The sequence below is a fragment of the Malaclemys terrapin genome, chromosome 1, assembly GCF_027887155.1.
Source record: "Malaclemys terrapin pileata isolate rMalTer1 chromosome 1, rMalTer1.hap1, whole genome shotgun sequence".
Lineage (NCBI taxonomy): Eukaryota > Metazoa > Chordata > Testudines > Emydidae > Malaclemys > Malaclemys terrapin.
The window spans coordinates 148,471,189-148,593,084 of NC_071505.1; the positions used below are offsets into that span (position 1 = coordinate 148,471,189).

Consider the following 121,896-nt stretch of genomic DNA (forward strand, 5'->3'; position numbering starts at 1 on the left):
ACCCCAAACCCCTCATTCCTGGCCTCACCCCAGAGCTTGCACCACCAGCCAGAACCCTCACCCCCTCCCACACCCCAACCCTCTGCCCCAGCCTGAACCCTTTCCAGCAGCCTGAACCCCTCATCCCCGGCCTCACCCCAGTACCTGCACCCCCAGCCCAGAGCCTGTACCCTCTCCCACACCCCAATTCCCTGCTCCAGCCTGGAGCCCCTTCCCACACTGTGAACCCCTTGGCCCCAGCCCAGCATTCCCTTCTGCACCCCAAACCCCACATCCCCGGTGTGATGGGTTGGACCCCCCTTCTGGGATTCCACCTGATGTACTGGGGTTTCACTGAGCATCTCTTGCTCCACCAGCCTGGGTTCCCTCTTCCTGTTTTGCTGAATTAGGCTCTCTGGCCTCTTGCAGCACACACAGAGGTAGGGCCACAGCCCACTGCAGACAGACTGAAGTTAGTTCTGTGAGAGAGGACTACCCCAGCACTCACGTGCCCATCCCTTTTGGGAGATAAACCCAAAATAATACTGTCTTGCACGGTATAGAAGAATCTGCACAGCACAAGCTCGTAAAAATCCACCCTCAGCCCAGCAAGTGAACGAGGGTGGGGGAGAGCGAGTGACAGAAGAAGGGAGGTGGGGCAGCGGTGGGGCCTTGGGGAAAGGGGTGGGGCAAGAGTGTTAAGTTTTCTGCAATTAGAAAGCTGCAATTTTGGTTAGACATATTCATGGAGGTTTTATCACATGACCTAATCTTTAATGAAAGATTAATTTTTAATTCCTAGACACTCCAGGACAATCCTGGAGTGTTGGCAACCCTACTCTGGAGTCATGTATAGCATCTGTTGAATAGTCAAACAGCAACACTGAACAGCATTTAGGACAGATTAGAAGGAATTCAGTGACAATCCGAAACTGTAATGAAGCAGAAAGGAACTGCCTGAATCATGGCATGTTCAGGACCCAGGGATTAACAGCACAGCTCATGGAGGAAAGAGCCAAGGAATCTGTAGTGACCACCAGGGACCAGGACTTTGATTTTACACCCCAGATGAAATGAGCAGCATGGCACCCCCTCCCATCACACTGAGGCAGTGGGGTATTAGAAGTGGGAAAAAACAGAAGAAGTGGAAGATTGGACAAATGACCAGAAGGAGTATAAAAATATTGCTCAGGCATGCAGGAGTGAAATCAGGAAGGCCAAATCACACTTGGAGTTGCAGCTAGCAAGAGATGTTAAGAGTAACAAGAAGGGTTTCTTCAGGTACGTTAGCAACAAGAAGAAAGTCAAGGAAAGCGTGGGCCTCTTACTGAATGACGGAGGCAACTTAGTGACAGAGGATGTGGAAAAAGCTAATGTACTCAATGCTTTTTTTGCCTCTGTCTTCACGAACAAGGTCAGCTCCCAGACTACTGCACTGGGCAGCACAGCATGGGGAGGAGGTGACCAGTCCTCTGTCGAAAAAGAAGTGGTTCAGGACTATTTAGAAAAGCTGGACGAGCACAAGTCCATGGGACCAGATGCGCTGCATTCGAGGGTGCTGTGGGAGTTGGCGGATGTGATTGCAGAGCCATTGGCCACTATCTTTGAAAACTCATGGCAATCAGGGTTAGTGAGTTAGTCAGGTCTGAGGTGAAAGTTGTTTGCAAAGAATAGGGGATCCTTTGCCAAGGAGCCTCTGAGTCATATATGTAAAGAACCTATCAATGACATTTCAAATTTTAATCATGTTTTTCAAGTGGAATGGGAAAAAATGTATGGACAATTAATATAGGTTTCTAATTTACATAAATGTGCATAGTATTACCCTTCTACCTCGATATAATGCTGTCCCCGGGAGCCAAAAAATCTTACCGCATTATAGGTGAAACCGCGTTATATCGAACTTGCTTTAATCCACCGGAGTGCACAGCCCCGCCCCCCTGGGGCACTGCTTTACCGCGTTATATCCGAATTCGTGTTATATCGGGTCGCATTATATCGGGGTAGTGGTGTATTTAGTCATTATATCACATTCACTTGATTCAGCTATCTAGTAGCTAGTGTATACATTTGTATGATATTAATAATTCATATTATGGGGAAATATTCAGCTACTAATTAATTAAAAGTTGATTGAACAAATGGGTAGCTAAATTTGAGATGTGCATAGATCTGCATAGTATTAATTATGCATGTATGATATTACCTTATTATTAATGTATGTTTATATTGAGTAAATAAATAGGTATCTCTTTTTTATTTGCATACACCTTCATTGTATTAATTATTCATAAGATAAATTACTTGGATATTTTAAAAATTCTAACTGTAAAATACTAAACAAAGGCTCTAAATGTACATATATTTTAGGGCTGTTGATTAATCGCAGTTAACCCACATGATTAACTCCAAAAAATTAATTGCGATTAAAAAAAGTAATTAAAATTAATTGCAGTTTTAATCGCACTGTTAAACAGTAGAATACCAATTGAAATTTATTAAATATTTTGAATGTTTTTCTACACTTTTATGTGTATTAGTTTGTCTTGTAATTGAAATCAAGGTGTATATTATTTTTATTACAAATATTTGCACTATAAAAATGATAAACAAAAGAAATAGTATTTTTCAATTCACCTCAGGCAATTACTGTAGTGAAATCTCTTTGTTGTGAAAGTGCAATTTACAAATGTAGATTTTTTTGTAACATAACTGCACTCAAAAACAAATTTTCGGATGCGCAAAGCCACTGCCTGGAATTGTGTGCAGAGCTTGCCCCACCCAGTGGCACAAGGACACCAGAATGAGAGCTGCCCTCATGGTGGAGAAGCGAGTGGCAATCAGTGTGGAAGCTGGCAACTCCAGACTGCTACCAGTCATTTGTGAATCAGTTTGCAGTTGGGCAGTCCACCCTGGGGGTTGCAGTCATGCAAGTGTGCAAGGCCATTAATTGCCTCCTGCTACGAAGGACTGTGATGCTGGGCAAGGTGCGGGAACTAGTGTATGGCTTTGCAGCAATGGGATTCCCTAACTGCGGTGGGGCAATAGATGACACGCATATCCCCATTTTGGACCCAGATCATCTTGTGACAAAGTACATCAAGAGAATGGGCTACTTTTCTATGGTATTGCAAGTGCTGGTGGATCACCGGGGTTGTTTCACCAATATCAACATGGGGGTCGTCAAGGAAGGTGCATGCATCTTCAGGAACAATGACCTGTATAGAAAGCTGCTAGGGTGGATTTCCTTTCCAGATCAGAAGACCCAGCCTACTTCTTGTTCCCATGGCTCATGAAGCCTTACACCGGAAAACTTAACAGCAGCAAGGAGTGCTTCAACAACAGGCTCAGCAGGTGCAAAATGACTCTTGAATGTGCCTTTGGCAAATTAAAGGGTCACTGGTGCTGCCTTTGTGGCAGGTTAGACCTCAATGAGAAAAATATTCCCATTGTAATAGCAGCCTGCTGTGCTCTGCATAACATTTGTGAAGCCAAGGGGCAAAAGTGTCCCCAGGGATGGTGCACTGGGGTGCCTTACTCCAGGTCCCCACTCCTATGCCTTTGCCCTGATGCTGTCTCTGGCTCTGACCCCTGGCTTGGCACCAGACACTGTCTCAAGCTCTGACCACTAGGCCTGACCACCCACACCCCAGTCATTGCAATTACCCTATCTCAAAAAGGATATAGAACTGGACATTTACAGAGAAGGGCAACAAAAATGATTAGGGGTATGGAACAGCTTCCATATGAGGAGAGATTAAAAAGACTGAGACTGTTCAGCTTAGAAAAAAGATGACCAAGGGGAATGTGATAAGAGGTCTATAAAATCATGAATCCTGGGAAGAAAGTGAATAGAGAAGTGTTATTTACCCCTTCACAACATAACACAAGAACCAGGGATCACCCAATGAAATTAACAGGCAACAGGATTAAAACAAACATAAGGAAGTACTTCTTCACACATTGCACAGTCAGCTTGAGGAACTCATTGCCATGGGATGCTGTGAAGGCCAAAAGTATAAATAAGTTTTAAAAAAATGAGATAGGTTCATGGAGGATAGGTCCATCATTGGCTATTAGCTCAGATGGTCAGGGTTACAATCTCACACTCCAGGTGTCCCTAGACCTCCAGCTGCCAGAGGCTGGAACTGGAAAACAAGGGATGGATCACTTGAAATTGTCCTGTTCTGTTCATTCTCTCTGAAGCATCTGGTATTGGCCACTGTCAGAAGACAGGATTCCAGTTTAGATAGACCATTTGTTTGACCCAGTATGGCCGTTCTTATGTTTTTAAGAATTTAACCTTCAGTGTGGATTAGAAGTTCCTTTTTATGGCAGAAGCAGAAGCAGTTTCTGGGAAACTGAAATAGGGCCAGCAAAGAGTCATCAACATTGAGTAGGCCTATCCTGGTGGGACCATGGGAGCTGCCAGCAGAGCCATTTACTCTTAATGACCCTCTGCCAGCAATCCCACTTGAGGTTCTGAAGTGTGGAAAATCCCACGGTAAGAAGAGGAGGAAAGGGTGTCAAAAGCTGCTTTTAAATATGACATAGTCACTTGCAAGGAGAGCCAGAGCATTACTAGAGCTAGAAGACCCAGCAGGAAGAGTGGGCCTGGCCTGGCCTCCCTGAAGAATACTGACAAAAATCAGGAGTGGAGACAATTGCACTCAGGCATTTGTTGCTTTTCCGTAGATCTTTAATACTCTTGTGTGCTCTCTCAGATTAAAGTGGGTGTGTGTTTAGGTTCCTTTGTATGGCTTGTGTTCATTGTTTGAATTGTCATATGGTCCCTAAAAGTATCAACTGGAGTGCTCATGGAGGAAGAGCTCTGGAGAGAGCATGCATCAGCTACATGGGGAAACTACTGTGCAGCCACAATCCCTATCTTCTCGCCAGCCTTATTAGTTTTCCCATCAATCCCTTTTGTACTTGCCTTTGCCCATGTGGCCTCCCTGCAGTATGACACTCTTTACAGGGAGAGAGTGTTCTGGTTCTTCTTGATGCTTTCAAACCATGTTAAATTCACTGATTCTTAAGGCCCCCTCCATGTCCCAAAACATAGTATAACACCCCCCCCCCCATTCAGACAGACCCAGCCCTGCCCCCCAACACTGGCATCCTATCACTTTTCACTCATCTAGTTACTTTTCATTCATGTAGTTACAAAGAGCTCATTTTTACTGTTGATCTGTCAGGGATCTACATGGACTCTGATATTTACTTAAACCTTATATTTTATTTGAATTAGTTATAGTCAATACAAAACTATTTTTGTTTCTAATAACACTATAGATACAATGACAGAGAACATGGTGGGAAACATCCATTTCAGAAGCTGCACGAATCTCAGTCACATCACTTTCCACCACACAGAGACAATAAGCATTCTCACCCCTCTGGCCACCACGCTGGAAAGTTTGGAGTTCTGAAGAAGGTTATTTCTGTGGCTCTGAGAGCTTCACACAAGTTCCAGGCAAAATTTGGTCTTCTCTGGTCCATACAGCAGAGTTTGACTAAAAGATTTCCCCCCTGCATAAATGAACATTGTGGAGTTAACCATATAGTGGGAAAAGCGAATACTGGAGTCAAGATCTTGAAGTTCTTGGCAGAACAGAGGGCAGTGTGGAAACACTATCACTAAATATTAAATATAATATATGAAAGGGGGCTCCAGAAATGTATCCTTCTTGTCAGTCATTACAACAGATCAACTGTATAAATGTCAGCAGGGAAGACAAAAGGGCAAGGTGATTAGGTACTTTCAAGATAGTAAGTTAGAACCTGACCTGACTTGACGTGAAAGAAACTGCCTAAAAAGAGCTCTGTTTTCTGCTTCATTGCTTAATTCTCCTCTCCAAATTGCCCAGTGGATAACACATCTGCATGTGCTGAACAAACGCAAAAATGCAACAGAGATGCATGAGGATAATCGGCTTGCAGAGCTGAACTCAGAAGAAAATTCTTCCCAGAGATTACTGGATCTCAAAAACCTTTGAGATGTGAGATGCACTGGTTCATTCCTTCACACATCCCAGCAGCTGAAATCTGTGACATATCAGCAGTGGAATGGCTTTTGTGTCTGTAGACACTGACTATTCCTTTTTGGCTCCTCTTCATCTTCAGCGCCTACAGTTTGTCATGGTTGTTATGTTTTCTTCTGTTGCATAACTTCACGTTTTGCAAAACATGATCAAGAGTCAGACACTCAAGCAAACCAAGAGCTTGTCTACACAGGGAGTTTAAACTAGACTAAGTCAACTGGACTAGTAACTAGTCTAACACTTGCATACACAATACAATTCATTAACTCCATATTTATCACAAACTCTGGAATCCTGTTTCAAAGTGAACTAAATTCGATGAGACATGAGTTAGTTCAGTCTATTGTTTGTGTTCATGCAAAACTGCTGCACATGGCATTGGCGGTCCTCCAACTGCTATCCCACACAGCTTTGCAGCCAACCATTAGTGACCTGTCTGTTTATCAGCATGCCCTCAACTGCTCCGGTATAAAGTTGACTGGATGTCCCCTCCCCCATTTAAAAACTGCAGTGCAGCCAAAATTGGCCCATTTGCTCCTGGATTTGAGTATATTAGCATTGCTGCAATAGTACTGCAGAAGCCACCATACCTCGAGCAGCCTCCTGGAGCCATCCTGAGACCCTAGATCTTCATCATCATCCGCTGAGAAGCATCAGTGCAGGATACTCTTGTGGCCAGACAACGGAATAACATTTGTTTTGTGGACATTCTTAAGCAGATTTCTGCAAGGGGCCACAACCAGAATGCTGACCAATGCAGAATAAAGAGCAAACAGCTCGGGAGAATGTACATTGAAACCAGGGATGCTAGGAAAAGTAGAAATGGGAGATGCAGAGGCAACTCCTGTAGGCAATGCAGAGCCAGAATGCTCTGCTCAGGCCAGTGAGAACAACTGCACCTGGGACCCCAGCTCTTTTCAGTCATCTAATGCCTCTGATAACTGAGTCTCGCCAGTCAACACCAGAAGGCCCAAGAACAAGAAGAGGCAGTGTCCAGGCATATACTCACCCCCCTCCTCTTGTTGTGTTCTACCCTCCACTGCTCTGTGTCACTTTGAATTTTTGCTTCATTATTGTTTTAATTAAAGATTTCTGACTGCTACATAATAACTGTTTAATAATAGAAAAAATTAAAAATTCTTTCATAGTCATCAATGCATTTTACACAGAAAATTCATAAATTTTAAATAATTCAGAGGGTTTTACAAAAGCATCTAGGCAGGACACAAGGTAAAATAAGGACTGACACAATGTTCCACTCCCTCCACCCAGGAACAAGACTTCACTGCTAATAATCCATCCCAACTCCCCTGCATGGTTTAACAGCAGGATGTCCAGCTGCATATTTTCAGGCCTGGCATTCAAAGTAAAAGCAACAGGCATACCTGACATTGCCCTGGCTGTTTTTCAATTTTCTATTGGAGGTGGTGTCTCACTTGCTATCCCTTCTGCTCCTGGACATGTGTCACTTCAAGGACTGCATCCTCCTCCTCAGGACACAGCCCTCCAACTGTGCCACACTCTGTGCTCCTCGTTTCCGGGGGACAGTATCACAGTCCAACAGTCCAGCCACTTCCTCAGTGGTGAGTGGCGAGGGGGGGGGGTAGAGACATGCGCCCACCTACTACTCCAGGTCCTGGTCCAGGAACCCTGTAGATGGCTGCCCTGTGCTGTGTTCCCTCTAATCTCTCAGTATCTTTCCCTGGGCCACTTCCCCGTGGCCCTAGCACCTTCTTCACCCTTATCTCAGGGCCTCAGCTTGCCAGTCTTAGCATGCAGCCAGGAGCTCACTCTCACTGATCTGTCCAGGCTGCTAGCTTTCTTCCTCCTGCAAGGCAGCCAGTGCTTCCCCCTCAAGCTCCAGGGAGCAACTGAACCTGCTCTGCCCTGCAGCTCTTCTTATATAGGCCTGCCCGGCCCTAATGGGCTGCTCCTCACAGCCCCTCTCCTATTGGCTGCTTTCCCTGGGACTCCATTAACCCCTTACAGGCCAGTGTGGGACAGAAGCCCCATCACACTTGTCCATTTAGCAAGGTAAATAGTCTTAGCTGAAGGCTTTCTACTATTTAGAACTTCCTGAACTTCCTTAGAACAACCTTCCAAGGATGTTGGCCAGAAAGCATCCAGGTTGTCAGGTGGAGGGCCTGCATATTGGGATGAAGGAGGCAGCCATGGTTCTGGGAGATCACATACATGACCCATGGGAATGACAGTGGAAGTCTGAACAATAGGGTTAATAAAGTCAGGAATGTTGATGGGGTCATGCTGGTGCTATTAGTATAAGGTGAGCGCAATCTTGTTTGACTTTGGACAAGACCTTGGGCAGGAGTGGAGTTGGAGGGAAAACATACAGCAGGCTTTTCGACCAGGGTGGCAGGAAGGCATCTATCAACGAACCCGGGCTGTGGCCTGCTCAGGAACAAAAAAGATAACATTTTTGTATGCTCGTTTTGCAAACAGGTTCACTTGGGGAGTTCCCCACAGCTGGAAAATGGATGTGGTCACATCTGGATGAAGAGACCACTCGTGGTGACTTCTGAATGACCTGATTAAGTGATCTACCAGAGCATTCTGAGCCCCTGGAAGGTGAGCAGCTCTCAAGGTTAATGGAACTGGTGATGCAGAAATTCCAAAGCAGAAATGCCTTCTGGCATAACTTTGTCAAGTTTGTTTACACAGAAGATGGTTGCTGTGTTGTCTGTAAACACCAACACATTGTGCCTCTTGATATGTGGAAGGAACACCATGCAAGCCAAATGGATGGCCCGAAGCTCCCTTACATTTATATGGAGCTTTAGATCTTGAATAGACCAAAGACCTTGTGCCTGTTAGGGACCTAAGTGAGCTCCCCAGCCTAGATCGAATGTGTCTGTGACAAGGGTGAGTATCTGTTGTACGGCACCAAAGGGGACTCCCTTGCAAACATTTGAGAGTTCTATTCACCAGTCCAGGGAGGACAAGACCTGAACTGTCACTTGAATCACCATGTCTATATGATAATGAGCTGGTGAATACACCAAAGCTAGCTAGCCTTTTAGCTCCCTGAAGTATCAGCCTGGCATGCTGTACTATCTAAGTGCATACTACCATGTGCCCTAGAAGCTTGAGGCAATTTCATACTGTAGTGACAGAATGTGTGTTTAGATCTAGAGCAATGACCTGCATTGCTTGGAATCTTAACCCTGGCAGGAAAGCCCTGGCCTTTGTAGAGTCCAGGGCTGCCCCAATACATTATATTGTCTGTACAGGAGTAGGGTATAGTTCACCATATTGATTAGAAGCCCTAGAGCACTGAAGGTGGACTGTCTGGTGGCCATGCTGGACAGTACCTGAGACCTGGACCAGTCTCTTACTGGTCAATCATCTAGGTAAGTGAATATGTGGACTCCTGACTTTCGCAGGAACGTCGCTACCAGCCATGCACTTCATAAACATGCAAGGAGCTGCTGACAGGCTAAGGGGCGGCACTGTGAATTGGTAGTGGGATCCACTGACCATGAACCTGAGGAATTTTTGGTGGCTCTGGTGATTTGCCACATGAAAATAAGGGGCGGCACTGTGAATTGGTAGTGGGATCCACTGACCATGAACCTGAGGAATTTTTGGTGGCTCTGGTGATTTGCCACATGAAAATAAGCATCTTTTAAGTTGAGGGCATCATATCAGTCTTCAGGATCAAGGGAAGGGATAATAGAAACTAGAGGGACCATTCAGAATGTTATTTTCTTTAGGAACTTGTTTAGCTTTCTGAGATATAAAGTAGGCCTGAGGACACCCCGCCACTTTGCTTTTGGGATTAGGAAGTATTGGAAATAAAATCCCTTCCCCCTGAGCAACATGGGATCTTCCTCTATGGCCCCCATGAGGAGAGATTGGTCCTCCTGAAATAGCAGCTGTTTTTGAAAGTGGTCCCTAAAGAGGGATGGGGAAGAGGGATAGAAACAAATTGAAGAGTGTATCCCAATTCCACCATGCTTAAGACCCACTGATCCATGGTGATGCAGGACCAAACACTTAAGAAGTGAGACAGCTGGATAGCAAACAGTGGGGTGGAGAAAGATGTTACCCTGGGGAGAGGTAGGCTGCTCTTGATGAACAGGTCCAAATGTTTGTTTAGAGAGCCCAGCTTCCCTAGATGAATTGGCAGCTGCAGAAGATGAGGAGGATGCCTCTTATAACTTCTCCTGTTTCTGCACAGGTCCTGGGTACGAGGCATGAAAAGTGAAAACTGCAGGCACTGCTACGGATGGAAAGTTTTCTTTTTGTCACTGATGTATAAATCCCCAGAGACTTAAGGGTTGCCCTTGAATCCTTAAGACTATGTAGCCTCTCATCAGCCTTTTCAGAAAAGATTGAGGGACCTTCAAATGGGAAGTCTTGGATGGTTTGTTGAACCTCAGGGGGAAGATCTGACAACTGCAGCCAGGAGGATACTGCATAGTGATGGTGGAAGTCAGAGGTCGAAAAACACAGTCCACTTTATCTAGACTTGCCTGCAAGGCCATTCTGGCAACTAATTTGTCCTCCTCCACCAAAGAAGTGCACTCCTACTTTACCTCATCTGGAAGCCTGTCCTTAAGTTTCAAGACATTATCCCACAGGCTAAAACTGTACCAACGGAGTCTGGAGGTTCATGATTCTAACCTGTAAATCTCCTGTGGAATAAAGCCTTCTTTGGAATAGGTCCAGCTTCTTTGCTTCCTTCTGTTTTGGTGTTGAGGCTTGGTGTCCTTCCCTCTCCTTTTCGTTAGCAGCAGAGACTACCAGGAAGCCTGGAGGAGGAGGGTTATAAAAATGTCTGAATGTTTGCGAAGGGATGCAATATTTCTCTCTACTGTTTGTGCAGTGGGAAGCAGGGAAGATGGGGTCTGCCATAGGGCACTGACAGGCTCCAGGATAGCCTCATTAATAGGGAGGGCTACCCTAAAGAGTCCCACTGAAGCCAAAATGTCCACCAGTCTGTGTGACTTTTCCTGCACCTCTTCCACTTGGATATCCAGAGCTGTAGCCACCCTGATCAACAAGTCCTGATGAGCTCTATAATCATCATCCTCATCCGGGGGAGGAGAAGCAGACTCTGTTATCCCTGCCTCATCACGCAATGAAGAAACCAAGGGCTGTTGAGGTGGAACCTCCTCCAGTTCCTCTACAGGCGAATACAGAGCACAAACCTCCCTGTGCACAGGACCAGTTCCAGTACCGGGGATGGGCAGAGGGTGACCCTGTTGTAAATGTTCCCAACGCCTAGCTGAGAAGGGTGAGAAGGGAGCGGAGATGCTTTAGATGATGGAGGGAAACCCCACGGATTCCAAAAGGGCCATTGATATGATGGTGGGCCTCAGTTATGCCGGGCCATTGGTTTTTGGAATTCTGAGTCTGTGGCTGGTAGCACAGTGGACAGGCACCTCAGGTGGGCTGTAATGGAATGATAAACTGTATTACATTGTTCAGCCACTAGGTGGCACTGTGCACAAAATACCTTATTTAACAACAGAGGGTCCTGTGGCACCTTTAAGACTAACAGAAGTATTGGGAGCATAAGCTTTCATGGGTAAGAGCCTCACTTCTTCAGATGCAAGTAAGGGAAATCTCCAGAGGCAGGTATATATCAGTGTGGAGATAACGAGGTTAGTTCAATCAGGGAGGGTGAGGTGCTCTGCTAGCAGTTGAGGTGTGAACACCAAGGGAGGAGAAACTGCTTCTGTAGTTGGATAGCCATTCACAGTCTTTGTTTAATCCTGATCTGATGGTGTCAAATTTGCAAATGAACTGGAGCTCAGCAGTTTCTCTTTGCAGTCTTGTCCTGAAGTTTTTTTGCTGTAAAGGTAGCCATCTTACTTGCTGAGTCCTTCCTCTCCTCCACTCAACCCCCCTCCCCATGAGGCCTCTACCTCCCACATCCCTCCTCTCTTCCATCCCCCAAAGCCACCCCGCCCACCACGTGCTTCCTCTCCTCCACCCCCTCCCCCAGGAACCCCCACCTCTGCCAGCTGCTCACCGCATCCCCGCAGGCGGCAGGGCCTCAGGGGAAGAAGGGGTGTGGAGGAGAGGAGGGACAGGTGGAGCAGGGGTAGAGTGTGGGTGGGGCCATGGGCAGAAGAGGCAGGACAAGGAGCTAGCCTTCCTGAGGCAAAGCTTCACCCACCCCCATGATCTGCTTCCTCTAATGAAGGGGGAGCTGACTCCCGTCAGATCAGTTCTGAGCCTGGAGATGGAGGTACCAGCAAGATCATTGCTAGCTTCCATCTAAAGGGAGACGTTTTGAGAGGTGCACTAACTGTTCTGCTGCCGATACCAAATGGTACATTGAGGCTGGGGCTGGAAAAGTTGAAACATGTATGTTAGACCCCAGTACTGGGTAAGAGTCTTGAATAGCTGGAGAAACTACTGGTACTGACAGTTTCAACAATACCTGAACTGCTTCATAAGCTTTGGGCATAGACGGTACTGGAAAAGGCTCTTGGCTCTGCGGTACCGAAAACTGATGCAATAGGTATTTCAGGGATCGGTGTCAATGGACCCATCCTAGGCTTCAGAGTCAACCACCCCCCTTGGCTTTTAAGGATGGTGTCTAGGGGTGCCTCTTCGTCTCCACTTGGTGTTCTCACCGAAGATTTCGAAGACTCCAGTACTGAACTTTAGGAGACTTATGTTGCTTTTTCTTCAGTTCTGGTGATGAAGATCTGCCTCTCGACTCAGTCAGATCAGGAGGAGCACTCCTAACAGCTGTGGACATGCTCGTACCTGTTCTAAATGAGAAGGCTGTGATGGTGGGCGAAGCACAGACTCCATCAGCAGATACTTGAGTATGGCTGAACTGTCTTTGAGAGAGGTTTGAATCCCCTACAAATGTGGCATTTGTCACTCACATCTGCCTCACGCTTAGGCAGCTGGGGTGTGGGTCACTCACTGGCATGGATTTGTTACATGAGTGACAAGACTTGAATCCTGGAGAATGAGGCGTGAGTTTGGTACCGGTACGAAAATGGGAACTGGCGAATCAATGCTATTAAGTACTAATCTAAACTTAATCTTATATCTTAAATTATGTACAAAAACTCTAAACGAGGTGTGACAGAGTCAGGCCAGATGCTACAGGAGAGTGATAGAAGGTAGATATATTAGCTCCAGATTAAGTAGGTCCCTTTTCCCTGAGTAAGATAATGGGCCTTTCCAGAACAATCAGAAAGTTGCTGGAACCAATTATCGCTCGGAGGCTAATTAGGACACTTGGAGCCAATTAAGAAGCTGCTAGAATCAATTAGGACAGGCAGGCTAATCAGGGCACCTGGTTTAAAAAGAACCTCACTTCAGTTAGTGAGGAGCTGGGAGCAAGAGGTGTGCAAGTTGCTGAGAGTGGGAAGGCGTACTGCTGGAGGACTGAGGAGTACAAGCGTTATCAGACATCCGAGGAAGGTCCTGTGGTGACGATAAAGAAGGTGTTGGGAGGAGGCCATGGAGAAGTACCTCAGGGAGTTGTAGCTGTCACGCAGCTGTTACAGGAGACACTGTAGATAGCTGCAATCCACAGGGCCCTGGGCTGGAACCCAGACTAGAGGGCGGGCCCGGGTTACCCCCAGCCCCCAACTCCCTATTGGATATAAGAGGAGTTGACCTGGACTGTGGGTCCCACCAGAGGGGAAGGTCTCTGGCCTGTGCCCCGACCCACTAGGTGGGTCAGCAGAAACTGTTCTCCTTTTCCCCATGCTGGCCAGTGATGAGGTTAGCTGAGTGAATGGCAGGTTTGAGCCACTGGTAAAAGCAGCCAAACTGAGGGCTGCCGTGAATCTCTGAGGCAAGCAAATCCGCCAATAAGTGCAGGACCCACCAAGGCAGAGGCGGAACTTTGTCACAGAGGCTAAAACTAACAGAACAGGTACTACACCAAAGAGGGTGGGACTGCAAATGCAGGACAGCAGCTCCAACATCATGGGTGGTAGAAAGGAACTGACGGGGGACGGGGTGGCTCCGCCTTTATATCTGCATGCAGTGGTGTGAGGCAATAGAGGACACTCATGTTGCCCTGATGGGTACTGCTGAGGGAAAAATCTCTAATAACTGCACTAGGTGAGCACGCATCGACAGTGGAATGGACATGTGTAATCACTTGAAGAAGAACAACACTGTGTAGTTCATCCAGGAACCGCTCCTCTAGTATCAGTTGCTTGGTGTTCTCTTCTTCCTTGTCCTTATCACTCCACTGCTGCTGCTGGAAGAGTTGCTGCTACAACAATGTAGGGTGACCAGATGTCCCGATTTTATAGGGACAGTCCCAATATTGGAGCTTTTTATGATATAGGTGCCTATTACCCCTGACCCCCGTCCCGATTTTTCACACTTGCTATCTGATCATCCTACTACAATGTCATCTGCTTGGTGGTGTGTCAGATGAAGTATATATAGCCCAAGCAGCCTCTGTGTATTTGTGGTTGCCAGCACAGTGCTGTGTGGCACTGCTGGGTCCATGCTGACCGACAGCAATTCAAAAATGTTGTTAGTCTGCCTAGAAAGGAAGCATGGGGCGGAGACAGCGGAAACATGGGATTTTTTAAAATGTGAACACTCCTGGCTTCTGCTATGCATCCCAGAATGCAGAGTGAAAAAAATCCCAGAATGCACAGCAGTGAAGCAAAGGACCACAGGATACTCTCTCAGCAGCAAGCTGCTACCATGTGAACACAACGATGCAAACTGAAAGAGGCACAGCCATCCCATGTGCACGCTATTAGTGCAGGTTGCTTGCTGTGAGTTAAATAACGTGCATCAAATCAATCTGGTTTAATACCCTACACATACGCATGCCAAGATTGCTACTAGCAGTGACACCCGCCTCAAGATTGCTACTAGCAGTGATATTGTAACTGGTAGAATAAAATTATCTGGTGTGGCATCCATGATGGGAAAGCAGATAAATCTAACAAGAGCAATAAAGAACTGAACCTAGAATTATCCCTCTTTTCAGCTGGCAACCTTGAACCATAACCCTCAGAGCCACTTTAGATCACAGTTCTATAAAAGCACTGCCTGGTTTACAGCAGAATGCATCTAATTAAGATTTAAGTTAAAAATGGACAAGGACACAAATGGTATCACAGGCTATAAAATGGGATTAGATCCTTAATTTTGGTTATCTTTATCCAGGAACCATGAGTTTAGGTTCTGAAAGGACTATTCCCTATTTTATTAGCAGGCACCTTTTGCTTTCTTTGGAACCATTAATCAAAGATCATCAATTAGGACCATTAGATGAGTACTCAGGGGGAAGGTTGCCATCTCTGGCATCACCACCAACAATTTCTGTGTTACCTGGGAAAGCAACAGAGGGTCCTGTGGCACCTTTAAGACTAACAGAAGTATTGGAAGCATAAGCTTTCATGGGTAAGAACCTCACTTCTTCAGATGTCTTGCATCTGAAGAAGTGAGGTTCTTACCCACGAAAGCTTATGCTCCCAATACTTCTGTTAGTCTTAAAGGTGCCACAGGACCCTCTGTTGCTTTTTACAGATTCAGACTAACACGGCTACCCCTCTGATACTGTGTTACTTGGGGTTTTATATAGAAGTCTCCCTTTTAAATACTGACTAGGTCTGACTCTACTTATCTTACAAGACAACCCCAGATAGACATGTTATAGCTCCAGAGCGTCTTCTCTTTCCCCTAGTCCAGTCTTCAGTTTAGAATTAGCATTGAGTCCAGACAAAAAAATGTTGCTGAGTTAGTATAAGTACCCAGGGGAAAAGTAGTCTTCTGGTATACATGCTCATTTAATGCAATGGTAAAATGAATAGGCACCACAGCTGTCTGATCACTGTGGTTAATTCACTTCACAGCTCCTGCCCTTACCAGAAGAGTTGCAGAAGCCTGAAACTCTTATTCTTTCAAGACATTAAAGGGGGAAAACCAACGGATTTCCTGTGTCCATTTCTCTATTTCAGAGGAACTGTGAACCGTGTGCTGACTTAGCCAATGCTAAGTTATAGAAACTACTGATGACAGCAAAAGTTTCCTCTGTACAGCCAGCTGCTTCCAGGGCAGTTCCATGCAATGCCTTCAGTTAAAAACACAAAGCCCCTTTTGGCATGAGAGCTTTTAACAGAAGTTGTAACCACGCAGCTCTGTCACACAACAGAGTTAATGCTCAGTCACCATAGGAGCTAAGTGTTTCACCATGTTACTAGCCTAGGAGGATACACAACTGTCTACATGGAACCAGTTCCGCACATTGTTTTGTAGTGTAGATGCCAGTGTAAACAGTTTGGCCTTCCCCCTTCTAGCATTCTGTGATGTTGGTGCTGCTCTGGAGGCATATCCTCTGGTAACTCTATCCCCTGACGAGGCACTATATGCTAACTGTCCAGATATCCCAGAATGCACTAAAAGAAATGTGGCCTGGCACCATGGTTGGCGGAATGCAGAAAGTTGTCTGGCACATGTTTGTGTTGTGAAAAAGCTGCTGTGTGGGCAAAATTCAGCTGTGTTTGTTGTAACTGGCCCAAATGAGTGTGTCACACACTGGTTACTGAATATAGTTGTACCTGTAGCCTGGATGGAATGATGAATATGGGAACTTTTAGTAATACATTTAGAATCCATGTGTGTGCCTCAAACCATTTCTACACTCGACAGAGGCTACAGCGGCATAGCTATGCCACCTTCACCCCCACCGTGTAAGTGCAGAGTACAGAGACAGAAGAGTGTTTCTGTCGCTGTAGAAGCTCTTCCTCCCTGAGTGAAGGTAGCTAGGTTGAGGGAAACATTCTTCCATTGACCTAGCTACTGCCACTTGGGGAGGTGGATTACCTACATCAATGGAAAAACCCCTTCCATCGATGTAGGAAGCATCTACACTACAGTACCACAGCGGCATAATTGAAGCATTGCAGCTGTGCCTCTGTAGCACCCATAGCCCACAGAGACAGGATGGATTTGAGGAAGACATGGAATAAGAGGGCGATTGCATCTGCCAGCATGCACTCTGTCTTAAGCTTTGCTTCTCCATGCAAACCTAAAGTCTTCTCCAGTGTTGATTTCCAGTTGACTAATAAATGCTGCCTTGTTTTGAAAAGGTATCTGTGTTGCTGCAGATACTTGCTGGGAGCATGTGTAATTACTGCTGAGGCTCTGTGCCTGAGTACACCAAATCCCTAGGGTGCCAATAGTTTGCCAGGTGTACCACAACTCAGAGGCAAGCACTGTAGATGCTTCGGCAGCTAGGCCTTATAGGCTGGTGGGTCCCAATAGCCACTCTGAGACATGGCTAAGGGAAAGGTTATTTTACTAGGGCTGGTGGGAAAGGTTACAAATACCCTAGGTATAGAGGCTTAAACAGTTACCATTCTAAATGTGCAACAGCGGTTCCTGTTTGGATCCCCGTGGTAGTCCAACTGAGAGTCAGGGCTCTACAGGGCTACTGCCCTGGGGTGCCCTATCGAGTCCAGTCTCTATTCAAAGCAAACTGGGGTTTTGCAGGTTTCTAAGTCAGGCTCAGTTAATTTCTTTCACCAGACCCCAGTGCACTGGCTCCCTGACCAGCTGCTACTGCTCCCCCATAAATCTCACACTGAGCTGCACCTAGCTGTGATGTCCAGCAGTCACAGCCTGTTTCCCATGCGATTGCTGCTTCAGCTTCCCTGAAGCTCCCCTTGCCATGTGCTACCTCTTCCAAACAGAGCCTGGCCACTTCTGGCTCAGGACCTTTCCCCTTACCTGGCCAGAGGAAAGGGAAGCGCAGTGGCAAGTGGGCTGATGGGAGTGGTAGTCCTGTACTGAGCAAACCGATGTAGCTGCGCTGCTATAAGATTGCTCGTGTAGCCGTTCCATACCGATGTGAGAGAGCTCTCCCGTTGACATCATAAAACCACCCCAATGAGTGGCAGTAGCTATGCACACACTACCACTTATGCCAGTGAAATTTATGTCACTCAGGGGTGTGTTTTTTCAAAACCCTGAACAACATATATTTTGCCGACATAAATGTTAGTGTAGAGATGGCCTAAGATGGACGTGCTGTGAGAGCTCACGGTGAGATAGAGGTGCTGGAGTCTGAAGGCCCAGTGTTGGAGTGGGAAAGCGACACAGCTCACCCTTGTAAAAAGTATTGATCCTTGGAATCTAGCACCCTTAAGGAGTTACTCCAAACCAAAAAGGTGGGGGGTAATAGACAAGACAGATGGGCCCTAACACTATTTCCTTCCCCTGCTTCTATTGACAGGGAGCTCAGATACAAGACTCACCGATCAGGCTTTCCCAGTTATGGATGGCGCACTTTATAATCTCCTCTCCTAGCTCTGGATATGCCTCCAGCAACTCCTTCAATTCATCACCAGACAGTGAGAATAAATGGCACGTGGTGAGAGCTGTGACAGTCATACTCCGAGCACACTCCTTAAATAGGAAGATCTCTGCACAGAAAGATGTGAGGAAGGAATTAAGGTTCTCCCTGTTCTCAGTTCTGGTACCTGGCACAACAGCAATCTGGAGCAGTAACTACAGGGAAAGTCCTGCTCAGCCCACACGTGCAGCCCTGGGATGGAGCATGCTGAGTAGCATTGTGGGGATGGTGCATGTGCAGTCTGGTAGGCACTAGGGGCTGTGAGAGGCTGAAGCAGCTCAGTGGAGAGGGAATCAATGTAGCAGTCAAACTCTAACAAGTCTCTTTTGAGCATATGCAAAGTGCAGTTTTTCAGAAGGCTCAAAACTTGGCCAAATTTGGATCAGTTTTCATGGGTCCAGCAAAAGCACATCCCTGACACTAGGGTGACCTCTCTTGCCAAATTTCAAGTCCCTGCTCCAAAGCATGAAGATGTTAGAGTGTGTAAAAAAAAAGTTTCTTACAATGATTTTGTTAACATGGGCAAAGCAACATATTTTCTCAAATCCCATTCGTGGAATGGCTGAACCATTTTTGCTGAAACTAAAAAAATCACAATTGACCAAGGGATTCAGGGACAGGAATAAAACCTAAAACTTCCTCTAACTAATTATTTTGTAATTTACCAGATTTCAGTTGACATTGCCCCTTTAAGCTCAAGACTGTTTTCTCTGCCCAGAGCAATGTAGCGACTTATGTGCATCTATTTAGGATTCTAGAGTCAATAAGTAATGAGGCCAAGCAGTGTCTGCCCCATTGCAGGGCAAAGGCAGATGAGGAGACCTACATTATGGCACAAAGACATCCTCATGTGGGGGTTGTAGACCTCAGGATACTGGTCCCAGCATTGCAATGCTCCATTATGATCCAAGAGTAAAGCCTTTCTGTTTGAAATGGAATATTATAGGCAGAAATCTCAGAGGGCAGCATCTCTATTTTAAAATGAAGGTGCACCTGCATCTTAGCAGTTTCCCTTGGGCTTCTGATAAATTGAAAACATGGCCACTGATTGGGCAGAATTTGGGTGTCTCGTTTGCTCTAGACTAACGCTAGGAAAACTATTATCAAAACAAGCAGAAAAACCTCCAAAGTAATCTTCAGCCTTCAGTTCTTTTGTCATGGACTTGCTCTCTATGAGGACTCTCCCATATTCAAGAAAGTACATCCTATCTCCATAGGAGCCCTCTACTATGATAACCTCTCTAGGCTGGAACAGTTCAACATTGAGATGCATAATCACTGCATTCAGGAAGTTCAGATCACAGTGCTGGAACAGTGGCACTTTCTTCACCAGCCTGGCACAGAGATGGTGCTTCACCTCCTGAATAGATAATGCAAAAGCAAATGGTCAGATGAGCTAGTGTAGGAAATAAAGGGTTAAGTTAGTTTGAAATGTAAAAAATATATGTTTTTATAAGGCCTTGTAAAGTGCAGGCAGGCCGTCCCTAGCCATTTTGGGCCCTACGCCTGTGGGGGGGCTGTGTGGGGACCCAGGCCTCCGTGGGGGGGGGGGGGGGGGAGGCTGGCCCCAGGCCTCCATGGAGGGAAGGCTGGGGGGCAGGGGGAAACCGCCCCCCTGGCTCCAACCCGCTCCACTCTGCTCCCTGGCTCCCAGCCTTGGAGGGCAGAGGGGAACAGCCCCCCGGCACTCACCAGTTGGGAGCCAGGGGAGTGGAGCAGGCTGGGTCTGGGTCACTCCACTTACCATGCGGTGAGTGCAGGCCCGTCCCCTGCAGCAGTCCTCAAGGGAGTGGGGGCGGGCCTGGAGTGGAGCAGGGGCAGGAAGAGGCGGGGCGGGGGCGGAGCAGGGCAGGGGCTTTGGGGAAAGGGTGGAATGGGGGCAGGGCTGGAGCGGAGCAGGGGCCGCTGGCATGGGGAAGAGGTGGAGCAGGGGCTGGAGCAGTATGGGTAAGGATGACCCTGAGTGCAGGTCTGTTAGCAGTTATGGGAAGGCCTTGAAAGAAAATGGCTTAGTTGGGAATGCTGGACCTGAAAGGTAATTTATAAAATAGAAGGAAGAAGCAGCCCCAATTGTCAGAGGTAGTTAATAATAAGAAAGGATTGTGCACCATGAACCAGCAATGTTCCCAAACCGGCCAAAACCTGTTTAGTTAGCTAAGTTAGTAGTAAGAGGCAATAACATCATTTGTTTATTAAAGGGTATAAAAGGGTGAATTCTTGGAGAGTTCATTGCTAATATCAGTCTGACCCAGTTAGCGGCGACCAATATGGATCTAAGCACCCTGACTTTAGCCTTTTTGTAAGTATTTTAATCAAATGCTTATAACTGTTTTTTTATGGTTTGGAATGTAGTAAATTACTTATTATTTAGGCTATTAAACTGCAATGAGTTGGTTCAACTGCTCGTTTTGGGGGATTTAAACCTTCTGTCCTCCCCTTGAGGTGAACGAACCCTGATTGTCAGTCTGATACTTGAATCTCTATACTTTACACACATCTCCATTCAGACAAACAAGACATTTACTGAAGGGTTTAATGCAGTGGTTCTCAACCAGAGGTATGTGTATCCCTGGTGGTATGCAGAGGTCTTCTAGGGAGTACATCAACTCATCTATATATTTGCCTAGTTCAGTGTTTCTCAACCTGGGAGTCACGACCCCCAGGGGGGTCGCAGGTTGGGTTTAGGGGGGGTCACAAGTGCAGAGCCGGTGTTAGGGAGTGGCAAGCAGAGTTATTGCCCAGGGTCCCATGAAGCTAAGTTACATGCTTCAGCCCTGGTTGGCAGGGCTTGGGCTTCGGGTACATTGAAATGTAAGTACAATATTTATATTCCAATTTATTTTATGATAACATAGTAAAAATTAGAAAGTAAGCAATTTTTCAGTAATAGTGTACTGTGACACTTTTTTATTTTTATGTCTGATTTTGTAAGCAAGTAGTTTTTAAGTGAGGTGAAAGTTGAGGTATGCAAAACAAATCAGACTCCTGAAAGGGGTACAACAGTCTGGAAAGGTTGAGAACCTCTGGTTTAATGGAAGTAACTATATTCATGCCAGGACTGATTCAGACAATGCTGCCAAACCTGCAGATGTAGGAAGCTATAGGTTGTAAAAGCCCCACTTGTCATATACTCCTTGTACATGGTAGGTTGCAGGCCTGCTATTAGTAGGTCAGGCCCTTGTACTAGATATGGACTAATTATAGAGCTCTTGTTGCCAAGAAGGCTAACGGCATTTTGGGTTGTATAAGTAGGGGCATTGCCAGCAGATCGAGGAACGTGATCGTTCCCCTTTATTCGACATTGGTGAGGCCTCATCTGGAATACTGTGTCCAGTTTTGGGCCCCACACTACAAGAAGGATGTGGAAAAATTGGAAAGAGTCCAGCAGAGGGCAACAAAAATGATTAGGGGTCTGGAGCACATGACTTATGAGGAGAGGCTGAGGGAACTGGGATTGTTTAGTCTCCAGAAGAGAAGAATGAGGGGGGATTTGATAGCAGCCTTCAACTACCTGAAGGGGGGTTCCAAAGAGGATGGAGCTCGGCTGTTCTCAGTGGTGGCAGATGACAGAACAAGGAGCAATGGTCTCAAGTTGCAGTGGGGGCGGTCCAGGTTGGATATTAGGAAACACTATTTCACTAGGATGGTGGTGAAGCACTGGAATGCGTTACCTAGGGAGGTGGTGGAGTCTCCTTCCTTGGAGGTTTTTAAGGCCCGGCTTGACAAAGCCCTGGCTGGGATGATTTAGTTGGGAATTGGTCCTGCTTTGAGCAGGGGGTTGGACTAGATGACCTCTTGTGCTCCCTTCGAACCCTGATATTCTATGATTCTATGTTACACACAACACCACCTAGTGGCTGGACAGCATAATACAGTTTAGCATTCCTTTACATCAGGTCTGCACAACTCGTAAAGCGGCGAGGGCCATATTACTCCAAAGAAAATAGCTGAGGGCCGAAACCCCCCGGCCGTGCTGAAACATGCCCCCCCCTGCGCCACCCAGCCCCGCCGAACCCCGTTCCCCCCCACTCCAGCGCCGCCCAGCCCCCGTGTAAGCAAGCAGGACTCACCCCGGCGGCACCTCCTGCTGGTCTTCTTGGGAATTAGCTCATCCAGCTGTTGGAGCGACCTCTGCAGGCTGGTGTCCCACTGCCGCTGGCTCTGTGTCCCTCCTGGACCCCGGTGCCCTTTGATCTGGGGTGCTGCCCTCTGGCAATACCCCCACACTCTGGCTCTAGGTCTCCCCTCTCTGGGGAACCCCCAATCCTCTAATCCCCTCCTCACCTCAGTATAAAGCTACTGCCAGTCACCAACTAGCCCCCGCGCCCTGGGGCAGACTGCAGTATATCAGCTACTCATCATAGCCAAGGTTGGGTTTAGACCTGCTGCCTCCCTCTATAGCTGGGCTGCCCCTGTGCAGCCCTGGTACTGGTCTTAGGCCCTTAGCTAGGTCCGCAGTTTGGGGGTTTTCCAGGCTGGAGTTCCCCAGCTCCTCTAGCCTTCCCCAGCCCTGCTCCACTCCCAGTACCCCGCTCAACTCCCTAGCAGCCAGACCCTTCTCTCTCTACAAGCAGAGAGAGACTTCCTCTGGGCCTCTGGCTCACAGCCTTTTTATACAGGCCAGCTGGGGCCTGATTGGGGCATGGCCCAGCTGCAGCGGCTTCCCCATCAGCTCAGCTTTTCCCCTGCCACAGCTCTCCCCCAAGGCTGTTTTAAGCCCTTCAGGGCAGGAGCGGGGTAACCACTCTGCTACACCCCCCAAAACACATCCCCCACCCGAGTGCCGCCCGCACCGCGGAAACAAACCCTCCTTCCCCAGCGCTGCCCTGTCGAAACAGCTGTGGGGCGAAAAGGAAGGGGTTTTTTTTGGGGGGGGGGGAGAGGGTGTGATACTTTATTAAGAATTTTTCAATTAAAGCAAACAATTTTTTAAATTATTTTAATTTTTTTTATGAATCATGGAAAAATGAAAAACACCTGTTCCGTTGAAAGAAAACATTTGTACTTTTCATAATTATCTTGCAAATTTAATGAGAGATATTACATCTCTTTTCGGCAACAAGCTTGTCGTATTCGGGGGTCATATTTGAAGTGGATATTTTCATAATGTCTTCCAAATGGTCGTCAGTAAGAGAAGAACGTTGCTTGTTTTTATTCATGTCCATGATGGAAAATGTTTGTTCACATATGTAAGTGCTTCCAAAAATGCTACACACCACACCACAGAAACACCAACCCAGGAACCTATCCCTGTAGCAAACCTCGTTGCCTACTCTGTCCCCATATCTACTCTGGCAACAGCATCAGAGGACCCAACCACATCAGCCACACCATCAAGGGCTCATTCACCTGCACATCCACTAATGTCATATATGCCATCATGTGCCAGCAATGCTCCTCTGCCATGTACATTGGCCAAACTGGACAGTCCCTCCGCAAAAGAATAAATGGACACAAATCGGACATCAGGAATGGTAACATACATAAGCCAGTAAGTGAACACTTCAATCTCCCTGGTCATTCTATTACAGATTTAAAAGTCACTATCATTGAACAAAAAAACTTCAGAAACAGATTTCAAAGAGAAACAGCAGAACTAAAATTCATTTGCAAATTCAACACCATTAATCTGGGCTTGAATAGGGACTGGGAGTGGCTGGCTCATTACAGAAGCAGCTTTTCCTCTCGTGGAATTGACACCTCCTCATCTATTATTGGGAGTGGACTACACCCACCCTGATTGAATTGGCCCTGTCAATACTGGTTCTCCACTTGCGAAGTAACTCCCTGCTCTCCATGTGTCAGTATATAATGCCTGCATCTGTAACTTTCACTCTATGCCCAAATAAATCTGTTAGTCTTTAAGGTGCCACCAGACTCCTTGTTGTTTTTGTAGATACAAACTAACACGGCTACCCCCTGATACTTGTTCCAAAAATGCTGAACGTTTTCAGTGCAACTTCAATAAGATTCTTGTATTTTTCATCGTCCAGACTTTTGTAGAATTCCCACAGGCTGTTTTCTCTGTGCTTATTTCGGTAAATTGCTGAACATTGAAGTTCAATAACCTCCAACTTCAAATCTTGTGGCACTTCCTCTGGATCCACAGAAAAGGGATCTTCAATCAGCTTCAACTGGATGTCATCATCTTTAGACAAAGTAAGTCTTCTGTCAAATTCTTCAATCAAAAGATCGATGTGCTTTGTGTATTTTTCTCCTAACTCGGCGTGTTTGTGCTGAAGGATACGCTGTGCACAAGTGGGAAAGTGACACATTTCACCTTTTGACAGCTGACTTCTGAAAAGTTTCAATTTCATTTTGAAAGCTTTCACTGCTGCACACATTTGAAATATAAGTTGATTTTTTCCCTGAAGTTGAATGTTGAGATCATTCAGGTGTGCTGTAATGTCACAAAAGAAAAAGAGATCTTGATTCCAGGACTCATTTTCAAGCTCCGGGAATTTTATTGGCCCATTTTCTAGGAATTTTGCTATCTCCTCTTTCAAAGCAACGAAACGCTGGAGCACTCTTCCTTGACTCAATCACCTCACTTCCGTATGGTAGATTAAGTCGCTGCACTCGGTGTCTTCCCCTTCAAGAAAGGCTCGAAATGTCCTATGTTTTAGTCCTCTAGAACGGATGAGGTTTACAATGGAAACGACCACTGACATTACATGCTCAAATTTTAAGACTTTGCTACACAAAACCTGCTGATGTATAATGCAGTGATGTTTGGTTATTTGTCTCCCGATAAATTCTTCAAGAAGAGTAACTGCTCCAACATTTTTTCGACACATAGCTGGAGCACCATCAGTACAAATGGCCACCAAGTTTGTGAAATCTACTCCCAACTTATCATTCATGCACTTTATCACTTCACTGGAGATTTCTTTTCCAATTGTGCGACCCATCATGGAGCACATGCCAACAAGTTCTTCAGTAATTTCAAAGTTTTTATCAATACCTCTAATAAAAATAAGAAGTTGGCGGTGTCTTTTAAATCGGTGCTTTCATCCATAGCTAGGGAGTAAAAGCAGAATTCACTGACTCTCTGCTTTAACTGATTACTTAGATTAGTAGAAATGTCAGCTATTCTTCTGTGTACAGTCATGCGTGATAGACTGACATTCTCAAATATTCCCCTCTTTTCTGGACATAACTCAGATACAGCTATCAACATACACTTTTTTAAAAACTCGCCTTCTGTGAAGCATTTCCCAGCAGCAGCAATTTCTTTAGAAATTTGAAAGCTTACTTTAGTAACTGTATCGTTCTCAGTGCTCACTTTCTTGAAAATTTGCTGTTCTCCACTAAGGTTTTTCACTAAACTGGCTGCTTTAATTATTTTTTTGTTTGGGTTCAATTTGGCGAGATTGGGATGTTTGGTTTCAAAGTGCCGCCGAAGGTTGTATTCTTTCGGAATGGCTAACGTTTCGCGACACACAAGGCACAGTATTTTGTCTTTGGAAACAGTACATAAGTATTTATTTGTCCATTCAGTGTTGAAAACTCTGTGCTCTGATTCTATTTTTCTCTTTTTCTTTTCACTCATGGTAGCCATTATGAAGCTCAACATTTTGTTGAATAAATTCACACACAAGGGAAACAGTCACACACAAAGAGAAGAGATATCTCACGGCGCGTGGCACACTAGCAAGGCACTGACAGTGTGTGGAAGCCTGTAGAGCGGGAAAGAAACGGCGCGCATAGGGTAACCAGATCACAGCAGTAAAATAGGACCCGCCCCCTCCCTGTTCGGTCCCACCATTACGCCCCTCTTTAACCCCCAGGGGGTCACTATATTACTGCACACAGCAGTACCAAAAATTAAAATACTGAAAATGGATGCCTCCTTCCAGCCACTGGTTCGCCGCTCGCCTCCTCACCTCCCCCCAAGTATAAAGCCTCACCGCCACTACCTGCCCACCCTCCCGCTCGGTTCGTCATCCCCCCATGAAATAAGGGGAGGGGAAAAGGGGGACAGTTTGAAGGGATTTTCTGGGGGTATGAACTAAGCCGGGGAGGGGGAAGGGGAGCAGTGTGAAGGGATTGGATGTGACTGTCCCACACACAAACACAGGGGCCGCAGGGAGCCCTGGGGGTGGGGGCAGTGTGATAGGGGCTGGGGAGGGATAAGGACCAGGGAAGGGGGCAGCAGTCAGGGCAGGACAGGTGCAAAACACACACACACAGAGGACCGGCTTTAGGAAGTGTGGGGCCCAATTCGAACATTTTTGGCAGGGCCCCAGCAAGGATGACTAGAAGAAAAAAAAACATGTAAAAAAAAGCCTTTCATTTCTTCCATGTATTATTTACTTTCCATAACTATATAAATAATAAAATTATATATTATGTACATTGTGTTATATATGCTGTTGATCGGTTATTAATGAGCTCCATTTCACAAGTGTGGGTCCCCGCCACTCCCTGGGGGTGTCCTAGGGTGACCAGATGTCCCGATTTTATAGGGACAGTCCCAATTTTTGGGTCTTTTTCTTATATAGGCTCCTATTACCCCCCACCCCTGTTCTGGTTTTTCACACTTGCTGTCTGGTCACCCTAGTGGTGTGCACATGTGTGGGTCCCAGCTGCTCCCTGCTCCCCTCATTGAAGCAGGTGTGCAGGGTTCCTGCCCTGGGAACTGCAAGGCACCAGTGGACATGGGGCTGGCTGGAGGCAGGGTAGGGGCTGACTGGAGGTAGGGTCTGGCTGCAGGCAGGGCAAGGGGTGCGGGGCTGGCTGGAGACAGAGGGGTATGGGGCGGGCTGGCTGGCTTCAGGCAGGGCCGCAGGGGGATGCGGCAGGGGTTGGCTGGGCTGGAGACAGAGGAGTGCAGGACTGGCTGGCTTCAAGCAGGGGGGTGCGGCAGGGGTTTGCTGGAGACAGGGCAGGGGGTGTGGGGCTGGGGCGGGCAGGGGTGTGTATGGGGCTGGCTGGCTTCGGGCAGGGCCGCAAGGGGGTGCGGCAGGGGTTGGCTGGAGACAGGGCAGGGGGTGCGGCAGGGGCTGGCTGCGGGCAGGGCAGGGCAGGGGGTGCGGGGCTGGCTGGAGACAGGCTGGTGCGGGCAGGGCAGGGGGTGCGGGGTGGTGTGGGCAGGGGGTGCAGTAGAGGCAGCTGGAGCCCCGGCCCTTTAAATAGCCCCTGAGCCCCTCGCTATCCCAGGGCTCTGGGGCTATTTAAAGGGCTCCAAAGCCCCAGGCCCTTTAAATTGCCCCCTGGGGAAGTCGGGCTTGGGCATGGGGCCCGATTCAGGGGACTCAGTTGGAATTGGCCTAAAGCTGATCCTGCACACACACACACACACGCACACTCTCTGTCTCCCTCCTCCCCCCCTGGCTTTTCCCGGCTGCCCACAGAGAGTTCAACCCCCCCCCCCCATCACTACGGAGGCCGCCCTGGGAGCAATCAGCGCAGTAGCCACCCCACCCCCAACCGAAGAGCAGGTTTGGGGGGGTCTTGGCCCAGGCCCCCCAGGTGCAGCTCGAGCCCAGGCCGGGCGCCCCTCCCCTCGCTCACACTTACTGGCTCTGCCTCGTGCCCAGCACTTCCCGCCTCAGCAGGCCCCGGAAGTGATGCACCCGCGGTACGCCAGGCGGGGGGAGCGGGAGATGGAGACACGTGCACACGTGTGCGCGCTTCTGGCCGTTTGGGTGGTTGGAGCGCGGTGTGCGCAGGCCCCCGGCAGCTGCGCTTCTGACCATCCGGGCGGTCGGAGCGCGGCATGCGCATGCGCGGCTGTGAGGTTGCCCCCGCCCCAGGCAGGGGACGAAGCCAGCAGCCGCGCTTCTCACCGGCCGGGGCTGTGAGGTTGCTGCTCCCTTCCCCCTCCCCCCTCTTGCAGGGGGCGAACCTGGCAGCCGCGCTTCTGACGGGCCGGCCAGAGCGCTGTGCGCACGCGCGGGACTGTGAGGTCAGTCTCCCTCTCCCCCTCCCCTTCCCCCAACAGGGGGCGAACCCAGCAGCCGTGCTTCTCGCCGGCCGGCCGGTCGGAACATGGTGCGCACGTGCGGGGCTGTGAGGTCGGCCCCCTCCCCTTCCCCCGTCAGGGGGCAAACCTGGCAGCTGTGCTTCTCAGTGGCCGGAGCGCGGTACACGCGGGCGGGGCTGTGAGGTCGGCTCTGCACCCGGGCAGGGGGTGAAGCCGGCAGCTCCCCCCGCCACTTGCCCGCGGGCTGCACAGTGAGCCCTCGCGGGCCACATGTTGTGCAGGCCTGCTTTACATCTCCCCCTTTAAGTTTTACATTTCTACCATTTACAAAAGTTTTCAAAATGTACATTATCATCTTTAAAGTTCAGTGCATATCACTCTGTTAAGTGTCTCTAAATCATACTGGTTTTCTAATTACACAACCCAGCACATAAAAACTTGGTTGTCTCGCTGTCTCTGGTCATTTGGAATCCTTGTACCTGCTTCTTCTCATTTTGCATCCACCATCTGTAGAGTTTGCTTCATTGCTTTTTCCTTCTGAGGAACAAACTGTAGATGTTGACAATTTCTGTGGAACTCTCCACTATCAGTCTCACTCACATATGATCCGGACAATGAATTATTTTTCTTTACAACAGCTGGATCTGTTCATTCTTTTTCTCTATCCAGTTTGACACAAAGATGGTCACCAGATTCTGAATCGTCAATTCTTTAACTGAGTGACATTTGTTACAAAAATATCTATAAGTTCTTTTTGCCTTTTTATCAGATTTGGCTACTCACTTCATGTCTGGCCACTTTGGAGATACCATATCTGGCAGTTTCCAAAGTCAGAACAGTAGTTCTGAGTTGTCTTCCCATCAGGAGTTGTGCTGGACTATATCCAATAGCTGCTATTGCTGTTGATCCATAGCTCAGAAAAGCAAGGAATGGATCTTCCTTCTGTAGGATTTTCTTGGCTGTTTATATAGCTCTCTCAACCTCTACACTCATTTATGGGTAATGTGGGCTGCTAGTAATATGATCAAAATCATATTTTGCTCAGAATGACAATTTCCACCGTTATTTGTCACTAGTTGTTCTGGAATACCGAAATTTTAAAAAGTGTACTTCAGTTTCTCAATAACACTGCAACATATTATGTCTTTCAAGTACATTATTTCTATATACCTGGAAAAATAGTTCACTACAACCAGATAGTGATGTCCTCTGAATTTGCATAAACCTGCAGCTAATCTCTTCCAAGGTCTGTCTGGCAGAGGTGTTGTTCTTACTGGTTCTTTGCATAGTGTTGGTCTGTTAGCTCTGCAATGTTCTGTGCAGATACTTCGTTCTTTATGTCCTTGCTGATAACTGGCCACTACCCTGACTGGGTGGCCTGTTCATGACATTACGGCTATGTCTATATTTACAAGCTTACAGCGGCACAGCTGTACCCACACAGCTGTGTCGCTGTAAGAGCACTCGTGTAGCTGCATTATGCTGACAGGAGAGAGCTCTCCCACTGACATAGTGCTGTGCACACGAGGGCTTATGCTAGGGTGACCAGACAGCAAATGTGAAAAATCGGGACAGGGGGTGAGGGGTAATAGGAGCCTATATAAGAAAAAGACCCAGAAATCGGGACTGTCCCTATAAAATCGGGACATCTGGTCACCCTAGCTTATGCCAGCAAAACTTATGTTGCTTGGGGTGTGTTTTTTTCACACCTCTGGGTGACAAAAGTATTGCCAACATAAGTGCTATTGTAGACATGGCCTTAGTTAATCCTTAATATCCTTCATGGATGAGGGTTAGGATTTCTCCTCTCGTTTCATTTGGAATTATGATGCAATCATCTTTAATCATGAGCCCACTTGACTCACTTAATTATCCACATACCACAAAGTAATCTCTCTTCACTTCCTTTGAGTCCTTTAGATTCTTGGGCCAGCCAGCCTTAATGTAACTTAGAACTTCTTGAGGTTATGTATCTTTCAAGGTTGCTTTTAGTAGTTGGAGTAGTCTCTTTTCTGACACTGGTCTCTATATGTCCACAGCATCCACATATGCCTGTATGACAGCTTTGAGCTCATGGGAGTCAAATATGATGCTGGGATTCATGACAGAGTATCTGCTACTACCAGATTTTTCCCAGGAACACATTTAACATTTGGGTTGAATTGCATTAACCTTATCAATAGACACTGGCATCTCAGCGGTGCTTCATCCAGGTCTTTTCCACTGATGAGAGTCACAAGCAGTTTATGGTCTGTTATCAGTGTAAAAGAATCACAGATATCTGTAAAAGTTCTCACATGTCCATACGCTTGCCAGGCACTCCTTTTCAATCTATGCATATCATTTTTCTGCTTCTGTGAGTGTGCGAGAGCAAAATGCAACTGGGCTTCCACTCAGAGCTGTGTTGTTGTAACAATACACCACCTAGGCCAAGCTGCTTGCATCTACATTCACCATTGTGGTTTGTTCATCTCATAGTACTTGAGAACTGGAGCTGTTGAGATAATTTCATTTACCTTTCTGAAGGCAATTTCTTGATTTGGTCCCCATAGCCACAATCTGTTGGACTTTAATAGTTCATTCAGTGTTTTTTTGTCACTGTAAAAATGTCTTGTAGGTATCAACCAAGGTAATTTACCATCACCAATATATGTCTCAGTTTTGGTACATTAGTTGGTGCATTCAATTCTTGAATTGGTTTTACTTTCTCAGGGCTAGAACTGATTCCATCTTTGTTTATTCTCAGTCCCAAACACTCTATTTGGGGTAGGTGGAAAATGTTCTTTTTCCTGTTTAGCTTCAGTCTAGCCGGGGGGGTGGGCAAAGTTTTTGGCATGAGGCCCACCTCTGGGTATGGAAATTGTATGACAGGCCATGAATGTTCACAAAATTAACACTTCAGAGATATTCAAATAAGCTTTATTTAATAAAGCTACATTTTAGTGGAAATAAACATAAAACCATACTTACAATTAAAAATATACCATCATAACAACGTATTACAAGAACTTACCCCCTTTCCGCTCCCTTTCTCTCTAGCCTGGATTTGTCAGGTGTCAGCTTCCAGTCATTGGAATTAGTTGAGATTCACCACCCCCCTGCTCTCAGAAATCTCCTCCCAGATAGGTCCTGACAGCCCACAACTTTGAAAACTGCCATTGAGCATTCCCTGGCCAACTACTCTTTGTTTTATCCTCAACAATGGAAAATGAACACTACTAAAATGTCTGAGTCACCTAAGCCAACAAGTAGCAGGCATGTGGGGTTGCACGTTCCAGGCTCTGATGGCGTGTGAGGTAAGTTCGGGTTGTGCAGCCGGAGTAACATGCGTGCCCTCACGCCCATCACGCAAGCCCCTGACCCCACTCTCTGGCTGGAGTGGGGCAATGGAGTTCAAGGACCAGATTAAAAGGCCTGAAAGGCCAGGTGCAGCCCACGGGCCATAGTTTGCTCACCCCTGGTCTAGACTAACTGATACACTTAGAACTTGATTGCTTGAATATATCAAAATATCATCCATGAAGACAACAACTGCATTTATGTTCATTAACGGTTCTGCCATCTTTCTTTGAACAATATCCAGGTGCACTGGTTATCCTGAAAGGTAATCTTTAAAAGCAAAATCTCCCAAAGAAATGTAATCAATTTAGCACTCTCTTTGGCTAAAGGAATTTGCCAGAATCTGCTTGAGGCATCCATCTTGGAAAACGCTGTAGCTCCTTTCACTTTGCGGATGAAGTCATTCAGTATTGGGAGGATATATTTTTCTCTCATAACTGCTTCATTAAGTCTTTTAAGATCCACACAGATTCATATTTTTCCATTTTTCTGTATAACCAGTACTAATGGGGCACACCATGCTACTGGCTCAGAGATAATCTTGGTTATGCCAATCTGTTCCATTCTCTTTAACTCAGTTTCCACTTTACGAAGCAACAGGATCAGAATCCTGCAGGGATATGTACACTATATGGTTCAGCATTGTCTCTTAAGGTTATTTGTACTGGATCTCCTTTCAATAGTTCAATATCACCAACTGCTTCATTGAGTTCTTCCACCTTTCTCAGTAGGCCCATCGTGGCTGTCAAGTTGCAGCTGTGAAGGTGTGGGTTCTCGATCCTTTGATCACATACACCCTGAGTGCAAAGATTTTGTCTGTGTAGGTTGTTTCTGTGGTGAACAGGCTCATGCAGTTCAGAATACCTCCAGTGCTAGTCAGGGCTGTGTCTGGTGATTTCAGCTCTGAGAAGGGTTGAAGGTGATTGTAACTCCCTTCTGAGTCTGCTCCTGAGTCAATTTTAAAGTCAATAGTCTTTCCTTGAAAGACTCCAGGCAGGCTCTGAGTTATCATACCTGACAGGTCCCAGAAACAATGGCTCCCTGGCTGCCTTAATGTGCGAAACAGCTGCAAAATGTCCATATTTTGTGAATTTATTACATCTTGCACCTTTGGCTGCACATACATCTCTTGGGCATTTAGTCTGAAAGGCTTTGCGGTTAGCCTGAGAGTTCTCTCTCCTTGCCTCAGGGGTTCTATAATAATAACAACTTTTAGAATTCATGCTGTGCCTGTTTACAGATGGTTTTTCAGGTTCGTTGAGTTTGTTTTGCTGCTTCATAAGTTCGCACTGCTTTGTTATTTGAATAACTGTGTGGGGGTTAAGTCTGTTTTTAACTGGAGCTGCTGTAAGAGAAGCAGCAGAACATGGGACCACCCGACAGCCCCACACCCAGCAGCTCCTCTGGCATGACTGTACTGCCCCAGCCCTTCCACACAGCGGCTCAGGGGTGCAGGCTCTGGGTGGCGCTTACCTCAACCGGCTCCCGAAAGCAGCGGACATGTTCCCCCTCCAGCTCCTACGCAGAGCCGTGGCCAGGCAGCTCTGCGTGCTGCCCCACCTGCAGGCACTGCCCCTGCAGCTCCCATTGGCTGCAGTTCCCAGCCAATGGGAGCTGCGGCGGTGGCGCTTGGGGTAGGGGCAGCGTGCAGAGCGGAAACCCCTGGCTGCCCCTACACGTAGGAGCCAGAGCGGGGCCATGCTGCTGCTTCCTGGAGCTACGTGGAGCAGCCTGCAACCCTGATCCCCAGCTGGAGTGCCGGAGCGGGGTAAACCCCAGATCCCGCTCCCTAGTGGGAGCTCGAGGGCCAGATTAAAATAGGTGGCTGGCCGAATCTGGCCTGCGGGCCGTAATTTGCCCACCCCTGTTATAGACAAAGGGGGAAATTCTGTCCTTAGTTACACTGTTGTAAATCTATGGAAGTCAGTGGGGCTTGTGGGGGAATAAGCCTGGCTGGCCTCCCTTGCACCAATCAAAACATCGGTGAAGACTCGTCATATAGGCCCTCCCTGCAGGCCACAAGCCTGAACCAAACTAAGTGTCATGTTCTCTGCCAGTCTCGGTCAAGGGTCATGACCAGAGGAGGGAGGGGGGGCCAAGGAGGGAAAGAATAAAAAGCCCCAGCAGCAGCACTAATGAAATATGGTCATGGCTGATAAAATATAATAACCGCTTGTGTGAAGCAATAGGTAACTTTAGCTGAACGTAAACTGACTAAATGCAGCTTCTCCTTTGGGTGATCTGTGACCCCCCCCTTCCCCCCGTGATTTCAGCTAAATGCAAAGTAGCCAATCATGGTTCTCTTCTGGGTGCTCTGTGACGTCCCCGAATTTCTAGCTAAATGCAAACTGACTAATCACGCTCCTTCTTTGGGCGTCCTGTCAACCCCTCCCTGATACACTGACGATAACGCCCCGGAAGGTACCATGCACTCTTCCGAGAATGTACCCTAGCTGGTGCCAAGTTTTGACCGCATTAGGCTTCTCGAGAAGCCCCCCACCCAATATGCACCCAATTCTCGGAAAAATAATGAGGAAGGTACCGAGAAAGGGAACAGACCCCAACTTTTTTATTTTTGTAAATGGCATACTATGTTTGCGGTTTGTAAGAATAAAGGCAGTCTGTGAGCTGTGATCGGGTGTGGTAGTTTTCGGACTGCTACCCCAGCGCGTTGATATGTATTGCAATAAACTGGCCTCAGGCTTGAGTCTGTGAACTAAAATCAATGCGTGGGTGACTTTTTCCACGAAATGCTATATCAGCGTATAAATGAGAGCAGAATATAGCACAAAGCATGCACATGTTCATATCCCTTCTCCATCTGGCCCCTCCCCCAATTAATACTGACAAATTCATGAATATGTTGATCACAAACTTTAAATGTTTTGTTCTATTATATATTTAATTTCAGTTTACTATGAGAGTAGTCCTTTAGCATGGAACAGTACTTCATATTTGTGATAAATGTGTTTAAAAAAACAACATACGCCCCCTGTTTGAAACCTTTCTGCAGAGAAAAGCATATATTCTTAGCATCTACTTCTATCCCACTAGAATAAATCAGAGGTAACTCCACTGAAGTCAAGGGAGTGACACTGATGCAAAAGGAGAATCAGGCTCCAAATACTATATTTTTTAAAAAAAGTTTGATCATTTCAAATCAAAGGAGCTATTCTGACTGTAGATTTATGGAAGTAACAGGACACTCTAAAATAGCTGAAATCACGGTTGGCCAATGCTAACGCATTTTGGTGTAATTTTCATGGTACTGTATGTTATTACGAGGCACAGGATGGTGTAATTGAAATAATATTCTGACTAAACAATATTTGGTACTTTTATATTCATTTTCTATTCCCCTGCTACCCTAATGCTAAGTGATAAAATGGATACATTAACTTCTTTGTTAATACTCTAAAAAAAAACAAAGGATGTACACTGAACATTTTCTCACCTAAGGCATACTTTCAGCAATAACAGGAGGAATTTCCTTGTTGATAGTTTGGCTCAGGCCTCTGGTGGGGCCCATGCTCTGGTGTCCACTGACCCTAGGTGGTCTCTCTTTTTTCCTTTGGTCACGATTTTAACTGGGACTGTAATGGGGAGACGTGAGAAATACCTGTGGCCGCCGGTGAGGTAGGTGGCTGCCCCGAGAGCGCAGAGCTGAGCATTTTCCGCTCCGCTGCTGCCTGGGCAAACGCCTGGCCGTGATCGTATAGTGGTTAGCACTCTGCGCCGTGGCCGCAGCAACCTCGGTTCGAATCCGGGTCACGGCATTGCTTTTTGGTGGGGGGCTCTCCTAGTGGCTCAGCCTGATGGCGTCCATTTGCAAAGAGAGCCAGCAGCTGGTCCCTAGTTTCTGCTTGGTAAAGGAAAGTCAGTGGGGTCCGTCCATCAGAAAAAGAGTAAGAGGAATTCTTCCCGGGCGCCAGGGTCGAAAAGCAGCATATTCCCTCCTGGAAACGGCTGTGTTTCGAATGTCCGTCCAGTGCGCGGTGAAAGGAAGGAGCTGCATGCTTGGGAAGCTGCGGCCCTCCAGAGGCGCTTCGAAAGCCAAAGGGGCCATGGGTGAGTTTGTGATGGGGTGAGTTTGAGGGGCGTGAGTCTGAAGTGTGGAAGGGGGAGGGTCGAAAGACCCGGTTTTGAGAGGAGAAAGGTGGTGATCAGCTGGTAGGGGAGGGCAAGATCCTCGGCCGGCGTTGTGTGAGGAGCTGTGTAGCCCCTAAAAGGCGGCCTGGTGGGCCAGGGCATGTGAGGAGGGCCATGGCCGTTGGTGCAGCCATAGCCTTGAGGAAGCAGAAGAGGGCAGGGGGTCTTGTTGCCTGCTGGGGCTCATGCTATGGTGTCCGCTGACCCTAGCTGGTCTCTCGGAGCGGTGTGCCCTTGCCCCGCCCCTTTCCTCGTTAGTATAGTGGCGAGTATCTCCGCCTGTCACGTGGGAGACCGGGGTTCGATTCCCCGACGGGGAGGATGACCCCCTTTTGAATGGGGGGACGAAGAAAGGCCTGGCCTGCCCAGCACCTGCCTTGCATTCTCCTTCTAGGGCCACTTCCGTTCACACCCCGCATGGCTGATGTGCACCTCCAGCGAGACAATTACCTCGCAAGGACACCCCCGCCTGCTTGCCCTAGCGAAAGCCTCTCCGTGGCCTTCCGCCACTGGGCCCAGCTTCGGGACCTGCCCGTGGGGGCACGTTTCAGAGTCGCAAAGGGAAATACGCCGGCCAAGGGCATGAGGACAATGGCCCAGACAAACGGCGAGGCACGTGGTCAAGGGGCGGAGGAAGACAGAAAAACGGACAGGCATCGGATTGGCTTCCTCTCTTTTTTCCTTTGGTCACGATTTTAACTGGGACTGTAATGGGGAGTCGTGAGAAATACCTGTGGCCGCCGGTGAGGTAGGTGGCCGCACCGAGAGCGCAGAGCTGAGCATTTTCCGCTCCGCTGCTGCCTGGGCAAACGCCTGGCCGTGATCGTATAGTGGTTAATACTCTGCGCCGTGGCCGCAGCAACCTCGGTTTGAATCCGGGTCACGGCATTGCTTTTTGGTGGGGGGCTCTCCTAGTGGCTCAGCCTCATGGCGTCCATTTGCAAAGAGAGCCAGCAGCTGGTCCCTAGTTTCTGCTTGGTAAAGGAAAGTCAGTGGGGTCCGTCCATCAGAAAAAGAGTAAGAGGAATTCTTCCCGGGCGCCAGGGTCGAAAAGCAGTTTTCTCACCAAATGGAACAAATGTTTTACACCTGTCTCACAGGCTGGCTAGCCCTCTAATGTAAACCAGGCTTAATCTTGCCTGTGATCTAGCAGCTAGCCCGTAGCTGAGGCGATATGGCAACTTAATGATAATTAGTGATCCCAGCTGTGAAAGTGTTAGGAAAAGATTATACAAACAGAGTAATGGGGAACTCAGTGAGGGAGAGACTAGAGAGAAGGCAGGGCCCTAATGCAGGTAGGTGGAGTAGCTCCCCGCCACCCCAGAGGGGGAAGAGCCTATCCAGCCACTGGAGTGGGGCGGAGCTAGGGAGCTCAAAGCCTGCCCCTCAGAGAGTCAGGCGGTGAGCCAGAAGTATAAAGGCTTGCCCTCACAGCTCAATGAGGCCTGAGCTGCTGGAGAGGCCAGATGTATCGAGCTTAGCTTGTGGCTGGGAAAACTCCATGGCCCAAGGCAGCTGTGAGGATTGGCCCTGCCCGGCCTGCCCTGCACTTGCTACCAGGAGGAGTTGCTGGACCTACCCTACCCTACCCTGCACTTTCTACCTGGAGGAGGTGCTGGGCCTGCTGCTTGCCCACTTCCCAGAGGAACCTATGATGCTGGACCCCCCCCCCCCCCCAGTGGACAACACACTGACCCAGGTACTACCTGAGGGGGAGTCTGGAAGTAGCCCAGGGGCCGCTGACCCTAGTCTGGCTGCAGCACTGCCAGAGCCTATGTCGGTGACTAAGCAGCGGGTCTGCTGCTGCTAGGGCCCCGGGCTGGGACGCAGTGGAGTGGGAGGACCTCTGTCCCCCCTGCCACCCAACTTGTGGGTGGCAGATTCCCCCTCTCACAGGCCTTCGGAGGCTTGGGCCTACTGTGGTTGCCTTGCCCTGACCTAGGGCCTGTGCTCCCTTTGGTTTATACTGTTGTTGCTCAGCCCTGCCTGAGCTTGGACTTGGCATGGCCCTACCCTGACCTGGGGCCTGGGCCTACTATTGATTGTACTGCTCCTGCTCAGCCCTGCCTGAGAGTCTGAGCCCGTGACTCATTGTTGCCCACCCTGACCCGGGCCTGGGCTTACACTGTTTATTTCAGTTACTGCAAGGGCTGCCGAGGGATACCCCTGTGGACAGACTAATTCCCCGAACAATAACTGTATGTAGTGAGCCAGCGTGACTCCCTGGTGTCCCGGAGAGGGTTGAACCCCAGCAAACCCTTGTACAAGGACCCACAGGGAGTAGGGTCCGGCTCAGGCTCTTGTGCAGGAGGCCCTGAGGTAGGGTCAGTAAAAGCACATTAGTGGTGTCTCTCTCCAGGAAGAGGGGAAAAAATCCAGGTAGTTTGAAATGTAAAACATTTAAGTAGATATATTTTAAAAACCTAATTATAATGCATTGCTTTGGAGAGAGGTGTTGGTGGTGTAGAGTTGGCTATGCTGGCTTTGTCACTTGAGGTCTTCTCTATGCCAGGGGAATACCCAGCCCAGCTACCCTTTTAGAGCAGCTTTCAGTCCTCTTTGTGCCACCAGAGCCATGAACTCAACATCTGCAGCATGATCCAAGCTATTCAGTTGAATCTTTTTTTATCTAGTGCATGATATACTGGATGTTTTAAAGTAGGGAAGAAGCATTTCATTCTCAGTTCCACCTGTGCTGTGCCTACATAGGTATGGCATGGGGAGAGGAGACAACACCTGAGTACCTAGTGCCCCTGTACAGCTCTGGTTCCTAGGACTTGATGGGAGGAGGTGGCTCCAGCTGGGCCCCATTTTACACCCTCCCCCCAGTGCAGCAGTCCCTGCTTTGGCTGCTTCTCTGAGAATGAGAGTAGGTAACCTCTTTTATAGCAGGCACTGGTCATGATTTTCCCACAAATCAAGTGGGATAAAAACATGTTGGTTTATCTCTCACTATAAAAATACCTTGTCCCTGTAGGCATTTGCTGTTGGGTCAGCATTGGATAGCAGGGCAGCTACATTTGCTATTACAGACATATACAGCAAATATCCAGAAACCACACTGGTGCTTGTAACCCACACTTCTGCAACTCCTGAGAAGTTAAAAAAGAAAACTGTACTGATTAATTCTTTTAATACACATTTCTAGCAAGTTAAATAACAAATTATTGTGGGTTAGATTGTGCCTACCTCTGCTGGGTGTGCAGAGAGATTGGAGAAGAGGTCACACACAACCTTCAAGTCTGTGCAGTGGCCATACACAATCAGTGTCCTTGCACTTTCAGCAGGGAGGGACTTGGACTCTAATGCCAATGATGGCTTTAGAAACCCCATGGGAGGCTGGAGGGGTGCTCTTATCTTCCCTTGTGCCAGCATGCTACACCTTACATAAGAACTGCCATACTGGATCAGACCCATCTAGTCCAGTATGCACCTGTGAGGTAGATGCAAGGAACCCCTGTGATGGGTTTGGTCACAGGGACCCTGTTGGGATTGGCACCTGATATGCTGGAATTATCTCTGAGCCCGTTTTCCCTACCAGCTTGGGACTCCATAACCTTGCCTTGTTAAGCCAGACATGCTAGCCTGCTGCAACACAGACTCTGGGTCTGAGCCATGTTCCCAAAGCTGCAGACTTAACTGAAAACAGCTTAGCAGGTTACCTGCCTCCAGCACCCCGACACCCAGCTCCCAATCAGATCCAAACCCTAAATAAATCCATTTTACTCTCTATAAGGCTTATAGAGGGCAGACAATTTATGAGTTTACCTTGTATAACACTGATAGAGATGCACAGCTGTTTGCTCCCCCAGGTATTAATCACTTACTCTGGGTTCATTAATAAACAAGTGATTTTATTAAGTAAAAAAATAGGATTTATATGGAGATATACGTATCTCATAGAACTGGAAGGGACCTTGAAAGGTCATTGAGTCCAGTCCCCTGCCTTCACTAGCAGGACCAAGTACTGATTTTGCCCCAGATCCCTAAGTGGCCTCCTCAAGGATTGAACTCACAACCCTGGGTTTAGGAGGCCAATGCTCAAACCACTGAGCTATCCCTTTAAGTGGTTCCAAGTAATAACAGACAGAACAAAGTAAGTCACCAAGCAAAATAAAACAAAAACATGCAAGTCTAAGCCTAATACATTAAGAAACTGATTACAGGTAATCTCATCCTCAGATGTTCCAATAAGCTTCTTTCACAGAAGCTTCCTAGTCTGGGCCCAATCCTTTCCCTGGTACAGTCCTTATTAGTTCCAGCAGACATCTTAGGTGGCAAGCAGGGGCTTTCTCATGACTGGCAGCCCCCTTTGTTCTACTCCATCCTCTTTTATACCTTTGGCACAAGGCAGGAATCTTTTGTCTCTCTGGGTCCCCACCCCTCCTCCTTAATGGAAAAGTACCAGATTTAAGATGGATTTCATTATCAGGTGACATGGTCACATGTCACTGTAAGACCTCATTCTTCATTACCCACTGGCTGGCAGACAGGTACACAGGAAGGCTTACAGGTAAATAAACCATCCATAACCAATTGTCCTAGTCAATGGGAGTCATCAAGATTCTAAACCAGCATTAATGGTCCACACTTTGCATAATTACAATAAGACCTCAGAGTTATACTTCATATTTCTAGTTTCAGATACAAGAATGATACATGCATACAAATAGGATGAACACACTCAGAAGACTATAAGCTTTGTAATGATACCTTACAAGAGACCTTTTGCATATAGCATATTTCAGTTATGTCATATTCACATTCATAAGCATATAAAGCATATGGAGTGCAACATCACAACCCCACTGTAAACAGTTGTAGGATAAACAGCCTTCTGTGAAGCTCTCATCCTAGCCCAGGGGTGGGTAAACATTTTGGCCTTAGGGCCGCATCAGATTTCAGAAATTGTATGGAGGGCCGGTTAGGGGAGGGGGGCGTGCCCCCCCCCCCCAGGACTCCTGCCCCATCCAACCCCCCCTGTTCCCTGCTGCCCCCCACCCCTGGGACTCCTGCCCCATCCACCACCACTCTGCTCCCTGTCCCCTGACTGCCCCCCTGCCGCCCCATCCAACACCTCCTCTCATTCCTGACAGCCCGCCCAGGACCCCTGCCCCATCCAACCACCCCTTCTTCCTGTCCCCGACTGCCCCAGGAACCCCTGCCCCTGACTGCCCCCCACTGCCTCATCCAACCCCCCTCCTTCCAGACTGCCCCCCCAGGACCCCTGACCCCATTCAACCCCCCTGTTCCCTGCTCTCTGACTGCCCTGCCCTTATCCACCCCCCTGACCACCCACCTGAACTCCCCTGCCCTCTTTACAACCCCCCCCTCCGCCCCCTTACCGCGCTGCCTGGAGCACCGGTGGCTGCCAGCACTACAGCCGCGCCGCCCAGAGCCAGCCACGCCACCACACAGCACAGAGCACCGGGTCAGGCCGGGCTCTGCAGCTGCGCTGCCCCAGGAGCTTGCAGCCCCGCTGCCCAAAGCATTGTGCCAGCGGTGGAGCGAGCTGAGGCTGTGGGGAAGGGGAACAGCAGGGGAGGGGCTGGGGGCTAGCTTCCCAGGCCAGCAGTTCAGGGGCTGGGCAGGAGGGTCCCGCGGGCTGTAGTTTGCCCACCTTTGTCCTAACTCCTAGTTAGAGATTGGCTTAAACCCTGATGCATGAGGCTTGTTATCCCTTCCAAAACTCTTTTTAGCACTAATTATAACTGAGTATTTTATTATCCTTATAAATGTCTAATCCCTCTTTGAATCTGGTTAAATCTTGTTAAAAGATATAGCAGATGCTGTCACAGTGTGCACTCTTTTCTTCTCCCCAGAGCTCTCAGAGGTGTTGTGCCTGCCAGCATGCAGCCCTACTCACCAACACACCAATGCATGCAATGCCTTAAATCTACAATGTACATATATGGTCCATATCACCATAGTATCTGACTGCTTATGTACTCTCTCCTTTAAGGCCTTGGCTACATTGGCGCTGTACAACGCTGCAACTTGCTGCGCTCAGGGGTGTGAAAACGCCCCCCCACCCCAAGCGCAGCGCTGTAAAGCGCCAATGTGCTCGGAGCCTGCAGTGCTGCACACTCACTCGCAGCACTGCAAGCTACTCCCCTCAGAGAGGTGGAGCTCTCGCAGTGCTGCAAGAGAGCTCTCGCAGCGCTGGCGGCGCGACTACTCGTGCTTCACAGTGCTGCCGCGGCAGCGCTGTGACTTCCCGAGTGTAGCCAAGGGCTGATGATTCATCTCTATTGCTATCTATAATTTGCACAATTGATCCAAAAACTAGAGGCCAGATTCAAGAGGCTCAGTACAGGAGAGAAAGGAAGGCCACTGGGTAGTTGGTTACAGCTCCCTGATTTATAGGCCAGCCTTAACCCTGGCTGTGACATTGCACTCTATATGATTTTATGAAAATATGTTAATGTAACTGGAACATGCTTCATGCAAAAGGTCTCTTGTAAGGTATCATTACAAAGCTTATAATCTACTGAGTGGGATCAACCTATTTGTATAAATGTATCACTCTTGTATCTGAGCCTTGAAATATAACTCTGAGGGCCTATTGTAATTATGGAAAGTGTGGGCCATTAATGGTGGTTTGAAATCTTGATGACTCCCATTAACCAGGAAAATTGACTGCAGATGGCTGTGTTTTACCTGTAAGTCTTCCTGTATACATGTGTGCTGGCAAGTGGGCAATGAAGTCTTGCAGTGACATGTGATCATGTTACCTAAACTGGAATCCATCTTTAACCTGGTGCCTTTCCATTGAGAAGGAGGGGGTGGGAACCCAGAGAGGGACAAAGGAGTCCTGCCTTAGGCAAAATTTATATAAAGAGGAGGAACAGAACAAAGGGGAGGAGCCATCATGAAGAATTCCCTAGCTACCACCTGAGCTGGAACAAGAGCTGTACTGGGGAAAGAACTCTGCCCAGGCCTGGAAGGTGTCCAGTCTGAGGAAAAAACTTACTGAAGCATCTCTAAGGGTGAGATGATCTGTATTCAGTTTGCTTAGACATAGATTTGCGTGTTTTATTTTATTTTGCTTGGTGACTTACTTTGTTCTATCTGTTACTACTTGGAACCACTTAAATCCTACTTTCTGTATTTAATAAAATCACTTTTTACTTATTAATTAACTCAGAGTATGTATTAATACCTGGGTGGGCAAACAGCTGTGTATATCTCAGTGTTGTAGAGGGCAAACAATTTGCATTTACCCTGTATAAGCTTTATCACTTAAAGTTGTTGCTGGACAAAGCAACTGAGAGCTATTGCTGGAATTATTACTACCACTAGGATTGTCACAAGAGTGCCTGTCACTTGCAGGCCTGAAGACTTTACAAGGGTTGTCACTAGCACAGTTGTCAAATGGAACAAAGTAAAGCCAGAAAAATAATTGTGGGCTATAACAATACCATCAACAATCCTCAAGAAATATCAGAATGGTCACTTGTAGGTGGGTTAGCAGAGTCATAACCTATGCTAAGCATGTGTGACAGGGCTTTCTAATATCAAACACAAACAGAGATTAAATGTTACTTAGCTGACACTCTACTAGCTTTCTAAGCACTTAATTTTTATGTATTTATTTTATAATTTCTCTGTAGAAAATAGAAAAATTGGTGTAACGCCCCACTTGATCTGGTGAGAGCTGATGGAATCCCAGAACAAGATAGGTTTTAGCCTGTAATCACACTATTACACAAAAACATTTTATAATGTGTGAAAGCATTCATAAACCTCTGAGCTTCTCCTGTCCCTGGTTTCTACTTACCCAGAAGTTCTACTGGTAAACCCAAGAGTTAACTGGAAATAGAAGTAAGTTCTCAGTGTAGAACTGGATGCAGGCGTTCCAGTGAGTATTGCAAACTGGAGTACAATCTCAAAAATGATGTGGGAAGTGTTCCCTATCAGATCTGTTAACTAAAGGAGCAAATGCCAATGGTTATACTTCCTTCTATGGAAGCTCCAAGTTTACAGGAGGACAAGAGCAACCTCAAATATTAGGGGCTGATGCTAACCTGCCATATTTTTGTGATGCTTTCCCCAAACCGCTAGTATCACTTCCATCTTACCTGGATTTAGCTTCAATTTACTCATCCCCGTCAACCCCTGGTCTTGGCCAGTCACCAATAAAATATGTTTACAAGCCCCACATAAAGTACATTGAGCCCTGCCTTCAAACAGAAGGAGGTAATAATCAGAACAACATATACTGTCCACCCCAAATCACTCATCCCTGTTCAAAATCAAGATCCAAAATGTGTTCTCCCACATGCATTGAGTCAGAAATCACAACAGGCTCATGATGGCTAAGGCAGCCACGAGCTCATGAGCTAACTCTGAAGCACCATTATCCACATGGACACAGAAGTCACTGAAGATAAGAAGCATGTCAATCCAAGATCAAACCAGACAAGTATTTGATCAATGCATTAGGGAGTCAGAAGTGCAGAAACCTGTACATCACAGCTATTCCTAATTTAATCACAGGTGAATATCACCAAACAAATCAATTTTTTGAGTCAGGCACCTCATACATTTGACATCAGATGCTAACAACACATCTACAACGTCCTTCCTCTGCTCAGGCTGAACCAAGTACTTGACTGAAAAATGCTACAGGCTAAGGGCCCTGCAGCATTATCCAGCCAGGTCTCCATTATATAAGCAAATCATGGATGGTGGTTTATTAATTTATTAAATTGCTGTTCTTGGACTGAACAGTGAAGAGCAGGATCCCTGGCAGCTGATGGCGTATGTTCCCAAGGTGAGACCCCCCCAGATGGGATGAGTATCATCTAGTTTTTGTCTGGATGCTCTCTTCCCATCATGATGTCCCAAGCTCAACACAACAAGGATCAAAGAACTCTAACCCCTGAAAATGATCCTCAATCTCCATATATCCAGCCCATGGGGCTGAATTGCTTAACTCTTTCAGGCACCGTGGAGTGGTTACTGAAGAGGTGCTGCTGTTGAAGCTGTATGTCCAAAGAAAGGATCCAGTATGACCATTTCTATGCTCTTGCATATCCGTGGTAGCCAGTTATTTTCATCAGACATTAAACTGTCAAACTGTAGGAACAAAATATGGATAGAATGATAAAAAGAGGAATCTGATGGTACTGGATGACCTAAGTGGGTTTTCTTTTCTTTTTTTTTTTTTTTTTTGGGACTCCTCCTTTATTGTATTCTGGAATAGTCCAAAGTACACCACATGGTGTTTTATAATGCTTCCAGAAACCCTGCTCATCTTCAACCCAACAGAGGCTACAGGTCCCAGTATATGATGCTTTTGATCTGTCTGTGTAAAGATGGAGTATAGTCTGCTGGGATCTTTGGTCTTGAATGATCACAAAGCTATATTAAAATGAGGACAACTTGAAACTAGTTCCTGTTACCAAATGTGGCCGTCAGCTGGGCAAAGTTTTGGGGACCTGACTTTAAGAACATAAAAATGGCCATACTGGGTCAGACCAAAGGTCCATAGAGCCCAATATCCTGTCTTCCGACAGTGGCCAATGCCAGGTGCCCCAGGGGGAATGAATAGAACAGGTAACATCAAGTGATCCATCTCCTGTTACCCATTCCCAGGTTTTGGCAAACAGAGGCTAGGGACACCATCCCTGCACATCCTGGCTAATAGCCATTGATGGACCTATCCGCCACTAATTTATCTAGATTTTTTTTTTTTTTAAAAACCCTATTATAGTTTTAGCCATCACAACATCCTCTGGCAAAGAATTTCACAGGTTGACTGTTCGTTATGTGAAGAAATACTTCCTTTTATTTGTTTTAAACCTGCTGCCTATAAATTTCACTTGGTGACCCCCTAGTTCTTGTGTTATGAGAAGGAGTAAATAACACTTCCTTATTTACTTTCTCCATACCAATCATGATTTTATAGACTGCTATCCTATCCCCCCTTAGTTGTCTCTTTTCCAAGCTGAAAAGTCCCAGCCTTATTGATCTCTCCTCATATGGAAGCTGTTCCATACCCCTAATCACTTTTGTTGCCCTCATAATCCTAAATCACACAAACGCTGATAAGTTGGCAAGTACAGTGACCTGATTCTACTCTTCAATGTACCTCTTCATTCTTATGATGCGCAAGAGCTTCAGAACACGGGCAATTAAGACAACTTGAATCACTTGCATTATAACTTGTCTGTCATAGGAATGCTGAATCATTGAACTCTACCTTAGGACAAGCATGTAACAGGATGACAGAAGTAGCAAAGCTGTAATACTAATCTTTATATTAAAATTCTTGTCCATATCTGGCTGACCACTAAAAACTTTTTCCTGTTGAACTGATCTTGATGTCCAGACACCAAAAGCTCATGATCTGTAAGCACCTTCGGTTTTTCAACTGGTAACAAAAGATATGCAACTGATCATGCAACTTTCTTGCGAGAAGGACAGTTTGCTATGTATTGTTTAACTCAAACAAGCACAGTATAATCTAGCCACACTGTCATACTGTGGCCATCACTGTAGTATCTGAGCACTTGTTTCTTTAGCAAAGCCAGACATATGGGAATAGGTTTAAAAAAAAATGGTGGTTAGTAATTGGAAGGGTGTTGTTGGTTGTGTGTGTGTGTGGGTTTCCCCCCCCCCACTTCTTCCCTCCCACCCCCCATTTTCCCTCTGTATTTGTAAAGTTTTCCAGATTTACAAAAACCCACACATGAAAGAATGAAGGGTAAAGTACTGTGCATAAATAAAGTATAATGGAGCCACAATGAACATGCAAAATGGAATGCCAATATAGCAATGATCAGTCCATAAAAATAGTTAACAATATGTAAGTGTAATACAACTTTACCTAATGTACCAGTATTTTGTAGACCCACATCTGCTATAATTTCCTTGTGAAAACCTATTGTATTTATTTTGCAGTCTTCCATAGAAAGTGTTTTTCTGAAATGCTTTGTAGAATACCAATTAAACAAGAGGGAGGGGAAAAAGTAAATGGCATATTCAAGGGAATGAAGTTCTATATTCAAATACCACCTGAAAATGAATGGAAAGACAATGAAGTGGAGGGTAGGTATGTCTTGCGTTACCTTCTATTATGCTGTTTCCTCTCCCACGTATATCTCTCCTTTTGAAGAAAGGGGGAACTTCCGTCTTTTATCTTTAAGATGATTATAATGAAATCTGTAGGAAGAGCAGAGAGAGAGAGTGAGTCTGGGACAAACCAGGATGTGAGGTAGGCCTTCTGAATAAGTTTTAGATCCAAGATTGCTAGCTAGTCATAAAAGTGTGTGTGTGTGTGTGTTAAACATCCCCTATAGATTGGCCTAGCTTTTGGAGAGGAACTAGACAATGGGAGTGGTGAAAAGGGTAAGTACACTGACTCCAAACATGAAGACAACGTAGAATTTCCTGCAATCACTTAGGGAGAAAAAGGCAAATATAATCAAAAACCAGCATAGTCTAGTTGATAGGGCCCTAATGTAGAAGTCAGGAGACATGAGTTCTGTTCCTGATTCTATGGATGACTTTGGGCAAGTCATTTCCCTACTCATTCTTTATCTCTTGATGTGTGTTTGTCAGAATATCACCAGATTGAGACTCTATTTACTTGTACAACAAATTTAGGACTTCACTATGCTGAGTATACTAGATGGCCTGTGAACCACTAGCAGAGCACAACCAGACTGCCAGAAACTGTGGAGTTTACTCTTCTGAAAGGTGTTGGACTGTATGGTTATATACGAGGAGCAGTGTAATTTATGAGGTTTAAATGCATTGTGGTGGTGGTGTGAAGAGAGCGCGTACAGAAAACCCAACTAGGAGAGTATATGTGGGCTCCTTTGTGAGGGTGGATACCAGTGTATAGCAGAGTGACCCTAAAACAGCATCCCTATGCTAGAAGGCAAGGAGCTCCCTGATACCTAGCAGAGAGTTTCAGCTGGCCTGACCCCAACTCATTATTGTTATAATCTGTATCTAAAAGATGTCATCTGATATGTCATTGGAAAATTCACTGATCATAAATAATCTAGCATGATATGTGAAGTATGGTCAACCCACAAAAGCTTATACAGATATGCTGCAATTATAACTAAAATGTGTTTAAACCAGGCATGTCAGGGGAATCAGTAAGTAGGTTTTCTCCAAACAAAGGAAAGAGGCCAACACCTTAAACCAGGTTTGCCCAAATTAATAGGATATTCATTTGTATCAGAGGTTGCAGGAAGCGATCGCAGCCCACTTCAGCTTATTATAAGCTACTTTTTGCTTGTTTGTGTGGCATTGGGTGACTGCCTGAAAACAGTCATGGCATGTAGGTAAACTTGGCTCTCAGGGGTGTGTGTGTGTGTGTGTGTGTAATTCTTTTTTGCCTCAAATCCTGTCCAGCATCAAGACACTTGGCTGCAAATGCCACCAGCTTCAAGATGCAAATCCCACCCAGCATCATGATGCCCAAATGCTTTTTTGGGACAGTTTTCGCAGGTTCTTCAGTCCAATAACACTTGTTTGGGGGAAGTTTTCAGGCATTAGGAACTTTATCTGGGGCTACGTTTCAGCATACATTTCGAAGGCTTACTGAACTATAAAGAGAGGGGCAAAGAACACTGAAGTTATCCTGTCACCTGAGGAGACAAGGAATATCCGTATCATGGGCTCTGTGGGGAGCCTGACTAAGAGCTAGTCAGTCATTGCTGGAAAACAATCTTAACAAGTTACAATCTTTGTTCAAGTTAAGCCTTAGCCATTAGAAAGCATATTTTTACTTCTGTTTGTTTATAACCTTCCATCTTGTATTCTTTATAATTGAACTCACTTAAAACCTATTGTTGATTGATTGGATTAACTGGTTTTACTCTTGATCTAAACCAACCCTGTGTTTTGATTGAATTGAGGTGCATGTTAACTCTAGTTAAGATAACAAGCTCCTGTTTGTTTCTTTAAAGTAACAGTAAATTTAATATTTTCTATGAATGTACAGTGAGAGGCTGTGCATTGTAGAGAGCCATCTCTGAGAAGCTCCGGGGCTGGAGTTCAGATTGTTACCTGCTAAGCAAGGTTAGGGCTGGGAGACCCGAGCAGTTTGCAGGCAAGGTAGGGTCAGGGAGTTGTCACACAGCTTCATTGCAGCCAAGCTCCTACTTGCTGAGGTTGAAAGGGCTAACACTGTCCACAGCGCGAGGTAGCCCTAGCAGCTTGTCACAATCAGCCTCCCTCTTCCTTACCCAGACCTGCTACCTGCTCCCAGAACAAGTTGTTGGGGCAGATGCAAGGAAGAGATACCTGCTCTCTGCTCAGGCCCAGCTATAGGAAGAGGGTAGGAGATGGGCCTGTAAGGGGCAGGTCACGCAGTAGCAGTCCCACTCCTCGCCTTGACACCTGAAGGGGCTGTAAGGGTGGATCACACAGTATGGGGCATGTTCCACCCTCCACTGCTCCCGCCTGAGGGCGGCCGCGCTATCAAACACAGTGAAACGCGTCTCCTCGGGGGCCAGCAGCCTCGCCACGCCATGGGGCTCCTGCAGGGCACGGACACAGCGAGGGGCGGGCTGGGGGGTGCAGAGCAGCGGGGGAGGGGGAAGGAGGGATCACTGTGGGGAGGGGCGAGTGGGGGCGGGCACGCGGGGAGGGGGTGTGGACACGAGTCGGTAAGGGCGACTCGCGTGGGACGAGCAGAAGCGCGCGGCGATGGCGGGGGCCTACGCAGAAGAACTCCATTTCCCGCCGTGCTCCTGAATGGGCGCGCAGGCGCAGTAAGTGTCGGGTCACGGGGGGGAGGCCGCTGCCCGGAAGAAGTCGCGGCCCGCCAGGCGCATGCGCATTGACGATCCGTGCGCGGACTCCGGTAGGAGCGTGCGAGGGTTGCGCATGTGAGCGGGGGGAGGGGCCCGGTCTGTGCCGAGAGTCCCCGCGGGGGCGGGGGTCCCGCGAGGGGCGGGTGCACCGGCCGTTGGGGGCCGGGCGGGCCTGTCGGGTCGAGCGGGCTCTGACCGGCCCCGTGTATCCGCAGGGATCCCGCGAAGCCGCCGAAGATGTCGAGCCTGGCGTCCGCCAGCTGCGAGCCCCCGGGCCCCGAGCCGCAGGAGAAGAAGCCGCTGAAGCCCTGTTGCGCCTGCCCCGAGACCAAGAAGGCGCGAGATGCCTGGTAACCGGCGGGCGCCGCCACCCCCCCCCCCCGGGGGCCCAGCGACGGGCTGCTCGGGCCTGGCGCGGGCGGGCCGGGGAGGGTGACGCTTCCTGCAGCAGCACATGGGCTTTGCCCTGGCTGCAGCGACTCCCCCTCCCCGCCAGCAGCGGCCCACAGATACATCTTCCATCAGCCTGGTTGCGTCTGCGGGGGGGGGGTTAGGTCAAGTCGGCTTAACTGCAGCCCTGGGGCTGTGTGTGTGTGTGTGAAATTGTTCACATCTCTGAGTGACACAGCTGGGTCCAGCTAAATGGGAAGTGTAAACCGGGGCTGTGTCACAAGAAGCCCTCTTCTTTCATCAGGGGTGTTGTCAGTATAGCTGTGTCACCCGGGTGTGTGTCTTTCCCTGGCACCACACCCTGACCAACATATCGCTGCCCATATACGTTTTACGTGTAGCCCAAGCCTCAGGCTGGTTCCCAGTGGACAGATGACCCCCTGCCAAAATCACCATTATAAGTCCCACTAATCAGTTCCTTCTCTTAATCTACAAGTAGGCTAGTGACTGAATAGGGAATGGAAATTGAGCCTTATAAGAATGGCTGTACTGGATGAGACTAATGGACTATCTAGCCCAATAGCCTGTCATCCAGCAGTGGCTGGTGCCAGTTGCTTCAGAGGGAATGAGCAGGGCAATTATCAACTGATCCATCCAGCCTGGAAATGCTCCTAGGATGCAGCCAAGGACTTGCAGTGGTACTGGAGGAGCTTCCCCAGTCATTGCCTTTATTGCCTTTGTGTTGTAAATAGGGATTTCAGTTGCCAGAACTCTGTCTGGAACTTTTCTCTGTATTAATTATACATTAGTCCAGTCCCTCAAAAACAAATAACTAACTTCCCTGTAGATGATATTTTAGTTCCTAGGGGATCACCTGCCTTTTTCAGGCAGTGATTACTTACTGTTTGGGATTTGTTTTGGCAGCATCACCAATTGATAAAAATGATACAAGTTCTCTTTAAATTATCAGGAAACTACTTTAGTCCAATGTGTTGATGTTTAAAATTCCAGTACCAGTGGTGATGCCAAAATAACTCTCCAGAAAAATCCAGTGTGTGTTCAGGTCTACGGGGTCTAATCATTACTCTTATTTTTCTTAATATAGTGTCTTAGTCTGATTATAAATTAGCTTTCTGTCTTTTGAGGTACTCCAGCCAAATAAATATCTTATGGGGAGGGAGTTTCAGAGAGCAAAGCTAAAAGGCCCGATCTGCTAAGCATTTTTTTGTTTTTATATATCGCCACCATCAGAAATTCATACTGGGTTGGAGGTGGAGGGAGTTACTTGTTAGGTCACAATTAGCTCATCTTCTCAGCTGTCAGAGGATGGTACGCTTTCTGGTCAAGTGAAAAATTCTCTATGTTTTGCCCTTTCTAGTTTATATGTCTCAGGTGCTGGGACTTGCTTTACTTCCCTTAAGAGAATAATCCATGCTCTCAGACCTTGTCTACACTAAAGGGAGAAGTAGATCTAAGCTACACAATTCGAGTTATGTGAATAGCGTAATTCAAATCGATGTAGCTTAGATCTACTTACAGTGGGGTCCACACTACGCAACGTTGATGGGAGATGCTCTCCCGTCAATTCCCCTTACTCCTCCCGATCAGGTGGAGTACAGGAGTCGACGGGAGAGCGATCGGCAATCTATTTAGCTGATCCCGCCACAACATCAATCCTCTGGTAAGTGTAGACAAGCCTTAATAGCTTGCACTGCTAAAGGTCTCGTCTTGGTATGCATCCTAATTTTTCTTAACTAAGTTTTATCCCGTTATTTATCACTTTGGACCTCCCTACACATTTCCTTTTTTTCCTCAGTGTTTTCACTCATCAGTTAGTGCAAATCATCTACAAGTATCTCCTTTCTGCGTAACCAGCTACCAGCCTCATAGCGCTCCCTCTTGAGAAATAATACACTGAGACTCTTGTGACACTGCAAGTTCACAGGACAAGGAAGTGTGTGTTTGGGTGCAGATATTAAATGGATATACCAAATTAAAAATCTCACTTCCGCCTGAAAATTGTTTTTCTACTGTCATTACAAGTAACAGAGAGGAACACTTCTCAATGTTATGTTTTATTTATGCATATGAAAGCCCTTCCTGTATAGTCAGTTCCCTATAGTTGTCTTCTGTCTTCTATAGTGTATATTTCACTGCACTTTCTGTATCATCAGTTTCTCTTGTTGCTTTTGGGATTTGCACACAGCAGCAAGTCAGAAAAACACTTAATTTACCTTTTTTTAAAACACCAAAATTGGCAAGTGATTTCAGGACACACATAGTATCAGAAACTATTAACTTAAAAAAAAAAAAAAAAAAAAAACCACAAACCTGACTAGCTCTCTACACATTCTTTTGACCCATGCAGCACACTCTAGTTGCTTCAGACTTTAAAGACTTTTAATACAAGTTAAATCCTAATTTGTGAAGTTTTTACTACAATTTGTCTGCAAACTTGTAGAGTAGAATGATGTTTAGCAGCATCTCGTAATGAACCTTGGCCTCACTGGGGAAGTTTTATCTCACTAAGTGACATTCTTCCCTTTAGAGGTGAGAGAATAGCAACAATAATTAGATACATAGGTTAAAAATAATATATACCCATTTTTAATGTCTTTAATTGTTACTAATAGCACTTTAGATCAGGGGTCTCAAACTCAAATGACCACCAGGGCCACATGAGGACTAGTACATTGGCCCGAGTGCTGCATTACTGACACCTCCCCCTGGCTGCCCTCGGCTCCGCCCCCACTCCACCCCTTCCATGAGGCCCCGCCCCCGCCCCACCTCTTCCCACCCCTTCCCTGCCCCCATTCCAATCCCTTCCCCGAACTCCCCACCCCAACTCTGCCCCCTCCCTGCCCCCAGGGAGTGCAGGTGGTGTGTGGCGGGGGCTTAGGGCAGGAAGTTGGGGTGTGGGGTGCAGGAGGAGTGAGGGGTACAGCAGGGGGTCGGGGTGCAGGAGGGGTGCGACATGGGGCTCAGGGCAGTGGGTTGGGGTGCAGGGTGAGGCGGGGGCTCAGGGCAGGGGGTCGGGGTGCAGCAGGGGGCTCAGGTCAGGGTGCAGGAGGGGTGTGGCATGGGGCTCAGGGCAGTGGGTTGGGATGCAGGAGGGGTGCGGGGGTGAGGCAGGAGGTTGGGGTGCAGGAGGGGTGCGGAGTGCAGCATGGGGCTCAGGGCAGGGGGTTCGGCTGCAGGAGGAGTTCGGGGGGCAGGGATCTGGCCCGGCGCGTACCGGGGACAGAGCAGGCTCCCTCCCTGCCTGCCTGTCTGCCCCCGTCGCTCTGGGAAGAGGCTGGAACGTGGGGAAGGGGGGGCAGAGGGGCTGTGTGTTGCTTCAGGCACCGCCCCCAGCTTCTCCCATTGGCCGCGGTTCCCTGTTCCCGGCCAATTGGAGCTGCTGGGGGCGGTGCCTAAAGCAACACACAGCCCCTCTGCCCCCCCTTCCCCACTTTCCAGCCTCTTCCGGGAGCGTTGTGGGGGCAGGGCAGGCAGGCAGGACCCTGCTCTGCCCCCAGTGCACGTGCACGACTGGCCCGAGCCGCTCTAGGAAAACACTGGGGGACGGTGGGGGGGCTGCGAGGGGCTCGCGGGCCGCAGAAAATAGCCCCGCGGGCCGCATGTTTGAGACCCCTGCTTTAGATTATTTCAATAGAATTTCAGAAACCAATTTACTTTTCATCATTTCATCATTTTAACATTTTTTGAGTTGACTGTGAAAATGCTGTAATGAAATAGGTCTCTAATGGTCCCTGGAGAGCTTGCTGGTCCTCCTTTGGGGCAGGGACGCTGTCAGTTTGCAAGTCAGTGATTCTTAAATAAATAATTAATAACCATCTATGATCACAAAATGTAAACCCCACAGTTGGAAACAGGAATTATTTAGGACGATACAAAGTGGTTGGTTTTCTGTCTTGGGTAGTTAAAAATTAAAATAAGGACAATATAGGCTAAACATCAAGATAACTTCCTGAGTGTGAGGCATGGTAGGCCATGGAATACTTCCTCAAGGGAAAGGGCAGGTACTCCCTTCCATTGGACGTTTTAAAACTAGGCTATTTCACACAACAGAGAACTATCCAGTAGCACTAACTGCCACTAGATATCCTTGAGGATAAGTTCTTAGGATATGAAAAAAGTTTAGGCACTTATGTAGATAATGAGAACATCCACTGTTACATTAGACAGTATAAAAAGTTTGTTTTGTAGAATGAATATAAAACCTATTGCTTCAGGACATAATCCAATCACTAACTGAAGGAATTTAAACTTTCACTGCAGGTTATTCCAAAGTAGAGAAGGGCCTGATATATGGAATTCATTTCTGAACTTCCCAATAGTTTTTAGGTTTGGGGTCCTCTCTAGACAAAGCACTGCACTGTATGGCATAATTCTGCCCTGGACAAGGATGGAGGAGAGAGGATCTCAGACTTAATAGGGTTCTTCCATTTCCAATTTCTGTGATAAAATGCTGAAAGAATGGAAATAAGCCAGTTTAGAAGCAATAGGAGGATGTCTCCCACTTCTCTTATAATGGCTAATTCATCATGTATTGGTGATGGAATTCTGAGTTTCTTTGCACTTGCCCTCAGGAGAATTTATATAGCATTCAGCTTTATACTTTATTTGAGATGTGTTGCTTCTTTAATGGGGAACTCTTGTGCTCTGAATCCTGTTTTCTGAGCCTAACACTGTTAACACTGATAAATTAGCATCAAATCTAAATTTTCTCAGGATTGTGAGTGGGACAGCAGTGGTAGAAAATACCCTTCATCTTCCTGTGGGAAAATGGTGGTGGAAAATCAAAGCAAGCTCTGCAACAGACTGGGCTTCCTGTCTTACACTTGCCACTTCTTAGCATTTTATGGGCCCTAATTAAAGTCTCATAGCTAAGGTTAAGATTTTGTCACAATTATTTTTAGTAAAAGTCACGGATGGGTTACGGCCAATAAACAAAAATTCACAGAAGCCTGTGACCTGTCTGTGACTTTTACTAAAAATAACCCGGGGTGTGTGACTGCCCAGGGGACTGTGGGGATGGGACTGACAGCCCCTGCCACTGCAGGGAGACGAGGACAGCTCCAACTTCATCCCCGGCCGCGTGGGAAGGAGTGGGGGACTGCTCCCGCCCTAGCCGTTGGAGAGGAGTGGTGGAAGGACAGCTCTGGCCACTGCTGCGGGATTGGGTAACAGCTCTGGCCACTGCCAGATGGGGTGCTGCGGGATGGGGTGACAGCTCTGGTTACTGCTGTGGGCATCCGCAACTGCTGCGGCAGGGGCTGAAGCCAAAGAAGTCACCGAGGTCCGGAATGTGTGATCTCTGTGACTAATCATAGCCTTACTCGTAGTCCTCCACTGAGGTGTGTCAGTATCAGACCTATATTTTAGAGGAGAAACTGAGGCACGGGTGTGTAGTGACTAAAAATTGTGGCCTAAATGACTTACCTAACATCATGCTGTGAGTTAATGACAGAACCAGGAATAGAACACAGTTCTCCTGACTGCTGGACCCCTCCTTAAGCCACTAGAATTTGGTGGCTTGCAAAAGAGAACTGTTTTTTGTGTGTGTGTAAAGTACTTTGGTGCAAACATGAAGATGAGGTGCGCTTGTTCCACATCACTGGAATCATTAACCCACACATATTTTTCCCAAATAACACAATGTATAACTTGAAGTCTCTTTAGGTTTCAACTTGATAACTATTCTTAATCATATTTATGGCCTTGTAGCTGCTGTTTCCACCCCTTACAGCTACAAATGTTCTACCCTGATAGGGAGATGCCCAAAGTAGCTCCATTGTTCAAAATTCTTCCAGAATTTTCCTTTTAATGGGAACTTTGCACAGACCTGGAAGGTGACAAACTTGAATACTTTTGGAGGAAAATAAAAGTATAAATCTGAACATATTTTAATGTTCTAATGTAGTCTTGTGTTCTGAAGTTCTGTAGTTGGCCAAGTGACTCAAGGTTTAACACTCAGATCAACTCAGTGGCATGTCTGGTTGTCGGTAACGTGATAACTTTGGAATGCTATATTTGATCAATTCCAAAATTTCAGGGATGTTCTAGGTATCTCTGGGCACAAGCCCAATAGATTTTAATGCAACTCAGGCACTAGAAAAGCCTTACTCACAGAAAAATCAGGGCCCCCAGACTGCCTGGCACTGCAGGCAAAAGGATCTTTCTGCCACCCCTTGCTGCTGCACACACTTGTCAGATTCTGCAGCTTAACTGTCTGTACAGGGAGTTCTCTGTAGCCTGGACTCTACAAAACTAAGAGTCTTCCAGGGAGGGTTTGGAGTGTGTGCGGTGAATGGGGACCAGTGGTAGTGAGGGCAGGGGGGGAGTGGAGCAGTGGGGGTGTGGGAAACAGCAAGCCAGAGTGGAAGAGAAAAGTAGAGGTGGAGCTGTGAGAAAGCAGGGACCCAGAGAGGACTGTGGTGGGGGGGAAGCCAGGATCCAGAGGAGTGTGGGGACAAGGAGACTCTACTTTGTGATTGGGGGGGTGGGGAGTGAAGCAGGGACCTGCAAGAGAATGGACACATGGGGAGTGTTGATGAGGGATGTAGGGTCTTAGAGAATGACACCCTGGCATGTGGTGGAGCTGTGGGAGAGTTCCAAGAAGTAAATAGAGGGGCATGAGAGGGTGGCACACAGGGAGGCTGTGAGGGGATGCAAGGAGCCCCTGATGGACACAATGCATGTGGCCTACACAAGCTACAAAGCGTGCGTTCCCCTCATTGTTAAGCTCAAGTTTTCAAAGCCGCCTTCACCCCCATCACCCAATTTGAGGTTTCACCTTTTTTCAGAACATCTTTTTTTTTTTTTAATTAAAAGATAGCACATAGACTCCTGGAAGAAAAAATAATACTGCCTTGGGTATAACACAGGCAAAAGTTTAATTCATTGGTGTCAAGTGAGTTTGCAACTGTGCAGCAAAAATGAAAAGATTAATGAGTATGCCTGTAATGTTAACATTCCCTTGTCTCCTTGTATTGTCCAGGTTCTCTGAGCATAGAGCCCAGCTGGCAGCCAGCTTCCTCAAAGTCAGCTTGGCTTCCATTGCAAGCTGTGAGAGGCAATGGCCTTCTTTACTAAGAGTAGCCTCACTTCCACTTGAAAAGGCTGTAGGGAAATGACAGCCATCTTATCTGAGAGAAGCCTGTGGCTTTATTCCTATGGGGAAGGACGGGAGACAGTCAGCATCTTTACTAGGTGTTCTTATTTCCACATGCAGTAACTAGATGAGGATAACCTCTCTGAAGTAAGCCAGTTAATTCTCCCTGAGGTAAACTGTACAGCAAATTAATTTGAAACTACTGCCTTTTCAATTTAAAATATTTAAAAACAAGCAGGGAAAGTCAAACAAATCAGCTGAGTTTAAGGGCAGCCTTATATTAAATCAGATTGTTTTATGGCCTGCTTACTATGAAATCTATTATACAATTTCTTCCCTTCATGAACCCTTCACCTGTGAGAGTCCATTGGTCCTGCAAATCTGAGGATTACATGGTGTCCGTTTTGCAAGCTAACCAGGGAAATCTCTTTGCCTTGCAGCATCATTGAGAAGGGGGAGGAGCACTGCGGGCCCCTTATTGAGGCTCACAAGGAGTGCATGAGAGCCTTGGGGTTTAAAGTATGAGCGAGATGAGCAGCAGGGCTGTATGGATGGTGAGTATAGGCTGTGGGACCATATTCATCACTTGGTCTCTGCCTCTGCAGTGGCTCTGAGAACTCAGTAGATGTCACCTCCTTAGATGTGAAAGGTGGTGCTTTAGGATGAAGAAGAGAAGGCAGGTATCTGCTGCTGGCCTCACTGGCTCAAGAGTAACTGCTGCTGGCCTCTTAGAGCAGTAGTTTTCAAACATTTTTTTTTCTGGCGACCCATTTGACGAAAATTGTTGATGCCTGCAACCCAATGGAGCTGGGGATGAAGGGCTTGGGGTGTGGGAGGGGCTCAGGGTTGGGGTGAGGGCTGCGGGGTGGGGCTGGGGATGAGTTTGGGGTGCAGGAGGGGGCTCTGGATTTGGTGGGGCTCAGAGCTGGGGCAGGGGGTTGGGCTACAGGAGGGGGTCAGGGCTCTGGACTGGGGGTGCAGGCTCGGGTAGGGCTGGGGATGAAGGGTTTGGAGGGGCTCAGGGCTGGCGCTGCACCCCAGAAGCAGCCAGCAGCAGGTTCGGCTCCTAGGCGGAGGCACACAAGTGACTCTGTGCAGCTCTTGCTTGCAGGCACTGCCCTCCCCCTCCCCCCCAGCTGCCATTGGCTGGGAACTGGCCAATGGGAGCGGGGGGGGGGGGGGCAGGGCGGCGGTGCCTGCGGGCAAGAGCTGCATGGAGTCATTTGCATGCCTCAGCCTAGGAGCCGGACCTGCTGCTGGCTGCTTCCGGGGAACAGCCCCATTTCAGAACAGGTAGGGACTAGTCTGCCTTAGTCGGGTAATATCACTGATGGGACTTTTAACGGCCCGGTCGGTGGTGTTGACCAGAGCCACCGCGACCCAGTGTCTTACATTCCACAACCCAGTACTGGGTCATGACCCACAATTTGAAAAGACACTATATTAGAGCATTTGCAGTGGTGAAAGGACTGCTGGGAGTCTGCATCCATATTAAGTAATTCTACAATGACAAAGCACAATCCAACCCTTATGAACAGATGTCCTGTAATAGATTTGGATTTGGAGGGGGTTATAAACAGGGAGTTTGGGAGGGTATTAAATGATTAAAAATGACAGTGCCTTCTTTAAATATGAAGTTCAGCTTTCCTTCTTTCATCTTTTATTGTGTCACCATCATTACAAAGACACCATATTGTATTCTTAGAGTTCCTACAACAGAGAAACTCTGTAAGTAACTGTCACTAGTGTAGTGGTTAAATTGCTGCACATAGTGACCTTTATGACAAGAGGCTATTGAACTGTTCATATCCAGTAGAAGTCTTGTCTCTTATTTGATGTATTCTTTTTCTTCTCCTAGGTGATTTGCTGTTGGGTGACTGGTTTCTCGGGTGGCTGAACAATATTAAGTTATTTCTGCAAGCTACTTCAAAGAACAAACTTATGAGAAATCTATTTATAAAGAATTTCTAATAAAAACCATATGTATATTGCCTCTGTGGCACCTCCATTATCTGATCTTGACTGGCTGATAGAGATATATTTTCCTCTTAATAAAGGATTTAAAAATGCTCATTTCCCTTTTATTTTTAAAGCAAAGACACCCCCACCTTCTAACCTAAACCATTTTCTGTAGTATGGTGGGCAGCAATTGGTTAATGACTCTCCTCCTTTCCTTTCCCTATCCAAATTGGAATAAGAACCGTGATAGCTGTAATCATATTAAAATATGCTGGTTTCTAGCGAAATTTTTCCCTTTACTACTATGGATGGGGAAATCATGCTAGCGATAAGTGACCCTATTGTAGACAAAAGCAAAGATATGCTGAAGTTTGTAGCTGTTGCCTGTTGTGCAGGGATAACTGGTATTGCAGATAAGTCAGGGCATCTGCTCCTGTAAGCCTGCTGCTCTTTGCAAGGAACTTCCCCTAGGATTGAAGCAGGTTCTGCTGCTCCTAATGTTGTGCTGTCCACATCTGAGACAGAATTTTACTAATCATTGGCACTTCTGTACCATTGCTTGAAAAATTGACTAGCTCGTGGAAAGTTAGGAACTTTCCATGTCAAGTTGGGGAGGCTTAAGTCAACACACTCTTAAAAAATAAGTTTCTAGCCCTTGTGAATGCTCAGATACACTCACAGTTAACTGATACAGTGCTACCTTTGTCCTGAGTCTTCACCCATGTTTCACTATATCTACTGGCTCAGGGCTTTCCCAAGCCTGCTGCAAGGTGAAATTAACAAGACATTTATTAGTTTCTCTGGTGTTGTTCAAAACCCTTTGGGTGGCACAAAAACTGACAATTTAATTTTGACTGGTGCTTGTGAAAGCTGGGGGTTGAGTCTTTACAAGTAAGGGACCTTAAAAAAGCTGGGGAAGGGAGGGGTAGAGAAGCAGACCTCCCTTCACTAACAGCTATGGGTTGGGTGAGATAACTTGTTCTCCTTTACAGCGGCTCTAGAGTGGGCCCTTCACATTTGTCAGAGACCTTCTGTCCAGAAGCTGATCCAAAAGACTGAGCCTCATGCAGTCATCAGAAACAACACCCTGGAAGTAATCCCAATGCACTCTCACTTCCCAGAAACTTCTGTTTCTATTGGTGGTTCGTCTCTTGTGTTAGCCTGTGTTTTGAGAGTTTTGTTTTCTAGTAGAAAGCATACAGTAAACTTTTAAGTTTTGTATCTATAGCCACCTCTACCAAAGGATCTGTAAGCATTTTACATATGTTAATTAAACCTTAACCTGCTCTGTCAGGAAGGTAAATAATATCTTCATTGTATTGCAGGGAAACAGAGACCCAAAAGGGCAATTATTTGCTCAGGGTCACAGTGAGGTGGTGGCAAACCAGCAATAGAACTTGAATCTCCTGGTACATAGTCCTGCCCTTTGGCCACAAGATTATCCTTTCCTCCTTCGTGAAGGCCAAGAAAGAGTGAAAAAGGAAGATGAGTGTCCTCCATTTATATCTCCTAGGTTCCAGTTCTCCCTAACCGTTACAGCCTACAAATAACTCCCTGTCAAGACAGTAGGAGTTGCTTGGGTCTGTTGGGGGGAGGAGCAGGGAAGAACAGCTCTGTGTTTGCTAGGAACCTAATCTAAATGTCTTTAACTTTCTGTTGTCCTGTTTCACCCCCAAACAGACCGTGATGAAAGTGGTTTTTCAAATTACTCTCTCCTGGTGTATGTGCCAGCCTTAGCTTGTACTGTTTTTTCACCCTACGATAACCTGCCAAAGGTGACCCAGGCTCTGGTATTGCTTACTTTGGTACTAATGAGTGTTCCACATGGAGCCAGTCTTCCCAGGGACAAAATCATCCAGGGATGGTGATTGATTGACACTTTCCATCTCCTTTTTTAAAGGTGTCTTCAAATCTCACGCTAGCGCTTTCTAGTACGAAGTGTGTTAATCCAGAATACGGTATTAGTAGAGGAGTTGCTCATGTCTCTTTAAGTGACTGGTGCCCATGGGAATGGTATGATAGGCATGGGTGCTGTAAGTTTGTCCTGAAACACAACCACCCTTGCAATCCTATCTTACGCAAAGGCCTATTCCATTGGCCTATGCAGGCTGACTTCATACTGTCGTCCTTTGCATCCATATTCTGATCTCAAAGGATGCATCTGGTCGTGAAAAGTGACTGCTTCCTGACAACCGTGAGAATTCTCCCATCGGAGCACAGCTGATGATTTTGTTACTGATGCAGAGGATAGAACAGGATCCAGTTTGCTATCCCAGAGCTCTGTTGACACTATAGGACGACAGAAGAAGATGTTACAACCCTGACTATTGCTGCTGTTGTAAGGGACAGGAAGAGCCCAGCTGGATCCTCAAAGCCTGAGTGCGGTTTGCAGTAGTGATCACTAGAGAAAACATCCTTTTTGCAGCATATTGGTTCTGGAATCATGGGGAGAGAGTAACTGCTCCCATTGTGTAACTTTAGGAGTCAGTCTGCTGTCAGTGCACTTCAAATACATGAACAAGGGTATGTTTTTCTTTCTGTACTGGATGAAACCCCTCTGTGTTTGCAGAGAACTATAAAAGTTTAACATGGTGTTATGTTTCCTGTGGGGTGGGCATTCCTTCCATTGCTGTGTAGCTGCCAGCTAACTTTGCTGGCATCAACAGTGCTGCTGCTGTAACATGGATTGTAGAAGGTGCACAACCACTGACAGTGCTGCTTAGGGGTCAGGCAGTGGTTGGCAGGACATCTCCCCGCTGAAGCACATCCCTGTCTTTCAGCGCTCACCCCCCAATAGTTTCCAGTCCTTCCCTTTTGCACAGGGGCTTTGTGGGCTGGGCCCTTGAACAGTTACAGTCTTTTCCAGCTGGCCTCTCACTGGAGGTGAAGGCTCTTGTAGTATTGTCCGTCTCAGACCGGGTAGGGGAGCTCAGGCCCTCCCTGTTCACCAGGCTCCAGTCCAGGGCCTAAATGGTGGGCAGCTCCAATCAGCACCTTGGAGTGCTAAAGCCACTGCCCCCCAGACCACTTCCTACCCTAGCTTCCCAGAGTAAGTCACTCTGATCAGGTCTCTGACCGGCGCACTCTGTCCCATGCTTCTCTTTTATGGGTTTGCACAAGTCTGTGTTGTCAGGTCCCAGGCAATGAGCTCCTAGGCAGCACTTTCCCCTTAGAGCAGCTGTCTTCTCCCTTCCACTGCCCACCTTCTGAGCTGCTTTGCTCTCCTTTTTAAAACCCTGCCTCCAGCTTGTGCAGGCTTTGCAGGTGTGTCTGGGCGGGGCAGCCTGAGTCCAGAGCTGTTCCTTAACCCCCTGCTCTCCAATGTGGGGTTTGTATACCCCATCACATAGGTCCAAACAGAAGACCTGCTCACACAGTAGACAAGTGCACCCTAATTGCACCATGCCTTCCTCCTATTGGTGGACTAGAAATACAGCTTCCCCACAGCCTGCTGGAGATGGGAGGGAGGATCCTATGCTAGGGTAGAATTTGTCCATTGCACATTTCCAAGCAGTCCCCTTAATGTTCCCCGTCCCCCTGTGCCCTGTAGCATTATCATGTTAAAGGTGTGAAAATCCTATTGGCTCCTCCACTGAAATTCACCCCTCACACATTCATGTTTGCAGTGTGTTCAGAGCAGGATCATTGCGCACACTATAAGCTCCAGTACTCTGCCCAGTCTACGTTTAAATGTCCCACATGATGGAGTTGCCACCATGTCCCCTAGGAGGCTATGCCACAGTCTGACAGGTCTCCTCACTAGAAAGCATTTCCTGATGTCTTGACTATGTTTTCCTTTGCTAGCTTCCTCCCATTGCTATTAGATATCACCCAGCAGGGAGGTAGACTTTCTGGTTTTGTAATATGATGGACATTCCTTTGTCCCAAAACAATAGTGAGGAATAGTGTGTAAGCACCCCCCCCCCACACACACACACACACGCACTGTGATAAACTAGCTACTTTTCTCCTTTCTCAGCTCCGTGTTGGGCTTATCTAGTTCTCTGAGTTATGTTAAGTGGCCAGTGCCAGTCTGTTCTCTGTTCCCCTCACTGGCTTTGCTCTTTGGATTTCAATTCCAAACATGGTTATCCATTTGGGGTCTCTCTTCATTCTGTTGCCAAGTGATATACATTCCAAATTCAACACAAGTGCCCGTTGCTCCCCCCTCCGTCTCTGTCTCCCTGCTGCTCTCTCACAGTCTCTATTTTCACTCCTGGAGGGTTGGGGAGAGTGAAAGCAACAGGAGCTCTTTCCAATCCCATTCTCTGATGAGTTCTCTAGCTGAATCCCTCTCCTTACTCTGTGACTGAACTCTTCGGACCTCTTTCCCTGCTCCGTCTCCTGAAGGCAGTTAGTGGGGGAAGCCATCTGGCAGGACCGTGCACCTCACCAACAGCAAAGAGAAAAATAAGCCATTTGGATTCTCCAGCTTAGGTTTTTTGTTTTGTTTTTTTTTTTGGTACAAACAAGTTTAAAGTTTTTTTTTAAATGTTGCTCTGAAGGGCGTTCCAGTGGGACCAGTGAGCTCCAGGGAGAGGAGCTGCCAGGCGGCTCCCATTACAGCTGTCTCTGTAATTTTTATATGACAATACATTTGTAAAGCAGGACGGCTGGGAGGGTGGGGAAAGGGGAAGGATGAGCAGAAACAGCTCCCCTTGGGACCAGCTACTTTTTCAGCCCCCTTTATGCGAGGGCTGGAAGCAGAATGTTGAGGGAGCAGCCTATCACCTGGGCAATTGCATCCTCCTCCTAGGCTACATGGGGGGAAGTGGGATCTTTGGCTCCATCTATATCTTCAGCCTTCTGGCCACTGGCTACATCTGCTATGCTCTATGGGGCTGGCTGAATGCCTGTGGACTAGACATCTTCATCTGGAATATGCTGCTGGTCATGGCCTGCATACTTCAGCTGGCTCACCTGATATACCGGCTCCACAAGCACACCTTCTTGGAAGAGTTTGACCTCCTCTACAAGACTCTCTGCCAGCCCTTACATGTGCCCTTTGAGGTCTACAAAGAGATTGTGAAATGCTGCGAAGAAAAGGTCCTGTCACTGGCCAGAGACCAGAACTACGCTGTGGAGGGCAAGACACCCATCAACCGCCTGTCTCTGCTGCTCTCTGGCAGGTAGGCTGTCCCCTCTCCTGACAAGACATTTCCCAGCCCTGAAATGTTGATCCATCTTAATATTTAGGAATAGTTTTGTAGAATTGAGCTAGCAACAATGAATTTGCCTGGTCGGCCTTCCTGGGGATATGTGGGGAGGATTTTAATCTCTTTCCCATTTTTAAAGCAATCTTAGAGCTGGTGGGAGGTGATGATTTACAGCGCTGGAGTCTGAAGGCCTCTATCGATCGAACAGGTACAACCTGGACAGCGGTAGTGAAGCTTCTCCCTTACCAGCTTGCTGGAGGAAGGAAGAGAGGCCTCTTTGATCCTGTGGTCTCTTGGGTACCACTTACGATGGTAATTTTTGTGACATGGTTGCCTGTCTCCTAGGAACTGCTCTGAAATTCACCAGTTTGTCTCAGCCAAAAGCTTAGAAGGGAATGGTTCCATCTCTCACTCCCAATGCCCAAAGCCAGTGGTTCACAACTGGGCCATTTGGTAAGAGAAAAATCCTTTGATGATCCCACCTCATCTGGCAGCCCTCCTGCCCTAATCCATCAATGCTGCTTCATTCTGTGGGCCACCAAGAAGGGTTCCATGGACCACTGGACATCCGCAGACCTTAGTTTGAGAACCATGGCACATAACTGTATTCCTCCATTTACCTGAGTCTCTGATTAGGTAGTGTAGTGCAGTGACTGTATTAATGAGGAAGGACTTTGTGATGTTTACTTGCTTTGGGCAATGAAGTCGTTTTAGCAGCATGTCTAGTTTTCAATTCAAAATATTAAAATATAGAAAAGCAAAAGTAGCACTATGGGTATGTCTACACAGTAATTTAAGCCAGGATCTGAGCATGGGCTCAAACCACCTCCCACCCCCACTTTGCGTCCACATTGCAAATGTGCTAACCAAGACCTCAGATCCAGGGCAGGAGAGTCCGAGCCCATGGTTAGCTGGGGCCTAGGGTCTGAGCCCTATTGCTTTCCTGTGTGCAAAGGGCCTTGGCTTGACTTGGGTCCTGGAAGTCCTCTGGATTTATCCCAGAGTTCCTGGCAGCAGAGGAGCAGTGCTGCAGGCAGCCAGCACAGTGGTCGGAAGGGTCATTACTGCCTGGCTGAGCACGCTCCCACTTCCCGCTCCGGTGGAGCTTGCCTGGAGCAGGGAGCAAAGCCGACAGGTAGGAGGAGGCTCCTGCTCACCAGGATGCTCGGGATCATCCCTCCCCCAGCCATGCTGAGCCGGGAGCTCTGTTGCTTCCCCTCCCTGCAGGGTGGTGCTTGGTCCCACTCTGTTCTCTGGCCCTTGCTCCTGGGACCCTCCTCCCCGCACTCCCTGGGGCTGTGTATGCACGGCACTCGGCCGTGTGCACTGCAGGGTAGTGACAGGCAGCTAGCTCCAAAACTTCCCCACAGCCTCCTGAGGATCCCTTCTCCCTGCCTCCCACAGTGTGGCAGGGGCAGGAATAAGGGATCCCAGAGGTGCTGGAGCACACTACAGCCCAAGCCCTGGGGATGCATTTCACCCTCTGCAGCTGGCACCAGCCAGGCTGGGGGTGTGTTCTGTGAGACCTTCATTTTATGTCAAACTTAAAAACAAACAGACAAAGATAAATAAAAAAAAAACAACCAAACAAAAACACCTTCATTGAACAGCTCATTTTAAAAATTAAGAATTGCAAAGTTTCATGGCAATCGTTTGACAGCTCTGCAGACTGTTGTGCTAATTATCCGCAGAGCAGGTGCCCATGGGCATTGTCCTGCCATGGGACTCAGCCTAGAGGTGTGGAGCCCAATTCTCAGATTAGATGGTAGTTCAGTATAAGGCCCTCTCAAACTGCTGTCGTTCTACTGAGAGCCACCAAGGGCAGTTTATGTACTCGTGTGCTCCTTATGGGCATCAATAGCCCCGCCACAGTTAGGAAACAGGGTGAGCAGTAGAGTTTTCCCACAGTAAGCCACATTCCTAGGGTTAGAGTGTCGACACGTGGGAGGTGCTAGGCACTTTGGGATATGTTTACTTTGATTCGGGTCTGTGCACTGCAGGGTGAATGCCAGAGCCCTAAAGTTCAAGCATGGGTCAGAAAATCCACAACCTAGGGCTAAAATGCAATGTAGACGCTCAAGCCCAGGGTTCCCTGACACTAGGCTTACATTGCTGTGTAGATATAGCCTATGTTACCTCCCACTGCCAGCCACTCTGCAGCAACACAAAATGAAACAGATCAAGAGAAAGGAAAGGATCAATGAGAGCCACTTTTAGTTCCAAGAATGGCCTGCCAGAATCCCATGGGCGAGGTAGTGAGCTTGGCTGGGGTAGACTGAGAACATTGGTTGGCATTCCAGCTGTCTGTAACTCACCAGATCATTTCTCTAGTGCTGCAGTCCCAACTCCTGCCCCGCTGCTCTGATGGGGATTTCAGGACTTCCAAAGGGTTCAGGACCAATTTCTTTCTTTATTTGTTCACTATACTAAGCCCACGTACAATCAAACCATTCACAAATCTTTCCATGATTTCTTCCTACTGGACAGATAGGTGTGTGTGTGAGAAGGGCTGTTCTTCCTTCTCCTCCTGTTTGTCACCTTCCTCCATCATCTTGGGTGGAATTGCAGAGCATAGCAGGCTCATCAGACAACAAACATAATATTTAGTACTCTACACTTAGCTAAGACCTTTCATTTGGGGACCTCAAAGCACATCACAAACAGTGATTGTTACAGCTTCCATAAGTTGCTTGACTCATTGAACAGACCTAACCTAATCACTGTGGGCTCAGAGGGCGCCTTATGCTACGGAGCTTGTTGTTCATAGTCTGAGCTGTGTGTCAGAATCCTAGCGCTTGTACAGCTCTTTATATCTTTACTTGCTTTGTAAACAATTTTTACGCCCTCTTCCACCGTGAGGTATTTATGTAACGTCTCCCCCATTTTACAGAGGAAGCTGAGGCACAGAGTGGCAAAGCCCTAGTTCATATAGGGGGGTCTGTGGTGGCTGAGCTGTGACTAGAAGCCAGGAATCCTAATGCCCAGGGCTTTGCTCAGACCATGTCTCCCATTTTAACTGCAGAATGGTTCTGGTTTAAGGTTACACTAAGGGGGGACTGAGATGTGGTAGATAACGTGCTCCCTTTGAATAAGGAAAAAGTCAGTGACTAAGGCCCATATGCTCCCTCCCCCCACCCTGCTTGCAGCCCCTTGCTGCGCAAGGTGAAGGGGAGCAAATCCACAGAGAAAATGCAGTGGGAGAAAGTGGCTAGGTGAGGGTACTGCCAAATATCTGTCCCCCTGCCAACAATCTGCATCCAGCAGCCTGCTTCAAAACTGTAGCTAACCTACTGGTAAAGTCAGTGGAGAGTTAATACTGTCTTACCTCCCACTGAGTGCTCTGTGACTCCCCTTCATGGGATCAGAGTGCTGCTGAAGGAAGTTAGCTAATTACATCAAAGCTATTGGTCCTGCCGTACTGCCACAGATGTAGGGGTAGCATGGAGGGTGAGTCTCAGCCCAGCTGCATGTGCTCCACAGGTCTGGCGCTGTACCCCCAGTTCCCTCTTCTGGCCTCTCCATGCCAGACCTTTCTATCCCTGCAGGCTGTGAGGATGGGCAGGAGAATGGGGGAAAGGCTTCAATGGAGCATTACTGTGCTCCACTCTGCATGCTATTGTACAGAAAGGGAGTGCAGGGGCCTTGACTATTTCATTATTATGCAGGCTATTTCAGGGTTCCACACTAGCAATAGTCTAAAAGCAGCAAGAGGGGAACCTCAAAAGTACAGAGTTCATATTAGAAAGCTCAGATAACAATAGTTTGCCCTTCTCTGCCCCCTTCAATCTCAAGTGCTCCAACTACTTTACAAACATGAATGAATTGAACTTCCCAGCTACCCTGGGAGACAGCAGAATCACTATGGCCATTGTACAGATGGGAAAACTGAGGCATAGAAAAGGGAAGAGATTTGCCCCAGCACACAAAAGTCAATGGCAGAGCCAGGAACAAAACCCAGGTCTCCAGACTCCAAATCCTGTGCCTTAACTGCAAGATCTGGCTTTCTCCCTTTTGTAGGCTTGAACCAGCGCTGGTCACAAGTTTGACCTTAACTTTGTTAGGCAGCTGCAGTGGCAATAAGGGAGAGGGATACATGGAAAGCAGTGAGGCCAAAAGAAACTGAATGATAGTGGACAGCAAAGTATGAATTTGCTGTGTGATATGGCTGCAGCAACAGCCAATATGATTTTGGGCTTTATAAATAGAGGCATCACGCCATGGAGCATGGGGGCATAGATCCTTCTTATACGGCCCTGATGCAACTACACCTGGGTTTAGTTTTGGGTATTGGTGTAGGAAAGAGGTGGATAAGTTGAAAAGGAGTTGAGGAAAAGGCAACAAAAATGGTCAGTGGACTGGACGGAGAGGTGAAAAGAAATTGGTACAAAGAGTTTGTCCTGATGACGGCTGAGGGGCAGTCATACTAACCATCTCCAAGTAGCTGAAGAGGAGAAACCCCCAGGATAGGAGGAATGGTTTAGAATGGGCCAAAGGAGTAATGTGATGACATTAAGAGAGGGAAAATGTTGGCTGAGTATCAGGAAAGACATATTAGCAGTGAGATCTATGATATCAGCCTATTAACAATTTCCCAAGAGAAGGGATAGAAGCTTCATTAACTGGGACATTTGTAACTAGACTGGAGAAGACACCAGACAGATATATTCTAGGGAACAGTCCTGCACTGACAGAGGGATGGAGTACATGTAGCTTCTTTGAGCAGATTCTGTACAGGTTACACTGGTTCACCCACCAGCCCTTTTCTGGCCTATGCCCGTCATTCTCCTGTTCTTTGTCTAGGGTCAGAGTGAGCCAGGATGGACAGTTCCTGCACTATGTCTTCCCCTACCAGTTCCTGGACTCCCCAGAGTGGGAGTCACTGCGACCTTCCGAGGAGGGAACGTTCCAGGTAACTCAGCACTACCACCTGGCAGCTCTACTGCTCAGACTTGGGCTTTAGTGCTTTGTACATGTGCAGGAGAGAGTGGAGAGGAGGAAGATGGAAGGTAGTGGAGAGGGCCAGAGAAGCGTTGTTAATCCTCAGGCTTTGAGCTCTCAGCAGCTCACACAGCTAGGTCTGGAAGACATTCCTCCCCTATCTCCACCATGTTATAGTACAACATTGCATAATCAGATGCATTATCATATTTCTGCCTTCCTCTGAAACACCCAGCATTGGCTGTGGTTGACCATAGGATACCAGACTAGCAGTATCGTTGATCTGGTTCTGATTGGCAGGGAGACAGCATGTTAGACTAGCTCAGGGGTTCTCAAACTGGGGGTTGGGACCCCTCAGGGGGTTGCATGGGTGGTCGCAAGCTGTCAACCTCCACCTCAAACCCTGCTTTGCCTCCAGCATTTATAATGGTGTTAAATATATAAACAAGTGTTTTTAATTTATAAGGGGGATCCCACTCAGAGGCTTGCTGTGTGAAAGGGGTCACCAGTACAAAAGTTTGAGAACTACTGGACTAGATGGATCACTATTTTGCTTCCATTATGGCGATTTTTAATACCAGCATTAATGTGTTGCACAATGAGAGGGGAAACCTCACAAGAACTGCAGAATTGTGTGCTGCTGCTGTGGGAAAGGATGACAGTGACAGGAAAGACTTAAATAGCTGATTTTTCAAAGATCTGAGTTTTTGATGATGATGATGATGATGATGATTCTCAGGCAGGGAAATGTGGGGAGAGAGAAAGAGGATGTTTTATATTCAAATCTAGTTCCTCTACTTTCAAATTGCAAACAACCCTCCTTAAGGCATGGGGGATTCTCCTGGGACTGAATCACTCATTGTTATTTGTAGCAATTAAACCTATTGATTTTTGTTTTCATCTATCCCATCAACACCATAGAATCGAGTCCCTCCCATTCTGCAGGAAGGTTATTAAGTAGATGGACAAGTTCATCTCTCTGCAGTCTGGTGTAGGCTGATTCCAGTCAGTAGATGAATGGCCAGAACCTAGAATATGCCAGAAAGGACATGTCTGATGTCCCTGAGAGTATAATCAAGGTCAGCAGAGGGACCTGTCTGGTTTTAAGATTAAATTAGATAAGTTTATGGAGGGAATGGTTTAATGGTAGAACACATTAGCTGAGGAATACCGAGCAATAGCAGGTAAATAGTATAATGGCTAACAAGGGTCAGGCTGGAGACTCTTTCCTACATGCTCGGGGTCTTACTGATCGCCATATTTGGGGTCGGGAAGGAATTTTCCTCCAGGGTAGATTGGCTGAGGCCCTGGAGGTTTTTCGCCTTCCTCCGCAGGATGGGGCAGGGATCGCTAGCAGGAGGGTTCTCTGCCAATTGAAGTCACCAAGACACAGGATTTGGGGACTTCATCAGCAGAGTCAAGGGAAGGGTGGGGACGGTTTTGTGGCCTGCGGCATGCAGGGGGTCAGACCAGATGATCATAATGGTCCCTTCTGACCTTAAAGTCTATGAGTCTATGAGTAACGCCTTTCCCCAGAGAGGGCCAAATTCAGACCTGCGGCAAATGGGTGCAGCTCTACTGAAGCCAGCTTCCTGCTGAGGTCAGACCTGAATGTGGTCCACATACTGTGAGTGAGAGGATTGTTAAAGCTACTTTGAAAAATGAATCTGACAAACTGATGGTTGGTAGATTGCACGAGGAGTCCTTCCATATTATTGCTGAACTTCTGATTACAGTAGCAGCTTACCGGTAATTCTTAGCACAGCATGTGTGAGCTGAGCAGAGAGACAGTGGCCATGCCATCCCCTGTGAGTGTGGCATCTCACTCAGAGTGGGAAAGACAGATTCGATGACAGTAGTTCTGGAAAGCTGCCTGTGTGCTTTCTGGTCTGAAAAGTTAATTGGGCAATTTCTGGGGAAGGGTTTATTTTTGCTTAGCCAGCTCCACATATTGCAACATGCAGTTTTTGAATCCATTTAACCCGTCAGTCCCTCCTCTCTGAATCTCAGCTCAGTCCCATGGTGTGAATCACTCTGTAACTCCCCAGATGATCCCAACCTCATTTCTTCAGATATAATTGATTGCTCCAAAAACATTTTGGATAAAAGCAGACATTTCCATTTGAGGCCTTCCTTGAGGGCAGAGAGGGGGAATTTCCTTGCCTAAGTTCCCCCTCCACTGTTGGGCTCAATTGTTTCAATTTGGTGCAGAATGGAGAATGGCAGAAGATTAATTAGCTGTGACAGGATCTGGTTGCCGCCTGGATTCTGACCTGGATTTGTCTTCTACTCAGAGAGCAGCTGGCTCGCAGTCTGAACTGGATCAGGTTTCATAGTTACAGTATTTACCCAGAACATTGACCTATGGGGCCTGATGGTGCAGAGAGAGAGAGAGAGAGTGAGTCTGTCTGTCTGTCTGCCCTGTAAGGACCTGGTGGTGGTGGTGGTGGGGGGGGTTGTTACTCTATTTCACTTCATGCATTGTGAGAGAAAGAGGTGCTGGTTCAGGAGGGATTCAACTGATTGTTAGGAAAATGAGGCTCTATCCCTTTAAGTTTCAGCATGACCCTGACTCACTCACAGCCCATCTCAGGGAAGTTCTCATATTCTACCTCCTATGTTTCATAAGGCAGCTGCTTGCATGGCAGTGGCATTAATATCAAACCCAAGGACGCACACTGCAGCTCAGCCTTGTTTGGCTTCCCAGCAGCCCCTGCCATGGTTCCTGGCCAAGGAGACCCCTGCGTATGCAGCACACAGGGAGGCCCCAGGATATTTTGGCCCAGCTGTAACACTTGTTCACATAGCTGTGTCTCAGTTACACTTTGACATGCCACACTTTGCTCCAGCCTAAGAAGGCTTGGTCCTTTGACATGTTTCCCCATCCCACAGCCTGAAAAAGAACCTGTTTCCCCCTGGGCAAGATTTTAAAAAACCCAAACTTTCTGCAACAACAACCAAGTTAAACCCCTAATGTTCTGGCCAACTTCCAACTCAGATAATTTTGCTCTGCTTCCTGCAATCCCCCCCGCAGTATCAAATGCATTCGCTAGCCTTTCTCCCTCGCTGTCCTGAACGGGTGTGTTGCAGTGCACTGTTAAACAGCTCTTGTGTTCTACCCCAGAGGTGGTGGCCTGAGGGGTATCCAATGGAATGAGTTGAGAGACCCCACTGTCTAAAACAATCTAGCAAACTTGAATGCAGCCTGCAGCACCTGCCTTCCCTTGAGCTGGTGACTCAGCCACTCTGAAACCACACACACCTGCCATCCAGCTAACGAATGAGGGGAAGCCCATTACAATGCTGTGCAAGGGCAATACGGAGCCACTGTTTTTTATATGTAGCTCTCCCCCTTGAAACCAATCATTCTCCCCAATGGTAACTGTTCTGCAGAATAGTAAGGCTCCCAATGCCACCTGTGCTACCCTAGTCTTTTCAGTGGCATTGCACAGGTACAAATGGGGGCATAATTTGAAGATGAGAGGGTGGCAGGGTTGGCTCTGCAAGTGGAATTCACTGAACAGTTGTGTTAATGATGCACAGGAAGGAGCTTACTGCAGCTCCCTCTCTCTGAGCCGTACTGGCGCTGCATGGAGAAAACAGGCCTGAAAAGCAATAAAAGCCCGATTTAGTCTGTAAACTCAGCAGCTCCTACTCTTCTACACACAGGGAGCAGCTCTGTGGTGGAAAAGAGACCACGGTTCCTTTTCAGAGCAGAACCACACTGTAAAGTGATGGAACCAAAGTCTTCTCCTTGTGGCTTACTGTGCTCATTTCCCCGCTCCTCCCCCTGCAGGTCACGTTGACAGCAGAGACGGACTGCAGTTATATCACCTGGCCAAGGAGGAAGCTCTACCTCCTCTTGGCAAAAGATCGCTACATCGCCCGCCTTTTCTCGGCCTTCCTTGGCTACGACATCTCGGAGAAATTGTATGCCCTCAACGATAAGCTCTTTGCTAAGTTCGGCCTGCGCTTTGACATCCGCTTACCCAGTCTCCACCACGTCCTGGGACCCGCCTCCTCAGAGGCTGAGGCCGAGAAGGAGCTGTATGAGTGGGAGGAGCTGGCCGTACCCCATCGTCCGATGCCTACCTTTGTCCAGACAGCTGCCTCAGCCCCACCTCCTCCTCCTTCTGCCCACCCCAAGGTGCCCCGGCCTGACAGTGCCCTGCTGGGTGAGGACTCTACCAGTCTTGTGTTGGAAGATTTTGCTGAGTTGTCAGGGTCTTTTATGGACTATGTAAGCGAAGGGGAGTATATGAAGTGAGGGCACTTCTAACGTGGGCACACGTCACCCTGTGTGGGATCCCCATGTAAGTACTCGCTTGCCCGTGGAAGGAAACACTTCCCTCTGTGCCTGGGCCTTGGAGGCGATGGCTAATGGGACTGGCTGTGCAAAGCTTAGCACTAACTCTGCCTAGGGAAGGGGAGGGCTAAAGTGTCCCAATCCTTGGCCAGTTTGCTCATGCTTTGATTCCTTGCAAACCTGGTAAATGGCATGAATCCTGGCAGCCTCCACTCAGTCTTTAGGGATTGGGCACCGTGTAAACAGGCACCCAATTGCTAGGTAGGAATAAAGAAAGGTGACCTGCTGGTGTCATTAACTCCCACTGGGTAGCTTCCTATCAAAGTTAACTTCATCAGTCAGCAAGACATTGGTCCCGGTAGAGCTGGGCTTTGGGGCGTGAGGGGAATCCCAGTTTCAGGGAAATGACCCAATGATCTTGTTACTTACCCAAAATAAATCAGATGAGGTAATGCTGTCAGTAAAGGCTGCAAAGACTGTTGTGAAATTTCCACACTACAGCATTTTCAGGACACTTCCTCATCAGAATCTCATGAGATGTGCTGAGTCGGGTGTATTTCCCCCAAGGAGGTTCATAATAGAATCTTCCTGAAGAACCCGGTTTAAAGGTTTGACTCCAGGCTCTGGTAGCCTCAGTTAACCATAACATTATACAGCCAGGCTACCGTATCCCTAGATCTGAGGGAATCTTAGACCAAGCAGAGTGTCTTGGGAGGAGGGTGCATGACACTGAGTAACAGTGTAAAGCTGAGGCAGAATGGAGACACAACAAGGAGAGACACTTATAAGGAATTTGAAGGGTGTCAAGTCATTTTCCTTGGTACCTGGAACAAAACAACAGGGCAGAAAATAAACAGATTTTCTGACTCTGTCAGGGCCATAAAGAATACAGAGGAGAGTGCAGGAGAGTGAGGTATGGATGCTTCTGAATTAAAGGGAGCTTGGGAAATTTCAGGGAATGCAAACACTGGCTTTCTCCGTGGGGTTTCTTGAATTCTCTGTGGCTCCCAGAAAGCACACAAGGCCAAATTGTGCCCTCAGTCACAAGAGACCAACTCCAGGGAATTCAGTAAGATTCAGGACTTTGGTGGGATTGCATGGGTGTCGCCACTGGCAAGCTTTGGCCCAGTGTGCCTGATTCTGTCCTCACACTGCCTTACTCCGGTGTGACTCGGTTGACATCAGTGGGGTTATTCCTGACTTACACTGATGTCAGTGAGGACAGGCTAAGGCCAGACTCCAGGGCACCAGACAAATGCATGGCTGGTGGAGAACTGAAACATTTCTATCTCTAGGGTAGGGCTGCGCACCAAGATAAATTAAAGAAACTTCAGCTCAGGCTTTGGAATAGGGAGACTGACAGCTTACAAGAAACGCTCGGGGTTGATTCTGGCCCCTGCCCTGTACCCTGAATTGTCACCCTAGTGACATATAGGTGCTGTAAAGGTACCACAGCCAGTGGAGGGGAGAATCCCCCTATGCATGAGCAGTGTAAGGTCAACCCCATGTTGTCCCTCTTGCAGCCCCAGCCACGGCGCATGCTGTGGGTGAGGAGCACGGTGGTCTATTGCACTGTGCACCATGGAGACTCTGGGCTGCTTCAAGCTGTAGAACAGGCCACAGGTGATCTGGGTAAGGCTGCTGTAAATTGGAATAGCCCGAGGGCTGCTCTAATTTACACTAGGGGCTGCATCATGCCCCAGCTGGCACAAGATTTGAGGGGCACAAAGATGGATCAAAGCCACCTTTGCGCCTGCTCTCCCTGGGCTGTCCTGCCTGTGAGGCACAACACAGAATCTGCCCCCTCGTTTCTACCTAGACTCAACTCAGCCAGATTGAAAGGGTTTGGCCAAGGCTCCCGTGTTCCAGTAGCCATTATTTTAAAACATTCCTGGGTTGGCTGAGAGGAGATGAGTGTGGTGGCCGCATGTCATGGGTTCCCCTCTGCATGAGTCTCATTACAGGAATGCACTGGGCTTCCCTGCCTCGCTACCGCCACTGGTGCATGGGAATAACACGCTGTCTTCCTAAGCTCCTTCCTCACACCCATTCCTCACTCTGCAAAGGAAGAATTGCTGGGGTCCGTGCAGGCTAAAGGGAGCTGGGAGAGATTTGTCAACAAAAAAAGATGCTGGAATAATTTGTGCTGGAAATTCTGAGCCAAAGGGTTAAGGGTTAAATTCCAGGCTGAGCTACATGTAGCCACTGGCTGAATGTTGATTCCAGTCACTGCGCTGCGATAGCTATCCTTTGGTTTCCCGTGGCCAGTAACTAAGGGTACACCTACACCCCTAGGCAACGTGTGGGGAGGGCATGCAGGATCAAGTGCGCCCCCCCCCCCATTTCTGCTTGGCCTGCCGGGTGGGGAGAGGGAGGGGCTCTGTCCTTCTCTTGCTGCACCTGCCCCCAGCATGTTCAGCCCTGTCCCTGGCAGCTGGGCCTGGGCAAGGGGCGGCCTGCTGCTGCCGCCTCCCCAACCAGGCTCTTTCAGGCAGCTGCTGTGCTGCACAGAGGCAGTGACTGGATAGGGTTGCCAACTTTCTACTTGCACAAAACCTTGTCCCACCCCCGCCCCGCCCCTCCTTCGAGGCCCCGCCTCCAAATCACTCCATCCCCCCTCCCTCTGTCGCTCGCTCTCCCCACCCTCACTCACTTTCAGGGAGTTGGAGTGCAGGAGGGGGTGAGGGCTCCAGCTTGGGGTGCAGGCTCTGGGGTGGGGCCAGAAATGAGGAGGTCAGGGTGTGGGAGAGGGCTCCAGGCTGGGGCCGGGGGTTGGAGTGCGGGGGGTGTGAGGGCTCTGACTGGGGGTGCAGGCTCTGGGGTGGAGCTGGGGATGAGGGGTTTGGGGTGCAGGAGGGTGCTCCGGACTGGGACCGAGGGGATCGGAGCGTGGGAGGGGGCTCAGGGCTGGGGTAGGGGGCTGAGGTGTAGGAGGGCGTCAGGGGTGCAGGCTCCGGGTGGCGCTTATGTCAAGCAGCTCCTGGAAGCAGCAGCATGTCCCCGCTCTGGTTCCTATGCGGAGGTGCAGCCAGGCGGCTCTGCACGCTGCCCCGTCTGCTGGCACTGCCCCTGCAGCTCCCATTAGCCACGGTTCCTGGCCAATGGGAGCTGCAGAGCCAGTGCTTGGGGTGGGGGCAGCATGCGGAGCCCCCGGGGCCATCCTTCCATCTAGGAGCTAGAGGGAGATGCCGGCAGCTTCCCAGGAGTTGCGGAGAGCCAGGTAGGAAGCCTGCCTTAGCCCCACTGCACCGACCGGACTTTTAACAGCCCAGTCAGCGGTGCTGACCAGAGCCACTTGAGTCCCTTTTCAATCGGGTTTTCCGCTCAAAAACTGGACACCTGGCAACCCTAGACCCAGAGCAGCCAGATTCAGCCACGTGAGAAGCAGCTCCCTCCCATTCCCCGCCCGGGACCAGTGCCAGGGAGAGTGCCCGAACATGCCAGAGGGAGGCACAGCGGGAGAAGGACAGAGCCTCCTCCTCCCCCACAGGTAACTCTGGAGGGGCAGGGAGAGTGCAGCAGCCCCAGGCTGGGCACAGGGCGGGGGGGGTTGTTGGGCAGAGGAGACATGTGGGGCAGTCATGTGTCCTCCCCTTTAGTATGGGGAGGCACGAGTGGTCTATGCCTTCACAGCAGCTGGGGGTGGAATTTCCAGCTTAGGTAGACATACCTACACTAGGCTTGATTGAGCTAGGGTGCTGAAAATAGAATGGTAGCCCTGGTGGCATGGGCTAGCTGCCACAAGTGTGTGCCTGCCATCTCAATGGGATTGTACATGCTGTAGCCCCCACTGCCGCAGCTACGCTGCTATTTTTAGCATACTCGCTTGATCGAAGCCAGCTTCTATATGTCTGCTCAAGCTGGACATTACTCCTCCATCTGCAGTGTAGCCACATCCCCAGCATGCTGATCACCACACTCCAGTGTCCGGCAACTGTGCTCTGGTAGCAATAAATGCACTCCAAGTGCTCAGTCTCTGTGCTCCGAGGGCCACTCACTGCATTCTGGTGGCTCTCACTGCCATTGTCCTTCAATGCTAGTCCTGGCATTGGAGTGCTATTCACTATACTCCAGTGCAAGCCACTCTGCTCCAATGGTGATGGTCCAGTGTCTTAGTTGAAGCATGAAAATGAAATGAGCCTCAGAGACCAGATGGCTGCTTTTATTTACAGAAGATGTGTGTGTTGGGGGGAGGCTATTCTGGACCAATTTCCTTACTCATTTTCAAAAACCACATGAGAACAACAATGACTTTATCTGCAGGACTGAAATCTTCCTGTTTTCCAACCTTACCTTGAATTTATGAGCTAAATGCCCATCCTTCGCCTTCCACACAATGCCCCTGTATCTCCAGTGTTGAAAAGGGGCTTTGTGGGTGCCCATTTTTGCTTCTTTTATGTGGGATAAAGATGACCTGCAAAGATTTTTGTCAAAAACCACCAACCAACAAGGCAACAACAAGCCCCAAACTCAAACAAAGTTTATTCCCTCCGCTTGTTTTTTAGCTTAGAAATTTCAGGAATGGCAAGTCTGGTAGTCCCTGTTTTTGTTGAAGGACACTTTAGAGGATGTGGATTTGGAACTTTCTCAGTCCTTGTTAAAGAGCCAGGAATGCTGAATTTTTCACATAAGGGCTTTTTTTTTAACTGTCAGGCATTTGAATTAAATAGGTGTAAACTGAAATAAATGAAAATCAAAGTTTTGAACAGTCTAAATGACAAGCACTTCATCTTTCATTCAGGTTTCACTTGTCAGTTACTCTCATGGCAGAATGCAATCAGTTCTCCAGTCATCCATAGAATATTCTAGGATAATCAGGGTTTTGTTAGTGTAGGGTTGCTCATGAAAGCTGGGGCTATGCACACTGGTTTGTTGTTGTGTGACTATGAATGACACAGATTTTACAAACTGATTTTAGAGGGAAAACAGTAAGGTGCCCTGTGGGCCCCACCAGGCCCCACTATCTCCTGGGTGAGTTTGGCAAATGGATAAGATCTGTGGCTGTAATAGTAATAGCCTCTTCTTTCCCCCTTTTCCTCCCACAGCTTCTGGAAGCCTTACCCGGAGTTACCCCTGTGCCCTCTTCAAAGGACGAGCCCCTCTGGCTCCCACCCAGACCCCAGAACTCTAGGGCACAACAGTTGGTTTTGATCAGGAAAACCCACACATGAGTGTATGCTCACACACCTCTAACCAGAAGACACTCATTAACATGAACCTACATGTCCACACAACACTCCTGCAAGCACATGAAGTATCTGCATGAGACTGAAGTGTGATGGCTGGACACCTTCCACACCACATTCTGTTCACCTGCAGTGGCACAAGGGATGTCTGGGTGTTCCTTTTTGTATTCTGGTCTTTCACCCCCATGGTCTGTTAACAGCTCTGTTATCAGTTCCATTAAATGTGTTGGAAACACAGTGATATTAGCCTGTCCAGGGAGTCTTTTGATTTGAGGACACCAGTTAAAGAGCGTGTTGATTCACTAGGGTTCAGTGACTTGGAGGGGAGACACTGATGTTCAGAGGATTTCACATGAGCTCTAGAAGTAGGAAAATGGGACTATAGAAAGACTAAGAGTTTTAATATTTATGTATATTGGGAGGTGGGGTGGAGTGAGGTATGGGACTTGTGCTAGTGATATACATGGAATCCATTTCTATCAGGCTTAAAATTCCATGTCCAGGATTTAACACTTTTCATTTATGATAACAGCAGCTAAGTAATGAAGTACGTACCAGTTTCTGATGTTGGGAAAAGATTCACTAGGTCTTTTGGTCAATCCACTTGAAATAAGGAGGATGAGAAGAACCAGGACTGAATTTCTGTGCCCTCTTGGGATGGATTCTGGGTCTAGCCCTGGTAAGGGGATGGACTTAACCTGGATTTCTGTGTCCCTCTGGAAGGGAATATGGGTACATGTCTTTGGAAGGAGAAGAAGCTGAACTGGATTTTTGTGGACTCTGGGTGTCTCCACTGAGATGGAAATGAAGTGAAGGAATAAGAAGCAGGATAGGGAAGCAGGGAAGATGCAATATTTTAGTTAAGAACAATATGGAGATGGTAGGCAACTCACAAATATAGCACTGACAATATTTCTACTGCAAGCTCACCTAGTGGTTTCATCTATGGGGGCTCGCATGATGTGATAATAGTCACCAGGGGCCCCTTTTGGCCTTTTTACTCCCTTTAGTCTGGTGCCAAGGGGCCACATGGCAGGCATAAGGCCCCCTATGCTCAGGTACAGAGGCGGCTCCATCAGCTCCGTGCTGTTCCCACAGGGGCCCCACGTGCAGGAGGCATTCTGGTGTGGGCCAGGGGCATGGCTAGGGCATGCTCCTGCAAAGCTCTATAAGGGTCATTGAAGCACGGACGTAAGTAGCCAGTACCGGGTCTATGCTAGCCCCTGCAGCACGAACTGCCTCCTCTTTGTTACTTTGCCACAGGAGAATCAGATTCCAGCATCCTCTATCACACCCTGCTGTGTTGTTGCCCCAGACAGACATCTCTAGCTATTCACTGCGTCTGCTTCTCTCTGACCCAGTCATCCTCTGTAGGCAAGGAAGCTCCTCCAGTGGAGAGCTGTTGGCTTCTCCTTAGCAAAGGAGTGGAGGTTTCTGTTCAGTGGCATTAAACTACACAGCAAAGTAGCCACCACCCCCTGAGCTGTCGGGTAGACCCTGAGGTAGCTGTTAATACATATTGCTACCCCAAGGTATCCGCGCAAAAGACAACTGCTGTCTCGGGTGCTGACTTTTATTTTTCCCGGTGGCTGCTTCACCTCCACTCTCCCCCAAGGCCCTGCCCTGCCCCCACACCGCCCCTTCCCCTGAGGCCCTGGCCTTGCTCTGCTTCTTCCCGCCTCTGCTACGCCCTCTACCCTGAGGCCCCCAGCCCACCTGCCCGCCGCTCACTGCTCTCCACCCTCCCCAAGTGCCTCCTGCCAGCTGCCAACAGCTGATCGATGGCCCTGCCAAACAGCTGTGGCTGGTATGTGCTGAGCACCCCCTATTTTTTTCTGTGGGTGTTTGAGCCCCTGAGCACACACGGAGTTGGCACCTATGACTGCTGTCACAAGAACTGATACATGAAGCCCAGAGCGCATGCACACCTAGCTAGAAGAAAAATCAAACCTTCAAAGGACTGGGGCTTTGCTGAGTCCCACAGTGAAGCCATCAGAGGGGTGGGTGCACACTCCCTTGTGAACTTCCCACCAGGATGTGCCCCCCCCCCCCCGATTCTTACATAAAATCATCACTTATAAAGTTTTCAGATGACACAAAAATTGGGGGGTGGTAAATAATGAAGAGGACAATTCACTGATACAGAGCGATCCGGATTGCATGGTAAACTGGGTGCAAGCAAACAATAAGAAAGAAATGTAGCCATATTTACAGGATGGGGGGTTCCCTCCTGGGAAGCAGAGAGTCTGAAAAAGATTTGGGGGTTGTGGTGGATAATATGCTGAACATGAGTTCCCAGTGCAACACTTTGGCCAAAGGAGCTAATGCAATCCTAGGATGCATAAAGAGAGGAATCTCGAGTAGGAGTAGAGAGGTTGTTTTATCTCTGTATTTGGCACTGGTGAGACTGCTGCTGGAATACTGTGTCCTGTTCCGATGTCCACAATTCAAGAAGGATGTTGATAAGCTGGAGAGGGAAGAGCCACATGAATGATTAAAGGATTAGAAAACATGCCTGATAGTGATAGTCTCCTATAAACTGGATGGGCAAGTGCTGTCCCAAGGGATGAGCTCAGGACCCTAGTTTTGTAGGGTTCTTTCTTCATTCCCTTCCCTCCCCAACCCAATTACCCATCTGTAGGGTTCTGAATCTTGTCATGGTGGGGAAGCCTTCTGGCTCCAGATGAAGACCTCTCCTTTGCTCTTGTCCTGACTTGCTTCTGCTGGCCAGCTGTTCTCTTGACCTCTGTGTTCTCTTTCTTTCATGCAAGGAAAGGGCTTCTCCACCCCAAGTCTGTCTGGTGAGGTGGCCAATTCAGGGGTTAGAACCCTGATTTTCTGAGGTATTTATTAAAATACACCTCTACCTCGATATAACACTGTCCTTGGGAGCCAAAAAATCTTACCGTGTTATATCGAACTTGCTTTGAGCCGCCGGAGTGCGCAGCTCCCTTCCCCCCGGGAGCACTGCTTTACCGTGTTATATCAGAATTCGTGTTATATTGGGTAGCATTATATCGGGGTAGAGGTGTATGTTTGTTTGGGAAAACCCTGAGAAAAGGGAATGGCCCTAAAAGAAACTGATGAGCTCTGGCTGAGAGACTTCTGCCAGGAAAGGCCTGAGTGTCCAGGCGGAGGGCCACTCTCCCAAGGCTAGATGCAAAGCTCTTGCAGAAGAAGTTAAGGAAGGGCTGTCCAGCCCTCGGAGCAGAGCTCTTCACTGACTCCTCTGGCTGTATCTCTTGTTCTCCAACTGCCAGGGCTATTGAGCATCTAAATGTAGACGGGTTCCTGAATCAGGGCAGATCCTTATTTTTCAGTGTTTTTGGTGTGTTTTTTTCTTACTAATAAATCATCTGTTTTAATATTTGAACATTCCTGGCTCTGATAAATCTGAGTATCCAAGAACAGGACACATCAACTTTGCCAAAGAGACCCATCACAAAATGACAATCAGATAGCCAGAATAGCAGCTGGAGTCTTGTCATGATAAGAGAAAACATATCGATGCTGATTACACTGCAGGACCACTCATGTGAAATCAAGAGGTCCTCAGACTCTGTAGGCATCCATGGCCCGGACTAGTTATTTTCACATCTGTGTGTGTGTGTTGCTAGGGGAATGACCCCTTTCCATACAAAACCAAAGCCACACAGCTGCATGCTCACTAATAACAATAATACTTTGCATGGCTGGGGCGTTTAATGTGAAGATTTCAAAGCACTTTAGAAATATTAAGGAATGAACTAACCCTCACAATCCTCTTGAAAGATGAGTATTATCAGCCCCTTTGACAAAGGGGGAAGCCAAGATTAAGCGATTTGTCCAAGGTCTCACAATGGTGCATTTGTAGAGCTGGGAATAGAGCCCATGAGTCCTAACTGCCAATCTCCCGATCTAACCGCTTGACCATAGTCTTCCCTTTCGGCAGTGCACTTCTCTTCCCAGAGCTGTTATTCATTCTATCCCCAAGGTGGGTGGATGAAAAATCCAACTGGTTCTGTCCTTTTTGGAGGAAGTATCGTCCAGAGGGGGGAAGTACAATTTGGAGCCCAGCACTGTGCCTGTGCATGCTACATGCTCCAGGGGACTCTCCTATGCACAGTCCACTGCCAGGTCACGTTCAAGGGGACTGCTCGCTGTCAGGGACAGATCTTGAGACAGGCAAAACATCTTCTCGCTGTGAGAGAAGCACACAGGAGTTAGGCAAATCTTAAAACAACCAAGGGCGAGAACCTGCTGGTGTCAAAGGACTAGCCCCAGAGGGACTCTCTCTGATCTCCATCTCTCGCAGTTGCTGCTGCATTAGTTAGGGGAGTCTCAGATTTTGTGTTTCTCTGTGAGGAATATGGGCTTTCACAGGGTGCCAGATCAGTGCACAAGGAATTGGCATCACACGCTGATGCTTCAAATTTGGCTTTGACATTGCACCCAAACAGTCAGAGGTGATGGGCCAGATTGTACCATTTAGGCACAGCCCCGACTAGGGGGCGCTGTGGAAGGGGAAGCACAATGCTTCCCAGAATTCCAGCGTGCAATGGATCACAGCTGCTGCGCCAGCCTTTAGGAAGGTGCAGCATGTGCTCCTCTGTGTGTCCGGCTGGTCCGTGCAAGCTGGTGTGGGGGACATAAGGTCATGACTCTGCCACTCCCCTATTACCTTTGTGGGTCTTTTGCTCTCCAGGGGGCACTGGAAAGGAACAGTCCTCAAAAGAACTCTGGAGCAACAGTGGCATCTTCTCTCTGTGTGGGGGTCTGAGAGTGGGGAGGCTTCTTGTGTCCTCTCCTGCTTGTGCACCTGTACAAAGGCCCTGCTCTGTCTAGCTTTCAGGTGGGCTCTCTAGGCATAAAATGAGGAGTATGTCTCTTAATGACTATGGGGTGCAGTCGAGGGGTCTGCTTATGGTATATCAAGGACTGTGTTGGAATTGCAAGCTCTCACTTTAAGTGTGAGGGGGGGTTTCCTGGTCCTGCATGTAGGCTAGTGGGCTCTGTAGCAAAGCATGCAATCAGTCAGACTGGAAAGAGCCAGCTTAAAGAAAGGTGGGGTGACGTGTGCCTCTCTGCCTTAGGGAGCAGCCTGCTTTGTCTCTCTCTGTTTTTGGGATCATGTGTGTTATTGTTTTGAAGTCTAAGCAATAAAGTAGTGTTACGTTGCAACCTTCCATTAAGAGTATTTATGTTTTTATCTAACTTCTCTGTGTGTATGCTGGGAACATAACACTGGTCATCAGGAATGTTGTATTAGGGTGAGAACCTCATCCAGGTTAGACGGGTTTGCTTTTGGTTTGTCCTGCTTTGGAGAGGCTAACTAGGGCTGGATGGTAACTACAGTTAAACAAATAATGGATTTTTTGGTTCAGAGGCTGAATTTAAAATCCAGGAAAAATAATCCAGTCTGTCAAATAAAAAAAAAACTCAAAAAAAAAAAAAAATACTGTTTCAAACCAAAACTATTTGATGACCCAAATTTGGCAAAGGAACCTGCCAAAATGCATTGTTTGGTGACAAAATAATTTGTAAAAAAAAAAACCAACCCTAAACATTTGCCTCGCTCTAATGGTTACTGGTTCACAGTCTCTGGCTGCACAGCTCATCCGTTAAAATCAGGGGTGTCTCCCATGTAATTCATTTCCTGAATTGTCTCTGTGTGTGTGCATGCAAAGGAAGGGGTGGGGGGTGAATACAAGGGCCTTTGTGGCACCTCAGCCCTTTCCCAATATCTCCTTCATTTCTGCTGTATGTGGTAGCCAGCAACAGCCAGAGAAGAGAAAGGGGAGAAGTCTAATTAACATTCTTAGCAGCTTCTGCGTGACCCCAAGAGGAGTTGTGCTCTCACGCAGGGCGAGAAGCTGAAGCATTGAGCCGGCCAATAAGGCTCTCTGGCTGGAGTGAGCTCAAAGGATGTCTCCTGCTTACCGATTACTGACAGGCAGTGCGGTTGTACAGAAGTTGCCAACAATGACAGCCTTGTCCTTCTTCCAGATGTGCAACTTGGGGAGATACTTCAGCGTCACCGCCTCTATCTGGCACAGTGGGACTGGGTGAGCCAGCACCCCTTTGCCCAGCTGCTGCTGCTTAGGTCTGCAAGGCAGAGGGAGGGATGTGAATAAGAACAAGGGGCCAACCCACAGTAGCATGTGAGCATGCAAGGGGGTATGGGGACACAGGTGTCTACTGAAACATTGGAGATGATGGGGTTGTTAACAGGAACCCACATAGAACTTGGTGAGATCTAAGGATCCTTCTATGGCAATCTGACACTTCATGAGAGGTGGGAGGCTCTGCCCCAATAGACCCCTCTCCTCCTCCAGAAGGATCTCTCTGTGTTATATGCCCTTCCTCTTCAAAGGCTGGAGAATGTGTGGATGTGGATGTGTATCTTTCTTCTTATACCACATGATTAAAGCAGCTCCCCCAGATCAGCAAATATTCACTCCTCTGTCCCTCTGTCTTGTAATCCTATCCTGACACTCCAACAAATACAGCACTAAACATTGCACAGATGGCCAGGAGCATTATGAAGTGGGCAAAGTGTGGGGTGGGGGATGTTGCCTTCTTTGAAATGTCAGGTGCTGGCCACTGCCAGCAAGAGGTTAATGGACTGTATGGACTATTGATCAGATCCACTAAGACAAAGCCTGTTTTACAAAGAACAATGAGGCCTATTAATCCCTACTGTAACTGCACTGATTTTAGTGGAGTTACATGGGAAGGAATTTGGCTCACTGTGTCTGGTTTGCAGTTCTCAGAAAATAAAATAAGAGAAATGAATGATAAGAAAATGTAAAACAAACCAAGGGAAATCCTTCTTTCTGCAGCATGTACTCAACATGTGGGATGCACCCCCACAAATGGGAAGAGAGTCACTGGATTTCAAAGAGAATTGGTTAATTTTATCGCCAGTAGTCCTGTGTATGTGTGTGGAACTCTGATTGACTTTAATGGGAGTGCTGTGCATGGAGGCTCTGCGGGACTGAGCGCATGATGGCCAAACATTTCAAAGCTGAGTGTCTATAGTTATGGTCCTAACTCCATATGTAGGCATGAAAAAACCCAACTCAAACATGTTTTCAGAAGTGCTGAGCACCCACAAATCCTACAGAAGTCCCTGGGAGCTGCTGAGTGCTCAGCACGCTTGAAAGTCTGGTCACCTATTTAAGTGCCTAAATATGGACTTGGAAGCAAGCAGGCAACCAAGTTTGAAACTCGGCCTGGTTATGTAGGAAGCTTAGGCCATAGCTGCATGGGAAGCTTCTTCTGTATAATCTGAGGTGTGAATTTAAGCTGATATAGTTACCCTGGTAGAGCCCACCCCAGGCAGATACTCTTATTACGGTATGAGAGGGTCTTCTTTCAGGTGAGATTATGTTGCTTGGAGAAAGGGTTTAAGCAAAACCAAAAAAAAAGCCACTCTTATTCTGGATTAGAAGAGAGAGAGAGAGAGAGAGAGAGAGAGAGAGAGTGACTGTGTGTGTGTGTGTGTGTGTGTGTGTGTGAAAGAGAAAGAGAGCGAGAGAGCGCGCAGTATAACTACAGACAAGGCCTTAGGTTGCGTGTCTGTAACTAGAGCCCTGCAAATCTTTATATCCACAGACCACGTTTGCAGATTGGATACGGATACTAATTTTGTATGTTCAGAGGGCTCTAGCTGTGACCCAACCAATTTCCATATGTCCTGTCCTTCTTGAGCTCACATGCCACCTGGTGGACATACTTAAATTACCAGAACGGCTGTTTGCCTCAAATAGTCATGATTGAGCCACCAAGGTTTAGAGTAGAGCGGGGCCCAGATCCAAGCACCTACACACACATTGTTGGGAAATGTAGATCTGGCCTTAAACTTTCCTGGGCTGAACTTGTCTGTAACTCAGAGGTTTGATTTGTATCTCTTCAAGCTCCAGGAGGTTGGCTGCTTATCTGAATTTATCTAAACTTCTTTGGTCTGCAACGTTAGGCTGGAAATCAATGGAGATGTACAGTGCTTCTTATTACTGGCCAGGCTGGAAATCTCATGGAAACAGCCCTTCCCTGAGTATCTCAGCCCTGCTGCTCTTGGTCCCAGGCATAGAGGCAGCACACTTCAAAGATCTGGACCAGACTTTGTGCTGAGTGGAGTTGCTGCTCAGCTCAACAGAAAGGGGCCATCTGGGAGCTAGCTCTGGTGCTGCTCTGGCCTTGGCCCCCAGCACACATCCTGCAGCATGCTCTGCTCTCTTCCTCCCTGCCCCACCTTGCCTGTTGTGCTGGAGGTTGAGGGAAGGGACAAAGGAGCTGTAGAAGCCAGCAAGACTGGCTCTGTGCCTGTTGGGCACTCTCCTTTGCTGGGGAAATCCCAGCGGAGTTAGGACACAGGACAGGGAGGGGTCAAAGAATCTGGCCCTTGAATTCAGATACAATTTGGGGGAAGATGGCAGGTTCCAGATGGATCTTACTGTCCCGAACCTGCCTCTGTCCCCAGCCTCGGTGGATTCTCCTCTCCCAGGTTCATTGCTGAGTAACTGCAGTTACAATGGATCAGTTAACCACAGTCCTGCGGCACAGAAACGCTTCTGTCTCCACAGCCATTTTCAGCTCACATCTCAGGGTCATCAGGACAGCTGCCTGATGAGTCAGGTATGTATGGCCAGACCCTGGAAGGGAGGTTGGTGTTTGCTGGATGTCCCTCTCTTTGCCAGCAGTTAGGTTATCAGCTACTCAGTTACATTACCAGGACACCTCGTGGTGATTGCATGTGGTCACTTGCGCTACCACTATGCACGTACATGGCTTAGAAGGACATCCTTGTGCCTGCAACAAGGAAGACGAGGGACTAAAGACAGGTCAGAGGTGCACATTGTCACTCACATGGTGATCTTCACGCTGGCTGTAGAGTTGCTGCTGCGGAAGGTGATCTCAAGTTTGGTGACCAAGCTTCTGTTCTGCTGCAAGTGAAACTCCACCAGGCTGTGGTACACTGTGCAACAGAGAGCACACGACAGAGTGAGGGCACAAGTCCCTGGCTGGACCATACCTTCAGCATTAACCCTCACCTTGTACCAATAGGAGGGCTGTCCGTCCTCACCCCTGCAAGCTCTGACCTCTCCAGCACCGTATGGAGCAGAATAAGCAGAGCTTTGACATAAAAAGGGAACAGGCTGCCTGCTCAATTGGACATATATTTGTTTACTGATGGGACTCCATTCTTCACTGTTATTTTCTGAGAGTGAGAGTCAGACAGACACAGAGAGCCAGAGAGGGAGGAGGGTGGCAGCAGGGCCGGCTCCAGGCACCAGGCAACCAAGCACATGCTTGGGGCGGCACCTGGTAAGGGGCGGCCAATCTTGGGGTGGCGGGGGCAGCGTGGTGTGGCATTCCGCGGGGGGAGCGCTCCGGCGGCGCGGCGCTCGGCGGGGGGGGCAGCGCGGGGCGCGGGGCTCGGGGGGGGGGCTCCGGCGGCGCAGCGCTCGGCGGGGGGGGCTCCGGCAGCGCGGCGCTCAGCGGGGGGGGCGGCGCGGGGCGCAGTGCTCGGGGGGGGGTTTCCGGCGGCACGGCGCTCGGCGGGGCGGGGGCTCGGCGGGGCGGCGCTTTTTTTTGCTGCTTGGGGCAGCAAAAAAGTTAGAGCCGGCCCTGGGTGGCAGAGAGAAAATGGAGAGACCAGTGGAGTTACACAGGTGTAACACTGGTGGAAGTGAGAGAAGAATCAGGCCTATTATCCTCTATAGTCTCCAGGAGTGTGGCATGAAATGAGGCTGAAGGCCAGATCTCAAACGCCTTCTAGGGCCAGATTCTACTCTCAGGTACACCGGTGGAAAATGGAGTATCTCGCCAGGAGTCAATGGGTATGGAACTGGACGGAGAAGCTGGCCCATAACTCAGAAAAGGACAGTGGCTTGGGTTATCCCAGCATTTGTAACAGTGATGTTCTTCTGCGCCTGGTGAAAGCAGCCCCTCCTCCGCTCCCTCAGTGTACAGCTGCTGAAGAAGGCCTAGGGATAGTGAGACTCACTGAGGAGCGTGTGTGCGGGGCATGCCAATCTCTATTGTCCCTCGCTGAGGAACATGGCACAGCACAATACAGCATTTCTGCAGCAGGTATTGAGGGATTTACAGAAGCTACCATGAAGCCAGATACCCTCTGAATCCATTTCTCAAAGCACCTGCAGTTTCCATGGGGAGCAGGGGAAGGACCGACATGTTCCAGTCAATGACGGTGACTCTCTTCAGGAACATTGACATAAATGGAAAGTCTCCATAGTTCATTCATGCCGCCAGCCTGGCTTCCTTCTCTCTTTGCTACTTACTGCAGTACGGGGCTGAGGAGGCAGTCACCAAGTAAACCTTCATCTCCTCGGGGAGCTTTGCCATGCTGACTCCACCACGCTCCAACAGCCCTAGGGGAAGAAATGAAGCCAAGGTGGAGGGGTAAAGGTCCGGAGGGAACAGGTGGCAGGAACACCTGATTCACTTCTCACCTATCCCACTATTTTGATGTGGATCAAAATGGTCTTTACTTACCTCCAGCATCAGTGAGATCAAAGGAACAGGCTCACAGTGACTGCATCCCAGCTATTCTCCACTGCAGGGTTTCACCAGCACACCCAGTGTTACACCACTGTGATCACCAGGGCAGCCAGCAGTAACGAGAGTCATTGGGGCATCCAGGTATGCTCCATGATGACACTATTGTAGCCTCTGGGCCTGATTCCACACTGCCCTGCAGCCTGTGCCATCCTTTGCATCTGTCCCAAGTGAGTGTAAAAAGGCTTCCCAGTCAGGGTGGTACGGTTTCATGCTCACTTTGTGCAGTGTGTACCTAGGGGAAACAGGCTGGCTGTGCTGGGAAGAGGGCTCGTGACTCCTGTTATGCATTCCCCCAACACCAGAGAAGGTACCATACCTTTCAGGGGCAAAATGCTTCCAGCCAGTGGCTTTCCAGCGGTGCACCTCCTCCCACCCCAGCACAGCTCAGCCTCAGGGGAGCATAAGAGAGTCCTCCCAGTACTGGAATGCAGCCACCTCTGGGGTGAACAGAGCCACTGTTGACCAGCATACTGATGTAGGAGCAATGGGTGAATCTCAAAAGGGTTGAAGTTCAGGTTCAGCTCAGTTTAGGGTAAACACTCTGGCTGCTTCTCTGAACTAGCCAAACTTTTTGATTTAAGTGCACATTGGTTAGGCAGGTAAGTGAACAACATCTCCTATTGAAACTGCAGGTGGGAATGTAAGAGCTTATCCACACAAACATTGATTATGCAGCAAGCTGGGGTGTAAATCTACCCTGCACTATCCTGCTGTGCACTAAGTGTCCATGTGGTCCCTGCTGATACGCACTAATGGTTCATTTGTGCACTTTGATTTACTCCCATTTCATCAAAGCGCACTAAGGAGCTGTTAATGCACATCAGCAGGGTCCACACAGACACTTAGTGTGCAGCAGGATAGTGCAGGGTAGATGTACACCCCAGCTTGCTGTGAACTAAATGTTAGTGTAGACAAGCCCTGAGCAGGAATTGAATTATTCACATTGGAATATGGCCAGGAGACCAGGTTTAACACTAGAGTTGGTCCCAAACTACAGAACTTGGATTCTGATCTGAACTCAGATTTCTAACCTGCCCCAAGTTCAGAGGAATTTGGATTCAGGATTTTGATGTAGCCCATTCAGAGGGAGGGGTCAGCTACAAATCTGCCTTTTGCAGACTTTGGCAGGGGGCTAGATCTGGGGACTTTGCTCAGATTCATTTCCTGCCTTTATGAAATGTGCCATCGGGTGTTCAGTGGCCGCAGGTGTTCGAACCTTGGTTTTACATCTCATCCCACAGATGCACTTGGAATGCTTCCCTGGGCAGGTCTGAAACCCAGTAGCTTCTGACTGTCCCCAGCTCAAAAAAAATCCAATCTAAATGCCTCACCCTGCATCAAAGACCTTCAGGGTTCAACTCTCCTCTCCCTTTGGACAGTGGAGTTCCCAGGCTGGTATCATACCTATTCTGGGACAGGAGAGCAGGAAAGGATTGATACAGTCCAGGCAGTGGCCAGCAAGGAAATTTTCATGACTTGAGCATGGAAACGCCATCAAAGGACAGGAATTCTCCAGGGCACTGACATAGAGCTGTATCGCCCTCATGTGATCACAGATCAGATAGTTATACCCTGCAAGATAAAGCAAGACTACAGGTAAGGTGACCAGGAAGAGACTGACCTCTTGATCCAATATGGACTCTCTATGCATTTCTAAGGAGCCCAGCACAGTAATAGCTAGGGTGCAAGTTAAGAAGCACTTTATTCTGTCTGCGAAGGACACATCAGGTACAATTTTCAAAAGTGCCTAAGCAATTTAGGCATCCAAGTCCCACTGAAAGTCAAGTCACTTAGGTGCTTTTGAAACTTTCATCCAAAATCCCCTCCACTCATCCTTTCCAGGGCAGCTGTGGACTAAGCAAAAGGCTGCAATTCAGGAGTCATAGGTATTAGATCCCAGTTCTGCCTCTAACTCACTGTGTGACTGTGAGCAATTCACTTAGCCTCTCTGTGCCTCAGTTTCCCAATCTAGAAAATGATGCTACGGATACTCATCCTTCTTTATAAAGCGCTCTGAGACCTATGGATGGAGAGCCCTATATACAGTAAATTCTAAGGCCTAATCCACATTAGAAAAGGTTTGCCAGCAGAGCTGCACTGCCAAGCCCTCTCAGTGTAGATGAAGCTTATACCAGAAGAAAAGGTTTTCTGCCATTATAGCTTATACTGGTTCCCCAAATGAAATAAGCGATACTGGCAAAATGACTTTTTTTGCGGGTAGAACTGCATTTACACTAGGGCTTTTGCTGATATAGAAATATTTTAAAAAATCACCCCCTGGGTATAGGCAAAAGTTTCTAGTGGAAACCTGGCCGCAGTGTGCTTTGTGTTTCGGCTGTTATGTTGTTGCATACCATAAGTAGTGTTATCTGGTCATTCTTCTTCTCTGAATGCTGAGAGGCAGCTTGGGCAAGATGGACCGATCTTGTATGATACTGTCATGCTATGGCTTGTCCTTTACACGTTTACTGTCCTGCTGTAATGTCTGCCATACCCCTGCCCTGGCTCAGGTGGGAATTGTTAGTCAAGCAGTAGCTTTACAGGCTGATCGATTGGAAGGAAGGGAACTTCCCTTGACAACTTGCTGTGAATCCTTCTCACCTAATGAGGTGAACCGGGGGCATCCAGGCTGGTCTTTGCCTCCATTGATGAAGTAATCAATATGGCCTACAGGAATCCGGATGCCAAAACCTGAAAGGAGCAAAAAAAGCCACTGAGCTATTATTCCTGCTCCTTCTTCTCTAGGGAAACATTCTAGAGGAAGCTGCTATTTTCCATGTTCCAAGGTCCTAAGAACAGGATGTACCTAACAGTATCTGAGCTGGCCCCAGGCCCACACACAATATGCTGGTTTCTTCACCAGTCTAAGGGAGGATTTCAGGTGTCTTGCCATCTGTTTGCACTGTACAGATTGCTCCATCCTTATGTATTGAAGCATGGAGGAGAATGTTCACCTGGGCCTTTGTTTTAATGGGACTTTAACACTGAAGGAAACTGAATGGGAGAAACCTTAATTTGGGAAATGATTCTCTGGTCACCTTTTTGCTGTTTTTCCTTTACTCTCTTTGCAGAGATCTGCAACTGAATTAGAAGTTGTTTCCCCCTCCCTCATGGGCTACCCTGCCTGATCCCCAGTGATGTCAGTGTCCTGGCTTTGTGATTTCATGGTGTGTTTCCCAGGAAATGACTATGAGGTCATCAGTCACCATTGTGACTTCATTGCAGGAGAAGATGATGGACTGTGATGAAGGGCAGGACTTTTTCCATGTTCTTGCCCTGCATAAGTATCTGTGAGAGGCAGTGATATGTAGTGGTTAGAGCACAGGAGCGGGCGTCAGGAGGCCTAGATTCCATGCCTGGCCCTGCCACTGATGCTCTCTGTATTTTTGGACACATCACTTAATATCTCTGGGCATCAGTTTCCCCCTGCTGTAAAATGGAAATGATACTGACTTCCCTCCTGGGAGTTATGAAGCTTAATTCATAAATCTCTATAAAGAGCTTTGTGGTCTTCAGAGGGAAGGTGCTACAGAAAGGCAAAGCATTATTATTCTATAACATCTTTCACCTACATTGACCCCTAAGCGCTTTACAAAGGTTACTACGTCATTGTACTATCTCTGGGTCTGATTCTGCTGTTGCTTACACCAGAATAAATGTGAAGTAACTCCCCTGAAGTCAGTGGAAGGAGGAGGAGGCCCTACATACTCACAGGAATCACTGGGAATGTTCAACAGAGCCCATCAGCACAGCATAATAGTTTAGGACCGGAAGTGAAGGAGAATATTGAATTGAAATCTCCAGGGGCATTTTGGGAGCAGTATGTAATGACCAGAGATGACAGAAGGCGAGGACAGTGGGTCTTGCACCCCAACCTTTGCAAAAGCTGCCAGGGAATCTATAATGGCAATATATTGTCAGGGCCTCAGGTTGCTCGGGAATTGAAAGTGAACCTTCTCCCCTGCCCAACCTTGGAGGAGCTGGACTGATTAGTTTCAGCAGAAACAATCTTCTCCTGGCAAAACCAGGAGCTATGCTGAGATGGTCCCAGCAGAAGCTCTCTCTGTGTGTTCCTCCATCTGACTTCCTGCCCATTCATTGATTCTGCTGCTTTCAGATGCTGGGGATGAAGAGAGGCAAAGGGAGGAGCAGTATTTGAGAATTGTTTGACATTGTCTGTGTCTACGCCGGGGACATTTACAATGTATTTCTCAGGGGTGCTATTGTTGGTGGGGCTTCTAGTAGAGACAAAGCTCTCATGGCCAGATTTATTTTTACTATCATTTGAGTTAAGCCTTCTGGAAAGCAAATCTAACCAAAGCACATCCACATCCTACTGTGAGACTTGAGCCTATTATCTTCTGACCTAGAAGGAAGAGCCACGGAGGGCCAGATTAACCCAACTCTGGGTCCCAGGCAAGCATACACTTTCTGGGCCCCTATCTTCTAATAACAAACAGTGCAATAGTCTGCTCACCTCAGCCGGGCTGGCCATGCTGTAGATCTGCCAGGACTGGCTGCTCGTCTTGCCGCTGCTTGGGGCACTGCTCACCGTGACTGAGGGGCAGCCAGGCCAAACTTGAGGGTTGCAATGCCACTCACTCAAGTGAGTGAAGTTCTTTCAGTTTGCACACAAATTTGCATTGGTAAAAAAATCACCTCCCTCCTGCCCCCTCCCCCAAAATGTGGGCCCTGGGCGGGTGCCTGGTTTGCCTATGTGTGAATCTGGCCTTGGAGTTAGCTGCTGGGCCACACTGACAGCTATACACTAACCACGTTCCTGGGCATTAATGATGATGGCAGGGAGGGGAGAAGCAGTGGGCTGAAAGGAATAGAAAGCAGATTACTGTCTGTATCGGTGTGAATGGCTTCCACAAAGAGAGCATCTCCAGGATCCAGGCGCTCCTCACGGCCGGCTTTTGTGTACTTGGGCCCCGCAGGATCCAGCCCTGTACCAAGATAGAACTAAAGTCTTAACAGCAGACACACTGCCACCCTCTTCCCCCTAAGAGCGCCAGTGCAGACTCTGGAACCAGCCTTGGGTTGGAAGAGTTTAGGTTAGCATCAAGAAATCCAGATGCTGATCCAAATGTCTTAAGGCTGCAAATGGGAACAGGAAATTGGATATAATTTCTGGTATGCTTGTGAAATCACAGGGTGGGAATGAGTGGGGAAAGGGAATTGCCAGAAGGTATTGATGCCTGTAATTTACCTGGCAGAGGTAAAAGGGGAGAGAAGGAAGACATATATTGAGCTACTGTTACCAGTTAAAGGTTCAGAAAGGGCAGAAGGCCTTGAATGTGAGGTTGGTGAGCATGTAATTACTGGGGAGGAAAATGATGCTACTTTTATAGGCCTGGCGAGGATGTAAATAATAATGTTACTGTTGAAAGTGAATCTCAAAATGCTTATGAGGAAACAGAGGAAGAGCAATGCCAATTTCCCCTTCTGCTAAATAATTTGGGCCATAACATATACACAGACCTAATATCAGACTAAACTAATAATCATAATGCACATATTTTTTAAAATGTAGAGGAAGAGGATTGTGGTGCAGGTAGCTAGACAGACTGTCTTGTATGTAATGCACCTCTGAGTGTAAAGTGTGCCCTGTGACTGAGCTAGCTCAACATGGTAGCTCTACAGAGTGAGTCACACACACTGTGCTCTCTCTCTCCTGGGAGCTGTACTGTTGTTCCTGCTTGTTGTTGTTCTTCCTTAATCGGAAATAAAAGCTATTCACTTGAAAGCATGTCTTCTGTTCTTTTTGTATTGGAAACATAGGAGTGATCTTTGTGCTGCGGGGCCAGCAAGAACCATCTGACGCAAGCTTTTTTGTGGTTCTCCTGGTACCAGGTCCAATTAGGCTTCCCAGCCAGGACATTTTCCCTCTAAGATGGTACAAGCTCTGAGCTGAAAGGGTCAGCTCTTCATAATTCATTCCTATTGCTCTCAGTCACACACAATCCTTTGGTATTGGTCTGAACATACAAAACTATTCTCAAGCATTAACACTTTGATTCCCATGGGGTCTAGATTTCCCATCGTTAACTGATGGTGCAGTGACAACTGGTCTCCACCCACCCAGTAAGTGGTGTGAATTCTCTTATTTGACTGTGTGTGAAAATATTACGGGCTCTTCACAGTCTGAACAATGAGTCCTGCAAGTGGAAATCCTGTGCTCATCAGAGGGTTGCTGGCCATTATTCCAAGAAAAAACATTCCTGAACCGTTCTGTAGCTCAGAAGTACCCACAAGCCCAAGACTTCTCAGCTAAAGGACCATTATCATCAACCTTGACATGCTCTTTCTGTCCTCACAGTTCAGGGCCATTGGGAGAATCCTGGACCCAATGTTACAATACCTGTAATCCTTCCAAGCTGGCCTCCATGGAACTGCCCCACCAGACCTGCAACATGTGCTCCAAGGCTCACCCCAATGAGGTGGATAGATGTCCTTGACACTCCGAGTTTCTGAGGAGTTGATAATAATAGTTAGTACTTTTCATCCCAGGGTCTCAAAGCACTTTTCAGAGATGAGTCTCTATTATTTACCCCCATTTTACAGATAGGAAAACAGAGGCACAGGGAAATGTGATCTACACAGTCATACAGCAGATCAGTGGCAAAGCCTAGTTTGCTGACCCCCCGTCCTGTGCACTGCTCCTGGGCTGCACAGCTTCTCTCAGTGCATAGGGTGGGTAACTAGAAAGAAATGAAGAGTGGTGGATATTATCCTTACTTAGTTCTTTCTGACATATTGATCACGGACACAAGATCACTCCAAGTCAGAGTGGTCATCTCCTCCAGCCCCCTTCATGTTCCCTCCCCTTGGGCTATCTTCACTCTGGAGCACTTCCCTAGGAACCTCCTAGTTGGGTGACACTGCCCCATCACCTGGATGTCCCTTCAGCAGGAACAAGAAGGACAAGGTCTCTCTCATGGCTTCGTCAACTCCCCACCCCATGCTGATGTTGTTTTCTCCCATTTCATTGATTTTAGTTGCATAGGTTAGATTCTATTGACTTGAATGGGACTAAAGCACTTACTTCAGTGTTTTCTGAATAAGGGTCAATATGATGTGATATGATACCATGTGCCCTAGTTAAATACAATGGAATGCAACAGGGCAACACATTCTGAGGCAATACAGTATAATGGGACAGGACACAACACATGTATCCTACCACCTCGGCTTTGATAGTGTTTGAGACCCACTTTTCACAGGTGTAAACAATGACACAAGGGGAAAGCAATGGAGGATCAAGGCCTGTACCTGCAATATGTGAGGATACAATACTGTGCGGGGCCTGTGATATAGACAGGACAATGCAGTATGGTACAATGCAATATAGTGAAACACAATGCTAGGCACTACAGTATGTGACAATGCTATACAATAGGGTAAATGAGAGGGGGCAAGAGATGGAGAAAGGCAGTATCCTTAGTACACAGACCCATGGAGTGATGGGTTGGAGCAGCAGATGACAGCTCAGTGCACAGCTGGGCTGTGATACTCAGGAGGAAGAGGATCTGGGTATCTGGGAAGATGGAGAGTCTATTTGGCCACTGCAGTGAGCTTATTATGGAATAAACAGCAGAGGTCAGAGTGGAAGCTACTGTCTGGGTTGGTTTGCATTCGCACCTGTTTCTGTCCCTTGGCCATGCTCCTCCCACTCAGACATTCATTTCCACCTACCAGCAACTTGCTGATGAAAAGAGAGATCTCTATGCTCAGCTCTATGACATTTTCCACAGCACCAGGGTAGGTTCTTGTAGCTCCATTAACCCAGTCAACTGCGACCACATTCACCTTGGCAGCTCGGAATAATGCACCCATGAGTCCATTGATCCAGGAGGGCTTTTTGCCCAGTGCTCTGGTGAGTCATCAGAAATAAATATGTCAGATGCCTTCCAAAATGGGGCGCACACACATGCAGACTTCCCCTCTGGGGTGGGGTCTCAAAATCTCCCTGCTGGGACTGCCATACAGTAGGTGAAAGTTTTGTCTACTATCAGACAGCCCCAAACAGTCTTCCTTCACTGCAGTTCACAGACTGTTTTCACCTATAGCCATCCTGTCCATTATGAGTCAGAAAGAAATCAGACATTTACATGACCAAAACTAACACCTGCAGTGACAACAGCTCGAGTGAAATTGCCAGAGGTATCAGTCTTGCTGTAGTGCTTAAGCTGATCACCAGCTGAGGTCAAGAAGAAATTTCCTTCCATAGAGAGAGTATAGTCTAGTGAACAGAGTAGAGGTCTAGACACCAGGAGCTCCTAGTCCCAGCTCTGCTACCAGCTGGTTAAGAGACCTTGGGCAAGTCGCATAGGCCCAGATTTTGAAAGGCATTTAGCTCTGGAACACCAAATTGATTTAGAAGTCTAAATCCCATTCTTAAAAGGGATTTAGGCACTTAAGAGCCAAAATCCTGTCAATTGTCCTTGGTATTTGGATTTTGGCTGCCAAGTGCCTAAATCCCTTTTAAAATGAGGTTTAGTCTCCTAAATCAGTTGGGCATTACAATGCTGAGTGCAGCGATGCCTAAATACCTTGAAAAATTTGGGCTTTAATCTCTCTGTGTCACAATACCTCTTCCATAAAATGATATGTATTTACCTCTGCGTGTATTTTATTTATTCATTTCATTTTATAATATCTCACCCTTCACGGAAATTAAACTAACATGATTTAAAATCGACTATGGGCTGGCTGATGCTCCCACAATAAAACAAACCCACCAAATGGCCACAGCTTTAAAAACTCTGGCTCAAACTCCCTGCCTCCATGATGAGAAGAAGAAAGGTGGGTTTGGCAGGCTTCCTAGTAAGTTAAGAAATTCAGGCACTGAATGGCTGGGGGGCAAGAGGGAGAAAACTCCAAAGCAAAGACTCTTAATGAAGAAAAATAGTAAAAAGACAGGGGGAAAGACTGAATTTTGGGAGTGGGTGGGGGGATATCCCTGGTTTTTTAAACCTGTGGAAATTTGAAATTTTAACATTTAATTGAAATGTTGAAATTTGAAGTATTTTGACCAGCTCTGCAGCTCGTCTCAAGATGAGGGTGAATTAAAGTCACAAAAAGTATATTAACATTTCTCCTTTTTTTTTTGGTTGGAATTAGAAATGTTGACTAGATTTTTCACTGACATTTTGAAATTCAGCTCTTTTGACATGGAATATCTTCCCCTCCAAATTAAGCACATTGCCTGATTATGGATTATAAACTCTTTGGGGCAGGGAATATCATTTCATTCTAGGCTTGTGCCGTGCCTACCATCCGGGGGTTCTGGTCCATGACGAAGGCTCCGAGATACTATGGTAATACAAATAATAAATAATAATAATAATTGCTGAGGTATGGCATGAGGAGAGAGAAGGAGATCTCTGAGGTAGCTGGGACTGAAAGTGTCCAGCTCGGTTTATGCTTACGTGAAGCCATGAATTATTATCTTGGTGTCCAGGCTAGTATTGAAGCTGGAGTTCTTGATGCCATCGCCAAGTGATATCAGCTGCCCACAGCTGGGGTTTGAGGAGGTGAACAGAAGAAACTGGACCTTAAGTTTCATGCCCTGTAAGAAGCTTGCAGTCTGAAAGTCAGAGCAGGGCTGCGCTGGGACATAGGTCTCATGCCCTGCAGTGAGAAAGAAACAAAAACATACATGCCTAGTCTGTGTATGCCCACTGGGAAAGAGCAAATGGAGGGGAGGGGGATGATGGGCTTGTAGTTAGGGCACTGCACTGAGACATTGGAGAGTGGGGTACAATTCTTCACTCTACCACAGCCTTCCAGTGTGATCTTCAGCAGGTCACTTAATTTTTCTGTGTCTCCTTTTCCCACGTAAAATGAGGATAGTACTCTTGTGGCACTGAGGCCTGTTGATGTTTCACTACTGTGTGTCAGCAACTCATCAGTCCTGACTTACTCACTGCACCTAACACACTGTTGTCATAATCTATCGTATACAAACTGACAACATGCTGGTCCCAAAAATCATTGCGTGGTATATACACAAGGATGTACAGAGAGTTATAAATATGTGCTGGAATTATGTTCTTAAAATGTGCTTGCCAATAATACATAAGTCCAGTCTGCCCTAGACAAAAAAGTGTATATTTGCTTTTCTGACCAGCCAGGCAGAGACAATGAAGGTACATCTACATAAAAGGTAAACAGAGCTGACAAGTGGGGGAGAAAACAGCCTGGTGTCTACACCCCAGCAAGAAAGAGAAACTTCATCTGGGCTTCCTTTTCAAGAATACATTTCAAAGGTTTACTAGACTATGGCAAGAGGGGGAGAGAACCACTAATTTAAGTTATCCTTCACCTGAGGAGACAAAGAAACCAAGCACTTTGAGATCTGAGAAGGGTCCTGGCTAAAAAAACTGGTCAGCCAGACTGGAAGAAAGATGGGTGAGAAAAACTTCTTTGAACAAAGGACTCTAGCTTATTAAGTTAGATCGTCGTCTTAGAAGCGTATTCTTACTTTTGTTGTTTGTAACCATTTCTAGCTTTATTCCTTATACTTGGTATCACTTAACCCAATATCCTTTTATTAATAAACGTACCTCTTTTTTTTTTACTATAAATCATCTCCGTGCTTTAGTTGAAGTGGAAGGTTTGTCAACACCAGTTGAGTTAATCAGCTGCTGTATACGGTCTCTTTTCAAGGAGCAGTGAACTATATAAAGTTCTGTGAGTGCTACAGCCAGAGGGGCTGAGCACTGTGGATAGACGTCTCTGGGGAACTCGGGAATTGGGGTTCACTGATTGTTACCTGCTAGGCAAGGCTTGGACTGGCAGGGTAATAAAGAGTTTGCTGGCAAGACAGACAAGCTGGTGTGGCAGGGATCTGACACACGCAGCTCAGCCGCAGCAAAGCTCTCATTTGCTGAGGCTGGGAGGAGTAACAGTGTTTCTTAGGCTTGGAAACCCCAGCAGATAGATCAACTAGAGTGTAACTATTCAGATTGGGATGTTTTGAGGGCAGGGACAGCCTTTTGCTCCGTGTTTGTACAGCACGTGAGCCAATGAAGCTCTGATCATGAATCACTGGCTTCAGAAAGGCTCAGACTGTTGACATATCTCTGTGAAGCACATGCCCACTCTGGTCTGTGTAATTCTTGCGTGTGTTTTTCCACCTCCACCCTCCAGCATACCTGGCTACTCTCTCTTAGTCACTGGAGATCTAGAGATGGCTCTCTGCAGATCCTATCAGCAACACAGTGAGCACCAGCAAGAGAGGATCACTCAAGAGCAAAGTAAGGTCCCTCTTCAGTCCCTTAAGGCAGAGCTCCCAGCCCCCACCTCCATGACAACACATCTGCTACAGTGCCCCAAATGGATGTTTATTCTCTGTGCTGCATTTGTCATTCTGAAAGTAGTATAAGCTCCCTGTCAACATAGGCTGTTATATTGGTCTAATTAGAGTGGTATAATTATGCTGGTGTAGTTAGGCTGGTAAATTTCCCCATGTAAACAAGGCCTTAGTGTTTTGTTTAGTCCGTCACCATAGTATGCAATCTGCCAGGTATATTGTGAGGTTAAATGTATTATTATTTGTAAAGTGCTTTAAAATCTTTGCATGGAGAACACTACAGAAATGCTTTGTTTTTATATGCTCAGTGACACTTTTACATATATGCATATATTGTGCAGAAATGACATAGGTGACAATTTGAAAATGTGCCCTTTAGGTCATATTCATCCTTGGTGCAACTGTGGTGCTCTGTACCTCGGGGAAGCACTCAGCACCCCCATGTTCATCCTTATAAAATGATTGTATGGTATCCAATGCAAAGTTTGTCATGTCTGGTGTCTTTGGAAGGCTCATGATGCACTGAACATTGTTGTTGTAGTAATGTCATAGGTTGTAATTTCATGTACATAGTTATGAGGCTGAAAATGTGTCCTCATGGCTTAAAACAAGCCCAGGCAAAACTCTCCAGGAACAGAGGGGCAGTTCACACCTCATCAGGCCATGTATGAGACAAACCCAGCCCAGCCTGACAGGAACAACGTACACTGGCCTAGCCAGCAACAAAGGATCTGTTGGACTCTCGTGTGAGTCACCCCCTTCCCTTGGTCAGTTTGGAACTATGATGAGGTAATGCTCACCTGACTCTGAAGGGGTGGGGGTCAAAGCCAAGAGGGAAGAAAGAACATGATAAAATGGAGAGATGTTTGCCATGCTCTCTCTCTCTTCCACCTCCGTCTACAGACACCCACCAAGCGACTGAAGCTCTGATCAAAGGGGAGAGCCTGGTTGAAGGGCAACCAGTCAGACTGTGGTGAGACGTATCTAAGTTTGTAAGGGCAGTGAAAGTGTTAAGATCAGCTTAGAATGCGTTTTGCATTTCGTTTGACCAAATCTGACTTCTTGTGCTTTGACTTATAATTACTTAAAATCTATCTTTTGTAGTTAATAAATTTGTTTGTTTATTCTACCTGAAGCAGTGCGTTTGGTTTGAAGCATGTCAGAGACTCCCCTTGGGATAACAAGCCTGGTACATATCAATTTCTTTGTTAAATTGACGAACTCTTATAAGCTTGCAGCATCCAGCGGACATAACTGGACACTGCAAGACAGAGGTTTCTAGGGTTGTGTCTGGGGCCAGAGATATTGGCTAGTGTCATTCGGTTGCACAATCCAAGCAGCGGCTGGCCAAAAGTGCTCACTCGTGTAGCTTGCATGCCAGAGGCTGTGCGTGAACAGCCCGGGAGTGGGGGTTCTCTGAGCAGAGCAGGGTAAGGCTGGCTCCCAGAGTTGAGGATTGGAGTGACCTAGCAGATCAACGGTCCAGATAACACCAGGGGAATGTCACAGAACCCCACTGAAAAGCTTGACTTTTCTCCATGCTCATTCTCTCTCCACTACACCCTAAACTTTCTTTCCTTCTCTAAACAACCTTGAAGCCATGTTTAAAACAGAAACAAGAACTCCCCTTATAAATCACTCATTATCATAGAATCATAGAATATTAGGGTTGGAAGAACCTCAGGAGGCCATCTAGTCCAAGCCCCTGCTCAAAGCAGGACCAACACCAACTAAATCATCCCAGCCAGGGCTTTGTCAAGACTGACCTTAAAAATCTCCAAGGATGAAGATTCCACCACCTCCCTAGGTAACCCATTCCAGTGCTTCACCACCCTCCTAGTGAAATAGTGTTTCCTAATATCTAACCTAGACCTCCCCCACTGCAACTTGAGACCACTGGTTCTTGTTCTGTCATCTGCCACCACTGAGAACAGCCGAGCTCCATCCTCTTTGGAACCCTCTTTCAGGTAGTTGAAGGCTGCTATCAAATCCCCCCTCACTCTTCTCTTCTGCAGACTAAATAACCCCAGTTCCCTCAGCCTCTTCTCGTAAGTCATGTGCCCCAGCCCCCTAATCATTTTTGTTGTCCTCTGCTGGACTCTCTCCAATTTGTCCCCATCCCTTCTGTAATGTGGGGACCAAAACTGGATGCAATACTGCAGGTGTGGCCTCACCAGTGCCGAAAAGAGGGGAATAATCACTTCGCTTGATCTGCTGGCAATGCTCCTACTAATACAGCCCAATATGCCATTGGCCCTTGTAGCGCAGCAGCAACACACAAACACGGCGCCTCCCGCTGGTTGTCCTGGGAATTAGCTCTCCAGCCTTTGGAGCACCCTCTGCTGGCCGATGTCCCGCTTGCCGCTGCCCCCCGTGTCCCTCCCGGACCCGGTGCCCCTTTACCCAGGGGTTATGCCCACTGCAACAACCCACAATCTGGGTCTCCCCACTCAGGGGAACCCTCAACCCCATAGCCCCACCTTGCCTCAGTCTGTGGCTACTGCCAGTCACCATCTAGCCCCCGCTCACTGGGGCGGACTGCAGTGTAAAAGCCACTCATCACAGGCAAGGGAGTTTGGACCTGCTGCCTCTGCCTACCCTTGACTGCCCCTCTGCAACCCCAGTATCTTTCTGGCCTTTATCAAGTTTCCAGGCTGGAGCTCCCCAGCTCCTCTAGCCTTTCCCCAGCCCTGCTCCACTCAGGTACCCTGTTCAGCTCCCAGCAGCCAGGCCCATCTCTCTCAACAAGCTAGAGAGAGACTCTGTCTTAGCTCCAGCCTACCAGCCCCTTTATAGGGCCAGCTGTGGCCTGATTGGGGCGTGGCCCCAGCTGAGGCTGTTTCCCCAGTCAGCCTAGGTTCTCTACCACAGCCCTCTCCCAGGGCTGTTTTCAGCCCATCAGGGCAGGAGTGGGGGTTATTGCCCCGCTACAGCCTTCTTGGCAACAAGGGCACACTGTTGACTCATATCCAGCTTCTCATCCACTGTAATCCCCAGGTCCTTTTCCGCAGAACTGTTGCTTAGCCAGTCGGTCCCCAGCCTGTAGCAGTGCATGGGATTCTTCCTTCCTAAGTACACGACTCTGCATTTGTCATTGTTGAACCTCATCAGATTTCTTTTGGCCCAATCCTCCAATTTGTCTAGGTCACTCTGAACCCTATTCCTACTCTCCAGTGTATCTACCTCTCGCCCTCCACCCCCCAGCTTAGTATCATCTGCGAACTTGCTGAGGTGCAATTCATCCCATCATCCAGATCATTAATAAAGCTGTTGAACAAAACTGGCCCCAGGAGCCATTGATCACTACCCGTTGAGCCCGACAATCTAGCCAGCTTTCTATCCACCTTATAGTCCATTCATTCAATCCGTACTTCTTTAATTTGCTGGCAAGAATACTGTGGGAGACCATATCAAAAACTTTGCTAAAGTCAAGATATATCACATCCGCCACTTTCCCCTCATTGGCAGAGCCAGTTATCTCATCACAGAAGGCAATCAGGTTGGTCAGGCATGACTTGCCCTTGGTGAATCCATGTTGACTTGTTCTTGATCACCTTCTTCCCCTCCAAGTGCTTCAAAATGCTATCCCAACTGAGGACACTATAAAAATATCCTGTAGGGATCATTACTGAATGTTGCAAGGAACTGAGAGTGAAGGGACTCAGGGCCCACGTTTCCCACTGCAGGATATGAGAACCTCCCACTGATATCTATTTGGGACTTACCCATGCCTGTGTGGACGGGGAAAGGAGAACTGGGCCCAGGGGTTGCATTTCTGACTGCAAGTGATCAATGGTATGGTTGAAAGGACAGTCCTGTGCCTTCCATGAACAGCAATTGGCAGCAAATGAGGGAAGGAGCAGGGAGTTACGCTGTAGGAAGTGCAGGTTCCATGGGATTTTAGCATAAGAGAACAGTTTTTCAGTGATTTTTTTTAAACCAACCATAGGGTCCCATATCTTCTTTCAGATCAGACATGCTCCATTTTCAAGATAGAAGTCGGTTTTCTAATTTACCAAGCCTGCCAAACTGAACATCCCATCTAGCACTTTCTACCTCATACTTAACTACTGCTAATAAAGATTTTGCAGTGTAAACTTAGTTGTTCGTTGGGTTGCTGTAATTACTTTTGTAAAGCCAAGTTGGTGGACCTGCCTCACAGACACGTGTGGTGGAACCAATATGTGGGGGTAAGAAAGGGTCATTTCTACAATCACTTTTCTTACCAAAACTCACTTGGCTCTAGCAGGGACCTGATATACATGTTGGATTGTGTAGTGTAGGGACCATCAGTTGAATTCACTGCCAGAATCTACATCTGTCAAATCTTCCAATTCCTTGCCCACCACCTCTGGCACATGAGCCTCCACCAGTACCCTCCTTACCTGCACATGCTGAGCTGAGCAACAAGACAGCGGCAAGAACAAAGAGAGGCTTCTTCCTGGGATCATCAGCGTTCTTCCTGGTCAATCTTCCCATGCTGTAATCCACAAGGCCTTCACCAGAGGCGAGGGAAAAGCAAGCCCTCTGCAACAGGAGCCTTCTGAGCAGGTTGGTTCTGTTAATGTTTAATACAGCCTGTGTTTTTTTGGAAAAACGTGGGAGCCCTTGCTTGATTATTGGCCGAAGTCACAGCAACAGGCATAGAACATTATTGATTCTCACATAAAGGACATTGAACCCATTCCCCTCTCCAAACAAAGTCAGAAGTCAATTACTGGCATAGAATCATAGAATATCAGGGTTGGAAGGGACCTCAGGAGATCATCTAGTCCAACCCCCTGCTCAAAGTAGGACCAATCCCCAGACAGATTTTTTTTTTTACCCCAGTTCCCTAAATGGCCCCCTCAAGGAGGAAACTCACAACCCTGAATTTAGCAGGCCAATGCTCAAACCACTGAGCTATCCCTCCACCCAACATGGCATGATTAACACAAGCTCAGTTCCTGTCATTGTAATAATGATATACTTCTATAGCCCTTCAATCCAAAGTCCATTCAACTGTTCATGAATTAAAGCCCCAAAGCTCCCTGGTAAGGTATGGAAATATTGTCATCTTCATCTTATGGAGAGCGATGAAAATCAGTTATTGGTTGGTAGCCTGAGATCACATATACTCAGCCCCCGGAGCCAGCCCAGTGAAAATGAGCAAGGGAGTGAGGGTAGGGAGAGTAAGCAACAGAGGAAGGGGAGGATGGAGTGAGCAGGGCCGGGGCCTCCGAGAGGGGACAGGGCATGGGCAGGGCCTCGGGGAGGGGTAGGCAGGGGGTGGGGCAAGGGTGTTCGGATTTGTGTAAGTAGAAAGTTGGCAACCCTATCTGCAGATTAGGCCACTTACCTAGAATTCTATAATCTAAAGCAGTGGTTTTCAAAAAAAATTTCTGGCGACCCAGTTGAAAAAAATTGTTGATGCCCGCGACCCACCGGAGCTGGGGATGAGGGGCTTAGGGTGCAGGAGGGGGCTCCAGGTTTGGGGTTGCTCAGGGCTGGGGCAGGGGATTGGGGTGCAGGAGGGGGTCAGGGCTCTGGACTGGGGGTTCAGACTCTGGGGTGGGGCTGGGGATGAGGGGCTTGGGGTGCAGGAAGGGGCTCCGCATTTGGAGGGGGCTCAGGGCTGGGGTAGGGAATTGGTGCTCGGGCTTACCTCAGGCGGCTCCCAGTCAGCAGCGCAGCGGGGGTGCAGAGGCCGGCTTCCTACCTGTTCTGGCACCACAGTCCAAGCTGCACCCCGGAAGTGGCCAGCAGCAGGTCCGGCTCCTAGGCAGAGGCGCACAAACGGCTCAGCGCGGCTCTTGCCCACAGGTGCCGCCTCCCCAGCTCCCACTGGAGCTCAGTGCTCAGGGCGGGTCAGCACATGGAGCCCCATGGCCTCCCCACCTAGGAGCTGGATCTGCTGCTGGCCACTTCTGGGGCACAGTGTGGTGTCAGAACAGGTAGGGATTAGCCTGCCTTAGCCTGACTTTTAATGGCCTGGCCGGCGGTGCTGACCAAAGCCGCCGTGATCCAGTGCCTTCCATTCCATAACCCAGTATTGGGTCATGACCCACAGTTTGAAAACCACTGATCTAAAGCCAGGCATCTAAAATTCAAAAATGTTGGTGTAAGTGACTTTACAATGTTGCATAGCAAATTAGGGGAAGAACATTATTGGGCTCAATACAGGGTAACTGGGTAAAACTTGATAGCCTGAGATACAGAGGAAGTGAGACCTTAAACTCTATGAATCTATGAAACTCACATTAGAAACCAGGACTTCCTGTTCCCCAGCCCCCCTTCACCGCTTCAGTCACTAGACCGTACTGCCCCTCAAAATAAGGCAGTGGCAAAGTTTTTACTTTAACGAGACCACTCCTGCTTGCTTTACACGCATAGCCCCACAGATTTCAGTGTGATTGTTGATGAGAAAGGATATGAGTGAAGCTTGCAGGATCATGCTCCAAACTATTAAACTGATCTCATAAATTTAAAATATAGTCTCCATAGCAACAGTATGGGTGTAGCAACACTGTGTTTATTCCTTATAATAGAACAGAACAGACCACAAGAAGGAAACTAATGAACTTTTCCTTCCTTTTTCAGTTGAAACCAAGATAACTAAACCTTCTTTTTAGCAGGATTCATTAGTTAATATTTATCAAGTGCTTTGAAAATATATAGCACTATATTATAAGTGCTGAGTATTAGTATTACAACATTATGTTAATACAAACCTACAGGTAAAATGCACGGAAGAGATGTATGTGTCTTCACAGCATTGTACATACTTTCAGAGCTGTGTAAGGAACCGATGCATTAAATGCTACCAGGTTACTTTAAAGGGCCAATTTCCTTTTTTCAAATTACAGGCATGTTTCTGGGAGGTTTTTTTAAGTCATTATGATGGTTTTTGGAATTTGACTATGTACAAGCAACAAGTTCTGGTTCATTTGATGAAATTGCTGAATCATCAAATTCCTAAGGGCTTGCTTACACTAGAGAGCCTTTTTCAAGATAGGTTTCAGAGTGGTAGCCGTGTTAATCTGTATCAGCAAAAACAACGAGGAGTCCTTGTGGCACCTTAGAGAGCTTGAAAGCTTATGCCCAAATAAATGTGTTAGTCTCTAAGGTGCCACAAGGACTCCTCGTTGTTTTTTCAAGATAGTTATGTCAGCAAAGCCCCCTATGTAAATGCAGGAGCATAAGCCGATAAAAGGTGTTCTGACAGCATTGCTATACCACCTCCCGGAAAAACATTGTCTAAATCAACAGAACCATGCTTGTGTCCATATAGCTGTGTCTATCCCAGGGTTTTTGCAAGTATAGCTAAGTCAGCTAGGGTGTGTGTGTCAATTCCCCCACCCCCAACACACACTCCTAGCAGACATAGCTATACCCACAAAACTTTGTCGTGTAGATCAGGCCTCAACATATAGTGAGTTTGTCATGGGCTGATAAGTTCCCTGACACACATCACCTGCCATGTCTGGAAGAAGCTACAGAACCAGGGGTGCCAGAACAAGGCCATGGCCCCCCACTTTTTACTGGCCATAATGGTGAGCAACAGGGAGGAGGGGTAGAGGGGTGGCGTGGCATGGTGTGGCATGGGGGATGAAGCCACAGTTTGGGCATCTGTGCCCTGCCCCCCACACTTTTAGGGTGCTTCTGCCACTTCTGTACAGAACAAACAAAAAAAGTTGTTAATATAAGGACTGGGCTCTGGCTAAATGATGATATATGCCTCAGCTGGGAGAGCAAGTTCTACCCAGGTGGTTTGATGGCAGAGGGGTTTGGAGACTGGAAAATCCCCAAACAGGGAAACAAAAACCAGGTGGGAGTGCTAGCTTTTAAAAAGAGGCTGAATGAGGGGGTGGGGAAGGCACAGGCTCTTGGTGGGAGATGTAGGAGCAGCCCACGTCAAAGGAAGCGAAGAGAGACGGCAGACTCCAAAATCCAGACAGGAAGCCCAGAGGAAATTGCTCCAGGAGAGGGGACTTGGAACCTTGAAAGGATGCTGTCCCAAATCTTGAACACTGAAGCAGGAAATGGCATATAGAGGTCTTATTGTCTTGTCTGGATCTGTATATATCTTGTGCTGTCCACAGTAAAGAGTGATTGGTTTTTTTGGAACCCTTACAAAGCCTGTGTGTCTATTTGCTTCAGCTACCAAGTGCCCCTGGAGCTATAACTGTAAACCAGAGTATGCACAAGCTTGGAGCTCTGGAAAAAGGTGTGATACGCTACTGGGGTGTCTGGGCGCGTGCGTGTCAGCACTGGTCCTGGGATCCTAGGACATTTGGGCTACAAGGGGTAACAGTCTGGATGCCCAGGAAACATGCCAGAGAGGCCAAAGAGACAGCGCTGGAGCCTATCTATGTTCAGGGAAACTTAAGAGGACACAGGTGTAGCATAGTGGGACCCAAACACAGCAGTCTGGTGAGTGTTCCGCAGGGGAAGTTTGACCGGGGCTGTGACAGTCCTATGCTTAAATTTAATCCAGTGGTTCCCAAACTGGGGTTCGTAAAATGTTTATGCAGATGTTTCATATATAAAAATGTCATGCTTGTGCCCTTTAGACACATGTGCAGGCAAACTATAAAAATGCATCTAACAGCAGAAAATGTCAATTCTTCACTTGTTAAAAAAAACCATCAGGTGCCCTGAAGAAATATATAGGCCTTGCAATGTGCCCAGCGTCAGTACATTGGGGTTCTGTCAGAGTAAGGAGAGGGAAGCAAATAATGTAGTCTGCAGAAATCAGCTAAGATTTGAAAGCTGCTATTCGTATGGAAACTGCTCATCGGGGAGCTGGAAGAGACTGGTTCTGTTCTGAGCAAATTATGACCATTTAAAAATTCTGTACTGTGTGCACCTGAGGGACAGGGCAAGGTGCATGCACAGCTAAATTAACTATGCATTTAAGACCTAGCTCCTCAAAGGAGTTTAGGCTCCTCGCTTCCACTGAAATCAATGGATTACCTCTGTGGATCTGACCCTAAACTCCTACATCCCATTCTAGTTTGAAGTGATTCAGGTTCAAATCTTGATGTGCCAGGTACGTAAGCTTGTCAACACAAAGTGGTCGGAGCCCAGTACCACTTCAACTTTAGGTTCCTGGTACCTATTTTCTTCATTTGCTGGTTTCAGCTAGAATGCCTTCCCTGCTTCCTGCAGCTTCTCAGCCAGCCTGCCCTGGCAGACCCAACTGGCAGAGGTGTTTCCCATTCAAACCACTTTGAAAATCACAGCCCTTGTCTAGAAAATGAGTTTCTAAGAAGCCCGAGGGATTCAACTCTCTTAGGATTCTTTGGAAGTCTCAGCCTAGGGCTAAAGGGTTGATAGAAGGAAGCAGAAGGGAATTGAAATCTGGGGGTATGGCAGGTTCTGAGGGAACATGGGAAAAGCAGAGAGGTACAGGATGGAATTAGGAGGATAGTGTAGCCTCTGTTTAAACTGAATGGATAGTTCTGTGTTAAACTACAGTGTCCCTTGGGAGTGAGCTCAGCTCTTGTGTTGCTACAGTCTTAAGATCAACACGCTGAAAGTTACTCTTAGTGATTTTCTTAGACTGGGAGACTCTAGGAACACACAAAGAATGAGGGCTGTGACCACACAGTCACAAGTAAGGAATTGTGTTGTATTATAAGTTTTACTAAGCAGATGATCAAAGTTACAGTCACAAACAAATATATAAAACCTAAGAAAGCCCCTGCAATAGCTAATGCAGTATTCATACTCACATCCCCAAAGCCAAACCGGACAGTCTCTACGCAAAAGAATTAATGGACACAAATCTGACATCAGGAATCAAAATACTCAAAAACCAGTGGGAGAACACTTTAACCTGTCTGGTCATTCAGTGACAGACCTGCGGGTGGCTATATTACAACAGAAAAACTTCAAAAACAGACTCCAAAGAGAGACTGCAGAGCTAGAATTGATATGCAAACTAGACACAATCAACTCCGGTTTGAATAAGGACTGGGAATGGCTGAGCCATTACAAACGTTGACTATCTCCCCTTGTAAGTACTCTCACACTTCTTATCACACTGTCTGTACTTGGCTAGCTTGATTATCACTTCAAAAGTTTTTTTTCTTTTTCTCTTAATTAATTGGCCTCTCAGAGTTAGTAAGACAACTCCCACCTGTTTATGCTCTCTGTATGTGTGTATATATATCTCCTCATTATATGTTCCATTCTATATGCATCCGAAGAAGTGGGCTGTAGTCCACGAAAGCTTATGCTCTAATAAATTTGTTAGTCTCTAAGGTGCCACAAGTACTCCTGTTCTTCTTTTTGCGGATACAGACTAACACGGCTGTTACTCTGAAAGATAGTGTTGAGTCTGATGGCTCTCTCAACAGGTGGTCATTAACAGAGAAGTGATTCCTGCTACTGTCTTCCCACCCTGTCTGCACCACGGAACCTCTTTTATCCTGTTGTTATGACCAGTCCTAACACCTTATGCATATGCATGAAGGTTCCACAACCCTCCTTTCCCTTATCTATACTTACACACTACAGAAACGCTGGGGCGCCCTGCTTGTCAGAGGTGGTTTTCTTAGTTCCCCTTATTCTCATTAGCATCTTATTAATATTTGCTTCAACCTGTTTCCAGGGTTACCTGCGATAAGAGCAGAACTTTCCATGATGTTACAATCAGGTGTCTTGTGGTTTAGATGGGTACATTGTGGTCTACTTTTGCAGCACATCAACTGTTGACACATTCTTTACAGTAATCCTGTAATTTTCCTGGACTGGGGTTATTCTTAGGTCACCCACTTATGCCAAGCCTAGTGTGGCTAAGCCTTCACCTGTAGGCCTTGCATTACAGCCATGCTTTACTTATATACCTAATGCACACGTATCACTCCTGAATACTTGTATACAGTATTGTTGTAGCCGTGTCTGTCCCAGGATATTAGAGAGGCCAGATAGGTGAAGTAATATCTTTTATTGGCCCAATTTCTGTTGGTGAGAGCATAGGCACTGACTCTGTGGGTGCTCCAGGGCTGGAGCACCCACCGGCAACCCCCCTATCAGCTCCCCTCTTCCTCACAGCATCTCCTGCCTGCCAGCAGGCCCCGTCAATCAATGCTTCCCCCTCTCTCCCATGTCTCCCGCCCGCTGCGATCAGCTGTTTTGCAGCTTGCAAGAGGCTCTGGGGGGAAAGGGGAGAGAAGCGAGGGCATGGAGCATTAGGGGGAGGGGACAGAACAGGGCAGGAAGAGGTGGGATGGGGGTGGAGCGAGGGCAGGAAGAGGTGGAACAGGGCTGGGGCCTTGGGGAAAGGGGTGGGGGCAGGGCCTGGGGCAGAGCCAGGGGTCAAGCACCCCCAGCACATTGTGAGTGAGAAAGACAAGCTTTTGAGCTACAAAGAGCTCTTCTTCAGGCCTGGGAAAGGTACACAAAGGCTTTGTCTACACTACCACTTTTGTTGGTCGGGGTGTGAAAAAACACCCCCCTAACAGACATAAGTTTCATCGACAAAAGTGCTGGTGTGGACAGTGCTATGTCGGCAGGAGAGGCTCTCATGCCGACATTGCTAATGTTGTTCGTTGGAGGTGGTAATTATGTCGGCAGGAGAGCTCTTGCCTGCCAGCAAAGAGCAGCTACATGGGAGACTTTACAGTGGCACAGCTGTAGCATAGCCTGTGGTGTAGACATAGCCTCAGGGCAAGTCTACACTATGGTGCTAAGTTGACCTACATTACGCAACTCCAGCGTGAATAACATAGCTGGAGTTGATGTAGTTTAGGTCGACTTATTGTGGTGTCTACACTGCACTGGGTCAATGGGAGAAACTCTCCCATCGACTTACCTCATGCTTCTCATTCCGGTGGAGTACCAGAGTCGACGGGAGAGAGATCGGCAGTCGATTTAGTGGGTCTTCACTAGACCTGCTAAATTGACCTCCAGTGGATCAATCGCCTCACATCGATCCCCGAGTAAGTGGAGACAAGCCCTCAGTGTCACAGCTAGATACAAGATGGAACAGATAGTTTAGCATAAGTAGTTAGCAAATATTTTAAGGGACCATTCAAGGTGAAGTGGACCATTAACGCCCCATTAGGGGATGGTGACAGAAGAGTATGGGGCAACAATGTGGCCACTGTGGTCAATGTGGTCAACTGGCTACTTCACTTTGAGTGGTCCCTTAGAATATATGCTTACTGCTTATGCTAAACTCTCTGTTTGATCTTGTATGTAGCTGTTGCTGTGACTGACACAATGAGTACAGTTTCCCAGACCTGAAGAAAAGCACAGTGTAGCTCAAAAGTTTCTCTCTCTCACTAACAGAAGTTGGTCCAATAAAAGATATTACCTCACCCACCTTGTCTCCTAAATACTTGTCAATCTTAGGCCATGTCTACACTAGAAAATTATGTTGACCTAAGTTACATTGACATATAGCTGCAGCCAGGGGTGACAGTAGGCCGGTACGGTGTACCGGTAAGAAGCTGGTACTGGCCCATATGTAGCCGTCGTTAAAGCGCTGTGGCGATTTAAAAGAGCCTAGGGCTCCCAACTGCCGCCACCGCTACTGCAGCCCCAGGTGGCACGGGCCAGGCAGCATGGATGGGCTGGCTGGAAGAGGCTGACCCCCTGCCCCGCCCCTTTCGCCCAAGGCCCCACCCCTTTCTGGGGCCAGGTACTGGTAAGTGTTTAATATTACTTTCATCCCTGGCTGGAGCAGTAATTAAATTGCTTTTGTGTGTCCACTTTACACGCCTTGTGTTGGTGATGCATGTCCTCACTTGCAGCACTTGCACTGATGCAGAAAGCAGTGCACCATGGGTAGCTCTCCCACTGTGAAACTCACAGCCATCTAGCACAGGGTGTTTTGACAAGGTTTTGCAATGCCTCTTGGGACCAAATGAGTCACGCAGGGGTGAGTGGGAACATGACTTCAACAGGAAGAACTGGAAGTGCAAATAAATAAATACAACTATGACATTGTTGGCATCACTGAAACTTGGTGGGATAATACACATGATTGGAATGTTGGTGTGGATGGGTACAGCTTGCTCAGGAAGGATAGACAGGGGAAAAAGGGAGAAGGTGTTGCCTTATATATTAAAAATGTACACACTTGGACTGAGGTAGAGATGGACATAGGAGATGGAAGTGTTGAGAGTTTCTGGGTTAGGCTAAAAGGGGTAAAAAACAAGGGTGATGTCATGCTAGGAGTCTACTACAGGCCACCTAACCAGGTGGAAGAGGTGGATGAGGCTTTTTTTAAACAACTAACAAAATCATCCAAAGCCCAAGATTTGGTGGTGACGGGGGACTTCAACTATCCGGATATATGTTGGGAAAATAACACAGCAGGGCACAGACTATCCAACAAATTCTTGGATTGCATTGCAGACAATTTTTTATTTCAGAAGGTTGAAAAAGCTACTGGGGGGAAGCTGTTCTAGACTTGATTTTAACAAATAGGGAGGAACTCGTTGAGAATTTGAAAGTAGAAGGCAGCTTGGGTGAAAGTGATCATGAAATCATAGAGTTTGCAATCCTAAGGAAGGGTAGAAGGGAGAACAGCAAAATAGAGACAATGGATTTCAGGAAGGCGGATTTTGGTAAACTCAGAGAGCTGAGAGGTAAGGTCCCATGGGAATCAAGACTGAGGGGAAAAACAACTGAGGAGAGTTGGCAGTTTTTCAAAGGGACACTATTAAGGGCCCAAAAGCAAGATATTCTGCTGGCTAGGAAAGATAGAAAATGTGGCAAAAGACCGCCTTGGCTTAGCCACGAGATCTTGCGTGATCTAAAAAAATAAAAAGGAGTCATATAAAAAATGGAAACTAGGACAGATTACAAAGGATGAATATAGGCAAACAACACAGGAATGCAGAGGCAAGATTAGAAAGGCAAAGGCACAAAATGAGCTCAAACTAGCTACGGGAATAAAGGGAAACAAGAAGACTTTTTATCAATACATTAGAAGCAAGAGGAAGACCAAAGACAGGGTAGGCCCACTGCTTAGTGAAGAGGGAGAAACAGTAACAGGAAACTTGGAAATGGCAGAGATGCTTAATGACTTCTTTGTTTCCGTCTTCACCGAGAAGTCTGAAGGAATGCCTAACATAGTGAATGCTAATGGGAAGGGGATAGGTTTAGCAGATAAAATAAAAAAAGAACAAGTTAAAAAACACTTAGAAAAGTTAGATGCCTGCAAGTCACCAGGGCCTGATGAAATGCATCCTAGAATACCCAAGGAGCTAATAGAGGAGGTATCTGAGCCTCTAGCTATTATCTTTGGAAAATCATGGGAGATGGGAGAGATTCCAGAAGACTGGAAAAGGGCAAATATAGTGCCCATCTATAAAAAAGGAAATAAAAACAACCCAGGAAACTACAGACCAGTTAGTTTAACTTCTGTGCCAGGGAAGATAATGGAGCAAGTAATTAAGGAAAGCATCTGCAAACACTTGGAAGGTGGTAAGGTGATAGGGAACAGCCAGCATAGATTTGTAAAGAACAAATCATGTCAAACCAATCTGATAGCTTTCTTCGATAGGATAACGAGTCTTGTGGATAAGGGAGAAGCTGTGGATGTGGTATACCTAGACTTTAGTAAGGCATTTGATACGGTCTCGCATGAAATTCTTATTGATAAACTAGGCAAATACAATTTAGATGGGGCTACTATAAGGTGGGTGCATAACTGGCTGGATAACCATACTCAGAGAGTTGTTATTAATGGTTCCCAATCCTGCTGGAAAGGTATAACGAGTGGGGTTCCGCAGGGGTCTGTTTTGGGACCGGCTCTGTTCAATATCTTCATTAACGACTTAGATATTGGCATAGAAAGTACGCTTATTAAGTTTGCGGATGATAGCAAACTGGGAGGGATTGCAAATGCTTTGGAGGACAGGGTCATAATTCAAAATGATCTGGACAAATTGGAGAAATGGTCTGAGTTAAAAAGGATGAAGTTTAACAAAGACAAATGCAAAGTACTCCACTTAGGAAGAAAAAATCAGTTTCACACATACAGAATGGGAAAAGATTGTCTAGGAAGGAGTATGGCAGAAAGGGATCTAGGGGTTATAGTGGACCACAAGCTAAATACGAGTCAACAGTGTGATGCTGTTGCAAAAAAAGCAAACATGATTCTGGGATGTATTAACAGGTGTGTTGTGAGCAAGACACGAGAAGACATTCTTCCACTCTACTCTGCTCTGGTTAGGCCTCAGTTGGAGTATTGTGTCCAGTTCTGGGCACTGCATTTCAAGAAAGATGTGGAGAAATTGGAAAGGGTCCAGAGAAGAGCAACAAGAATGATTAAAGGTCTTGAGAACATGACCTATGAAGGAAGGCTGAAGGAATTGGGTTTGTTTAGTTTGGAAAAGAGAAGACTGAGAGGGGACATGATAGCAGTTTTCAGGTATCTAAAAGGGTGTCATAAGGAGGAGGGAGAAAACTTGTTCACCTTAGCATCTAAGGATAGAACAAGAAGCAATGGGCTTAAACTGCAGCAAGGGAGGTCTAGGTTGGACATTAGGAAAAAGTTCCTAATTGTCAGGGTGGTTAAACACTGGAATAAATTGCCTAGGGAGGTTGTGGAATCTCCATCTCTGGAGATATTTAAGAGTAGGTTAGATAAATGTCTATCAGGGATGGTCTAGACAGTATTTGGTCCTGCCAGGCGGGCAGGGGACTGGACTCGATGACCTCTCGAGGTCCCTTCCAGTCCTAGAATCTATGAATCTATGAATCCCATAATGCAGTGTTCTCCAACCCATAATTTCTCTGCATCCCATAATGTTTTGTGTGTCTTCAAAAATCCCTGCAAACCTGCATATCCCTCCTCACCGTCTGCCATCTCTGACAGAAACATGGATCCCCCACAGCTCTGCACTGCTATGATGAGCATTGCAAGCACAGATCCTGCAGTATCTGCCAAGCTGCCAGAGGAGCCTTGGGGAACATGATGATTCCATGGGAGCCAGATTGCTGTGGGATGTAGAAAGAAACAATTCAGTCATTGGGGGTGTTCACAGAGCAGCTGGAGGTGGTGGAGTGCTGGTTCTGGGCCCGAGAAACAAGCACTGAGTGGTGGGAACACATCGTAATGCAGATTCAGGATGAAAAGCAGCAACTGCAGAACTTTCTGATGTGCAAAGTCACTTCCTGGATCTGTGTGCTCAGCTCACCCCAGCCCTCCAGTGCAGGGACACCAAAATAAGATCGGCACTGACTGGAGAAGTGAGTGGTGATAGCTCTGTAGAAACTTGCGACGCCCAATTGCTACTCATCATTTGGGAATCAATTTGGAGTTGGGTTGTTGTGGTGCAAATGTGCAGGGCCGTTAATTGCCTCCTGCTACAAAGGGCTATGATTCTGGGCAGTGTGCAGGACATAGTGGATAGTTTTGCAGCAATAGGGTTCCTGAACTGCAGTGGGGTGATAGATGGCATACACATCCCTATTTTAGCACCAGACCACCTTGCCACAGAGTACATCAACAGAAAGGGCTCCTTTTCTATGGTATTGCAAGCCCTGGTGGCTCACTAGGGATGCTTTACCAACATCAGTGTGGGCTGGTCAGGGAAGGTGCATGACGAACGCATCTTTAAGAACACAAGGCTGTTCAGAAAGCTGCAAGCAGGGATTTTCTTTCTAGCAGACCTGTGGATTACCACTGGGGATGTTGAAATGCCTTAGAAATCTGGGAGACCCAGACTCCCCTTTAGTCCCATGGCTCATGAAGCCGTACACCAGCCACCTGGACAGCACCAAGGAGCACTTCAGCGACAGGCTCATCACATGCAGAATGCCCATTTGAAAGGTCACTGGCGCTGTCTACTCACAAGCCTGGATCTCAGTGAAAAAAATCCCAGTGGTGATAGCTGCCAGCTGTATCCTGCATATCTGCACAGCAAAAGGGGAAGATGGAATGACTGTCTGCTGATTTAGAGCAGCTGAACACCAGGGCTATAAAAAGAGCTCAACACGGAGCTGCACACCCAGGGCCGGCTCTAGGCACCTGCGTTCCAAGCATGTGCTTGGGGCGGCACTTCTCAAGGGGCAGCACTCTGTTTTTTGTTTTTGTTTTTTGCTTGGGGCGGCAAAAAACCTGGAGCCGGCCCTGTGCACAGCTCAAGGAGGCTTTCAAAGACCATTTCAATAGTGAGCCACAGTAATGTGTGTTGCTGCAGCGTGCTCTATGTGACATTGCTCTTTTGCACCCCGGTATGAACCTTGTAATGAGTGCTCTGTGGGTGTGGTAGTATAACATTGCAAATGCACCTATTATACTATTATCTGTGAATGATGTCAGCCGCAGCCTGCATGTGTTGTGAACTCATAAAGATTAATTAAATTTCCACACACAAAAAGGCTTTGATGCCACACTCATGCAGACACATTTATAACTGAATAAAACTTAATAAATAAAGAGAAGCAAACTTTTGAAGGGGGGAAAGAACAGTCATTTCCATTTCAGAAACATCTACACTAACCATGTCTTTCACAGGTCAGTGTATGTGCAGCTGTGATTGTCTGTACTCTCCTCTGGGGTGGAATGGTAGCGATTCTGGGGTGTGTGTGTGTAGGGAGATCCCAGAATGCAGTTCTCTATGGGCTGCAGAGGGAGGCAAGCATGGGATTGTTGAATCTAAAGGTCAACTAGAGTCTGCAGCATGTCTGTCTGCTGCTTGAGAAGCACTAGCATCTCCTGCTGCACGTCTCTGTCCTTTTCATGTGCCTTTCTCCTCTCCGCTCTATCCCTGACCATGAGGGTGTGCCTCACCGGGTTTACAATGGTGCCAATGATGCCGGGAAGGGGCCCATAATCCCTCCCCTGACATGTAGAGAGTGAGCCCAGCAGGCGCCGGCCCTCGGGCTGGTGCAGGAGGCCCCCCACAGGGTGCACAGAGCCACCTGCAGGGGGCAGCCCCCCAGCACTGCACCCTGGGCTCGGCGAAGTGGCTGTAGCTGCCGAGGCGTGGAAGCAGGGCAGCCAGGAGGAGCAGCAGCAAGTGTGGTCACAGAGAGGGGACCCCCAGCCTCAGGCGGCTGTGCCCCAACTCATGGTGCCGGGGGTGCTTCACTGCGGGGCCCATGTTCCACTCTCCGGGGCACGGCTCCCTCGGGCACTGGCTCCATTCTGCGGCTGTGGGGCACAGATCGTGGCTCCGTGCCCCTCCCTCTGGAGCTGCCACTGCGGCTCAGCCCCCTCTCAGCCTCTGGTGGGGCGGTCATGCCCCCTCCACCCCCTTCTGGGTTCCCTCTGCCCTGGGTAGGGGCTGCAGCCCCTTCTTCGGATTAGTCCGAGGTGGGCGTGGGCTGAGCTCAGGCACCCCCTGCGGTTGGGGATCCCCACTGCTGGGGTCAGTGCTAAGCCCAGACACTTGCCCCGACCCTTCCTGCTGCACTGCCCCTGTCAGTGCTGGATGGTCTGGAGGTGAAAGGGGAGCAGCCTCCGGCGAGTGGAGTCACAGCCCCCTGGGCACCGGGATGAGTCGGGTGGATGCAGCCTTGGTCCAAGCTGTACCAGGCCAAGCTGCAGCCAGATGAGGTCTGGCCCGGTTTGGAGAACAGGGGTGGATTGTCAGCAGGGGGTGAATCAGGAGTGGGGTGCCTCAGAGCGCTCCAGCTGGGGTTTCAGGGTTGAGGGGTGGTTTGGGAATAGAGATTCGGAAGCCAGGAGCCTGGTAGGCAGTGGGGAGATAAGGGTCGAGAGGAGTTGGTTCATAGAGGGGTCTGATCCAGTTTGGGCTGGAAGAGGGCTGGTCCAGTTTGGGGGTTTTGGTCTGGGGAGGGATGTGGGTCTGGTCTGGTCCGGGGGAGGAGAGTCATTGTGGGGAGGGATGTGGGTCTGGTCTGGTCTGATCTGGGGGGGTTATTGTGGGAGGGATGTGGGTCAGGTCCAATCTGAAGGGTTGGCCGAGTCTTTTAGGTGCATAGCTGGTCCTGATCCTAGTGTCTGTGCCTTTCTACCTGCAGGGAAGGGCTAGCAAGTAGGGTGACCAGATGTCCCATTTTTAAAGGGACAGTCCCTTTTTTCAGGACTTTTTCTTATATAGGCGCCTATTAACCCCCACCCCCTGTCCTGTTTTTTCACAGTTGCTATCTGATAACCCTACTAGCAAGTTTAGTATGAATAATGGTGCTATAAGTAAAATGTATTCAAGTTTTTCATATTTTGTGTTTTTAAAATGTTTTAAAGAGTTTTAAATCTGCCCCCATTTCATACAAAAATTTAGTTCAAGCCCTGGTTGTTCATATGTGAAACGTGAAGGGTGAGATAGCGTGATGGTTCCCTTTTAGTGGGAGCAGCACGTGACTGGTGGTTTTGGCCAGCTTTGGCTTTTGTTAGTTGTTTTTACCCACTGTATTTTATTTTGTATGTTTTCTTTTATAATTTATTTATTGTACATGTGTGTGTAGTCTTTTTGCCCTAAGGCTACCATTGCTGGTACTCTCACTGCAGCCACCTCCATCTGTAACTTAAACTTGTAAATTTTGTAAATAAAACCTGTGCAGCTGTGTGCTGTGTCAAAAACAAGTTCTGTGTCAAGCTCCTGTCTTTTACAATTGTACCCCCTGGGGGCCCACAAATGTTTTGCTCCAGGCGCACAAAAGGTTAATCCGGCCCTGCCTCCAAGCCTTCTGCTCAGTATTCGAAGCAGCAGCAGCTTGCAGGATCTCTTGGAACATGTCATCTCACGTCCTCTTCTTTCTCCTCCTTATTTCATAGACTTTAAGGTCAGAAGGGATCATCATGATCATCTTATCTGGCTGAGCTGCTCTGCTGGTGTGGATGGAGAGACTTCCCCCCCCCCCCCCAGGCCACATTTCCAGCTGCAAAAGATGCAAGGCACAGAGGTACTATTGTGAGTGTATTTGTGAGATAAATGGAAATTAGGCATCCTGAATTCAGTCCCCTTAACCCACACAAGTTACAAGCACTACATTCTCAGTTCTCCTTGGGATTCATAGGGCATGGCAGAAGTCCCAACCATGGTGAGTACATCCTGGGAAGGGAGGGGGCGAATTGGGGAAATAAGCGGGGGATAGCTCACAGGCATAAGTATATGTGTATAAATAAGATCCTACTTGAGTTGCAGGATGTTCTCTAAATAATTGTGGCTGAGCTGTGGACAAGATGTGGGAAATCATGGAAAAGTAATGGACCTTTACTAATAATGGTAGTTTGGAAAAGCCTATTTTTAGCTTGGAAAAGAGACAGCTAAGGGGAGATATGATTGAGGTCTATAAAATCATGACTGGTATAGAGAAAATAGATAAGGAAGTGTTGTTTACTATTTCTCATAACACAACTAGGGGTCACCAAATGAAATTAATAGGCAGCAGGTTTAAAACAAATAAAAGGAAGTATTTCTTCACACAACACACAGTCAACCTGTGGAACTCCTTGCCAGAGGATGTTGTGAAGGCCAAGACCATAACAGGGTTCAAAAAGGAACTAGATAAATTCATGGAGGATAGGTCCATCAATACCTATTAGCAAGGATGGGCAGGAATGGTGTCCCTAGCCTCTGTTTGCCAGAAGCTGGGAATGAGCGACAGGGAATGGATCACTTGATGATTACCTGTTCTGTTCATTCCCTCTGGGGCACGTGGCACTGGCCACTGTCGGAAGACAGGATACTGGGCTAGATGGACCCTTGGTCTGACCCAGTAGGGCCATTCTTATGTTTTTATTTGTTTAAGAAAAATTTGCTGGAATGTTATAAACACTCAAGTATTATGTTATGCCTGCTAATTTTTTTGATAACCAGACATTTTTCTGCAACTATATTATATTTATTTAAAAAAAAAGTAACTGGTACAATATACAATTCAGGAGACTAAAATTTTTAACACAACTGCTGTAGAAATGAGTCCAGTCACTTTAGCCTTTTACATGTTACAGGCATTGAATTGAATATTAGTGCAGTACACCCTGCTACAGGGGTCTCCTTCATGCCCTGTCTTTGCATTGTGAAGACTTGTCTGTACCGAGATACTGCACGCTCGGCATCCACAGAATTAGGCAAGATTGATAGTGATCACTTTGCTGTCCCTGCTAACTCTGGAAAATGCTGTAGAACTTTAGGTCTGAATCCCAAAACAAGATCATTTCATTCACATTCACTTGCAAAAAATGTGTATGGGGCAAGCTGTACTGTAGCTTCAGGCCAAACATAGGGATTGCCTCCAGAGGGAGTGCCTGCTCTGATAACGTGTTCATTTGTTTCACATCAGATACCTGAACTACTTTAATATATGACAGTCCAGGCTGCATGAACCTTGATCCTTGTTGAGCAGGTCTAGCAACACTTTCCTCAGTGTTGCAGTCGTATTCTTTCAGTTTGTCTGCTGTTTTCTTGAACACTTCTTGTAAAAACACATTCTGCTCTGCATCTTCGCTGTGCTTTTCTTTTGCATTGGAGTCTGCCCAGTGTGTCAAATCC

At 47.6% G+C, this 121,896-nt stretch overlaps 3 protein-coding genes and 1 non-coding gene across 6 annotated transcripts; 3 read left to right on the forward strand and 1 right to left on the reverse strand.

Annotated features, from left to right (window-relative positions):
- Window positions 1-36,018: 36,018 nt before the first annotated feature.
- TRNAD-GUC (transfer RNA aspartic acid (anticodon GUC)) lies at window positions 36,019-36,090 on the forward strand. The gene has a single exon. It is a non-coding gene; the product is annotated as a tRNA-Asp (tRNA).
- Window positions 36,091-49,570: 13,480 nt separating this feature from the next.
- Window positions 49,571-59,131, forward strand: LOC128845036 (cytochrome c oxidase copper chaperone). The gene is made up of 4 exons (XM_054043228.1): window positions 49,571-49,626; window positions 49,767-49,901; window positions 57,499-57,612; window positions 58,917-59,131. The coding sequence occupies exons 1-3, from the start codon at window positions 49,571-49,573 to the stop codon at window positions 57,581-57,583; spliced, it is 276 nt and encodes a 91-aa protein (XP_053899203.1). The 3' UTR covers window positions 57,584-57,612; window positions 58,917-59,131.
- Window positions 59,132-63,217: 4,086 nt separating this feature from the next.
- Window positions 63,218-78,849, forward strand: POPDC2 (popeye domain containing 2). 2 transcript variants are annotated; one of them, XM_054043257.1, is made up of 4 exons: window positions 63,218-64,146; window positions 68,974-69,082; window positions 72,908-73,424; window positions 78,463-78,552. In XM_054043257.1, exons 1-3 carry the CDS (start codon window positions 63,656-63,658, stop codon window positions 73,376-73,378), a joined length of 1,071 nt encoding a protein of 356 aa, XP_053899232.1. In that variant the 5' UTR covers window positions 63,218-63,655; the 3' UTR covers window positions 73,379-73,424; window positions 78,463-78,552. The 2 variants fall into 2 exon arrangements, with proteins under 2 accessions (XP_053899232.1, XP_053899242.1); XM_054043267.1 differs by having other exon boundaries at window positions 63,219-64,146; window positions 72,908-73,286; window positions 78,463-78,849.
- A 3,434-nt stretch (window positions 78,850-82,283) lies between these two features.
- On the reverse strand, window positions 82,284-106,175 carry PLA1A (phospholipase A1 member A). Of its 2 annotated transcripts, XM_054043239.1 has the most exons (12): window positions 106,131-106,175; window positions 104,872-105,044; window positions 98,601-98,802; window positions 96,865-97,042; window positions 95,531-95,639; window positions 94,014-94,115; window positions 91,768-91,857; window positions 90,571-90,738; window positions 88,887-88,976; window positions 87,451-87,559; window positions 84,523-84,687; window positions 82,284-82,783 (listed from the first exon to the last, which is right to left on the reverse strand). In XM_054043239.1, exons 2-12 carry the CDS (start codon window positions 104,963-104,965, stop codon window positions 82,699-82,701), a joined length of 1,392 nt encoding a protein of 463 aa, XP_053899214.1. In that variant the 5' UTR covers window positions 104,966-105,044; window positions 106,131-106,175; the 3' UTR covers window positions 82,284-82,698. The 2 variants fall into 2 exon arrangements, with proteins under 2 accessions (XP_053899214.1, XP_053899223.1); XM_054043248.1 differs by lacking the exons at window positions 96,865-97,042; window positions 98,601-98,802; window positions 106,131-106,175.
- Window positions 106,176-121,896: the final 15,721 nt, after the last annotated feature.

What these genes read in the sequence shown, in the direction of transcription:
- PLA1A (XM_054043239.1), bottom strand. Translation starts at nt 104,965, where the DNA reads ATGGGAAGATTGACCAGGAAGAACGCTGATGATCCCAGGAAGAAGCCT. An exon ending in GCTCAGCTCAGCATGTGCAG is followed by an intron (nt 98,803 to 104,871) that starts GTAAGGAGGGTA and finishes TTCTCACTGCAG; the next exon opens with GGCATGAGACCTATGTCCCA. An exon ending in CTCCTCAGCCCCGTACTGCA is followed by an intron (nt 87,560 to 88,886) that starts GTAAGTAGCAAA and finishes TCTGTTGCACAG; the next exon opens with TGTACCACAGCCTGGTGGAG.
- POPDC2 (XM_054043257.1), top strand. Translation starts at nt 63,656, where the DNA reads ATGAGCAGAAACAGCTCCCCTTGGGACCAGCTACTTTTTCAGCCCCCT. An exon ending in TCTCTGCTGCTCTCTGGCAG is followed by an intron (nt 64,147 to 68,973) that starts GTAGGCTGTCCC and finishes TTCTTTGTCTAG; the next exon opens with GGTCAGAGTGAGCCAGGATG. An exon ending in CCGAGGAGGGAACGTTCCAG is followed by an intron (nt 69,083 to 72,907) that starts GTAACTCAGCAC and finishes CTCCCCCTGCAG; the next exon opens with GTCACGTTGACAGCAGAGAC.
- LOC128845036 (XM_054043228.1), top strand. Translation starts at nt 49,571, where the DNA reads ATGCGCATTGACGATCCGTGCGCGGACTCCGGTAGGAGCGTGCGAGGG. An exon ending in AGCGTGCGAGGGTTGCGCAT is followed by an intron (nt 49,627 to 49,766) that starts GTGAGCGGGGGG and finishes GTGTATCCGCAG; the next exon opens with GGATCCCGCGAAGCCGCCGA. An exon ending in AAGAAGGCGCGAGATGCCTG is followed by an intron (nt 49,902 to 57,498) that starts GTAACCGGCGGG and finishes TTTGCCTTGCAG; the next exon opens with CATCATTGAGAAGGGGGAGG.